This window comes from Mesoplodon densirostris, chromosome 6 (assembly GCF_025265405.1).
Source record: "Mesoplodon densirostris isolate mMesDen1 chromosome 6, mMesDen1 primary haplotype, whole genome shotgun sequence".
Lineage (NCBI taxonomy): Eukaryota > Metazoa > Chordata > Mammalia > Artiodactyla > Ziphiidae > Mesoplodon > Mesoplodon densirostris.
The window spans coordinates 117,142,191-117,262,489 of record NC_082666.1 but is presented as its reverse complement, the minus strand read 5'-3'; the positions used below and the strand labels follow the sequence as shown (position 1 = coordinate 117,262,489).

At 39.0% G+C, this 120,299-nt stretch overlaps 1 protein-coding gene across 1 annotated transcript; it reads left to right on the top strand.

Annotated features, from left to right (window-relative positions):
• Positions 1 to 12,320: 12,320 nt before the first annotated feature.
• Positions 12,321 to 90,657, top strand: LOC132492726 (zinc finger protein 420-like). The gene is given in 7 exon segments (XM_060102492.1): positions 12,321 to 12,453; positions 13,693 to 13,751; positions 15,734 to 15,885; positions 23,741 to 23,833; positions 29,014 to 30,577; positions 30,579 to 30,755; positions 88,484 to 90,657. Coding segments are annotated over 5 exon segments (2,757 nt in total). The 5' UTR covers positions 12,321 to 12,453; positions 13,693 to 13,751; positions 15,734 to 15,737; the 3' UTR covers positions 89,259 to 90,657.
• The last annotated feature ends 29,642 nt before the right edge of the window (positions 90,658 to 120,299 follow it).

Genomic DNA, 120,299 nt, shown 5'->3' with positions numbered 1-120,299 from the left:
CTGTTGCTCAATTTCTGGAGTATTGCCATCTTGACAATATTAACTTTTCTGATCCATGAATATGAGGTATGTGTCTTTCCATTTATTTAGGTCTTCTAAAATTTCTTTCCATATTTTTGTTTTAAATGGGAAAGTTTTATACTTTTGTTAAAGTTATTGTAAGTATTTTATTCTTTTTAACAGTATTGTAAATAGAATTGTTTTCTTTATTTCATTTTTGGCTTGTTCATTGCTAGTGTATAGAAATACAATTGAGTTTTGCATACTTTCTATTCTGCAAGTTTGATGACCCTGGTTATTAGCTTTCAGAGGTTTATTTATTCTTTGGGTTCCTCAGGATTTTCTATATACAGGATAATGTCTTATGCAGATAGAAATAGTATTACTCTTTTCTTTCCAATCTGGACATCTTTTATTTCTTTTTCCTTGCTTAATTGTTTTGGCTGGAATCTCCATTACAATGTTGAATAAAGTGGCAAAAGCAGACATCTCTTGTCTTTTTTTTTATCTTAGTTGGAGAGAGCCTTTAGTCTTTCATTGTTGGGAATGATGTTAGCTGAATGTGTTTTGTAGGTAACATAGACATTATTCAAGTCAGGGAAATTCTCCATTTCTAGTTTGTTTTTTTAGTCATTAATGGGTTTTGGTTTTGTCAAATGCTTTTTTTTGTATCCACTGAGAGGATCATGTGGCTTTTTTTTAAAACGATATATTACCTTGATTGATTTTTATATATTTAACTGTCTGAAAGTTTTAATTTTGAACTCAATTTCTTTAAGATAAGGTGCTATTAATATCATAATTTTAATTATCTTTGTTAAGTTGTGTCTTTCCAGGAATTTATCCATTTCTTCTAAGTTATTAGTGTAATAGCTTCCATCTCCTGGCTATTGTAAATAGAGCTGCAATGAACATTGTGGTACATGACTTTTTTTGAATTATGGTTTTCTCAGGGTATATGCCTAGTAGTGGGATTGCTGGGTCGTATGGTAGTTCTATTTGTAGTTTTTTAAGGAACCTCCATACTGTTCTCCATAGTGGCTGTGTCAATTTACATTCCCACCAGCAGTTCAAGAGTGTTCCCTTTTCTCCACACCCTCTCCAGCATTTATTGTTTACAGATTTTTTGATGATGGCCATTCTGACTGGGGTGAGATGATATCTCATTGTAGTTTTGATTTGCATTTCTCTAATGATTAATGATGTTGAGCATTCTTTCATGTGTTTGTTGCCCATCTGTATATCTTCTTTGGAGAAATGTCTATTTAGGTCTTCTGCCCATTTTTGGATTGGGTTGTTTGTTTTTTTGTTATTGAGCTGCATGAGCTGCTTTTAAATTTTGGAGATTAATCCTTTGTCAGTTGCTTCATTTGTAAATATTTTCTCCCATTCTGAGGGTTGTCTTTTGGTCTTGTTTATGGTTTCCTTTGCTGTGCAAAAGCTTTTAAGTTTCATTAGGTCCCATCTGTTTATTTTTGTTTTTATTTCCATTTGTCTAGGAGGTGGGTCAAAAAGGATCTTGCTGTGATTTATATCATTTTTACAATAGCCATTCTAACAGGTGTGAGGTGATATCTCTTTGAGGTTTTGATTTTCATTGAGCAACTTCTCATGTTTCTATCGGCCATTTGTGTGTTTTCTTTGTGGAAAAAAAAAAGTCTATTGAGGTCCTTTGTCCATTTTTTAACCAGATTATTTATTTATTTATTATCATCATTATTATTATTATTATTATTATTTTATATTGAGCTGTATGAGTTTCTTATGTATATTGGAATTAACCCCTTATCAAATGTGGCTTGCAAATATTTGCTCCCATTTTGTCAGTTGCCTTTCATTTTTTTGTTATTTCCTTTGCTGTATTCAGAAGCTGTGCAGAAGTTTGATGTAGTTCCACTTGTTTATTTTGGCTATTGTTGTTTGTGCTTTGGTGTTGTACACATAAAATCATGCCCAAGACCAAAATCAAGAGGCTTTTCCCTACATTTTCTTTAAGGAGTTTTGTGATTTCAGGTTTTATACTTAAGTGTTAATACATTTCAAGTTAGTTTTTGTGAGTGGTTTAAGAAAACGGTCCAGTGTCATTATTTTGCATGTGAATATCCACCTTTTCAAATACCATGTATTGAAGAGACTATCTTTTCACTATTGTATATTCATAGTTCCCTTCTCAGATATTAGTTGGCCATACACGCATGAGTTTTTTCCTGGGCTCTCAATTCTGTTTCATTACCTGTATGTCCATTTTTGTGCCAGTACCATTCTGTTTTGATTAGTATAGCGTTTTAGTATAGTTTGATATCAGAAAGTGTCATGTCTGCAACTTAAAAAAATTCTCTGGATTACTTTGTCTATTGGGGGTCTGTTATGGTTCCAGATTAATTTTAGCAATTTTATATTTCTGTGAAAAATGTCATTGACTCTTTGATAGTATTGCGTTGAATCTATAGATGGCTTTGTGTAGTATAGATATTATAACAATAACAATTCTTCCAATCCAGGAATATATCTTTATGTTTATTTATGACTTCTTCAGTTTCTTTTGTCAAAGTCTGATAATTTTCAGTGTACAGAATTTCACCTCCTCGGTTAAATTCATTCCTAAGTATTATTATTTTTGGTGCTATTTTAATGGGATTGTTTTTTTTTTTTTTTCCAGATAGTTTTTTCCTAGCATAATGAAACGATACTGCATTTCTTTGTATATCTGTATCTTGTTACTTCATTAAATTTGTTTATTAGTTCTAAACAGTTTTTGCACGGGAGTATTTAGGATTTTCTACATATAATATGTCATCTACAAAAGACAATTTTGCTTCTTCCCCTCCAATTTGGATGCCTGTTGCTTCTTTTTCTCTCCTAATTGCTCTGGCCAGAACTACCAATACATTGTTGAAAGGATGGGTGAAAGTGGGCCCTTTGTCTTGTTTCTGATTCCAGAGGAAAAGGTTTAAAACTTTCTCTGTGGAGTGTGAGGTTAGGTGTGGGTTTGTCATATATGACCTTTATTGTTTTGTGGGATATTCCTTTTATTCCCACTTGTTGAGAGTTTTTATCATGAAAGAATTTTGAATTTTGTACAGTTGTTTTTCTGCATCTACTGAGATGATAAGATTTTTAACTTTTGATTAATTAAAGTGGTATATCCCATTTATTAATTTGCATATTTTGTACCTTCCTTGCACCCCAGGGATAAATCCCACTTTATCAGGGTGTATGTTCCTTTTATTGTGTGACTGATTTTGGATTGCTAGTATTTTGTTGATTTATAGATTTTGTTGATTTATATTACTTTATAGATTTGCATCTATATTCATCAGGAGTATTGGTCTGTGGGTTTTGTTTCTAGTCATATCTTTATCAGGCTTTGGAAAGAGGATAATTCTGACCTCAAAAAAAAAAAAAAAGAGTTTCCCCTGCATGTAATGCTTTTTTTTTTCTCTTATGGCTTTTAAAACTCTCTCTTTGTCTTTGATTTTAGGCAGTTTTATCACAATGCTCATTGAAGAAGATATCTCTGGTTGAATCTGTTTGTGGACTTATGAGCTTCATCACCTTGGATGTCCAAATCTCTCTGCAGAGATGGAAAGTTCTCAGCCATTATTTCCTTAACTATACTTTCTATCCCTTTCTTTGTCTCATCCTTCTGGGACCACAGTTATGTGTAGATTATTTCTCTTAATGGTATCCTGTAGTTCACATAGACTTTCTTCCCTTTTTTCTGTTCTTTTTGTAAGGTAACATATGGTGTATTAAACAAAATGTTCAATGTACACTTGAAAAAAAGTGTGTGCTCTGCACTTTCAGGGTGGTGTGTTCTATATATGTCTTTTACTGTTCTATATATGTCTAATTGTTTTATAGTGTTGTTCAAGTTTTCTGTTTCCTTATTGATCCTCTGTCTGGTTGTTCTATTATTGAATGTGGGGTATTGATATCTCCTGCTGTAATTGTGGACATGTCTAATTCTCCCTTCAGTTTTATCAACATTTGCATCTCTTAGTTTGGAGCTCTGAGGTTTGGCATGTACGTATTTGTAATTGTTATATTTTCTTGGTGAAATATTCCTTTTTTTTTTTTTTTTTGCGGTATGCGAGCCTCTCACTGTTGTGGCCTCTCTTGTTGAGGAGCACAGGCTCCGGACGCACAGGCTTAGCGGCCATGGCTCATGGGCCCAGCCGCTCTGCAGCATGTGGGATCTTCCCAGGCCGGGGCACGAACCCGTGTCCCCTGCATCGGCAGGTGGACTCTCAACCACTGCACCACCAGGGAAGCCCTATTCCTTTTATCAATACATAATGTCATTATTTTTCTCTTTTACCAGTTTTAGATGTAATGTCAATTTTGTCTGATATTAATATGTAGCCATGCAGCTCTTTTGGTTACTATTTGCATAGGATGTCTTTTCTGTCCTTTCACTTTTAACTTACGTGTGTCCTTAGAACTAAAGTGAGTCTGCTGTATATAGTATATCCTTTTTGTAAACATCAGTTGTGCAAAACTATGCCTTGTGCTTCAGAATTTTGAACCACTTATATTTAATTACTGTTAAGAAATAATTCTTTTGTTATTTTTCCATAAATAAAATAATTATTTGTTTTCTGTAATTCTTATGGCTTTTTGTGGTAACTCATTTTGCCTATAACTACCTTCTTTGTGTTTAGTTAGTTTTTGTAGTCACATGTGTTGAATGCTTCTAAATCCTTTTACAGATATTTTCTTTGTGGTTACCATAAGGGTTACATATAATTTCCTAAAGTTATAGTACTGTATTTTGAGTTGAAACAGTATAAATGTAATTGCACGTAAAACTACTCCTTTACAATTCCATCTCCCTCCACTTTGTGTTGCTGATGTCACAAGTTACATCTTTATAAACTCTGTACTCATTAGCACAGTTTTTTGTTTGTTTGTTTGTTTGTTTTTTGTGGTACACGGGCCTCTCACTGTTGTGGCCTCTCCCGTTGTGGAGCACAGGCTCCAGACATGCAGGCTCAGTGGCCATGGCTCACGGCCCAGCCGCTCCGCAGCATGTGGGATCTTCCCGGACCGGGGCATGAACCCATGTCCCCTGCATCGGCAGGTGGACTCTCAACCACTGAGCCACCAGGGAAGCCCAGCACAGTTTTATAATGACATTTACGCATTTTTCTCTTAAATCCTGTAGAAAATAAAGAGTAAACTTACAACCAAAATCATAATTTTTAAATATTTCCCCACGTTTGTACCTTTACTGGAGATCGTTATACTTTCATATGACTTCAAACCAGTGTCCTTTCATTATAATCTGGAGGAGTCCCTTCAGCATTTTTTAGGATGGTCTAGTGATCATGAATTCCCTCAGGGTTTGTTTAATGGGGAATATGTTAATATCTTCTTATCTTCATTTATAAAGATATTTTTTCTGGGTATAAAATTCTCAGTTGGATATAAAATTCTCAGTTGATAAGGTTTTATTTTTCCTTCCTTTCAACACTTTCTATATAGCATCCACTGCCTTCTGGCCTCCAAGATTTCTGCTGAGAAACTGGTTGATAATCTTAATGAGGATGGATGCCTTGTACATTAGAAGTCACTTTTTCCTACTACTTTCAAGTTTCTCTCTTTGTCTTTGTCTTTCAGCAATCTAATTTTAACGTATCTCAGTGTGGGCCTCTTTGGTTTTACCTTCTTTGTAGATGACCGAGTTTCTTGAATTTGTACATACTTATGTTTTCGCAGATTTGGGAAATTTTTGGCCCTCATCCTTCAAATAATCTCTCTGCTCTTTTCTCTCTTCTTCATCTGGGACTCACATAATGCATACATAAGGACACTTGATGGTACTCCATTGTTCCCTTAATCCCTCTACTTTTTTTTTTCTTTTTTCTTTTTAGTTTCTACCACTCAGGCAGGATAATATCAAATAACCTGTCTTCAAGTTCTCTGATTCTTCTGCTGGCTCAATTCTGCTATCATTCTTTTCTGGTGGATTTTCAACTCAGCTATTGAATTCTTCAGTTCCAGAATTTGTTTGGTTCTTTGTGTTTTGTAATTTTCATCTCTCTCCTAATATTTTCATTTTGTTTATAGTTTTCTTGATTTTCTTTAGTTCTCTCTTGGGTTTCCCTTTAGCTCTTAGAGCATAGTAGAAACAGTTGTTTAAAGACTGCATACTAATTTTAATGCCTGTGTTTCTTCAGGGATCCTTTCTCCTGCCTTATTTGCTTCCTTTGAATGGCCTGTATTTCCTGTTTCTTTGTATTCCTTTTTATTTTAGTCTTTTTCCTTCTTTTTTCTTATGTTGATTCTGACAAGAAATTTGTCATCTTTATCTTGCCTTCCTTGTAAAAATTGTTTTTCACCAGCTGCTTTTAATATTTTATATGTATCACTGATTTTGAGCAATTTGATTATGATATACCTTGGTGAAGCTTTATGTTTCTTATGCTTGAGATTCATTAAGCTTCATGGATGTATAGATTTACAGTTTGAAGTTTTTTCATGCATTATTTCTCTCTCATGTCCCTCACACTCCTACAGGGACTCCAGTTACATATTTATCTGGTCACTTGAAGTTTTTCTACCATTTGCTGTTCATTGTTAATTTTTTCCTCTCTGTTTTATTCACTTATGTCCTTTCTCTAGAAATTCATAATGTGCTGTTAATCCCATTCATTATATATTTTACATCAAGCACTGTAGTTTTCATCTACATCTAGAAGTTCAATTTGAATCTTTTATGTCCCATGCCTCTACTTAACTTTGTGAATGTACAGAATACAGTGACAATAACTGTTTTAAAACCCTTCTCCTAATTCTAACACTTGTGTATGATTAGCAACAATTTTAATTGATTTATCTTGCTCCTCATGGGTCCCATTTTCTTGAGTCTTTACTAATCTGGTGTTTTTTTCCAATATAAGTTTTATTTATTTATTTATTCATTTATTTTTGGCTGCATTGGGTCTTCGTTGCTGTGCGTGGGCTTTCTGTAGTTGCAGCGAGCAGGGGCTACTTTTTGATGTGGTACCCGGGCTTCTCATTGTGGTGGCTTCTCTTGTGAAGCATGGGCTCTAGGCGCATGGGCTTCAGCAGTTGTGGCACACGGACTCAGTAGTTCTGGCTCACGGGTTCTAGAGCACAGGCTCAGTAGTGGTGCACAGGCTTAGTTGCTCTGCGGCATGTGGGATCTTCCTGAACCAGGGCTCGAACCCGTGTCCCCTGCATTGGCAGGCAGATTCTTAACCACTGCACCACCAGGGAAGCCCCAATCTGTTCATTTTTAATTAGATTTTGAACTTGTTCGGTTGTGGATATTTTGCAGTCATATAACTATTCTTCAGCTTGGTTCTGAGATGTATTTATGTTGTTGGTAAATGGTTTGATCTCTTTGTGTTTTGCCATTAAGATTTGTTAAGTGAGATGAGAGCAAGACTCATCTTTGGACTATCTCGTCCTGAATGAAGGGCCGGCTGTGACCAAGCACTTCAGCTTAAGGGAGCAGCACCAATTTGGTAGCCACTTCTGTCAGGTTGTGGTCATACTCCCTTGCTCTCTTGCTGTGACTCCAACTAATAGGTTCCCCACACCAATCCTGAACACAAACCCAAGAGCAGAGTAGAGGGATTTTTATTTCTTTTTCCCTACTGCCAATCCAGCATCTAGAATAATAGGTGTCACACGGCGGGTTATCAATAGACATAAAAGATATTTTACATATAATATGTATAATTTAGGAAATGTATATGTATGTGTATATATATATATATGTGTATATATACACATACACTTTATTGGTAATCTTTACATTATGGTCTATTTGTGGCTTATTTAATATAGCTCCACCAGCATTTTTGTGCTAATTATTTATAATTCATTAGAGAAATTGTATTAGTTTGCTATGTCTGCCATAAAAAAATAGTGCAGACTGGATGTTTAAGCAGCAGAAATTTATTTTCTTACAGTCTGAGGGGCTAGAAGTTCATAATCATCGTGTCAGTAATTTTAGTTTCTTCTGTGGCTTCTCTCCTTGGCTTGCAAATGTTCGCCTCCTAATTTTAATTGAAATATATTTGACATATAACAATGTAAATTTAAGATGTAAAAGATGTTGATTTGATAGTTGTATGTATTGTAGTATGATTGCCATTGTAGTGACAATTAGCACCTTGATCATGTCACATAATTATTATTTCTTTTTGGTGGTAGGTATAATCAAGATCTAGTCTTTCAGCAAGTTTGATGACTGTAATACAGTACTGTTGTTTATATTCACTATACTGTGCTTTAGATCTCCGGGACTTTTTTAGTGTTGGCTTCTTATTGTATCTTCATATGGTCTTTCGTCTGTATGTATGCATTCTTTGTGTCTCCTTGTGTATCCAAAGCTTCTTACAGGAACACCAGGCAGGTTGGATTAGAGCTTACCTTAACAGCCTGGCTTTAACTTAATTACTTCTCTGAAGGCCCTAACTGAATATATTTGGTTGGCCAAAAAGTCTATTCGGGTTTTTCCATAAGATCCTATGGAAAAACCCCAACAAACTTTTTGGCCAACCCAGTACTTATAATCTAAGGTACTCAGGGTTAGGGCTTCAATATATTAATTTGAAGGATGGGGCACAACTCAGCCCATAATAGAAGGACAAATAATGATAAATATTGAAAATGAGTAACTTGTCATTATGTCCATGAAAGTCCAAGATCATTAATATTAAAATTAGTTTAAAAATAAATTAGAGAATGAAGGAAAAACATTGTTAATATATCAAAACCAGCAGCTCTTCTATGTTCAAATAAATACTTGTTATACCATATGTGAGAGTGTTTTATTTACTGTTATAAGATTCAAATTGAAAGAACTTAATAAATGTTTACCTATATATACCTCCATGTATAGAAAACTATTAAGCTGCATAAGGGATTTAAAGAAGAGAGAGTATATATAGTGGCCAGAATTATATTATTGCAAACCGGATAATGTTATTATTTTACTATTGTAAAGATATCATTTCTCACTTAAATTCATAAGTATTAATATAATCCTAATCAGAACCTCAGCGTTATTATTTTAGGGATTTGGCCCTAGAAACTTATATTAATGTTTCTCTTGATGATAGCTTCTGAGAGTGGCTACAGAAATTCTGAAAATTGAGCCAAAGATATGATTAGTACTACATGGTAGTTAAATCTATAAGAAAGCTAAAATAATTAACATATTGCATAAATGGTGCATTAATATACAGACCAAGAGAACAACAGCAACAACAAAAAGTCTATCAATAGATCGACGTACCTAATGGAATTTTATATGTAATAGAAGTTGGTTTTCAGAATAAGAAAGAGGACAGTTGTTTCAGAACATATTTGTAAAAAAATCGGTACTTGTAACTCACACATACAGTAAGAAAATGTCCAGTGGAAATATGTAGATGTGAATGGTCAATTTGATTAGCCTCTGTAATAACTATTTATCAGTGAATGACAAAATCCAACATTGGAATAAGGATGGTGGAACTGGAACTCTCATGTAATGTGACCTAAACTCTCTTCTTGACCAAATGTTAGTCAGGCTCCTCTAAGGTCTCTTTTTCACTAGGCCTTGACCTTGGCATTCTATATCCATCCCATCCTTAACAGGCGTACATAATCCAGTTTTAGCAAGAATCCTGCTAAGTCAATTTAGAGAGACTCCTCATCCTTGATCTTCATCCCTCACCTTTGACATCTAAGCCCTTGGACTCTCTTTAGCAAGAATCCTGTTAGGGTTTAGTAAGAATCCCTCTACCTTTAAAATCTCCCTCTAGTCATTTTCTACCCATGTATTCCCTCACTTTGCACATCAGCTATAAATCCTCACCATTCTTTGCTCTATTTGGAGTCTGATCTCTCTCCCCTACTGCAATCTTCTTGAATAAAGTCTTTCTTACTGTTTTACTAAGTGTCAGAACAGCTTTTTCTTTCACAAATCCTAGTGCGAGCATAAACTAGCATAGCCTCTTTTTTTTTTTTTTTTTTTTTTTTTTTTTTTTTTTTTGGCGGTACGCGGGCCTCTCATTGTTGTGGCCTCTCCCATTGCGGAGCACAGGCTCCGGACACGCAGGCTCAGCGGCCATGGCTCAGGGGCCCAGCCGCTCCGCAGCATGTGGGATCTTCCCGGACCGGGACATGAGCCCGTGTCCCCTGCATCGGCAGGCGGACTCTCAACCACTGTGCCACCAGGGAAGCCCAGCATAGCCTCTTTGATGGCTTGTTGTTAACATCTGCCAACTTTTACACATCTATTTTAATTTAGCAATTCTATATTTTAGAATTTGTATTGCAGAAATAATGCAAACATGAAAAGAAGTATAGACACAAATATATAGTGCACATTCACAGTAATGAAAATTGGAACAAACTAAACATCCATGAAAAAGATTTTTATTAAAAAAAAAGATATACTCGTCCAATACAATATCATGCAGCCAAGGAATAGCATGATGTAATTCTAAATAATTTGACCTGCTAACATGATTATACCCTAATTGAGGATCAAAACAAGTTGCAAATAATTCAGAGAAAAGAATAATTCCTTTTTGAAAAATGTATTCCTCTAGTGGGCTGCACTGAATAAAGTCAGAGCTAAGCACCAGTTAACACTGGTTACATTTGGGAAGGAGATGGAGAGTGGGAAGTTGGTCCAGTTATCCCATCAAGCACTACTCTTGATTAAATGGATCCTGTGTTTTTGTATAATTTAATACAAAATGTTGAAATACATTTATATATGATAAAGAAAATAGAAAATGTTCCATAAAGTGTGAAGGAATAATGTTTTTTCAACAGCTTTGCTCAGCCCACAATTTCAGGTGTATGAAAAGTTGCAAAGTATATTAAGTATTTTGCTAGTCCTATGTCACAAGGAGGGCCATCTAGTCTACATAAAACATACTTGGGGGCTTCTCTGGTGGCGCAGTGGTTGAGAGTCCGCCTGCTGATGCAGAGAATGCGGGTTCATGCCCCGGTCCGGGAAGATCCCACGTGCCGCGGAGCGGCTGGGCCTGTGAGCCATGGCCGCTGAGCCTGCGCGTCCCGAGCCTGTGCTCCGCAACGGGAGAGGGCACAACAGTGAGAGGCCCACGTACCACACACACACACACACACACACACACACACACACACACACACACACACACTTGGTTGGGTTATCAGTTTATTATATAGTCATATTTAGCTTTAACACTTGGAGTTCAAGGATTTTTTTGTAGAAAATCACTGCCAAATGCAAGTTTGTGTGCCTGATGCATAGTGAAGCCAAACAAACCAAAAGGAAGTTTGGAGCAGATAAAGTTTTATTGAAAAGGCTAAGGAAGGAGAAATGGTGGCTCATGCTTGAAAGACCCAAACTCCTGGATGATTCTGAGGTAAGAGTTTTTATAGGCAAAATTTCAGGCAAGAGCTACAGGGTGTGTTACTGTGGTTGGTGGTGAGCTAACACGGTGGTGTACAGGAATCTTGTGCTCCATCTGAAGCTACCATCCTCCAGCGGGGTTGCAGCCCTGGTTTGCGGCCTTAGTTCCTTCAGTAGAGCTGAAATATATGTTGTTATGTATATCCCTTGAGAAGGAACGAGGTCCCTGCTTTATAGTTGCACTATTGGTTTTTGGACTGCTCCACCTTTCTTCTACATTCCATTCTTTCCCCTATTAGTAACTATCTGAATCTGCCCTTTGGAACTCAGGGATGGCCTGGGAGGCTGCAGCCTTTTGCCTGCAAAAAAGCAGGGGACAGGGAAAGCCTTTTGTTCCTAGCAGGGCCCTGCAGGGTCCTCCTTGGTTTCAAAATTGCAAAAAATGAAAAAAGATACCTCTTCTATTATGAATAAACTGGTGAACTCACTTTTGAAAAAATACGCTATTTGTCCTTTACAAAGGAAGCCCACATGATGGCAAGTAGGTTAACTAATGCACAGACAGAAAATTCTATTCCATTAGGAGGACATTTTCTCAAGACTGTAAGGATTTAGCAATTTGGACAATCTGATTTCAGCCATGAGCTTTCCCAGTTTTGCCCTTGAACCTCCACATACGCGAGGTATGAAGATGGCCTAAGACCCACAGTGTGACACACCCGATCCAGGGTCTCTGGGCACCGTGGACCCGTGGACCCTTGGACAAGCATTTCTCCCATATTTCTACCCTGCAGCAGGAAACCGGTTGCTCTGTTCAAAGTCAGCTCAGGGAGCGCGCAGAGAGCGAAGGGAAATGTAGTCTCTCCCCTCCACCTTCCTCCTGGTCTCTAGGGGCTGCCTCTGCGCATGTGCAACTTGGGCCCCGCCTCTTCCCTTTTGAGTTCACAGGTCCGGAGAAGGGAAGATCGTGGAGCGTTTCTGTCGGGGTCGCAGGTTCGGGAACTGCGCAGCCGGGACGGGGACTTCGGGTGGCCTGGAGCTTTGCTGAGAGCCGCGTTCTCGTGGCGGGGGCGGAAGTGGTACGTCTCGAGCCGCCCTCCGGCACAGGCGGGGCCGCAGTGCCCGGGTCTGGCCTGGATCTCGGCCTTGGGAAGGTGGGTGGGGCGATCCCGGTTCTGCCTTCGTGGTCTCGGGGGCAGGTGGAGCTGAGACGCGTTAGGAGCGGGAACGGTGCGTGTGGGGACGGAATGCCCGGCCCCGTCTGCATCTGACGGGGGGACGCCGGGGTGGACAGTGGGAGGGAAAGCGCAGTGGTCACGCTGTCCGTGAGCGGGCCAGAAAGCGCGGGCGGAGGGTGTGCTAGGCAGCCCTGCTCTGGAGCGGGAGAGACCCGGTCAGTTACAGCCGTGTCACCTGTACTGTGGGCGGGAGAAGTAACCTGGGGACGAGTCAGGTCTGCAGAGGAGTCTATGAATAATGCCTGCTTCATGGCGTTGTTCTGAGAATTCGATGTGCTGTCGTTTGGAAAAAGCAAAGTGCCAGGTACTGACCGCCGAAAAAGTGATAGTAGATGTTGTTATTTAGAAGACACTTTGTTCTTTTCCTTGGGTGGTTTACACAAGCCTCCCAATTATCTTGTGATATCTTGTGACCAATTATCTTGTGATTAAACACATTAAGCAAAAAGCAAATCTTGAGTCTCAGGGTGGTGAGGTGGCCCTGAGTTTGAGAGCGCCGGTGACTTCTCCAGGCTCACCCGGATTGTGACAGAGCCAGGAGTGGAACAGTCGTTCATACAGTTCAGTCATCAGAAGAAACTTACCAGGAGTCCCTGTTGAGAAACTGCAGCCCACTAGAAAGTAGTAATTTTTAAAACTTTGCTATAAAGCACCGCATCCTTTTTATTGGCTATTCTGTGGATTTTCTAACTCAAGGGGTAAACAGTTTTGCTAGGAAAATAAAGGATGCAGCCTGTGCCTTTTTTTATACTGTTAATTTTATTGAAGTAATGTCATCCTTTGCTGTACTTAAATCATTTGTTGTTCACTTTTTGTTTGTATTTAATTAAATCAATTTAAATCAATAGACGAAATTATTTTTACCAAATGAGAGTGGTAGGTTTAAGCCCCGTGATCGTTTCAGACTGGTAGATGGACAGATGGTGTTTCCACAGGGTCTTTCCCTTGCCTTTTCAAGGGCTAAAGGGATGCTGTAGGGAGGCTGCTTCTCAGCTGGGCTGCTGATGTGATTGGGAGGTGAATGTAGGAACTGTGAGGCAGGCCAGGTGTCCTGACCCTTTCCTCTTTTTGTCCCTCCAGCTGAATCTTCACCGTCCTCTACACTCTCCCAAAACCTACCGAAAATGAACATATCTAAGGTGAGCTCTTTATTCATCAGCTACTTTGTGCTGTGATAGATTTAACTTGATTTCAGATGGCTCTCAGCTTGTGTTACACATCCTTTATCAGTGTAAGTTATTTCTCTTTTATAATCGGTTTAAGATTTTACTTGAATCATGAATGTACACTGAATTATATTGAACACCTTTTTGTATCTTTTGGAGTAAAGGTATAGCTTGTTTTCTTTAATCTACAAATATTAGATGTAGCTTAAATGGATTTTAGAATGTTAACTTACTCTTGAATTCCTGTGTAGACCCTATTTGCTCGTGGGTGTGTTTTTTTGTTTTTGTTTTTAAATTTGTAACTGACATCTTTTTGCTAATATCATATTTGAATTTTTATTCCTGTATTGACAAACTAGATTAGCCTACAATTTTGTTTTCTTGTATACCTGACCAACTGTGGTATCTCGGTTAACTAGTCTTTTCAGGGCACTTTCCTGCTCTTTTCTCTTCTCCCCTCCCCTCCCTTCACCTTTCCTTTCTCTCCCTCTCTCTCTCCCTCTCTCTCTCTCTCTCTCTCTCTCTCTCTCTCTCTCTCTCTCTATTTCATATGAGAAAATCACCTGCTATATATTTCCTTAAACTTACCTCTAAAATTGGGCTTTGTGAGTACATCTGCTTTTTTGTGTAGATGTAAATTATTGAATCACTTTATTTAAACAATTATAGATCTAGTCTGGTTTTCTATTTTTTTAATTACTACATTTTCAGAGAAAATTGTACATTTTTATCTGTTTTTAAATGTATTTCATAACCTTGTTGATTGTATTCTCTTATATCTGTTTTGTTATATCTATAATTTCTGTTTTCATATATTTAAATTTTTTACTTAATACAGGGAATGCTGATCAGAAAGCAACCAAATGTGTTGCTGGTTGACCCTGTCATATATCTAGAATTTCAGAGTCTGAGGATGGGTTGGAAATTTGTACAGGTAGTGTATTCTAAATACTGAGTTGAGGAAGCATACACTCAACCATTTTGCTGGTTCCCACTTCAGTACACCAGCTGTCAGTTTCTTTTTTTAGCTAGGTGATACATTCCTCTGACTCTAAAATCTAAGCAGAAAGCAGACTCATTGAGGTCTGTGATCATTTTGAATTTTTTTTGTGGTTCAAAGAATGAATCAAGGTTATTGTTATTATTTTTTTCTAATGGAGTTTTTTAGTCTTTCATGATTTTTTGTCAGAATATACTTTTTCCATTGAATTGCCCGGACACCTAAATTAAAGAAATGTATGTGTGCACATATGTTTGTATATATCATTTTTAGACTTCCTCTTCTTTTGATCTGTGTGTTTCAGTTTTGTTAATATCACACGCTATCTAGAGGTGGCTGTATGGTATGTCTTGAAATCAAGTAATATCAGCTCTCCAACTTTATTGTTTTTCAAAATGGTTTGCATATTCTAGGATATTTGCCTTTTTACATAAATATTAGAATTAGGCTGTGAATCTAAAAAAACCTGGTAAGCTTTTAATTGTGATTTTATTGAATCTATAGATCCCTTTGTGGAGAACTGATACCTCCACCATGTTGAACCTCCTAATCTATGAATTCAATATTTATCTCTGTTTACTAGGTTTTTTAGAGAATTTTGAGGTGAGAAAGGGCATCACTTGACTTATAATTTAAAATATAACTCTGAGAATGGACTCTAGTGGGACAGTGGTGGAAACAGAAGAGTTAGCAGGCTCTTTCAGTAATCCTTCCAAGAAATGGTGATGTTAGCCGCTGTACTTTGAAGTGATCAAATTTTGAATGGATTTTGAGGGCAGAGCCAAATGTATGAAAATGCCTGCTTCCCTAGGACATTGCATATAAAGAGTATGCTGTCAGATATTTTTGATAATATGAAAAGATTTTCAGTTTTTATCTTACATTTTTAACCATGAATGTGATAGGAATTATCTCCAAAGGTATTTTCCATGTCACCTAATTTTGAAATCTTCAGATTGATGAGAAATGTGCTTTCACAGCCATCAGTGTCATTCAGGGACGTGACTGTGGAGTTTACCCTGGAGGAGTGGCAGTGTATGAGCTCTGCTCAGAGGACCCTATACAGAGATGTGATGCTGGAGAACTACAGCCACCTTGTCTCATCGGGTGAGCCTACTTTATCAGGCGACTCTGCCTAGAGTGCATGTGATTTTCTGCTGCTTCTTTTTTTTAAAAAAAGCACCTATATTGAGGTGTAATTAACAGACAAGAAAATTCAGCAAGTTTCTGTTTATAATTGAGTGAATTTTGAAAAATGTATACAGCTGTACCAGCAAAATCATGATACAGATTATTTCTATCACGTGAGAATTTTCCTTTCTCAGTCAGTCCTCTCCTCCCACCCATTTTCTCATAATTATTGACCCACTTTCTATTTCAATACATTTGCCTTTTTTGAAATTTCACATACGAGGTTGTGTACTATTTTTTTGTATGGCGTCTTTCATTTAGCTTAATTCTTTTGAGATTCATGGATGTTTGTATCTATATTTATTCTTTATATTGACAAGTAGTGTTTTGTTCTATGCCGTGTATTTTCAGTTGTTCATAAGACATTGAGGTCCTTATCAGTTTGGTGCTATCATAGGTAAAGGTGTTATAAATATTTAAGTCCATGTTTTCATTCCCTTGTGTAAAGACTCTAGTTGTGGTTTTCTGGGTCTCACGGCAAGTATTTGTACCTATAAGAATACCTGGTTTTATTGTGCTTCACTTTATTAGGCTTCCCAGATGTTAACGTTTTTTACAAATGGAAAGTCTGTGGCAACCCCTTGGGTCTAACCACATGTATTGCTCCCAGTTTTCAAAGAGCATTTGCTCACCTTTATCTCTGTGTCATGTTTTGGTAATTCTCACAACGTTTCAAACTCTTTCATTATTTTATTTGTTATGGTGATCTGTGATTTTTGATGTTATATTGTAATTGTTTTGGGGCATCATGAATTGCACCCATATGAGATGGCAAACTTAATTGATAAATATTGGTGTGTGTTCACACTGCTCCACTAACTGGCCATTCCCCCATCTCTCTCCCTCTCTTCAGGCCTCCCTATTCCCTGAGACACAATAATATTGAAATTAGGCCAATTAATAACCCTACAGTGGCCTATAAGTGTTCAAGTGAAAGGAAGAGTTGCATGTCTCTTACTTAAAATTAAAAGCTAGAAATTATTGGTGAAGAAGGCACCTTGAAAGCCGAGATCAGCTGAAAGCTAGGCCCCTTGCACCAAACAGTCAGCTAAGTTGTGAATGCAATGGAAAAGTTCTTGAAGGAAAATAAAAGTGCTAACTCCAGTGAACACATGAATGATAAGAAAGAGAAACAGCTCAATTGCTGATATGGAGAACATTTTAGTGTCCTGGATAAAAGGTCAAACCACCCACAACATTCCCTTCAGCCAAATACTAATCCAGGGCACAGCCCTAACTCTCTTCAATTCTGTGAAGGCTGAGGGAGGCAAGGAAGCTGCAGAAGAAGAGGTTGAATCTAGTATAGTTTGGTTCATGAGGGTTAAGGAAAGAAGCCATCTCTCTTAAGATGAATGTTCAAGGGGGATCAGCAAGTGCTGATGGAAAAGATGCAGCAAGTTATCCAGAAGATCTAGTTAAGATGATTAATGAAAGTGGCTACACTACACAACAGGGTTTCAATGTAAATGAAATACTCTTCCATTGGAAGAAGATGCCATCTAGGACTTTCAAAGGTTGAGAGAAGAAGTCAATGCCTAGCTTCAAAGCCCAGACTGACTCTTGTTAGGGACTAATGCAGCTGGTGACTTTAAGTTGAAGCCAATGCTCATTTACCATTCTGCAAATTCTAGGGCCTTTAGGAATTATGCTGAATCTCTTTTGCCTGTGCTCTGTAAGTGGAACAGCAAAGCCTGGATGACAGCACATATGTTGACAATATGATTGACTGAGTATTTTAAGCCTATTGTTAGACCTACTGCTCAGAAAAAAGATTCCTTTCAAAACATGCACATTGGTTATGCACCTGGTCACTCAAGAGCTCTGATGGAGATGTACAATGTGATTAGTATATTTATGCTTGCTAACACAACATCCACTCTGCAGCCCATGTGTTGAGTTGTTTTGACTTTCAAGTCTTATTATTTATTTATTTTCAAGTCTTATTATTTAAAAAATATATTTTGAAAACATAGCTGCCATAGATAGTGATTCCTCTATAGATCTGGGCAAAGTCAATTGAGAACATTCTGGAAAGGACTGACCATTCTAGATACCATTAAGAACATTTGTGATTCGTAGGAAAAGGTCACAATATCAACCGGAACAGGAGTTTGGAAGAAGTCGATTCCAACCCTTATGGATGACTTTGACAGTTTCAAATTTTCAGTGAAGGAAGTAACTGCAGATGTGGTGGCAGAAACAATTAGAATTAGAAGTAAAATCTGAAGATATGTTTGAATTGCTTCAATCGCATGATAAAAATTTAATGGTTGAGGAGTTGCTTCTTGAAGAAGCACAGAAAATGGTTTCTTGAGATGAAATCTACTCCTGGTGAAACCACTGTCCATAAATTTAAGGGTTTATTTCTGGCCTCTCAATTCTCCATTGTCCTCTGTTTTTATTCTTAATATGTCTATTCTTACACCAGTACTACCTTAATAGTATAGTATGATATTGTGATTTATAATAAGGAAGACATATTTGGTCTTCATCCCTGTTCCTGGCACAGAGTTCTAAAACCCTGGCAATTTCATAAGTGATATGAGAGATCGAGCTGTCTTACTCATAACAAGACCCTTTCAACCATGCCTGAGTTCATGTTACTGAGGTGACTTTTGGAAACCCCCTGAGGATATAGGCTTGTTGCCAAGAATGCCAATCAAGTGACTATAGGGGGTTGGGACTTTCAGGCCCACCCCCTGACCTGCAGGGAGGGAGGGGGCAGGGCTGGAGGTTGACTTAATTACTACTAATAATTATTCCTATATAATCAAGTCTCCATAAAAATTTCTGAACGGTGGGGTTTAGAGAGCTTTGTTGTTGGTAAACACTTATAGGTGGTGGGAGGTTGATGCTCCTGGACAGGGCATGGAAGCTTTGCCTTATGCAGCTTTTTTGTCTGGCTGTTTCTGAGTTGTATGCTTTGTAACAAACCTGGCAGTCTATTAATAGTAAGCAAACTGTTTACCTGAGTTCTGTGAGCCATTCTAGCAAATTAAACCTGAGGTGGAGGATGTGGGAACCTCCCATTTATAGCTAGTTGGTCAGTAGCACAGGTAGTAACCTGGGCTTGTAATTGACATCTGAAGTGTGAGGAGAGGCAGTCTTGCAGGACTCAACCCCTAGCCTGTGAGATCTGATGCAAACTCCAAGTGGATATGTCAGAACTGAATTGAATGTAGGACACCTTGCTGGTGTTGCAGAGTTGCTTGGTAATGGGAAAAACCTCTACACACTCAGTAACCAGCAGTGAAGTAGTAGTATTGAGAATACAGAAGTATTCTGTGAGTAGAGACAATAATATAAATGAGAAACAGTGTTTTCTGTAAACAGAGTAATTGAAAAGTGTGAGCCCTCCAGTTTTTTTCTTTGTCAATTTCTGTAAAAGAATGAAGCTGTGATTTTGTTAGTGGTTCCATTGAATCTGTAGCTCAATTTCTGGAGTATTGCCATCTTGACAACATTAACTCTTCTGATCCATGAACATTGAGATTATCTGTCTTTCTATTTATTTAGGACTTTTAAATTTTATTGTAATGATATTCTGTAGATTTAAGTGGTCAAATTTTATACTTTTGTTAAAGTTATTTTAAGTATTGTATTCTTTTTTTTTTTTTTTTTTTTTTTTTGCGGTATGCGGGCCTCTCACTGCTGTGGCCTCCCCCGTTGCGGAGCACAGGCTCCTGACGCGCAGGCTCAGCGGCCATGGCCCACGGGCCCAGCCGCCCCGCGGCATATGGGATCCTCCCAGACCGGGGCACGAACCCGTGTCCCCTGCATCGGCAGGCGGACTCTCAACCACTTGCGCCACCAGGGAGGCCCTTAAGTATTGTATTCTTTTTGATGCTCTTTTAAATGAAATTGTTTTTATTTTTCATTTTAGGCTTGTTCATTGCTAGTGCATGGAAATAAAACTGAGTTTTGCATATTTACCTTGTATTCTGCAACCTTGTTGAACCTGGTTATTAGCTTTCAGAGGTTTATTTATTTTTTGGAATCCTCAGGGTTTTCTATACTGATTTGGTTTACCTTGCCCTCCCTTTCTTTGCTTTTTTATGATAAAATTTAAGCTCATGAATTGAAACTTGGTTTTACTTTTTTTTTTTTTTCTTTTGCGGTACACGGGCCTCTCACTATTGTGGCCTCTCCCATTGCGGAGCACAGGCTCCGGACGCGCAGGCTCAGCGGCCATGGCTCACGGGCCCAGCCGCTCCGCAGCATGTGGGATCTTCCCGGACCGAGGCACAAACCCGTGTCCCCTGCATCGGCAGGTGGACTCTCAACCACTGCGCCACCAAGGAAGCCCCTTGGTTTTACTTTCTTAATGTAAGCATAAGGCGCTATATTTTCCTTTGAAAACTGCTTTAGCTGCATCACACAAGTTTTGATGTTATGTTTTTATTTTCATTTAATCCAAGATATTTTTTTAAATGCCTGGTAATTTCCTGTTTGATCCATTGGTTTTGTAGAATTTGTTTACTTTCTAAATATTTGTTTCATAATTTCTTACTGTTACAATTTTTATATCCTTTTTTGTGTGTTACTCTGGATAATATTTCATGCATGATTCAGTCTTATTAAATGTATTGAAACTTGTCTTAGGTCCTAACATATGATCCTGGGGAATGTTCCATACGTGACTGAAAAGGGTATTTTTTCTAGATAGGGATTAGTTCCAGTGGGCTGATTGTATTGCTTAAAGCTTCTATATCCTTTTAATATCTTATCTATTTGTTCTATTAAATATTGAGAAAGGAATGTGAGTATCCAAGTCTAATTTATTTGTATCTTCTTTCCTTTTTAATAAGATTTGCTTCATGCATTTTGAAACTCTGTTTTTAAGTAGTAAACCACTTAGGGTTGTTACATCCTCTTGGTGAAATTTCCCTTTTAGCGTTTTGAAGTTTTTATTGATATCCCTGGTAATATTTCTTTTTCTGAATTTTGTTTGGTACTGTATAGTCAGTCAGACTTTCATTTGCTTCATGTGCTTCGTATGATATATACTTTTCTCTGTCCTTTTATTTCTAACCTATCTTTGTCTTTATATTCACAGTTGGTTTCTAAGAGACAGCAAGGTTGTCTTGATTTTTCTTCACTCTGACAATTTTTGTGTGGTAGGGAAATGTTCACATCACTTATATTTAATGTTATCTTTGTGGTTAATACCTTCTATTTTTTTCTGTCTTTATTTTTCTTTCCTTTTCCCTGGCTTCTTTGTGCTTTTTGTTTTTTAATTTTTGGCCACACCATGTGGCATGCGGGATCTTAGTTCCCCTACCAGGGACCAAACCCACGTCCCCTGCAGTGGAAGCACAGAGTCTTAACCACTGGACTTCCAGGGAATTTCTTGTGCTTATTTTTAATGAATCTCTTTTACCCACTTTTGGCTTCTAGGAAATGTACTTTTTGTTTTCTAGTGGTTTCTAAATACACATCTCTGAAGTTTCGGTCTACCTTCAAGTAATACTTGTTACCTCAACTATGTCATAAGAATATTACAACAGAATATTTTCACTTTCTTTCATCCTTTGTGTTATTGTTGTTATTGCTTTTATTTCTACATATCTTGTAATCCCCATAATGCATTGTTATCTTCTTATAGTGTTATTTTCACTTCAATATGTTTTTAAAATGAGAAAAATATTTTATTTACATATCGTCCATTTACAGTTCTCTTTATTTCTCTGTGTAGATTCAAATTTACACTTTGTATCATTTTTTTAAATCTAACTGACTTATTTTCACTTTTAGATCAGGTCAGCTGGCAGTGGGTTTATTTATTTATTTGTCTTAAAAAGTCATTATATTTTTTGATATATATTAGTGCTCTGAGTTCTGTTTGAGTTCGCTCAGAATTCCAGATAACTGGTTTGGGGAGAGAAGAGGAGCCTCATTTGATTTGGGGGCTGTTAACTTAATATTTAATTTTGGGTCCTTTTTTTAGCTGAGAAAGTTGGTAAGGTGAATGATACACTGAATGTGTAAGATAAGTATGAACAGTTTGAAAATCTTATGTTTGGGCATATTGACTTTATTTTTTAAGCTGCCATTTAGAATAAATCAAAGGGGAACGGAAATGTCTGCTATTCTAATACTAAAGACTTTTGAATCATCTTGAAATTGGTTAGAAGTGCGATCTCTCATATGTCATCCCAGAACAACAACTTAATAGAGTGCTCAGTTGGCCGGGTGCCCATTGAAATTTATGAGGAATTCTTGGAGGCACTGAATGTGGCAGGTTTATTAAGACCATATAATCCTTTGACCTAGGAGGCCGGTGACGTTTCAGAGTGCCTTTGAGGTCAGAAATTGTGATGATGACACTAAGATATTAGCCTTTTTCACCATTCACAAGTAAACAGTGGAGTTTTCAAGTAACTGTTTGGCCGGACATGATAGAACGAATAGAGCAGGAGCATGGGAGAACCTAGATGTCTTATTGAAGAGATCTTTGTCAGTTTTTATTTCTAATGTAAATATTGGTAATCCATATCACAAAATCTTTTGGAGCCTTTCAGTGTTTTTTCCCCCAGGTGATATATTTTCCTGCCTTTACTTCCAATTTGTGACTTTTTTTTATAACTTCGTTTTCTCTCCATGTTCCTGTTTTCTCTATCTTCATTAACATGTGGAGTGTATTAATAAGAGCAGTTTTAATGTCCTTGGAGGCTAATTTAATCTCAGGTTACATTTCTTCTTCTGTTCCATTGATTGACTTGTCTCCTTGTTGTGAATCATGTTTTCCTTCTTTTCATACTTGGTCTCTTTTGATAGTGTGCTGCATACTGTGAATTTTACACTGTTGGCTGCTAGATTGTCTTGTGTTTGTTTAAATACTTTGGGGCATTCCTGGGGGGACAGTAGTAAATGACTTGGGAGTAACTTTAATCCATTAAGTGCTGGCTTGTAATTAAGCAAATTAACTAAATTAATTCAATGTTTGCTTGTTATTTCAGGTCTAGAGCATTCTTTAGTTTAGGACTAATTTGGTCACAGTAGTGGGACAATAATACTGTTTTGTGAACAGAGTGTCTAATACCTCATGTATTCCTCATGTATTAGAAGATCTTTCCACTCTTTCTAAACATCCTGTCTGTGTTTACGCTTTGGGAATTTTTCCACCTATTGCATTTGGGTTCTTTTCCTCCACTGTTGGAAGTTTTCTTATATGAATATACAAATTTTACTCAAGGTGACCTTCTGTTAGAGCTTCCTGCTTCTCTCTCAGTGTACCTCTTTTCTCTGAAATTTTTTACTCCAGAAATCTAATTGTTTTGGCTTTCCTGAACTCCCAACGTTGCCTTCTGTAGTTACTGAGGTCAGCAGGCTGTGATTCGGTGTCTTCTTCCTGTACGATAACCTAGAAATTCTATTTCTTTCCCTTCTCTCAGAGATCCTTGTCTTCCAGTGCCATTGTCCAGTGTGTAATGCCTAAAGGTCATTATTTCATTGATTTTGTATGGTTCCCAGTTGTTTGGCATGTACCATTATTCCTCTTACGCAGTCATGGCCATGGCTGGAAGTTTCTGTGCAGAGCCTTACCTTACGTACATGTAGACTCAATGTTATGTATCCTTATGATTCAGGGGTTTAAGGAGATCAATTTCTTTTTAGATTCAGAAGAAACAACATTGTAGTTTCCTCTCCAAAGGAAAGGTCAGATGAGCACCATAACTATGCTACTCCCTAGAACTATTCCTTCCTTCACATTCATATGCATTAAAGCCAATGCAGCTGATCCAAATCCTAAATTATTTCCCATTTGCAGGGTATTGTTTAACAAAACCAGATGTAATCGTCAAGTTGGAGCAAGATGATCCATTGTTGTTAGAGGAAGAGATTCTAAGCAAGAGCCATGCAGGTGAGTTATTGAGTACAGTAGACAGGTCTCCAGGGGAAATAGGATCCAAAGTGGTCACTTAGAGGTGGACACCAGGAAATTGTTTAAATGCTTCCCCTTTTGAGGACTTATATCTTGAAGTTTAGAAAGAGTAGACCTAATATGATGTAGTAAGGGAGTGTGTAAGATAAGGGATAAAATATAAGCACATTGAAGTTCTCACTTTGCAGACAGTAAAATGGAAGATAGAAATCCACCTACATAGATGGTAACTTTAAATATGAATGATATAAGCATTTCCATTCAAACATAAAATTTACTGATCTTTCATGTGGGTAATTTTCTTCAGTTTTATGCACTGCTACCTTAGATAGAAGTCAAGAGTCTGTAAATTATGTGTTTGCTCCTGGTTTCTCTATTGTTTCTCTAACCTGTTTAATTATCTCTACCCTAGTACCATTTCATATTGATTATAGCACCTTTATGACATGTTTTAATAATAAGCTGATCAAATTTCAAAATAATACTCATGAGATTTTGTTTGGCATTATGCTAAACCTTGAATTTAACTTTGAAAAATTGAATTTAACCTTAACAAAGATCAGTGAGTCCTGAATTATTTTTAAATGTTTACTTAATTTACAATTTTTTATTTCTAATTTTCCAAATTAATTTTAGGTATGTCTCTGATACAGTCTAATAGCATTTTCTTTTAATAGTTGACCGTAGCCCATTCATATTGATTGACTGTCCATTATTTCTATAATGCAAACTTATGTATAATGTTACAGAAACTCTTTTCAGTAATAGGCCTGTTTCCTTTGCTTTTTAAAATAAGTATTTTTCTCCCGGTAATTTAGTTAAGTTGTACTTTGGCTTAAGTAGTGACCTTAAAAATTGTAATCTCAGGACTTCCCTAGCAGTATAGCAGTATAGCAGGACTTCCCTAGCAGTATAGACTCCATGCTTCCACTGTAGGGGACATGGGTTCGGTCCCTCATCAGGGAACAAAGGTCCCACGTGCCATGTGGTGTGGCCACAAAAAAAAATTATAATCTCATGTAATGGCTTAATCATCTATTTATTTAGACAGTATTTAATAATCACCTGATATGAAACCAGTTATGAAACTAAAATGCTTATTTTCTCTTTTGTCCCATATTTTAACACCCAACTTTAGTTTCTGTTATAACCTCTTAATTTTTAGCTTTTGAATATCAAATATGACTATTACTTGATTTTAAAAGTATATATTTTGGTTCCTAGTTTTTCACGATGAGAAAAACATCAGGATTATATCTCATCACTTCTGTTACATCTTTCTCCTCCACATATTGGATATATTTTTTCTAAACGTCCAAATTCTTAAGGCTTCTAAAAGCGAGTTGTAAAGCAGTACAGAAATGAGAGCAAATAATTACTCTAAGTTTTATGAGTGATATGACCTGTAATGATGTAGAAACTTGTGCTTAAGAAAGTCCTGAAGTTTCTCTGATCCAGTCATATTCTATTTCTTGATGAGGATGATAGTTCCGTGGGTGGTCACTCTGTGGTATTGTTATAATGGACAGAATAGTTGTATTTATATTTATGCTAAATTTCATTTTTTTTTTTTTTTTTTTTTTTTTTTTTTTTGCTGTACGCGGGCCTCTCACTGCTGTGGCCTCTCCCGTTGCGGAGCACAGGCTCCGGACACACAGGCTCCGCGGCCATGGCTCGCGGGCCCAGCCGCTCCGCGGCATGTGGGATCTTCCGGGATCGGGGCACGAACCCGTGTCCCCTGCATCGGCAGGCGGACTCTCAACCACTGCGCCACCAGGGAAGCCCTAAATTTCATATTTTTATAAATGTGAGGAGACAAATCAGACAGTGAGAGATGATAGTTGTTACAAATATACTTCAGAAAGGATTTATTTCTATAATAGATAAAGAATTCAGATCTCAAAACAAGTATCTTCTTAGTATGGCCTTCTGTGACTATTATATTTAAAATGTCACCCCTGTCCTTTCTTCTGTTTTATTTTTCTCCCAACCACTCATCACCTAATATACAATTGTCAGGTATTTTGTTTTCTGTCTGTCTCTTTCCACTGGAATATAAGCTCTCTGAGAGCAGATATTTAAAATATTTTATTCACTGATTCAGCACCTGAGACAAAAACTTGGGACTCAAATGTATGTTAAGTATTAAACTACTGACATTGTGAGTAAAAAGTCAAGCAACCCATTTAAAAAAAAGTCAAAGTCCATAAACAGGTATTTCTCAAAGAAGGGAATAAATGGAATTTATGAGAAAAAGTGCTCAATTTTGGTAATGTGGGAAGTACAAATTCAGATTGGATCTCATATAGTATGCTTTTATACCCACTCAATTCTCAAACATGAAGCGGTCTTATGATTCCAAGAGTATGAGGATATCATGCAGGGAAGCATCTACAAGGCAGGCAGCAGAATTAATTGATGTAAGTATTTGGGAAAACAGATTAGCATTTTCTTTAAAGTTTAACATGCCTGGGACTTCCCTGGTGGTCTAGTGGCTAAGACTCCGTGTTCCCAATGCAGGGGACCTGGGTTCAATCCCTGATCAGGGAACTAGGTCCCACATGCCACAACTAAGAGTTCACATGCCACAACTAAAAATCCCGCATGCCACAACTGAAGATCCCACACGCCGCAACAAAGATCTCGCATGCCGCAACTAAGACCTGGCACAGCCAAATAAATAAATATTAAAAAAAAAAAAATGTTTAACATACCTTTTCCCCGTGACTCAGCAGTTTCACTCCCAGGTTTATCTTCTAGAGTTTCCTACACTTTTTCACTGGGAGACAAAAATAAGACTTTCTTCATACAACATTTATGAAAAGCCCAAATCTGCAAAGGACCTCAATACTTACTCACAAGTGAACTTAAAACTAAATCATGATGTAGTAATAAAATGGAACATTGTACATTGTAGGGCTATCATGGTCTATGAATCTAAAATGAAAATTGTGCATATGAAATCAAGCAGAAAATGTTTATAGGTAGAAAAATGCCATACAAATAATGGACAGAAACATAATAAACTGAATAGTGCCTCATTATTTGGAATAAGAATGTTAAAACATACACACATACACAAATTAAGATATACGTAAAACTAATGTGTGTGTATAAATAATTTGGTGTATTGTAATGCACCAAAAAAGAATATTCCCTATTCCTCCCTCATCTAGGATGTAATATATAATTAATATTGTACAGTTACATTAGGGTTGACAATAGAGCCAGGTAGGTGAGAGGTATTTCATGTTTATTGATGCACCAGTCAAATTTCTTTGACTTCTGAATCATCCTGTATATTGGCATTGAACCTGAGCCAGTGTAACCAAGAGTGGTCTGGGTAACTCTGAAGCATACTGCATTTTTAAAGACTACTGATTTATTTTATATCACAGAGGGGTGCAAAAATAATCACAGAATGAGAGTTCTGTTCCAGATTTAGGAGCACAGAGCTGCATGAAATATATTTTATAGGATCTAAAATGGTATCAGTTGAGAGACAAACCATTATTTTAGGGAGAGCTAAAAAACTGTGGACATGCCATAAATTTTAAGATGCATCCTGATTGAGTGATGGTAATTTGCTTAAAAATGTGTGCCTCAATGTGCATGTGTGCTCCCCAGGTATTCATTGTTAAGATAAATGGTATAGGCAGCACGTATTGTGAGAGTGTAAATTACTGGTGGGAACCTCTTAGAAGGTATTTTCTTGGTCAAGTTTAGAGAATAGCATTGCCTCAAAAAATATCTAGATTAATCGTTAGTCCTTAAGTTGGGATGTAGGGTTATGTAGAGAAAGGATGTGGATAGAAGGTACTTGTTGAAAATGAAAAATATTATTGTTGTTAAGGAACCACTGATGGGAGACAAATAGCCTGGCCAGGTTAGATTGGAAAATATCGTGGAGTTGTGGAATGATAGCTAGAATATCTCATGTGCCTGAAGTTGGTAAAAAAAAAGGTTGTTTTCCAAAATGATGCCACTTAACTCTTTTTATCTGTGGTATTTAGAGCAGTGTGTTCAGTGCCATCTTAGGTTTTAGCATAGGGCTGGCATTTTATGTAGAAAGTGAAAATAACCTAGGTAAGAGCAGTCAAATATATGAAAGAAACTTTTATGAGAAATGAATAAACTGTACATTTGTAAATAGGCTTTTGGAAACAGGTTGAAACGTGATATTAAAGGATCTCAGTTAATAGAAACTCTATGTTCAGAAGTAGGTGGAATGCTTACAGAGAGATTAGTCCTGGTTAAGACTAGTTTTAGGGGGAATTCTCTGGTGGTCCAGTGGTTAAGATTGCAGGGGGCACAGATTTGATCCCTGGTCAGGGAAGTAAGATCCTGCATGTAGTGCATTGTGGCAAAAAACAAAAACAAAACAAAATAACTAGTTTCAGGAGAGTGATGATCATAATGAAAGGGGAAACTTGTGATTTGATATTCAAGAGAAGTTTGTTGTTGACCAACACTGATATAATAAACTAAGGCATCAGAGCCAGCATATAGAAGTGAACTCATTCCAGGTCAATATATGGTTTTACCTCTCATCAGTTTTACACTTCTTGTACATTTGTAATTCTGTGAATAACTCCAGGAGGATTTGAGCTTGAGCTATAGAATTGTTTCTTTAATCAGAAGAAAATCAGTGCAATTATGAATTTATTTCAGTGTTGATGTGTAGAATAGAAAAGTAATAAGTAAAAGTAATAAGTTCCTACCGTCGTAATCTTTAGTTGGAAGTATAAAGACCTAGACATTGATATTCTTCCTCAATCCAATCCCTTCTCTGATATATTGTTTGAAAACCCTTACTGACTGATTTTTCTTGTAGTTCTACTTACTGCTAATAATCAGTCATCCCAGTATCTCATTTTCCAGTTGCCTGAATCACTCTTGAGAGTCCTCTATTAGCTATTTACTGTTCATTTCCTTATTTTTAAAATGCCAGCTATATAGAGATAATCATCATAATTTTGGTGTCCTTTTTTCTCAAGGAGTATAGGAAACATACATTTGGAATTTATTTATTTTGGGAAGATGTGGTGGCTAGAAACCAAAGAGTCCAATACAATATAGGGCATATATATAAAAGCTGCATCCTATAAGAAATGTGTTTTAAGGCTTATAAGGCATTTTTATTTTCTTTATTTTATAAGACGGCAAACTCGATAACCTCTTAGAGAAAAGCCTGGCAAATCAAGGAAAACATTTGCAGCAAGACTTTTTTACTCAACTTCAGAATACAGACACAGGTGAGAAAACTTTCAGCCAGAAGTCACACTGCAGAGAACATCAGAGCACTCACTCAGAAATAAAGCCCTTTGAAATTGGAAGTAACTTAAGCCCTAATGCAGCCCTTACCATATCCCAGAAACTTGACACAAAGAGGAGCTTCTGTGATGATACCATATTTTGGCAAACCTTACGCCCTCAGACTACCTTTACTATACATCAGAGAACTCAAATGAGTGTGAAACCCTATGAAGAATATGGAAAATCCTTCTCTAGGAAGTCATACCTCATTGGGCATCAGAGAACTCATAGTGGGGAGAGACCTTATGCATGCAATGAATGTGAGAAAACTTTTACCCACATGTCGTACCTCAGAGAACATCAGAGAAGTTGCAAAGGGGAGAAACCCTATGAATGTATTGAATGTGGGAAAGCTTATGGCCATAAATCAACCCTAAAAAGACATCAGAGAACTCACACAGGGGAGAAACCCTATGAGTGTAGTAAATGTGGAAAAGCCTTCTATAGAAATTCTCACCTCACTGAGCATCAGAAAAGTCACACAGGGGAGAAACGCCATGAATGTACTGAATGTGGGAAAGCTTTTACCCACATATCATACCTCAGAAAACATCAGAGACGTCACACAGGGGCGAAACGCTATGAATGTGGTGAGTGTGGAAAATCTGTCTGTAGGAAGTCATACCTCATTGTGCATCAGAGAATTCACACAGGGGAGAAAGCCTATGACTGTAATAAATGTGGGAAGACTTTCAGACATAAGTCATCCCTAAAAATACATCAGCGTACTCACACGGGAGAGAAACCCTACGAGTGTAATAAATGTGGAAAATCCTTCAATAGAAAAAGTTACCTCAGTGATCATCAGAGAAGTCACACAGGGGAGAAGCCCTATGATTGTAATAAATGTGGGAAATCCTTCCATAGAAAGAGTTACCTCACTGAGCATCACAGAATTCACACTGGGGAGAAACCCTATGAGTGTAACAGATGTGGGAAATCCTTCTATAGAAAGTCTTACCTCATTCTGCATCAGAAAAGTCACACAGGGGAGAAGCCCTATGAGTGTACCAAATGTGGAAAATCCTTCTATACAAAGTCTTACCTCACTGAGCATCAGAGAAGTCACACAGGGGAGAAACCCTATGAGTGTAACAAATGTGGAAAGTCCTTCTATAGAAAGACTAGCCTCACTGAGCATCAGAGAAGTCACACAGGGGAGAAACCCTATGAGTGTAACAAATGTGGAAGGTCCTTCTATAGAAAGTCTAACCTCATTGAGCATCAGAGAAATCATACAGGGGAGAAACCCTATGAATGTATTCAATGTGGGAAGGCTTTTAACTGGAAGTCATTACTAAATAGACATCAGAGAATTCACACTGGGGAGAAACCCTATGGATGTAATGAATGTCAGAAAGTTTTCACCTATAAAGTCAACCTCAGGTTACATCAGAGGGTCCACACGTGAGAAACCCTATGAATGTAATACGTGTGAAATATCTCTCTCTAGGAAGTTTCACTTCACTCGGCATCAGAGAATTCACACAGGACAGAAACCTTAGGAGTGTCACAAGGGTGGAAAATCCTTCAAGAGAAATTCTCATCTACCTCTGCATCATAGAATTCACACGGGAGAAACCCTGTGAATGGGTTGAATGTGAGAAAGCTTTTAGCCAAATGCCAGTCCTGAACACTTCAGAGAACTCACACTGGGGAGAATCCTATTATTAATGAATGTGGGAACGTTTTCATCTACAAACAACCTCAGAGTACGTCAGACAGTCCCACGTGGGAGAAACCCTATGAATGTAATGGATATGGGGAAACTTTGACTGGAAGTGCAGCATCAGAGAACTCAGGGGAAGATCAATGAATATAATAAACCTGGAAATTTTCCCTTTGAGAAATCAACCATCAATCAACAAAACACAGAGAAATTCCTCATGTATTGTGTATGGATAGTGTTTCAACCAGATTTCAGCCCTCATTGGACATTAGAGGACTCACACAAGTGGTAAATCCTTGAAATTAATCTCTTATGAACAGTCTTTCCACCAGACTACTCAATGGATGTTAGAAATTTACACAGGAAAAAAATTCCTGTGAAGGTAACGGATGAGGAAAACTTTTCTCCCCAAAGACCACCTTCAATTTAATTGTACTGGAATCCAACATGAGGGTTGCGGGAATTATGCACTTTTTATGCAAAAACCATCATCATGTAAATATGTTAGAGGATACATTTGGTTAATTAAAATACATATGTTCCTATTTTTTCTTACTGTCTTCTGGTCAGTGTATATAAGGAAGACCATTGTTACTGAATTGCCTCTTCAAGAAAGAAGCCAAACAGTGTTTTCTGCAAGACTTTTATTGTCTCAAGGTCAGCAGTACATTTAGTGTGAACATTAGATTCATTATGCAAAAGTCATAAGCACAGTTGTTTGGAGAACAAATCTGATGCAGTCGAGGAGTTGCTGTGAACAGTGGTACTCAATATTTACACTGTAAACAGAAAAAAAAGTTGTATTTTCCTTCTCCTTTAGTTCAAAATATTTTTAAATTATCTGGGGGTTTTTTGACCCACACGTTATTTAGAAATGTGTTGTTCAATCTGCAAATATTTTGATATTTATAGCCATGATTTATTAATGACTAGCTTCATTGTCTTGTCATATGAAAAAATGTTTTGTATGATTTCTGCTCTTAAATTTGTTGAATTGTGCTTTCTGACCCAAACTGTTTCCTATCTCAATCAAAGTGCCATCTGAGCTTAAAAATGTGTATTCTGCTGTTGTGGAATAAAGTATTCTATAAATGTTGATTAGATCCCATTGACTGATGGTGCTGCTCAGTTCTGTTATGTCCTTGTTTGGACTGATGAATCCATAAAGTAGAAATGGAAGTTTGTTGAAATCTCAGACTATAATTGTTATCAGTTCTTGCCTCACCAACTTGGATGATATGTTTTTAGGCACACACTCTTAAGGACTGTTATATCTCTTTCTTGTCTGTACCCCTTTATCATTATGTAATGCTCCTCGTTATTCCTGATAACTTTCCTTTCTTAAAGTCGGCTTTGTCTGAAAGTAATAAAGCTACTCTAGTTTTCTTTTGGTTTGTGTTAGTATGACATTTTTTTCTTCATCCCTTTACTTTTAATATATTTCTTTTTATGTTCACAGGGGTTTTGTACAGGTAGCATATTTGGGTCTTTTTTTAATCCACTCTGAGATTGTTTTTTCATTGGTACATTTAGATAATTCACATATATCTGCCATGTTTTAAAATATTATCTATTCATTGTACTTTTTCATTCTTCTCTTTTTCTTCCTTGCATAATTTTAACTGTGTATTTTATTTTATTTTTTATTTTTTATTTTTTATTTTTTTGCTACATGGGCCATTCACTGTTGTGGCCTCTCCCGTTGCGGAGCTCAGGCTCCAGGCGCACAGGCTCTGCGGCCATGGCTCATGGGCCCAGCCACTCCACGGCACGTGGGATCTTCCCGGACTGGGGCACGAGCCCGTGTCCCCTGCATCGGCAGGCGGACTCTCAACCACTGTGCCACCAGGGAAGCCCTAACTGTGTATTTTATATGATTGCATTTTCTTTCTTCTTGGCATATCAGTTATAATTTTTAAAGCTTTAGTGGTTGCCCCAGAGTACAGTATACACTTAAAAGTAATTCAAGTAGCCTTCAAATAATACTCTGTATGCTGGAGGCTTGAACAGGATATATCTAGATATTTTTATTTATATGTGGCCTGGTATTCTCTGGCTTCCTGGATCTGTGGTGGGAGTGTGTCACTAATTTTGAAAAACTCAACCATTATTTTTTGTTGTTTATTTTTTGTTAAGATCCATGTGGCTTGCAGGATCTTAGTTCCCTGACCAGGGGTTGAACCCAGGCCATGGCAAAAAGTGCTGAGTCCTAATACTGGACCACCAGGGAACTCCCCTAATTTGTTTCTTTTTTCTTCCTCTGGAATCCTAATTATATGTACGTTCCTTCCTTTGTAATTGTTCTCACATTGCCTAGGTGTTTAGTCCTTTTTTTTTCTTCCATTTTTTCCTCTTACATTTCAATTTCTGATGTTTCCATCTTGAAGTTCATTTATTGTTCCTCTACTGTGTCCAGGCTACTTGGGAGCCCATCAAAGGTATTTTCATTTCTGCTGCACTGTTTTTAATTACTAGTTTCTCCCTTAGGTTCTTTCCTAGAATTTTAATCTCTGTTCTTCTAATGACCATTTGTTCTTGCATGTTGTCCATTTTTGCAATAGAGGTTTTAGCATATTAATCATATTTTTAAATTCCAGTCTGATAATTCCAAAATCTGTCATATCTAAGTCTCATTCTCTTGCTTGCTTTGCCTCTTCATACTGTGTTTTTTTCTTCTCTTGTAATACATTGTAATTTTTTGTTGAAAGGCAGACATGATTTATTGGGTACAGAAACTAAGATAAATAGGACTTCAGTGGGAGGGTTAATGTTTATCTTGATAGGATTTATGCTAGCATGTTCACTGTTTGCTATACCTGTAGGTGTCTAAATCAATTTCCTCTAATATGCTTGTTTTTCTGTTCTTGATTGTCTTTGAGTTTCCCTAGAATTTCCTCCTCAGAGTCTAAATCTTGCAATTCTTTCAGCTGTAATCTTTTATGCAAGAATCCTCTTGATGAGTTGATAGGTGTGACTGTAGGGGAAGCATTCTATAATTCTGTGATTATTTATCAGTCTTTTACTTGACCTGTGCCCCTGGGATGTATCCTTCTCAAGTGCTTCTCAGCTTTTTGTTTCCCGTAGGTGTGAGAAACAGGGAGGCTTGGAGTTGAGTGTTTTCCTTCCCCTACATGAGTTAGATTAACTCAAAGTTGTTTTCCTTAAGAACAGGCACAGGACAGTATGCTCTGGATATATTAAAAATGGCTCCCTTTCCCCCTGCCCTGCTGGAAACACGAGGGGATTTTTCTCTGACCGTCATCAGGAGAACTTGGTGGGGCTCCTTGAGGTAAAACTCATGAATGTGTGGCATTTCCCCTAAGAATAGGCTCAAGGGAGTTTCTAAATCTCAAGCTAGTCCATAGTCAAGCTCCAGCAGTTTGATTATATTTACCTACCAGTTTCTGGCTCTAGCAGTTTCTTCCCTTGGCAAGCTGTGTTTCTCTGTATTCACCTTTCTTGGGGCATTTGTTTTCCCAGTGACCTCTGTTGTCTTAGAAGTGTTGTTCACTTTGTTAGATTTTCTTCATTGTTGTATAGATGGGACTGACAGTTTCCGACTTTTTTACATGTTGGAGTAGAAACCAGAGCAGCCTTCACAGTTTTTGATAATACTGCTAGGCTTGGACTCGAATAATCTTGACATAATGTACCAGGAGTACAGTTTTCATCCTACGTGTACCGTCTGGGTGGGGATATTCACTGCCATGTCTGTAAGAAGTAGCTTCTGCATCCCCGGGCAGGCAGAAATGAGAAATTTCAGTGTCCTGCCCCTCCTGAGGTAAAAACGCAAAATTCTGAAATGGGGGAATGGAGCCCATTTGCTGGTTCGAATTTGCTCAGATTACCATGCCCACAGCAAAGATCTGTGTGGTGAGGGAAGGGGAAAGTAGTGCATTCATATTTCAGATTCTGGCTGTTCTTAGTTTAGATTTTCTTGAATGTATGTTTATCACTTTGTGATATGCCCTTCAGGCAATATCCAGAAACTTAATAATATTTTAAAGACAACTTTTTCCAGTTAAATCAGTTATCTTGCTGCTGTTTTGTTTTCTCTTTTTTAATATGAGTAGATGATCCACCACACCTCGGTGGTTAGCCTCAGAAAACCCTCTGGCTGCTTTAAGTTTTTTCTCTTTATGTTTAGGTTTTGAAGTTTTTCTGTTGTGTACCTACATATTTTCTTCACATTTATGTTGCTTTGATTTTCAGATTCTTGGATACAAAATGTGATTTCTTCAAATTTTGGAAAATTTCAATAATTATTTCTTCAAATATTTTATCATTTCTCTGTGTCTTAACCACACACATTTGATCACTAGTATTTTCTCACAGATCCCTGATTCAGTGTTCACTTGTTTCTCAGCCTATTTCTCTCTCTGATCTTTAGTTTAGGTAATTTCTGTGGATCAAGAATGTGCCCCCTTGGGGCTTCCCTGGTGGCGCAGTGGGAGTCCGCCTGCCGATGTGGGGGACGCGGGTTTGTGCCCCGGTCCGGGAGGATCCCACGTGCCGCGGAGTGGCTGGGCCCGTGAGCCATGGCCGCTGAGCCTGCGCGTCCGGAGCCTGTGCTCCGCAGCAGGAGGGGCTGCAGTGGTGAGAGGCCCGCATACCGCAAAAAAAAAAAAGAATGTGCCCCCATAACAAAAAGCAATTGCCTAGTTGTGCATGACTGGAAATACTTGTGTGACATATTTTGTTCATTTATACAGTTATTTTTGGCTGAATTAGTACCAGTTGGGTACTAAGTGCTCTGTCACTAGCAGCCCAGAAGTCTGAAGACACTGCGTTTTTTAAAAGGTCATTGTGACTGTTTTGCAGAAAATGGATTAAAGATGCTAAGGTTAAAGGTGAGTAGACCATCTGGAGGTGGCTGGAGTAAACCCAGGAGAGAAACTATGATGCCCACAGGCTTGATGTGTATTCCCAGGTTAATCCAGCTAATAGGCCTTAACTCTGTATCTTCTGGGGCAGATGTTTGTCTGCCCCCCCCCCACCAGGAATAAGCAGGGATTGGATCCTGTGCAGCCAATGAACTGAATCTGTTAAAACTTCCTATCTTTATCTTCCATGTAAATTTGATGATAGTAACACCACCATCACCACCTAACACTTAAACAATGGTGTATTTCCACTCCCTTTATATATTGGGTTGGCCAAAAAGTGCCTTCGGTTTTAAGTAAAAGACACATTTTTCATTTTCTCCAAGAACTTTATTGAACAACATATTCACCCTTTTGTTCCACAACCTTTTGCCATTTTTCAGGCAACTTCATAATTTGATCTTCTCAAAGCTTTTTAACCTTTTGAGCAAAGAACTGTTACAGGTGCCTTTTACAGTCTTCCAGGGAATTGAAATTTTTCCATTAAGAGAATTTTGTAAAGACTAAAATAAATGGAAATCCAAAGGTGCAATGTCTGGTGAATACGGAAGATGAATCTGAACTTCCCAGCCAAGCTGTAACAGTTTTTGCCTGGTCATCAAAGAAACATGTGGTCTTGCATTATCCTGATGGAAGATTATGTGTTTTCTGTTGGCTAATTCTGGATGCTTTTTGTTGAGTGCTGCTTTCACTTGGTCTAATTGGGAGCAGTACTTGTTGGAATTAATCATTTGGTTTTCCAGATGGAGCTCTTAATAGAGGACTCCCTTCCAATCCCACCATATACAAATCAACTTCTTTGGATGAAGACTGGCCTTTGATGTGGTTGTTGGTGGTTCATTTCTCTTGCCCCACGATCTCTTACGTTCCACATTATTGTACAGTATCCACTTTTCATCGCCCGTCACAATTTGTTTTAAAAACAGAACGTTTTCATTACGTTTAAGTAGAGAATCGCATGCAGAAATATGGTCAAGAAGGTTTTTCTCGCTTAAATTATGTGGAACCCAAACATCAAAGCAATGAACATACTAAGCTGGTACAAATGATTCTCAATGCTTGATTTGGATATTTTGAGTATGTCAGCTATCTCCCGTGTGGTATAATGTTGATTGTTCTCAGTTAATGTCTCGATTTGATCGCTGTCAACTTCAATTGGTCTACCCAACCATGGAGCATCCTCCTGCGAGAAATCTCCAGCACAAAACTTCGCAAACCACTTTTGATATGGTCGATCAGTCACAGCACCTTCTCCATACAGTGCACAAATCATTTTTGCATTTCAGTTGCATTTTTACCTTTCTCAAAATAATAAAGCACAACATGCTGAAAATGTTGCTTTTTAAAAATCCATCTTCAGTATTAAAATGGGTGTACAAAAATTCACCAACTTTGATAAGTCTTCTTTAAAATACAAGATGATATGACAGCTGTCACATACAGTCTAACAAAATTGTTTCAAATGAAGTTAAAGACAGCTAAGTTCTACTAGAGCCATCTTACAGGAAAAGCTGAAAGAACCTGTTGGCCAATCCAATTGATTAACATCTTCATACTTCATAATAGCCCTATGAGGTTGATAATATGTTATACACATTTTTCAGATAAACATACAGTGGTACAGAGTTTGTGTCCTACCCACTGTCCCACAGGAGACCTGAGACACCTGCACATGCAGTCTGGTAACAAGCCCATGTTTTCAAACGTTGTGTCATTTACCAAACCTGGAAAAGTCAAGAGTACACTATGTGGGACTCCATCATACTAATTACAAAGTCAGACAATATATGGATTACAGAGTTAGGATTTGCACAGTCAGTTCTAGGTAGGCATTTCATTGAAAACACATCAGGAGTATGAAAAATAGGTATGTGTTTTCACCTTATGAAACTAGACCTAGAACAACAATTCAGACCTAAATCAAGCTGGATAAAAGAAATAAAAAATAGAGCAGATATCAATTCAATTGAGTAGAGAACGACTGTAGAGAAAAATCAACAAAACCAAAAGCTGGTGGTTTGAAGAGATCAAGACAATCGATAAACCTTGAGCCAGGCTAAGCAAGGAAAGAGAGAAAACACAAATTACTAGTACCAGAAGTCAAAGAGGGACCATCACTACTAAATCCATAGATATTAAAAGGAAAATGAAGGAATATTACGAACAACTATATGCCCCCAATTTGTATACCTTAGGTGAAATGAACCAGTTTCATGAAATATAACTTCATAAAAGTCTACCAAAACTCACACAAGGATGTGATTATGCCCATATATTATAAAGAAATCGGATCAAAATTAATAAACTTGTAGAACAGAGTGGAAAGACCTTTTGATTGGTGAGGAATCCATTCAGAGACATCCATTTCAAATAAACATATTGCCAGCTGTGTAACACAAATATTAGCAAATTAAGTAGATGAGGGACCAGGCAACCTCAACCCATGAAGTTCCCCTTTTAGAAAGCCTTGTGTAACCTAGGTAACTATCCTTTTGAATGACCCTGCTTCTCCCTTTCTGCACCCTAATTCCTGGTCTTATACTTTAAATTTGCCAAGAAAAAGTGAACCCACGAAAGCATAGACATGCAGCCAACCCCAGACCCTAATAAGGCAGATAAATAAAGCATGTCCATGCTCCCTGCCTGTATATCTGACTCACTCTGTGGCCCTCAGTTGTGCCCTGTACCCTCCAGGACCTCTTGTTCTTCTGAACTTCCTGAGGATTTCTTGCTCAGGTGCATCCTGTGATCATAATAACCACAAGCATTGGTCTAGCCATAGCATTGGCTCTGGTAGGAGAAATGTCTGTGGTACCAATAGTACATCCTAGGTGAGTGCCTCAGGGATTCCTACTCAGTAACCTCACTATCAGTAGAATGAGACCAGTACATCTTGCTGTTGTAGCCAGCAGGATTGCATGATTGCACTTGCAGTTAACCGAGGGGAATGCCCTTTAGCTGTGGCTGGCTTAGTGATTGGCTAACCTAGCTGGGTAACACCCTTTGGAAAGGAAGCAGCCACTTGCTGGAGGTCCATGACACTGCTCTCTGTTTTTGTGTATTATCTGTACCATGTGTTGCCAGCAGTACCCATCCCCAAGTATCACAACTGCCATAATAATTCAACAATTTTCCCAGAGCTGTATGATCTAATAAAACAATTAGACCAGTAATTATAAAGGCCTAGTTAACTGTTCATATACTCAAGAGCCCTCCACACCTCACGCCAAGGAGAGCTGAGGAAGGTGGATTGAATCATAAGGCTGTTATCACTGCACAAGGTGGAGCTTCTGGTCAGAGGCACAAGGAAAGGATATTCCCATAGATAAGGTGGAGGGAAACTTGTCCCTGCATCCACTGAGGCAGTAGGTGGTGCCAGGACTATTGTGTCCTAACCTAGATGAATGAAATATTCTTGCAACAGAAACTAACAGCACCAAGAAAAGGGAAATTCGACCAAGACTCACTTTCTCTCAGTGGCTGCCTCACCCCCTGCCATCACTCTTTGTCCCCCAACCTGGTGGGATATCATGTGTTATGATTTGATTTCTTTTGTATCAGGATCCATCTTGTGTGAAATTATAGGACTTAAGCTACGTGAAATAATTTTAAATGGAGTCACAGTGGCTAACGTGAACTTATATATTAGTTGTTTTGAAATGTTTGGTATGTGACTGTAGATGTCTTGGCATGATAAATTGAGTGTTACTTTAGGCACAGAAACAGACATGGATCAATGGAACAGAAAAGAGAGCCTAGAAATAAACCCACACACATATGGTCAATTAATCTTCAACAACAGAGGCAAGAATATACAGTGGAGGAAGGACAGTCTCTTTAGCAAGTCGTGCTGGGAAAGCTGGCCAGCTGCATGTAAATCAGTGAAGTTAGAACACATCCTTACACCATACACAAAAATAAACTCCAAATGGCTTAAAGACTTAACTGTAAGATTTGACACTATAAAACTCCCGGAAGAGAACATAAGCAGAAGGTTCTCTGATGTAAATCATGACAATGTTTTCCTAGGTCAGTCTACCAAGGCAAGAAATAAAAGGAAAAATAAACAAATGGGACCTAATCAAACTTATAAGCTTTTGCACAACAAAGGAAACGATAAACAAAACAAAAAGACAACCTATGGACTGGGAGGAAATATTTGCAAATGATGCAACTGACGGGTTTAATTTCCAAAATATACAAACAGCTGATACAACTCAATAACAACAACAAAAAACCCAATTGAAAAGTGGACAGAAGACCTAAACAGACATTTCTCCAAAGAAGACATACAGATGCCCAAAAGGCACGTGAAAAGATGCTCATCATCCCTAATTATCAGAGAAATGCAAATCAAAAGTAAAATGAGATACCACCTCACACCACTCAGAATGGTCATCATTTAAAAAGTCTGCAAGTAACAAATGCTGGAGGGAGTGTGGAGAAAGTGCAACCCTCCTACACAGTGGGTGAAAATTGGTGCAGCCACTGTGGAAAACAGTACAGAGGTTCCTCAGAAAACTAAATATAGATTTGCCGTATGAGCCAGCAATCCCACTACTGGGCATATATCAGGATGAAACTAATTTGAAAAGATACATGCACCCCTGTATTCATAGCAGCACTATTTATAATAGCTAGGACATGGAAACAACCTAAATATCCATCAACAGATGAATAGATAAAGAAGATGTAGTATATATATACTACACAATGAATACTACTCAGCCATAAAGAAGAATGAAATAATGCCATTTGCAACAACATAGATGGACCTGGAGATTATCATACTAAGTGAAGTCAGAAAGAGGAAGACAAATACCATATGATATCACTTCTATATGGAATGTAAAATACACACAAAAGAACATATCTACGAAAAAGACACTGACTCACAGATACAGAGAACAGACGTGGTTGCTGTGGGGGAGGGATGGATTGGGAGTTTGGGATTAGCAGATACAAACTATTATCTATCGAATGGATAAACAACAAGGTCCTACTGTATAGCACAGGGAACTATATTCATTACCCTGTAATAAACCATAATGGAAAAGAATATGTGTATATATATGTATAACTGAATCACTTCGCTATACACCAGAAACTAATACAACATTGTAAATCAACTATACTTGAATTAAAAAAAAAAAGTTTAGATAGGGAATTTGACGACATCCAAGGAAAGACTTCACTGAAACAGAAGGAGCAACTCATAAGATTCGCGACCCCCTGGGTGTAACTACTATACCCTACTGACAGGCTCCTTCAAATGAGACCACTGAACTCAGCAACTTGAAGGCACTTTGCTGGAGGACCGACTCCACCCAGCTGAGAGCTGTTCCCGACTGAGGCTGCCGGAGCCTCTGTGGGAGCAGAAGGCAGCTTCGCACTCATGCTTGTCTCAAGACCTGTTGCTGGACCAGAGAGATTGCTGCCGGTGCTGACACATTTCTTTCTTAGACTTCTTGGTGTGCTACGTTAACTATTTTGACTAATCTGTGATGTGTGCTAATTTTGTGCAATAAACCAAGTGACTTTTTGAATATTGGCTAGTTTCATGTATCTTCAACCCTGTGATTCTTACCTGGCCTTACTGCTGGGCCCTGTAACAAAACAGTGGGTCCAATCCGTAACACAGTGTTGCAAAAAAAAAAAAAAATTAATGGACAACTGTAAGTGTTCTGAACATCTTGTGCCCGTGCCTTCTGAAACTCCGGAGGAGATTCAGTAACTTCTCCATAAATGTAAAATCTCTATAGGAACTTCCTGGGCGTGGCTTGGTAGCACAGCAGGCCAGGGCTTTATTATTACTCTCCAGAGGCCTGGGGCCTTTTTCCGAAGACCCTGTGGGTAAGAGACTAGTGGAGGCAGACCCTAATTCTTGGGTGCTTCACTGGGACACCCAGGAAAAGGAGGCAGCCACTTACTAAGAGGGCTTACAAGAAGTCCTCCACAAAATTTCCAATACCAACACATAAGGTTCAGGTAACAGGAGAAAACTCAAAGTCAAACTGAGATCTGAAATTATCTCTTAAATTGAAAACTTAAAAATCTGGTGCAGCAGAGGGGAGAGAAGGGAGCTGATTGGCTATTGCGGGGTTTTGGAATGGGCTCTGGATTGTTGTTCTCAGCTGCTGAAAGGTACCAACTAGCCAGTATCTCTTAAAGACCTTAAAGATCCATCTGGGCTGTGGGCTCATTTCCTCTGGGATACCACAGCCTAAGCCCTCTTGGCTTTCCCCCGAATGAGGGCAGAACCAAAAAACACGCCTCAGGAGATACCCCTGCCACCAAGGGAAAAGCAGGTAAGGTTATTAAGGCCTCTGGTGACGAGGAGGGGAGGATGAGAGAAAGCAAGAACCTCTGATATTCCCACCAGAGCCGTCGCTCTCCTCACCTGGGTATTTATTGCCTGGCACCATGCCCACCTTTCATCATGGTGATTACTGCTAAGCTCAGTGAATGGAAAACATTAGATGAAGCCTGTCTCCTGCTACACAAAATTGGCATGACCGAATGGGTTTACCATTTCTATGACTACAGTGACTCAAATGAACGCCTCTCTGTTTCTAACCCTGAAGAGGGCCCATTTGACCCTGAGTCCAGAGGAATTTTACAAGGCACTCCCCCTAATTACAGAGTGGCACTATTCCATTTTATTAGGACTGATAAAACCTTTCAAAAGGCACTGGAGGACATGAACCCGGTCGTTAGACATGGAGGGGAGATTTGCACCCAGACACCCAAATACTCCCTCAAGCAAACTTCCCTCAATGAGAAAGGCTCCCCATTTCCTCCCCAATAAATTCCCATCCTAATTTAACCCTCAAGGGAATACACAGCAAACCTTTACTGTGTGTTATGAGACCTCAGAAATCATGACCACTTGATCTCTGAACAACCTGTCTCTAAATTTCAGTTTATAAAACTAGCATTCTCCCACTGCAGCCCCTTTCTACCACCCATCCTCTTGCCACAAAGCCCCCTCAGTCCTTAATGCTCCCTCTGTGTTCTTCTCTAACCTCCAGGACTTCCAGCCACCTAAGCCCCTATCCTGGAAAATTGGTGGCTCCTGAGGGCTTTTTCCACCTCCTGGGGACAGTCACTCTTACACCATTCTGGTGGACAATTGGGCCAATAAAAATATATAGGGGTTTCTTTTGGCCCTGTTAGAACGCATATCACTGTCATTCCAGCAGTCCCTCTAAATTCCCAGTGTGGGAGCCCTACTACTTACAGGGAATTGCTGGTAAAACCGTCAAATCCATTCAGATGTAACCGTTGGGACCACACACCTCAAATGGCTTCCTCTTATGGTGGCCCCCTTCTTTATTTATTGGCATGGATGCACTTACATGAATCTATGCCACATGGAGGAAGCCCAGTTTCCTGGCTTTCCTGCTGGGAGTGGCCAGCTGGCTGCCAATGACTCTTCTTCCTCAGGTCAAGATGGTGAGCACCCCCAGTACTGACTTAAACAGGGCACCGAAGTCCTGTGCCCTGTTATTACAGAAATGGGAGTCATTAAGCCCCCAACCTCCCCTTTCAATAGCAGTGTTTATCTGGTACTTAAGCCAGCCACTAAGGAGTGGTGCCTCACCATGGACTAGCTAAGCCTCAGTTCTCAGGTTTTCCCAATTAAGACCCCAATTTCTAGTATTATAGAAAGATTGGGGAGATACAAGGGACCCAAGGAGTGTCCTTTGCCATCACTGACCTAGCTAATATATCTGTTCCCATCTCAAAGGAATCCCAGATCCAATTTGCTTTCACTTTTGAGGGATTAGTTAAACATTCATTGATGTGCCTCCCAATGGCATATTTAAACAGCCCTGCAGTCCCACAGACCTCTGCTCCTGGGATTTAGATAAATTACAATCGGACAATTGTATTTTTGAGGCATTATTTTGATGGTATTATGCTGAGGTGTCCCTCTGAGGGAATGATATGGGCAGAGTTGCACACACTTACACACCACCTACACCAGTGTGACTGGGCAAATGCCCCTCAGGAGATCTAATGCCCAGTGTTATCTTTACATTTCTGAGCATCACCTGGGACTTTAAGGGCTGAGAAATTCCCCCAAATGCCAAATATCCATTGCTTACTTGGATATTTGAATATCCAAGTATTCAAATACTTGGATATCCAAGTATCCAAATACTTGGAGTGTAGTTGAATCACCCACTACGCTCAGACAGGCACAACAAATAATAGACCTTTTCAGGTTCTGGTGGCAACACATCCCTCATCTCTCCACTAGTTATTTGCCCTACCTATGCAACCACGTGTAAATTTGCCACCTTCCATTAGGATGAGGCCCAATACTGTGTTTTGGAAACTGCCCAACAGAAATTCCAACAAGCCTTACCTTTAGTGCCACCTACTCCACGTTCTGAGTATAGTCCGTGGCTATGCCTGACTATTCCTCCTGGAGCCTCTGCACCAAACCTAAGTCTACCTGGTTTCTTCTGGGTTTGGGGCATAAAAGTTAAAACCTAGTATATCAGTGGCATCCTGATACATTGCCCTTGAGTGCCAACTCTTGGCATTCTACTGGACTCTTTTAGAAACCGAGGCCCTAAACGGCCCACACCCAGGATTACTCCATACCCAAGTTTCTATAATGCCATGGGTTAGAGATGCCTGCCAGCAGAAGCTCAGCACAGCCACTGAGGCGTCCTTGGCAAAATGGAAATGGTATCTTCAAGAAGGTCTAAGCTTGACATCAAAAGCCTTTCCCAATTACAGAAGAATGTGACTTTCCCACGCTACAAGAGGTAACCCAAGGCTTTCTTGTCAACTGTTAATCAATATTCAAGTAGCTCAGCCAGAAGGAACCCTATCGAAGCTCATCAAATGTTGGTACTCTGTATGGCTATAGCTATTCTTACTGCTTTGTGCAGTCCTGAGAATTGAGTTACTGGTAGATCCCCTTGGGCCTACCCATCACACAAGGGCAATGTTGGAATAATACTGCTCCAGCCCACAACTGCACCACAAGGTGGAAAAATGGGGAATGTTGGAGAGCTGTGTTGGAAGGGCCTAGGCTAGCATGACACCAAACCTAGGAGCAAAGGGATTGAATCCCTTCACAGGAAATGGGCCCTCTGGAGGTGATGTCTAAGTGATGCTCACCCATGAATTCTATATATCAAGTATTGTCACAAACTAATGTGAGTGACCATACACAAAACTCATCTGGTTACAGGGACTGTGCTCCCATGACTTGTCCATCACCCTCATGGGTCATTCCCAAGAATGCCTAAATAACATCTGGATCTTCCTTAGCTTGGGATGTGAATGTGCCCAGAATCTTTATGTGCCTTGGATGAGCTCTGCTGGGGTTGAAAGGGCAGCCACCTGTTGTCTCCTAAATGTGTCCCTGATGACGCCAGGGAGGTGTTAATAATTTGTTCCACTAGCAGGAGGCACCAAATATGAAGGTCAGACATCAGGAAAGCCTCCTGTAACAGGCTAGTCTATCCCCAGCCCATGACCAAGCCCAACCGGATAGCCACATGGGAGGGTCAAAGATTTGGAGAGGACATCACCTCAGATGACTTTGCCCCAGCCCAAGAGTTCATTGCTGGAGATGACTATGCCCCATACAGTAGAGAGGACACACCAGAGGCATATCACCATGTCAGAGACCTTGACACTTGCCCAGATTGCTGCACTCCCGAGCTCACTCTAAAGTCTCTGAAACACTGCAATTGAATCTAAGTGTGTGTATTGCCTTAATAGAATCAGGGGACCCACCGGAATATTATTTTCCTGAATTTGCCTGGTGTTTGCCTGCTGACCCTTCCTAATACCAAGATGCCTGTCAGACTGTGAGTACATCCTCTGTCAACTGCAGGGCAGCCTTGCCTCCTATCTTCCCTATTGTGGTGGCTGAAACTGTGCATTCAGAAGCAGACAGTTTTCCTGCCAAGAAAAACTACCCATTTAGACTCCGTGCCTTCACCTGCTCCCCTTGACCTACCAGTTTTCTGTGCTTACATGGGAATTCCCAACCATGATGTCTGTGGGCCACCACCATCCCCTACCACTAGCACTCTCATAACCTTGTCCACTACACTTCCTCCTATACTTTCCACAACACTGGCAAGATGCTTAGCGAACACCACCAACATTTATATCCAATAGGCTGAGAGGGCTGCCCATACTTTGAAGTCAGAAATTGCTAGGCCTGTCGTTTGTCCTCCAATCACTTGTACTCTACCTTAAATGCTTACTCTGCTGACATATTCAATTTCAGTCAACTCCACTTAAAAAATGATGTCCTTTCCCTGGCCATGCTTCAGTTACATGCCTCACCCATTTTCTACTCCAGTAGCTCCTCAAAGGATAATTTTGAGGTAGGCTTTAAGCCTCTTTGGTGATTCTGTGCCCAGACACAAACAAATCTTGGTCAACATACCCCTTTAACCACACCACTGGGACTCATATAGCACAGATAGACATGAATGGGCACAAGTTCCTAGTTTTCTCACTGAAGGCCCCAATGAATATTTTACAGTAAGAATGGCCACCTTTTGATTCCACTGTAGGCCCACAGTGTAAGAATCTCACCTAGTATATTACTCTCTTTCCCAGCCCTCTGATCAACTTCCCCTGGGCTACATACTAAGTGCACCATTGTCTCCCTTGTCCTGCCTCTGGAGTATAAACCTTGGGATGCAAAATCCCTCAGTTTCCTAATCTGTTTGCCTACCACCGACAAAAAGCCATTTTCATTTCTTTAGTCCTGGGCATGTCCGTTCTGCTGGAACTGACTGAACTAGGCACCAGTGCAGTGGCCCTGGCCACCCAAAATTGGGTAATTGGGGCCAAAATACAACTATTGGCCATCTTTACAAATACAGAGCCTCCATTAAACCATATACCTTGTGCAACGGTCCCATGAGTCTCTTGCTCCAGTGGTTTCAGATAACCTCCTGGCCCTAGATTATCTTCTGGCCAAGGAAAGAGCAGTTTGTGCCCTCCCAGGGACCACATGCTGCATGTTCATCACTAGCTCAGGACAAGTTCAAACTTATTTACGTCAGATGGCCCAAGATGTTAAAATGTTTTGTAATATTACCAAAATCTTTGAACAGATTCCCTAGACCTCCAAGATCACTGATGTATTTTCATGACTGGACATTTCAAGTTTGGGACAATGGCTACTGACTGATTTCAGACCATTTTTTTGTGTAATTATAGGATTTGTTATCATAACCAAAATCAAATACATACTTTCTTGGTACCTACCCCTGAGTTTTAATACATCTGCTACCCAGGCTGTTAGTGTCCTCACCATTAAATCTGATGCCTAGGTATATTAGGGTGGATTGTAGTGTAAGTGCCTGACATTAAGCTTTTGATTGCCCTGGCATCAATTTCAAAGGCATACGTCTCAAATAAAGGTATTGCAACTGTGTGACACAGCTATTAGCAAAAGTACTAAAGAAGGAACCAGACTGCCCCACTCATAAAATTTCCCTTCTAGAAAGTTCTGAGTAACCTTAGAACTGACCCCTTGGGTCACTTCTTCTTTTCCATACCCTAATTCTCGCACCTATGCTTTAAATTCACCCAAAAATTGTGAACCCATGAAACCATAGACACCCCACCCATCTAATCCTGATAAACAGAGAGCCCCAGCCCAGGTGTGCACTCTCTCCCTCTGTCCCTCCCTCCCTGTCTCCCCACAACTTCACTGAGTGGCCCCATGTGTGCCATGTACTCTCAAGGACCTGTGAGTAATAACTCTTGTTCTTCAAAATTCCCTGATGGTTTCTTGTTGAGTTGTGGCCTATAATCATAATAAGGACCACAAGGGCTGGCCCAGTCATAACATTTTCCCTAGTGGTGATGGTGGGAAATGTCTGTGGGGTTCACTTTGAGTCAATACAGTAAATGCACTTGCCCAGGCATTCCTGGCAGAGAACAAAGGTATCAGTAGGCTGAGTCAACACAACATATTACAACAGAGATTATTTTTTAATGTAAGGAAGTTTTTTAATGTAATAAAGACATATTACACATTGGAAATAGCCATGTGGATGACATCCTTCTCATCACAAAAAGATAACCCAGAATTCTATATCAAGGGAATTATATTGCAAAAATGAGTTTGAAATAAAATAACATTTTTAGAAAAATGACAACTGAGATATTTTGTTACAGCAGGTATGCCAGATAAAAAATGAGAAAGATACTTGTTCAGGCTGTAGTAATGCCATAACAGATGCATACCTGTATCCACAAGAAGAAATTGAAGAGCAGCAGAGAGGGTAAATTTATCATCATATGTACAAGGCTGATCTTTCTTTTTCTTCTCCATGTGTGTGTGTTTTATGTTTTGTTTTTGATAGGTAACTGCACTAAATGTGTCATGTAACATGGGTTCAATTGCTAAAGAAGTTACACAGGACACACAATGACTATACTTACAAATCTACAGTTTATTGAAGGAAAAGTATACAATGTAGTGACACATCTAAGTAATGATATGAATCACATTGAAACCTGTGTCATAGCAAGGGGTTTGTAGAGGTCAAATTTTGGCTCTAATTATCCTACCTCCGTAGATGCTGTGGCGGAATATACTTTGTCTTAGATCAGAAACCACCAACATTTGCAAAGACCCCTTGAAATCAGGGAGCCCCAAATGGAATGTTGGCTGAGCTATATTATTTTAATATTTTGCTAATCATTCAGGCATATTACTGCTACATATTGAGCCTCAACAGCAGAGACCATCAGGGGTCTCACCAAAACCAAGTGCAATTATCTGTCCTACTGTTTTTTTTGTTTTGTTTTTTTGCGGTACGTGGGCCTCACTGTTGTGGCCTCTCCCGTTGCGGAGCACAGGCTCCGGACGTGCAGGCTCAGCAGCCATGGCTCACGGGCCCAGCCGCTCCGCGGCATGTGGGATCTTCCCGGACCGGGGCACGAACCCGTGTCCCCTGCATCGGCAGGTGGACTCTCAACCACTGCGCCACCAGGGAAGCCCCATTAACACAGTTTTATAATGACATTCATGCATTTTTCTTTTAAATCCTGTAGAAAATAAAAAGTAAAGTTATAAACAAAATTATAATTTTTAAAAATTTTCTCATGGGTATACCTTTACTGGAGATTGTTATATGTTCATATGGTTTCAAATTACTCCCTAGTGTCCTTTCATTATAATCTGGAGGAGTGCTGTCAGCATTTTTTAGGGTAGTCTAGTGATCATGAATTCCCTCAGCTTTTGTTTAACAGGGAATATGTTAATATCTTACACATTTATAAAGACATTTTTTTCTAGATATAAAACTCTCAATTAGATATAAAATTCTCAGTTGATAAGATTTTTTCCCCTTTCAATACTTTCTATATATTTTTTGACCACAAAATATCCACCACCCATTGGAGTCTCTAATCCAATTAAAAATGATCAGATTTGTAAAGATTCAAGAAAATGGGATCCATGCAGAGCAAAATAAACCAATTAAAATTGTTCCTAATCATATACTGGTGTTAGAATTAGGAGAAGGGTTTTAAAACAGTTATTGTCACTGTATTCTGTACATTCAAAAAGTTAAGCAGAGGCATGGGAGATAAAAGATTCAAACTGAACTTATAGATGTAGATGAAAACTACAATGCTTGATATAAAAAATACAACTGATGGGATCAACAGCACATTATGAATTTCTAGGGAAAAGACATAAGAAAAAAAAACAGAGAAAAAAATTAACAATGAACAGCAAATGGTAGAAAAACTTCAAGTGACCAGGTAAGTATGCAATTGGAGTTCCTGTAGGAGTGTGAGGGATATGGGAGAGAAAATTTAGAGAAATAATGCTTGAAAACTTTTCAAACTGTAAATCCATACATCCATGAAGTTTATGTCAAGCTTAAGAAACATAAAGCTACACCAAAGTATATCATAATCAAATTGCTCAAAACCAGTGATAAATATAAAATATTAAAAGCAGCTGGAGGCTTCCCTGGTGGCTCAGTGGTTAAGAATCCGCCTGCCAATGCAGAGGACATGGGCTTGATCCCCAGTCCGGGAAGATCCCACATGCCGCAGAGCAACTAAGCCTGTGTGCCACAACTACTGAGCCTGTGCTCTAGAGCCCGTGAGCCACAACTACTGAGCCCACAGTGCTGCAGCTACTGAAGCCCACGCACCTAGAGCCTGTGATCTGCAGCAAAAGAAGCCACCATAACAAGAAGCCTGTGCACCACAATGAAGAGTAGCCCCTCCTCGCCACAACTAGAGAAAGCCCATGCACAGCACCAAAGACCCAATGCAGCCAAAAATAAATAAAATAAAATAAATTATTTTTTTAAAAAGCTTTAAAAAATAAAAGCAGCTGGAGAAAAAAATAATTTGTACAAGGAAGCTAAGATAAAGATGACAAATTTCTTGTCAGAAACAAAGCAAGAAAAAAAAGGAAAGAGACTAAAAAAAAAAAACTGTCAACTTGGCAGTTGGGGAGAACAGCAAAATCTTTCAAAATGATGAAAAAATAAAGTTTTTAAAAAATACCTCTTGGGGCTTCCCTGGTGGCACAGTGGTTGAGAATCTGCCTGCCAATGCAGGAGACACGGGCTCGAGCCCTGGTCTGGGAGGATCCCACATGCCGCAGAGCAACTAGGCCCGTGAGCCACAACTACTGAGCCTGCGCGTCTGGAGCCTGTGTTCCGCAACAAGAGAGGCCACGATAGTGAGAGGCCCATGCACCACAATGAAGAGTGGCCCCCGCTTGCCACAACTATAGAAAGCCCTCACACAGAAACGAAGACCCAACACAGCCATAAATAAATAAATAAATAGATAGAATTAAAAAAAAAAAAAAAAACCTCTTGATTTTATTTTTTATTTTTATTTTTTTTGCGGTATGCGGGCCTCTCACTGTTGTGGCCACTCCCGTTGCAGAGCACAGGCTCCGTATGCGCAGGCTCAGCGGCCATGGCTCACGGGCCCAGCCGCTCCGCGGCATGTGGGATCTTCCCAGGCCGGGGCACGAACCCGAATCCCCTGCATCGGCAGGCGGACTCTCAACCACTGCGCCACCAGGGAAGCCCCCTGATTTTATTTTTAAAAGAATTTATGGGGCTTCCCTGGTGGCGCAGTGGTTGAGAGTCCACCTGCCGATACAGCGGACACGGGTTCGTGCCCCGGCCTGGGAAGATTCCACATGCCGCGGAACGGCTGGGCCCGTGAGCCATGGCTGCGGAGCCTACGCCTCTGGAGCCTGTGCTCCACAGCGGGAGAGGCACAACAGTGAGAGGCCCGTGTACCACCGCCCCCCCACACACAAATAATTTATGGTTCATTTGTATTTGCTTTTTGAATTTAATCACAGCTACTCTCAGGGGCCCTTTTTCCTGAGAATTATTAGTTAGAAAGTAGGGTGAAACCAAATCACATATTAGACATCCCTCTGTAAAAAATAACAATTAAAATAATCATTTTATCTGAGTATTCTGACTAACTTCAGGGAAAGAACCTGACATAGGATTTAGTCACCTCCATATATCTGTACAATGACTCAAGACTATAACAGTGTTGCACCCTCAGGGAGCTTTCAAGGAAAAGAAAGGTGTAACCTAAACTAGAATTATCAGGGCAGAACCTAAATCTCAAAATAGGTCCATATAACCCCATATTCTTTTTATCCTGATCATTATGCAGGAGGTGCGTGGAGGAAATTAATCCTTCCTGAAGAGAGCTGAATTCAGTGACCAAACTGCTTTACCAAGGTTAATTTTTTAAGACCTGCAGATCTTAGATTTGCATTCTCTGGAGAACTAGATTATTGGTGGACCCATATAATAAATTACATAGCTTCAAGGAGAAGCTAGAGTGAGACTCGTTAAAAAATTAGTTATTTAAAACATCAAGTTATTTAAAACATCGAGTGTACTTATGTATGCATTATGTGAGTCCCAGATGAAGAAGAGAGAAAAGAGCAGAGAGATTACTTGAAGGATGAGGGCCAAAAATCTCCCAAATTAGAGAAAAGGAGGTATGTACAAATTCAAGAAACTCAATCATCTACCAAGAGAATAAACCCAAAGAGGCCCACACTGAGATACATTAAAATTAAACTGTTGAAAGACAAAGACAAAGAGAGAATCTTGAAAGTAGTAGGAAAAAAGTGACTTGTCACAAACAAGGTATCCATCCTCATTAAGATTATCAACCAATTTCTCAGCAGAAATCTTAGAGGCCAGAAGGCATTGGATGCTATATAGAAATATAGATATATATTCTTGAGCTTGGTTCTGAGATGTATTTATGTTATTTGTAAACGGTTTGATCTTTTTCTGTTTTGCCATTAAGATTTGTTAAGTGAGATGAGAGCAAGGCTCTTCTTTGGACTATCTTGTCCTGAACAAAGGGCCAGCCATGACCAAGCACCTCAGCCTAAGGGAGCAGCACCAATTTGGTCAGGACTTTCTCCCAGGTTAGTGCCATACTCTCTTGCTCTCTTGCTGTGACTCCAACTTATAGACTAATTCTGAACAGAAAACCAAGAGCAGAGTAAAGGGGTTTTTATTTCTTTTTCCCTACTGTCAACACAGCATCTAGAATAATAGGTGTCACACAGCAGGTTTTATGAATACACAGAAAAGATATTTCATATATAATATGTATAATATATGAGATGAGATGTATATATACTTTATCTCCATTAATAATCTTTACTTAAATTCAATTATGACTTATTTAATAAAGCTCCACCAGCCTTTTTGTGCTTATTACTTTTAATTCATTAAAGAGGTGTATTAGTTTGCTAGGTCTGCCATAACAAAATTGTACAGACTGAGGGCTCAAGCAACAGAAATATATTTTCTTACAGTTCGAGAGTCTAGAAGTTCATAATCAAGGTGTCCTTAATTTTGGTGTCTTCTGTGGAATCTCTCCTTGGCTTGCAGGTGGTTGTCTCCTTTTTTAAATTGAAATATATTTGACATATAACATTATGTAAATTTAAGTTATAAAACATGTTGATTTGATAGGTTTATGTATTGTAGTATGATTGCTGTTGTAGGGACAATTAGCACCTTGATCATGTCACATGATTATCTTTTTTTTTTTTTTTTTTGGTGATTCGAATAATTAAGATCTAGTCTCTTAGCAAGTTTGACGATTATAATGCAACAATATTGTTGTTTGTATTCACTATATTGTGCTTTAGATCTCTGGGACTTTTTTAGTGTTGGCTTCTTATTGTGTCTTCATATGGTCTTTCTTCTGTAGGTATGCATTCCTTGTGTCTCCTTGTGTATCCAAAGCTTCTTATAAGAACACCAGTTGGATTGGATTAGAGCTTACTTTAACAGCCTCATTTTAACTTAATTACTTCTCTGAAGGCCCTAACTCTGAATATAGTTACATAGTAGAGTACTCAGGCTTAGGGCTTCAACATATTAATTTGGAAGATGGGCACAATTCAGCCCATAATAGAGGACAAATTATGATAAAATTGAAAATGAGTAACTTGTCATTATGTGCATGAAAATCCAAGACCATTAATATTAAAATTAGTTAAAAAATAAATTAGAGAATGAAGGAGAAAATATTGTTAATATATCAAAACAAGCATCTCTCCTATATGCAAATAAATACTTGTTATACCATATGTGAGAGTGTTTTATTTACTGTAATAGGATTCAAATTGAAAGAACTTAATAAATGTTTACCTATATGTAAGTCTCTATGAAGAAAAGTATTAACCTGCATAAGAGATTTAAAGAAGAGAGAGGATATATAGTGGCCAGGATTATATTAGAGGCAGACAGGATAATGTCACTATTTCACTTTTGTAAAGATATCTTTTCTTGCAGGCGTGCAGGGTGCAGCCCAGCAATGTAGTTCTAAATAGTTTGACCTGATGATATGATTACATTTTAGTTAAGGGTCAAAATAAGCTGTAAACAAGTAGAAAAAAGGAAAGCTTGTATTTGAAAAATGTATTTGTGTGGTGTGCTGCACTGAATAAAGTTGAGGCTAATTAACATTGGTTATGTTTGTGAAGGAGATGGAGAGTGGGAACTTCCTCCAATTATCCCATCAAGCACTACTCTTTTGATGAAACTGATCTTGTGTTTTTGCATAATTTAAAACAAAATGTTGAAATATATTTATATACATTAAAAAACACAGGAAATACTCCATAAAATGTTGAAAGAATAATGATTTTTCAACAGCCTTGCACCGGTCAGAATTGGTGGTGTATAAAAAAATACTTGCAAAGTATATTGAGTATTTTCCTAGGCCTATGTCATGAGGAGGGCCATCTAGTTTGCATAAAACAAACATGGTTGGGCTATCAGTGCATAATAATGTCATATTTAGATTTAGCGTTAGAAGGTCAGGCATTGTTACCTAGAAAATCATTGCCGAATGCAAGTTCATGTACCTGATGCACAGTAAGGCCAAACAGACCAAAACACTGATGTTTGGAGCAGGTAAAGATTTACTGCAGTGGTCAAGCAAGGAGAATGAATGGGTGGCTCATGCTCAAAAGACCTGAACTCCTAGATGATTTTGAGGGAAGAGTTTTATAGGCATATTTGGGGGCGGAGCCTGCAAGGTATCTACTTTGGTTGGTGATGAGGTGACTGGGTGCTCTTCAGGAATATTGTGCTCAACCTGAAGTTACCATCCTCCTGCAGAGAGGGGGCTTTAGATCCTGCAACAAAACTCAAAGATATTTTATGTATAATCCCTTGAGGAGAAACCAGGTCCCTGTTTTATAGCTGCACTATTGTTTCTCGACTGCTCCTCTTTGCTTCTGCATTCCCTCCCTTCCCTGGTTAGTAACTGTTTGAATCTGTCCTTTGGAACTCAGCGATGGTCTAGGAGCTGAAACCTTTTTCCTACAAAGATGCAAGCGACAGGGAAAGGCTTTTGTATCCAGAAGAGCCCTGTAGCGTCCTGCTTGGTTTCAAAATTGCACTAAATGAAAAAAAAGTCTGTCCCATTATGACTAAACCAGTGAACTCACTTTTGAGAAAATACGCTATTTGTTTTTCACAAAGGACGCCCCCTTGATGCCAAGTAGGTTAATTAATACAGAGACGGAAAATTCTATTCCATTAGGAAGATATTTTCTCGGGACTATCAGGATCTAGCAATCTGGAGAATCTGATATCAGTCATGACCTTTACATGCTTGCCTTGGTACACCCACATAGGCCAGGAACCACAGGGCGGAGAAACACCCAATCCGGGGTCCCGGAGAACCCAGGACCACGGAACAAGCATTTCCCCCGTATTTCTACTCTGCTGCAATAAATTGATTGCTCTGTTCAAGACACCCCAGGGCGCGGGGAGCGACGGGAAATGTAGTCTTTCTCCCTCCACAGCCCTCCTGGTTTCTGGGGCTTCCTCTGCGCCTGTGCAACATAGGCCCCGCCTCATCCCTTCCGCCCTCACAGGCCTCGTGGTGTGAAGTACCTGGAGCTTCGGCCCTCGCAGGTGCGGGATCTGCACTGGGGGGACGGGGACTTCGTGTGGCCTGGAGCTTTGCTGAGAGCGGAGTTCTTGTGGCGGGGGCGGAAGTGGTGCGTCTCGGGCCGCCTTCTGGTCCAGGCGGGACCGCAGTGCCCGGGTCTGGCTTGGATCTCGGCCCTGGGAAGGTGGGTGGGGCGATCCCGGTTCGGGCCTTGTGGTCTCGGGAGCAGGTGGAGCTGAGACCCGTTAGGAGCGGGGACGGTGCGTGTGGGGCTGGAATGCCCGGCCCGGCCTGCATCTGACGGGGGGACGCCGGGGCGGACAGTGGGAGGAAAAGCGCGATGGTCACGTTGTCCGTGAGCGGGCCAGAAAGCGCGGGCGGAGGGTGTGCTAGGCAGCCCTGCTCTGGAGCGGGAGAGACCCGGTCAGTTACAGCCGTGTCACCTGTACTGTGGGCGGGAGAAGTAACCTGGGGACGAGTCAGGTCTGCAAAGGAGGCTATGCATAATGCCTGCTTCATGGCGTTGTTCTGAGAATTCGATGTGCTGTCTTTTGGAAAAAGAGCAAAGTGCCAGGTACTAACCGCCGAAAAAGTGATAATAGATGTTATTTAGAAGACACTTTGTTCTTTTCTTTGGGTGGTTTACATAAGCCTCCCAATTATCTCGTAATAGCGGTATGAGCATCTGCATTAAACACACGTTGAGCAGAAAGCAGATCTGAGTCTCAGGGTGGTGAGGTGGTCCTGAGTTTGAGAGCGCCGGTGACTTCTCCAGGCTCACCCGGATTGTGACAGAGCCAGGAGTGGAACAGTCGTTCATACCGTTCAGTCATCAGAAGAAACTTATCAAGAGTCCCTTTTGAGAAACTGCAGCCCACTTCAATAACGTTTTTAAAAATTGTCTTAAAGCTTGCCATCCTTTTTACTGGGCTTCCTGTGGATTTTCTAACTCCAGGGGTAAACAATATTGCTAGGTAAACAAAGTAAGGATGCAGGCTGTGTCTTTTCTTCTACTGTTAATTTTAATGAAACATGTCGTCCTTTGGTGTATTTTAGTCTGTTAGTTTTTTGTTTGTATTGTTTAAATTAGTAAAAAAATTATTTTTACCAACTGAGAAGTGGTAGGTTTAAGCCCCATGATCATTTCAAACTGGAAAATGGACAAGTGGTGCTTCCACAGGGTACTTTCCTTGCCTTTTCAAGGGCCAAAGTGAGTCCTTAGGGAGGCTGCCCCTCAGCTGGGCTGCTGATGTGATTGGGAGGTGAATGTAGAAACTATAGGGCAGGCCAGGTGTCCTAACCTTTTTCTCTTTCTGTCCCCGCCCCAGCTGAATCTTCACCATCCTCTACACTCTCCCAAGACCTACTGAAAATGAACATATCTGAGGTGAGCTCTTTATTCATCCCCCTGTTACTGGTATGATGGATTCAGCTCTTGATTTCAGATTGCTCTCAGATTGTGTTACACATCTTTTATCAGTGTAAGTTATTTCCCTTTTATAATCAGTTTTACTTGGGTCATGAATGTACCCTGAATTACATCGAATACCTTTTTGTATCTATTGGAGTAAAGCTATAACTTATTTTTTTTAATCTCCAAATATTAGAGGTAGCAGGTAGCTTAAATGGATTTTAGAATGTTAACTTACTCTTGAATTCTTGTATAGACCCTACTTGATAATGGGTGTGAGCCTTTATTTTTTTGGTTTTAAATTTGTAACCGACATCTTTTTGCTATTATCCTATTTGAACTTTTATTCTGTATTCACACACTACATTAGCCTATAATTTTGTTTTCTTATGTCCCTGACTAACTGTGGTATCTTGGTTGTATTAGTCTTTGGGGCTCTTCGTGCTCTTTTCTCCTTTCCTCTCCTTTCCCTTCCCCCTTCCTTCTTTTATCCTTTCTCTCTCTCTCTGTCTATTTCATATGAGAAAATCATCTGTTATAGACTTCCTGAAACTCACCTCTAAAACTGGACTTTGTGAGTACATCTGCTTTTTGTGTGTTGATGTAGATTACTGAGTCACTTTATTTAAACAGTCATGGATCTAGTCTGGTTTTCTATTTTTTTATTATTTTCAGAAAATTGTACATTTTTGTCTGTTTTTAAAATGTATTTTCATGACCTTGTTGATAGTTTTCTCTTATATTTGTTGTTACATCAATAATTTCTGTTTTCATATATTTAAACTTTCTACTTAACACAGGGAATGCTGATCAGAAAACAGCCAAATGTGTTAATGGGATGGCCCTGTCATAAATCTAGAATTTCAGAGTCTGCTGTTGGGCTTGGAAATTTGTACTGGTAGTATATTTTAAATACTGAGTTGAGGGAGCATGCACTCAACCATTTTGCTGGTTCCAACTTCAGTACACCAGCTGTCAATTTCTTTTTTAGATAGGTGATATATTCATGTGACTCTAAAATCTAAACAGAAAGCATATTCATTGAGGTCTTGATCAGTTTGAATTAATTGTTTTTTGTGGTGCAAAGTATGAATCAAGGTTATTGTTATTATTTTTTGTCTAATGGAGTTTTTTAGTCTAACATGATTTGTGTCAGAATATACTTTCTCCATTGAATTGCCGAGACACCTAAATTAAAGAAATGTGTGTGTGCATTATGTTTGTATATATCATTTTTAGACTTTTTCGTTTGATCTCTGTGTTTCATTTTCATTAATATCACACACTTTCTTTGTCTTAAGCTCTATGGTATGTCTTGAAATAAAGTAATATCAGTCCTCCGACTTTGTTCTTTTTCAAAACTGTTTTCATATTCTAGGTTGTTTGCTTTCTATGTAAATACTAGAATTAACTTGTGATTCTAAAAATCCTGGTAAGCTTTTGATTATGATTTCATTGAATCTATAGATTTCTTTGTGGAGAACTGATAATCTCCATCATACTGAATCTCCTAATCTATGAATTCAATATTTATCTCTGTTTACTAGGTTGTTTAGAGAATTTTGAGCTGAGAAAAGACATGACCTGACTTATAATTTAATAATAACTCTGAGAGTGGGCTCTAGTGAGACAGTGGTGGAAATAAATGATGTAGCAGGACTTTCAGTCCTTTCCTTTCAAGAAATGGTGATGTTAGCAGTTGTACTTTGAAGTGATCAAATTTCGGATGGAATTTAAAGGCAGAGCCAAAACTATGAAAATGCCTGCTTCCCGACGACATCACAGATAATGTGTGTACTATCAGATATTTTTGATTTTTCATAATGTGAAAACATTTCAGTTTTCATCTTACATTCCAAAGGTATTATCCATGTCACCTAATTTTGAATTCTTCAGATTGATGAGAAATGTGCTTTCACAGACATCAGTGTCATTCAAGGACGTGACTGTGGAGTTTTCCCTGGAGGAGTGGCAGTGTATGAGCTCTGCTCAGAGGACCCTGTACAGAGATGTGATGCTGGAGAACTACAGCCACCTTGTCTCATTGGGTGAGCCTACTTTATCATGTGACTGCCTACAGTGTATTTGATTTTCTGTTTCTTCTCCTGTTTTTTAAAAAATCATCTATATTGAGGTATAATTAACAGAAAATAAAATTCAACAAGTTTCTATGTATAATTCAGTGACTTTTGAAAAATGTGTACGGCTATACCACCAAAATCATACAGATATTTCCATCATGTGAAAATTTTCCTTATGGCCTTTCTCAGTCAGTCCTCTCTTCCCACCCATTTTATAATAATCACTGATCCTCTTTCTATTTCAGTACTTTTGACTTTTTTGAAAATTCATATAAATGGAATCACACTTTATATACTGTCTGTATGGCTTCTTTCCCTTAGCATAATTCTTTGGAGATTCATGGATATTGTTGTGTGTGTCTGTATTTATTCCTTATAGTGATGAGTAATGTTTTGTTCGATGGCGTGTATTTTCAGTTGTTGATAAGACATGAGGTCCTCTTTGCTTTGATGCTATCATAAGTAAAGGTGCTATGAATATTTAAGTCCAAGTCTGTGTGTGGCTATGTTTTCATACCTTTGTGTAAAGACCCTAGTTGTTGTTTCCTGGGTCTTATGGCAAGTACTTATACCTACAGGAATACTTGGTTTTATTGTGCTTTACTTTATTAGGCTTCTCAGCTGTTACTTTGTTTTACAAATGGAAAGTTTGTGGCAGCCCCTTGGGTCCAACCATGTCTATTGCTGCCAGTTTTCAAACAGCATTTGCTCACTTTGTGTCTCTGTGTCATGTTTTCGTAATTCTCACAACGTTTCAAACTCTTTCATTATTATACTTGTTATGGTGATCTGTTGTAATTGTTTTGGGGCACCATGAATTGCACCCGTATGAGATGGCAAACTTGATTGATAAATATGTGTGTGTTTTGACTGCTCCGCTGACTGGCCATTCCCCCATCTCTCTCTTTCTCTTCAGGCCTCCTATTTCCTGAGACATAATAATATTGAAATTAGGCCAATTAATAACCCTACAATGGCTTGTAAGTGTTCAAATGAAAGGAAGAGTTACATGCCACTTAACTTTAAATTAAAAAATAGACATTATTAGTAAGGAAGGCATGTTGAAAACCGAGATATACTGAAAGCTAGGCTGATCGCACCAGTTAGCCAAGTTGTGAATGCAAAAGAAAAGTTCTTGAAGGAAAATTAAAGTGATAACTCGAGTGAACACATGAATGATAAGAAAGTGAAACAGCCTGATTACTGATATGGAGAATATTTTGGTGTCCTGGATAAAAGGTCAAACAACATTCCCTTAAGCCAAAGTGTAATCCAGGGCAAGGTCCTAACTCTCTTCAATTCTGTAAAGGCTGAGAGAGGCAAGCAACCTGCAGAAGAGTTTGAATCTATTATAGGTTGGTTCATGAGGGTTAAGGAAAGAAGCCATCTCTATAAGATGAACATGCAAGGGGGAGCAGCAAGTGCTGATGGAAAAGCTGCAGCAAGTTATCCAGAAGATCTAGTTAAGATGATTAATGAAGGTGGCTACATGACGCAACAGAGTTTTAATGTAGATGAAATACTCTTCTATTGGAAAAGGTGCCATCTAGGACTTTCATACGTAGAGAGGAGAAGTCAATGCCAGGCTTCAAAGCTTCAAGGACTCTCTTGTTACGAGCTAATGCAGCTGGTGACTTTAATTTGAATCCAGGGCTCATTTACCATTCCAGAAATTCTAGGGGCCTTAGGAATTATGCTGAATTTACTTTGCCTGTGCTCTGGAAATGGAACAACAAAGCCTGGATGACAGCACATATGTTGACAATATGATTTACTGAGTATTTTAAGCCTATTGTTAGACCTACTGCTCAGAAAAAAGATTTCTTTCAAAACATGCTCATTGATTATGCACCTGGTCACTCAAGAGCTCTCTGTTGGAGATGTACGATGTGATTAGTATATTTATGCTTGCTAACACAACATCCATTCTGCAGCCCATGTGTTGAGTTGTTTTGACTTTCAAGTCTTATTATTTAAAAAATATATTTTGTAAAGCTATGGCTGCCATAGATATTGATTCCTCTGTGGCTCTGGGCAAAGTCAATTGAGAACCTTCTGGAAAGGACTGACCATTCTAGATGCCATTAAGAACGTTTGTGATTCATGGGAGGAGTTTATAATATCAGCCTGAACAGGAGTTTGGAAGAAGTTGATTCCAGTCCTTATGGATGACTTTGAGGGGTTCCAAACTTGAGTGTAGGAAGTAACTGCAGATGTGGTGGAAGAAGCAGAAGAATTAGAATTAGAAGGAGATCCTGAAGATGTGACTGAACTACTGCAATCCCATGATAAAAATTTAATGGATGAGGAGTTGCTTCTTGAAGGAGCAAAGAAAGTGGTTTCTTGAGATGGAATCTACTGGTGAAGACACTCTGAAGATCCTTCAAATGACAACAGAGGATTTAGAACATTACACATTTAGTTAATAAAGTAGTGGCAGGGTTTGAGAGGATTGACTAGTTTTGAAAGAAGTTTTACTGTCTGTAAAATGCTGTCAATTCGCTTTACATATTACGGAGAAATAATTCATGAAAGGAAGAGTCTGTTGATGTGACAAACTTCATTGTTGTCTTGTTTTAAGAAACTGCCACAGCCACCCCAGCCTTCAGTAACCACCACCATTAATAGTCAGCAGCATCAACACTGAGGCAAGACCCTCCACCAGCAAGATTACCATGCACTGAAGGCTCAGTGATGGTTAGCATTTTTTAGCAATAAAGTGTTATTTTAAATTAAGATATGTACATTGTTTTTTAAGACATAATGCTGTTGCAAACTTATTAGTCTACTCTGTGTGTAAACACAGCTTTTCTATGTACTAGGAAACCAAACAATTTGTACGACTCACTTTATTGTGGTATTCACTGTATTGTTGTGATCTGCAACCACACCTGCAGTGTCTCTGACGTATGCCTGTATATGAAGAAGAAAACAATAACTGCCAAATGTTTTTAAAGTGCATGTGTTATTTACGTGGGCATTAGTAACTTATAGTAATTCTAGTTGCTCCAAATATTCACCATCATTTTGTGTTGTAAACCCGATGAGTTTTTATCCTTCTAGTGGGGGTCTGTTATATCTACTTGGGTTTCATTTATCATTTCTCTTTGACTAATGATGATGAACAACTTTTGTATGCTATTTGTTCATTCACGTAGCTTTTAAAAAAGTAAGTTCAGATCCTTAGCCCATTTGTTTTGTTGAGTTTTTCAGCTTATAATTCAGTTGAAAGAGTTCTTTATACAATCTTAATAGAAGACTTTTATAAGATACACATGTTGAAAAATTTTTCTCCTGATCTGTGGTTGATCTTTTTAGTTGTGAAACAGTTGGGCAAAAGGTTTTCATGTTGATGAAGTCCAATCTATCATTTCCTTTACTTTCCTATTCTATTCCCCCCACCCCCTATTTAATAATTTGCCTAAGAAATGTTATTCAGATTTTCTCCTCTGTTTTTTTCTAGAAATATCCTTGGTTTAGGTTTTACATTTAAGTCTTTGACTTTTTCCAGTTAATCTGTGTAAATGGTGTGAAATATAGATTGTGATTCATTTTTGCAGCTAAAGGTCTGCTTGGCTCACTGGTTATCCTTTTCCTATTCAGTTGCTTTGGCACCTTTTGAAATAAATTGTACATATATGCATAGGCTTCTCTCTGAATATCATTCTGGTTTATTGATCTAAATACCTATCTTAATAGGTATGCACTATTTGACTAGTGCACTAGTCATGCACTATTTTGATTAATCTGTGCAGTAAGTTTTCACATCAGAAGGAGTAAGTCCTCTTAACTTTTTCTTTTGGCTATTACAGTTTCTTTTTCTTTCCCTATAAATTTTTTAAAAATTTATTTTTTCTAGTGGTGTTTTATAAGGATTGTGTTGAACGTTTAGAAGATTGGGGGGAAATTTACATCTAATAATATTGAATTTTCTGATGTGTGAACAATGTCCTTCCTTTTCCTTAGCTTTTAATGTTCCTTTGCAGTGTGTTACAGTTTTCACTTATGTGTCTTCAGCCTTTTTTGTGAGATGTATCCTTAAATCTTTTGATGCTATCTGTAATGATACTTTTAAAAACTTCAATTTCCAGTTGTTTTTTGGATTTAAGTAGAAATATAATTCATGTTCATTGATGTTGTTTATCTCTGTTTTGCTAACTTCACTTGTTACTTCTACTAGATGTCTTGAAGATTCCTTAGACTATTTTATATATTAAATAATATGATTTGTAAATAAAGATATTTTTATGTTTTTCTAATCTGTATGCGTTTTAATTTCTTTTTTGAACAGGCCAGGATTTAATGTGAACAATTTATTTATTATTTACAACTAAGTATGATGTTAGTCATAGGCCTTAAATAGTTGCTCATTGTCACCTATTTCTTTTCTTTCTATTCCTAGTGCTGTAAAATTAATATCATTTCTTCCTTAAAAGTTCATACTAGAATTCATTACAGAAGCAATCTGGACCTGGAATTTTCTTTGTTGGAATTTTTTTTTTAATAACAACTTGATTGAGGTAGAATTCATGTACCAAAAGTTCACCTAATTTAATTGACGCAATTCAGTATTTTTTAATATGTTCACAGAGATATGGAACTATCACCGCTATTTAATTTTAGTATATTTTCACCCTAAGAAGAAACCCTAATCTACTAATCTACTCTGTGTCCATAGAGATTTGCCTATTTTGGAGGTTTCATATAAATAGAATCACAAAATATATAGCTTTTTCTGAGCGGCTTCTTCTACTTAGCATGATCTTTTTAAGGTTCATCAGTGTTATAATATGTATCCGTAATCAAATTCAATTTCTGGTTAAGTAATATTTGATTTTATGAATATATCACATTTTGTTTTTCCATTGGTGGGCTTTGGGTTGTTTCCATTTTGACTATTAATGAATAATGCTGCTAGACCAGTTGTGTTTTTGTGTGCACACAGTTTTCCATTCTACCTTGTATATACTTAGCGTAGAATTACTGGGTGATATGGTAACTCTGTTTAACAATTTTAGGAACTGCCAAAATAATTTTTCAAAGCAGTGGCACTTCTTTTACCACCCCACGAGCAATGAATGAGGGTTCCTGTTTTTCCACATGTACCTGAATAATTGTTACTGTCTGTTTTTTTTTTTTTAGCCCTCCTAAAAAAGTGGAGTGTGAAGTGGGATTTCATTATAGTTATGAGTTGTATCTCTCTAATTTTGAGCATTTTTAATGTGTTAATTGCTTACTGGCTGTTTGTATATATTCCTTGGAGAAATGTCTGTTCACATCCCATTCTCCATTTATAACTTGGGTTATTTGTCTTCATTGTTTGACTTTTAAGATTTTTAAATGTAATCTGGATATAAGTCTCTTTATCAGTTATATGTTTTGTAAATATTTTCTTCCATTCTGTGAGTTGTCTTTTCACTTTCTACATAGAGCTCTTTGAATCGCAAAAGTTTTTTATTTTGACAATATCCAGCTGGCCTATTTTCTCTTTTCCTCTTTTTTGTCAAATCTCAGAAAACTTGGCCTAACTCAAAGTCAAAAACATTTACTCCTATTTTTTTCTGTATATTTTATAATTTTTTTCCCTACATTTAGGTCTGTTATTCATTTTGAGTTAATTTTTATAGATGGTATGTGTTACAACTTCATTCTTTTGCGTGTGAGTAGTGTTTTCCAACATCATTTGTTGAAAAGACTATATTTTTCTGATTGAACGGCAGCACCCTTGTTGCAATTCAGTTGTCCATAGATGTAAGGGTTTATTTCTGTCCTCTCACTTATATTCCATTGGTCTCTATTTTTATTTTTATGTTTATTCTCACACCAGTACTATCTTAATAGTATAGTATGTTATTGTGATTTATAATAAGAAAGAAGATTTGGTCTTCATCCCGGTTCCTGGCACAGAGTTCTAAATCCCTTGCGATTTCCTAAGTGTAAGAGAGATTGAGGTGTCTTTTGTTATTCATAACAAGCCCCTTTCAACCATGCCATAGTTCATGTTAATGAGGTAGCATTTGGAACCCCCCTGAGGATGTAGGCTTGTTGCCAGGAATACCAATCAAGTGATTTGAGGGTTGGGACATTCAGGCCCACCCCCTGACCTCCAGGGGTTGACTTAATTACTAATAACAGTTATTCCTACATAATGAAATCTCCATAAAAATTTCTGAACTCTAGGGTTCAGAGAGCTTTGTTGTTGCTGAACACTTGTAGGTGGTGGGAGGTTGATGCTCCTGGACAGGGCATGGAAGCTTTGCCCTATGCAGCTTTTTCATCTAGCTGTTTCTGAGTTGTATGCTTTGTAATAAACATGGCGATCTATTAATAGTAAGTAAACTGTTTTCCTGAGTTCTGTGAGCCATTCTAGCAAATTAAACCTGAGGAGGAGGATGTGGGAACCTCTCCTTTATAGCTAGTTGGTCAGTAGCACAGGTCGTAACTTGGGCTTGTAATTGACATCTGAAGTGTGAGGAGAGGCAGTCTTTCGGGACTGAACCCCTAGCCTGTGGGATCTGATGCAAACTCCAAGTAGATATGTCAGAACTGAATTGAATGTAGGACACCTTGCTTGTATTGCAGAGTTGCCTGGTAGTGGGAAAAACCTCTACACATTCAGTGACCAGCAGTGAAGTAGTATTGAGAATACAGAAGTATTCTGTGAGTGGAGACAGTGATATAGATGAGAAACAGGAGTGTTTTCCATAACAGAGTAATTGAAATTGAATAGTGTGAGCCCTCCAAGTTTTTTTCTTTATCAAGGTTGTTTTAGCTATTCTGGGTAACTTGCATTTCCATAATTTTAGGATTGGTTTGTCAATATCTGTCAAAGAGTAGAGCTGAGATTTTGAGAGGGTTCAACTGAACCTGTAGCACAACTACTGGAGTATTGCCATCTTGACAACTGTCATTCTTCTGATCCATGAACATGGAGATTATCTGTCTTTCCATTTATTTAGGCCTTTTAAAATTTATTGCAATGATATTTTGTTGCTTTAAATGGACAAGATTTATACTTTTGTTAAAGCTATTCTAAGTATTCTGTTTGATGCTATTGTAAATGGAATTATTTTCTTTATTTCATATTTGGATTGCTTATTGCTAGTGCATAGAAATACAGCTGAGTTTTGCATATTTATCTTGTATTCTGTTTTTTTTTTTTTTTTTTTTTTTTATTTTACAAATTTAATCAGTTATACATATACATATGTTCCCATATCCCCTCCCTTTTGCGTCTCCCTCCCACCCTCCCTATCCCACCCCTCCAGGCGGTCACAAAGAACCGAGCTGATCTCCCTGTGCTATGCGGCTGCTTCCCACTAGTTATCTACCTTACATTTGGTAGTGTATATATGTCCATGCCGCTCTTTCACTTTGTCACAGCTTACCCTTCCCCCTCCCCATATCCTCAAGTCCATGCTCTAGTAGGTCTGTGTCTTTATTCCTGTCTTACCCCTATGTTCTTGATGACATTTTTTTCTTAAATTCCATATATATGTGTCAGCATACAGTATTTGTCTTTCTCTTTCTGACTTATTTCACTCTGTATGACAGACTCTAGGTCCATCCACCTCATTACAAATAGCTCAATTTCATTTCTTTTTATGGCTGAGTAATATTCCATTGTATATATGTGCCACATCTTCTTTATCCATTCATCCGATGATGGACACTTAGGTTGTTTCCATCTCCGGGCTATTGTAAATAGGGCTGCTATGAACATTTTGGTACATGTCTCTTTTTGAATTATGGTTTTCTCAGGGTATATGCCCAGTAGTGGGACTGCTGGGTCATATGGTAGTTCTATTTGTAGTTTTTTAAGGAACCTCCATACTGTTCTCCATAGTGGCTGTACCAATTCACATTCCCACCAGCAGTGCAAGAGTGTTCCCTTTTTTCCACACCCTCTCCAGCATTTATTGTTTCTAGATTTTTTGATGATAGCCATTCTGACTGGTGTGAGATGATATCTCATTGTAGTTTTGATTTGCATTTCTCTAATGAGTAAAGATGTTGAGCATTCTTTCATGTGTTTGTTGGCTGTCTGTATATCTTCTGTGGAGAAATGTCTATTTAGGTCTTCTGCCCATTTTTGGATTGGGTTGTTTGTTTTTTTGCTATTGAGCTGCATGAGCTGCTTATAAATTTTGGAGATTAATCCTTTGTCAGTTGCTTCATTTGCAAATATTTTCTCCCATTCTGAGGGTTGTCTTTTCGTCTTGTTTATGGTTTCCTTTGCTGTGCAAAAGCTTTGAAGTTTCATTAGGTCCCATGTGTTTATTTTTGTCTTTATTTCCATTTCTCTAGGAGGTGGGTCAAAAAGGATCTTGCTGTGATTTATGTCATAGAGTGTTCTGCCTATGTTTTCCTCTAGGAGTTTGATAGTGTCTGGCCTTACATTTAGGTCTTTAATCCATTTTGAGCTAATTTTTGTGTATGGTGTTAGGGAGTGATCTAATCTCATACTTTTACATGTCCCTGTCCAGTTTTCCCAGCACCACTTATTGAAGAGACTGTCCTTTCTCCACTGTACATTCCTGCCTCCTTTATCAAAGATAAGGTGACCATATGTCCGTGGGTTTATCTCTGGGCTTTCTATCCTGTTCCATTGATCTATCTTTCTGTTTTTGTGCCAGTACCATACTGTCTTCATTACTGTAGCTTTGTAGTATAGTCTGAAGTCAGGGAGCCTGATTCCTCCAGCTCCATTTTTCGTTCTCAAGATTGCTTTGGCTATTCGGGGTCTTTTGTGTTTCCATACAAATTGTGAAATTTTTTGTTCTAGTTCTGTGAAAAATGCCATTGGTAGTTTGATAGGGATTGCATTGAATCTGTAGATTGCTTTGGGTAGTAGAGTCATTTTCACAATGTTGATTCTTCCAATCCAAGAACATGGTACATCTCTCCATCTATTTGTATCATCTTTAATTTCTTTCATCAGTGTCTTATAATTTTCTGCATACAGGTCTTTTGTCTCCTTAGGTAGGTTTATTCCTAGATATTTTATTCTTTTTGTTGCAATGGTAAATGGGAGTGTTTCCTTGATTTCACTTTCAGATTTTTCATCATTAGTATATAGGAATGCCAGAGATTTCTGTGCATTAATTTTGTATCCTGCTACTTTACCAAATTCATTGATTAGCTCTAGTAGTTTTCTGGTAGCATCTTTAGGATTCTCTATGTATAGTATCATGTCATCTGCAAACAGTGACAGCTTTACTTCTTCTTTTCCCATTTGGATTCCTTTTATTTCCTTTTCTTCTCTGATTGCTGTGGCTAAAACTTCCAAAACTATGTTGAATAAGAGTGGTGAGAGTGGGCAACCTTGTCTTGTTCCTGATCTTAGTGGAAATGGTTTCAGTTTTTCACCATTGAGGACGATGCTGGCTGTGGGTTTGTCATATATGGCCTTTATTATGTTGAGGAAAGTTCCCTCTATGCCTACTTTCTGCAGGGTTTTTATCATAAATGGGTGTTGAATTTTGTCAAAAGCTTTCTCTGCATCTATTGAGATGATCATATGGTTTTTCTCCTTCAACTTGTTAATATGGTGTATCACATTGATTGATTTGCGTATATTGAAGAATCCTTGCATTCCTGGAATAAACCCCACTTGATCATGGTGTATGATCCTTTTAATGTGCTGTTGGATTCTGTTTGCTAGTATTTTGTTGAGGATTTTTGCATCTATGTTCATCAGTGATATTGGCCTGTAGTTTTCTTTCTTTGTGACATCCTTGTCTGGTTTTGGTATCAAGGTGATGGTGGCCTCGTAGAATGAGTTTGGGAGTGTTCCTCCCTCTGCTATATTTTGGAAGAGTTTGAGAAGGATAGGTGTCAGCTCTTCTCTAAATGCTTGATAGAATTCGCCTGTGAAGCCATCTGGTCCTGGGCTTTTGTTTGTTGGAAGATTTTTAATCACAGTTTCAATTTCAGTGCTTGTGATTGGTCTGTTCATATTTTCTATTTCTTCCTGATTCAGTCTTGGCAGGTTGTGCATTTCTAAGAATTTGTTCATTTCTTCCAGGTTGTCCATTTTATTGGCATAGAGTTGCTTATAGTAATCTCTCATGATCTTTTGTATTTCTGCAGTGTCAGTTGTTACTTCTCCTTTTTCATTTCTAATTCTATTGATTTGAGTCTTCTCCCTTTTTTTCTTGATGAGTCTGGCTAATGGTTTATCAATTTTGTTTATCTTCTCAAAGAACCAGCTTTTAGTTTTATTGATCTTTGCTATCGTTTCCTTCATTTCTTTTTCATTTATTTCTGATCTGATTTTTATGATTTCTTTCCTTCTGCTAACTTTGGGATGTTTTTGTTCTTCTTTCTCTAATTGCTTTAGGTGCAAGGTTAGGTTGTTTATTCGAGATATTTCCTGTTTCTTAAGGTGGGATTGTATTGCCATAAACTTCCCTCTTAGAACTGCTTTTGCTGCATCCCATAGGTTTTGGGTCGTCGTGTCTCCATTGTCATTTGTTTCTAGGTATTTTTTAATTTCCTCTTTGATTTCTTCAGTGATCACTTCGTTATTAAGTAGTGTATTGTTTAGCCTCCATGTGTTTGTATGTTTTACAGCTCTTTTCCTGTAATTGATATCTAGTCTCATAGCATTGTGATCGGAAAAGATACTTGATACAATTTCAATTTTCTTAAATTTACCAAGGCTTGATTTGTGACCCAAGATATGATCTATCCTGGAGAATGTTCCATGAGCACTTGAGAAAAATGTGTATTCTGTTGTTTTTGGATGGAATGTCCTATAAATATCAATTAAGTCCATCTTGTTTAATGTCTCATTTAAAGCTTGTGTTTCCTTATTTATTTTCATTTTGGATGACCTGTCCATTGGTGAAAGTGGGGTGTTAAAGTCCCCTACTATGATTGTGTTACTGTCGATTTCTCCTTTTATGGCTGTTAATATTTCCCTTATGTATTGAGGTGCTCCTATGTTTGGTGCATAAATATTTACAATTGTTATATCTTCTTCTTGGATTGATCCCTTGATCATTATGTAGTGTCCTTCTTTGTCTCTTCTAGTAGTCTTTATTTTAAAGTCTATTTTGTCTGATATGAGAATTGCTACTCCAGCTTTCTTTTGGTTTCCATTTGCATGGAATATCTTTTTCCATCCCCTTACTTTCAGTCTGTATGTGTCTCTAGGTCTGAAGTGGGTCTCTTGTAGACAGCATATATATGGGTCTTGTTTTTGTATCCATTCAGCCAGTCTGTGTCTTTTGGTGGGAGCATTTAGTCCATTTACATTTAAGGTAATTATTGATATGTATGTTCCTATTCCCATTTTCTTAATTGTTTTGGGTTCGTTATTGTAGTTCTTTTCCTTCTGTTGTGTTTCTTGCCTAGAGAAGTTCCTTTAGCATTTGTTGTAAAGCTGGTTTGGTGGTGCTGAACTCTCTCAGCTTTTGCTTGTCTGTAAACGTTTTAATTTCTCCATCAAATCTGAATGAGATCCTTGCTGGGTAGAGTAATCTTGGTTGCAGGTTTTTCTCCTTCATCACTTTAAGTATGTCCTGCCACTCCCTTCTGGCTTGTAGAGTTTCTGCTGAGAGATCAGCTGTTATCCTGATGGGGATTCCCTTGTGTGTTATTTGTTGTTTTTGCCTTGCTGCTTTTAATATGATTTCTTTGTGTTTAATTTTTGACAGTTTGATTAATATGTGTCTTGGTGTATTTCTCCTTGGATTTATTCTGTATGGGACTCTCTGTGCCTCCTGGACTTGATTAACTATTTCCTTTCCCATATTAGGGAAGTTTTCAACTATAATCTCTTCAAATATTTTCTCAGTCCCTTTCTTTTTCTCTTCTTCTTCTGGAACCCCTATAATTCGAATGTTGGTGCGTTTAATGTTGTCCCAGAGGTCTCTGAGACTGTCCTCTGTTCTTTTCATTCTTTTTTCTTTATTTTGCTGTGCAGCAGTTATTTCCACTATTTTATCTTCCACCTCACTTATCCGTTCTTCTGCCTCAGTTATTCTGCTATTGATCCCATCTAGAGTATTTTTTATTTCATGTATTGTGTTTTTAATCGATGCTTGATTCGTCTTTAGTTCTTCTAGGTCCTTGTTAACTGTTTCTTGCATTTTGTCTATTCTATTTCCAAGATTTTGGATCATCTTTACCATCATTATTCTGAATTCTTTTTCAGATAGACTGCCTATTACCTCTTCATTTGTTAGGTCTGGTGGGTTTTTATCTTGCTCCTTCTCCTGCTGTGTGTTTTTCTGTCTTCTCATTTTGCTTATGTTACTGTGTTTGGGGTCTCCTCTTTGCAGGCTGCAGGTTCGTAGTTCCCGTTGATTTTGGTGTCTGTCCCCAGTGGCTAAGGTTGGTTTAGTGGGTTGTGTAGGCTTCTTGGTGGAGGGGACTACTGCCTGTGTTCTGGTGGATGAGGCTGGATCTTGTCTTTCTGGTGGGCAGGTCCACGTCTGGTGGTGTGTTTTGGGGTGTTTGCGGACTTTTATGATTTGAGGCAGCCTCTCTGCTAATGGGTGGTGTTGTGTTCCTGTCTTGCTAGTTGTTTGGCATAGGGTGTCCAGCACTGTAGCTTGCTGGTCGTTGAGTGAAGCTGGGTGCTGGTGTTGAGATGGAGATCTCTGGAAGATTTTCGCCGTTTGATATTATGTGGAGCTGGGAGGTCTCTTGTGGACCAGTGTCCTGAAGTTCGCTCTCCCACCTCAGAGGCACAGCACTGACTCCTGGCTCCTCAATTTGGGATGATTTGTTGTCTATTCATGTATTCCACAGATGCAGGGTACATGAAGTTGATTGTGGAGCTTTAATCCGCTGCTTCTGAGGCTGCTGGGAGAGGTTTCCCTTTCTCTTCTTTGTTCTCACAGCTCCTGGGTCTCAGCTTTGGATTTGGCCCCGCCTCTGCGTGTAGGTCGCCGGAGGGCGTCTGTTCTTCGCTCAGACAGGACAGGGTTAAAGGAGCAGCCTCTTCGGGGACTCTGGTTCACTCAGGCCGGGCGGGAGGGAGGGGCACGGAGTGCGGGGCGAGCCTGCAGCGGCAGAGGTCGGCGTGACGTTGCACCAGCCCGAGGCGCGCCGTGCGTTCTCCCAGGGAAGCCGCCCCTTGATCCCGGGACCCCGGCAGTGGCAGGCTGCACAGGCTCCCGGAAGGGCGGTGTGGACAGTGACCTGCGCTCGCACACAGGCTTGTTGGCGGCGGCAGCAGCAGCCCCAGCGTCCCACGCCCGTCTCTGGGTTCCGCGCTGTCAGCCGCGACTCGCGCCCGTCTCTGGAGCTCCTTTACGCGGCGCTCTTAATCCCCTCTCCTCGCGCACCAGGAAACCAAGAGGGAAGAAAAAGTCTCCTGCCTCTTCGGCAGCTCCAGAGTTTTCCCGGACTCCCTCCCGGCTAGCTGTGGCACATTAGCCCCCTTCAGGCTGAGTTCTCGCCGCCAGTCCCAGTCCTCTCCCTGCGCTCTGACCGAAGCCCGAGCCTCAGCTCCAGCGCCGCCCGCCCTGGCGGGGGAGCAGACAAGCCTCTCGGGCTGGTGAGTGCCGCTCGGCACCGCTCCTCTGTGCGGGAATCTCTCTGCTTTGCCCTACCCAGGTATGTGGGGAGTTTCTTGCCTTTTGGGAGGTCTGGGGTCTTCTGCCAGCGTTCAGTAGGTGTTCTGTCGGAGTTGTTGCACGTGTAGCTGTATTTCTGGTGTATCTATGGGGAGGAAGGTGATCTCCGCGTCTTACTCTTCCGCCATCTTACCCGGAAGAGCTATCTTGTATTCTGCAACCTTGATGAACCTGGTTATTAGCTTTCAGAAGTTTATTTATTTATTTCTAGATACCTTAGGATTTTCTATACTGATTTGGTTTACCTTGCCCTTCCTTTCTTTGCTGTTTTATGATAAAATTTAAGCTCATGAATTGAGACTTGGTTTTGCTTTATTGTTTTTATTTATTTATTTTTAATGAATTTATTTTTGGCTGCGTTGGGTCTTCGTTGCTGCACGCAGCCTTTCTCTAGTTGCAGTAAGTGGGGCCTACTCTTTGTTGTGTTGTGTGGGCTTCTTGTTGCGGTGCGCGGGCTTCTCATTGCGGTGGCTTCTCGTTGCGGAGCACGGGCTCTAGGTGCGCAGGCTTCAGTAGTTGTGGCGTGTGGGCCCAGTAGTTGTGGCTCACAGGCTCTAGAGCGCAGGCTCAGTAGTTGTGGCACATGGGCTTAGTTGCTCTGCAGTGTGGGATCTGCCTGGACCAGGGCTTGAACCCGTGTCCCCTGCATTGACAGGTGAATTCTTAACCACTACGCCACCAGGGAAATCCCGGTTTTGCTTTTTTAATGTAAGCATAAGGCTCTCTATTTTCCTTTGAAAACTGCTTTAGCTGCATCACACAAGTTTTGTTGTTGTGTTTTTATTTTCATTTAAACCAAGATATTTTTTAAAATGTCCTGTGATTTCTTGTTTGATCTATTGGTTTTGTAGAATTTGTTTACTTTCCAACTATTTGTTTCATAATTTCATATTGTTATAATTTTTATATCCTTTGTTTGTGTGTCACTCTGGATAATATTTCATGTATGGTTCAATCTTATTGAATGTATTGAAATTTGTCTTACGGCCTAGCATATGATCCTGGGAAATGTTCCATATGTGACTGAAAAGAGTACTTTTTCTTGATGGGTATTAGTTCCAGTGGGCTGATCATATTGCTGAAGTCTTCTGTATCCTTTTAATATCTTACCTACTTGTTTTATTAAATATTGAGAAAGGAATTTGAGTATCTGAGTATAATTTGTGTGTTATCTTCTTTTTTAACAAGATTTGCTTCAGGCATTTTGAAGCTCTGTTTTTAAGTGGCAAAGCACTTAGGATTGTTACATCCTCCTGATGCATTTTCCCTTTTAACATTTTGCATTGTTTATTTTTATTCCTGGTAGTATTTCTTTTCCTGAATTTTGTTTGGTACTGTATAGTCAGTCAGACTATCATTTGCTTATTGTGTGCTTTGTGTGATATATAGTTTTTCTGTCCTTTTATTTCTAACCTGTGTCTTTACATTCACAGTCAGTTTCTAAGAGACAGTATGTTTGTTTTACTTTTTATTAGCACTGATAATTTTTGTGTTTTAGCAAAATGTTCATATCACTTATATTTAATGTTATCTTTGTGGTTGAATTTGAAACCTTGCTGTTTACCTTCTAGTTTTTTGTCTTTTTTCCCCCCTTTTTCCTGCCTTCTCTGTGAATAATTCGTTCCCCCCCACCCCCAACCTTTTTTTTTTTTCTTTGGCTGCACTGTGCGTCATGCAGGACCTCAGTTCCCTGACCAGGGATTGAACCCGGGCCCTCAGCAGTGAAAGCACAAGTCCTAAGCACTGGACCACCAGGGAATTCCCTTAACTACTTATTTTTAATGAATTTCCTTTAACCACTTTTGGCTTCTGAGATATACTTGTTTGTATTTTTAGTGGTTTCTAAATATACATCTCTAAAGTGTAAGTCTGCCTTCAAAAAATATCTTGTTACTTCAACTGTGTTATTACAGAATATTTTCCTTTTCTGTCTTTCATCCTTTGTGTTCTTGTTGTCATTTATTTTACTTCTGCGTATCTTGTAATCCACATAATACATTGTTTTCTTCTTATAAAATGTTATTTGCACTTTAATATATTTTTAAAATGAGAACAATGTGTTTTTAAAATGAGAACAATAACTTGTACAAAATGTTATTTGCACTTTAATATATTTTTTAAATGAGAACAATGTATTTATATATTGTCCATTTACATTTCTCTTTATGTCTTTTGTGTAGATTCATATTTACACTTGGTATAATTTTTTAAAATCCAGATGACTTAACTTTTCTTTTAGATCTGGTCAGCTGGCAATGGGTTTTAATTATTCATTTGTCTAAAAGAGTCATTATATTTTTGGATAATTACTAGCACTTTGAGTTTGCTCAGGATTCCACACACTGGTCTGGGGAGACAACAGGAACCTAACTTGATTGGGACAGGTGAAAGTTAATACTTAATTTTGGGTCCTTTATTTAGCAGAGAAAGTTAGTAAGAATAATGTACTGAATTTGTAAGGTAAGCACGAACAGTTTGAAAATCTCATGTTTGGGCATACTGACTTTTTTTTTAAAGCTGCCATTTAAATAAATCACAGGGGAACAGAAATGTTTGCTATTCTAATATTAAGGACTTTTGAATCATCTGGGAAAATTTGTTAGAAATGCAGATTCTCATATGTCACCCCAGAGCCACAACTTAAGAACCACTAGAGTAATAGAGTGCTCAGTTGGCCAGGTGCCCTTTGAAATTAATGAGGAATTCCTAGAGGCACTGAATATGGCAGTCTCTTAGGACCATATGGCCCTTTGACTTGGGAGTCCCAGTGACCTTTTCAGAGTGCCTTTGAGGTCAAAAGTTGCCATAACGACATTAAGGTACTAGCCTTTTGCACCGTTCACAAGCAAACAATGCAGTTTCCAAATAACTATATAATTGGAACATAACAAAATGAATGCAAAAGCACATGAGAACCTACATGTTTTATTAAAGAGATCTATGTCAGTTTTTATATCTGATGTAAATATTGGTAATCCTTATAACAAAACCCTTTGGAGTCTTTTAGTGTTTTTCTCCTCTCCAGGGAGTATATTGTGCTGCCTTGAAGTTCAGTTTTGGACTTTTGTTTTAACTCTGTTTTCTCAACATGTTCATGTTTTTCTCTATCTTCTTTAACCTATGGAGTGTATTAGAATAGCAGCTTTGAGGTCCTTGGAAGCAAATTTAATCTCAGATGACATTTTTTCTTCTGTCCCATTGATTGACTTGTTTCCTGGTCATGAATCATGTTTTCCTTCTTTTCATACTTGGCCATTTTTTAAAAATTTAATTTTAATTTTATACTGGGGTATAGTTGATTTATAATGTTGTAGTAGTTTCAGGGTACAGCAGAATGATTTAGTTTTACATGTTCATATAAGCATTCTTTTTCAGATTCTTTTTCCATATAGATTAGTATAGAATATTGAGTAGAGTTCCCTGTACTATAAAGTATATCCTTGTTTATTTTATATATAGTAGTGTGTATATGTTAATCCCAAACTCCTAACTAGTCCCTCCCCCACCTTTCCCCTTTGGTAACCATAAATTTGTTTTCAAATTTATGAGTCTGTTTCTGTTTTGTAAATAAGTTCACTTACATCATTTTTTTAGATTCCACATGTAAGGATATCATGTTATATTTATCTTTCACTGTCTGACTTCACTTAGTGTGATAATCTCTAGGTCCATCTGCAAATGGCATTATTTTATTCTTTTTGCTGCAAATGTTGCAAATGGCGTTATTTTATTCTTTTTTATGGCTGAGTAATATTCCATTGTAGATATGCACCACATCTTTATCCATTCCTCTGTCAATGGACACTTAGGTTGCTTCCTTGTCTTGGCTACTGTAAATAGTGCGGCAGTGAACATTGGGATGCATGTATCTTTTTAAATTATGGCTTTCTCTGGTTATATGCCCAGGAGTGGGATTGCTGGGTCATATGGTAGTTGTATTTTTAGGTTTTCAAGAAACCTCCATACTGTTCTCCATAGTGCTTGTACCAAATTACATTACCACCGACAATGGAGGAGGGTTCCCTTTTCTCCATACCCTCTCCAGCATTTATTGTTCATAGACTTTTTGATGATGGCCAGTCTGACTGGTGTGAGGTGATACATCATTGCAGTTTTGATTTGCATTTCTCTAATTATTAGAGATGTTGAGCATCTTTTCCTGTGATTTTTGGCCACCTGTATGTCTTCTTTGGAGAAATGTCTATTTACATCTTTTGCCCATTTATTGATTGTTTTGTTTTGTGGGGGTTTTTTGATACTGAGCTTCATGAACTGTTTGTATATTTTGAAGATTAATCCTTTGTCAGTTGCTTTCTTTGCAAATATTTTATCTCATTCTGTAGATTGTCTTTTTGTTTTGTTTATAGTTTCCTGTGCTGTGCAAAAGGTTTTAAGTTTAATTAGGTCTGTTTATTTGTTTTTATTTTTATTACTCTAGGAGGTGGATCTAAATAGATGTTGCTGCGATTTATGCCAGAGTGTCTGCCTGTGTTTTCCTCTAAGAGTTTTATAGTATCTAGCCTTACATTTAGGTCTTTAATCCATTTTGAGTTTATTTTTGTCTATGGTGTTAGAGAATGTTCTGGTGTCATTCTTTTTACATGTTGCTGTCCAGTTTTCCCAGCACCATTTATTGAAGAGGTTGTCTTTTGTCCATTGTATGTTCTGGCCTCCATTGTTGTAGATTAATTGACCATAGTTGTGTGGGTTTATTTCTGGGCTTTCTATCCTGGTCCATTGATCTGTATTTCTGCTTTTGTGCCAGTACCATACTGTTTTGATGACTGTAGCTTTGTAGGATAGTCTGAAGTCAGGGAGTCTGATTCCTCCAGCTCCATTTTGCTTTCTCAAGATTGCTTTGGCTATTCAGGGTCTTTTTTGTCTCCATACAAATTTTCAATTTTTTTGTTCTAGTTCTGTGAAAAATGCCATTGATAATTTGATACGGATTACATTGGATCTGTAGATTGCCTTGGGTAGAATAGTCATTTTGATAATATTGTTTCTTCCAATCCAAGAGCATGGTATATATTCCCATCTGTTTGTGTCATCTTCAGTTTCTTTCATCAGCGTCTTATAGTTTTCAGAGTACAGGTCTTTTGCTTCCTTTGGTAGGTTTATTCCTAGGTATTTTATTCTTTTTGATGTGATGGTAAATGGGATTGTTTCCTTAACTCCTCTTTCTGATCTTTCATTGTTAGTGTATAGGAATGCAAGAGATTTCTGTGCATCAGTTTTGTATCCTGCAAACTTACCAAATTCATTAATTAGCTCTAGTAGTTTTCTTGTAGCATCTTTAGGATTTTCTATGTATAATATTGTGTCATTTGTGAACAGTGACAGTTTTACTTCTTCTTTTCCAATTTGGATTCCTTTTGTTTCTTTTTCTTCTCTGATTGCGATGGCTAGGACTTCCAAAACTATAAAAGTGAATAAAAGTGGCAAGACTGGGGATCCTTGTCTTGTTCATGATCTTAGAGGAAATGCTTTCAACTTTTCATGGTTGAGAATGATGTTAGCTGTGGGCTTGTCATATATGGCCTTTATTATGTTGAGGTAGGTTTCCTCTATGCCCACATTTGGAGAATTTTTATAATAAATGGGTGCTGAATTTTGTTGAAAGCTTTTTCTGCTTCTGTTGAGATGATGATACAGTTTTTATTCTTCTGTTTGTAAATGTGGTGTATCATACTGATTGATTTGTGCATATTGAAGAATTCTTGCATCTCTGGGATAAATCCCACTTGGTCATTGTGTATGATCCTTTTAATGTATTGTTGAATTTGGTTTTTTAGTATTCTGTTGAGTATTTTTGCATCTATGTTCATCAGTGATATTGGCCTGTCATTTTCTTTTTTGTGGTGTCTTTGTCTCGTTTTGGTATCAGGGTGATGGTGGCCTCATAGAACAAGTTTGGGAGTGTTCCTTCCACTGCAATTTTTTGGAAGAGTTCCAGAAGGATAGGTGTTACCGCTTCTCTAAATGTTGATGGAATTCGCCTGTGAAGCCATCTGGTCCTGGACTTTTGTTTCTTGGAAATTTTTTAATCACAGTTTCAATTTCAGTACTTGTGATTGGTCTGTTTATATTTTCTATTTCTTCCTGGTTCAGTCTTGGGAGATTGTACCTTGCTAAGAATTTGTCCATTACTTCTAGGTTGTCGATTTTATTGGCATATAGTTGCTTGTAGTAGTTTCTTATAGATCCTTTGTGTTTCTATGGTGTGAGTTATAACTTCTCCTTTTTCTTTTCTAATTTTATTGATTTGAGCCCTCTCCCTTTTTTTCTTGATGAGTCTGGCTAAAGGTTTACCAATTTTTTATCTTTTCAAAGAACCAGCTTTTAGTTTCATTGACCTTTTCTATTGTTTTCTCCATCTCTATTTTATTTATTTCTGCTCTACTCTTTATTATTTCTTTTCTTATGCTACCTTTGGAATTTGTTTGTTCTTCTTTCTCTAGTTGCTTTTGGTGTAAGGTTAGGTTGTTAATATTTGAGATTTTTCTTCTTTCTTGTGGTAAAAGGTTGTATTTCTATGAACTTCGCCCTTAGAACTGCTTTTGCTGCCTCCCACGTTTCAGATCATCGTGTTTTCATTTGTGTCTAAATATTTTTTTATTTCCTCTTTGATTTCTTCAGTGATCCATTGGTTGTTTAGTAATATATTGTTTATCCTCCATGTGTTTGTGTTTTTTACAGTTTTTTTCCTTGTAGTGGATTTCTAATCTCAGAGCAGTGTGGTTGGAGGAGATGCTTGCTATGATGTAAATCTTCTTAAATTTACAGAGGCTTGATTTGTGACCCAAGATGTGATCTATCCTGGAGGTTGTTCTGTGTGCACTTGAGAAGAATGTGTATTCTGCTGCTGTCTGATGGAATGTTGTATAAATATCAACTAAGTCGTTTAAGACTTGTGTTTCCTTAGTGATTTTCTCTGTGGATGATCTGTCCTTTGTTGAAGGTGGGCTTTAATGATAGTGGCATTAAAATCTCCCACTATTATGTGTTATTGTTGATTTCTCCTTTTATGGCTGTTAGTACTTGCCTTATATATCAAGTTGCTCCTATGTTGGGGGCATATATATTTACAATTTTTATATCTTCTTCTTGGATTAATCCCTTGATCATTATTCAGTGTCCTTATTTTTTTTTTTTTTTTGTAACAGTCTTTATTTTAAAGTCTATTTTGTCTGATAAAAGATTGGTACTCCAGCTTTCTTTTGATTTCCATTTGCTTGGAATATCTTTTTCCATTCCTTCACTTTCAGTCTGTATGTGTCCCTAGGTCTGAAGTGGGTTTTTTGTAGACAACATATATATGGGTCTTGTTTTTGTATCCATTCAGCCAGCCTATAAGTCTTTTGGGTGGAGCATATCTGTATGTATGTTCTTATTGCCATTTTGTTAATTGTCTTGTATTTGTATTTGCGGGGCTTTTTTCTTCCCTTCCTCTTTTCTCTTCTCTGGTGATTTGATGACTATCTTTAGAGTTGTGTTTGCCTTGCTTTTTCTTTTTTTGTGTGTGTGTATCTTTTGTAGATTTTCGGTTTATGGTTACCATAAGGTTTTGATATAGAAGTCTGTATATAAACAAGATTGTTTTAAGCTGCTGGTCTTTTAATTTCAAATGCATTTTCAATATCCTACATTTGTACCATCCTCTCCTCAAAGTTGCTGGCTTTGATATCATTTCTGTGTGGATGATTTCCTACCTTTACTCTGTTTGCCTTTACCAGTGAACTTTTCCATTAATAATTTTCTTGTTTCTAGTTGTGACTTTCTTTTCATCTGGAGAAGTTCCTTTAGCATTTGTTGTAAAGGTGGTTTGTTGGTGCTGAATTCTCTCAGGTTTTACTTGTCTGTAAAACTTTTGATTTCTCCATTGAATCTGAACGAGAGCCTTGCTGGGTAGAGGATTCTTGGTTGTAGATTCTTCCCTTTCACCACTTTCAGTATATCATACCACTCCCTTCTGGCCTGCAGAGTTTCTGCTGAAAAATCAGCTCATAAGTTTATGGGAATTTTGTTCTATGTTATTTGTTGCTTATCCTTGTTGCTGTTAATATTTTCTCATTGTATTTAATTTTTGTCAGTTTGATTAATGTGTGTCTCAGTGTGTTCCTCCTTGGGTTTATCCTGACTGGGCCTCTGCAGTTCCTGGACTTGGGTGACTGTTTCCTTTCCCATGTTTGGGAAATCTTCAGTTATTATCTCTTCAAATATTTTCTCAGGCCCTTTCTCTCTTCTTCTGCAACCCCTATAATGTGAATATTGGTGCATATAATGTTGTCCCAGAGGTCTCTTAGACTGTTCTCATTTCTTTGCATTCTTTTTTCTTTATCTGTTCTGCAGCAGTGATTCCAACAATCTGTCTTCCAGCTCACTTATTTGTTAGTCTGCCTCATTTTTCCTGCTATTGCTTCCTTCTCATGTATTTATATTTCAGCTATTGTATTGTTCAACTCTCTTCTCAAAGCTTCTAGTGCGTTATTAAACATTTCTTCTATCTTCTTCATCTGTGCCTCATTCTTTTTCCAAGATCTTGGATCATCTTTACTATCATTACTCTGTATTCTTTTTCAGTTACATTGGCTATCTCTATTTCACTTAGCTGTTATTCTGTGGTTTTATCTTGTTCCTTTGTCTGGGCCATAATTCTCTGCCGTCTTATTTTATCTAACTTTCTATGTTTGTGGTCTCTGTTCCTCAGTTTGCAGAACTGTAGTTCCTTTTGCTTCTGGTGTCTGCTCCCTAGTTGGTGAGGTTGGTCCAGAGACTTGTGTAGGCTTCCTGGTTGGAGAGACTGGTGCCTGCCCTCTGGTGGGTGGAGCTGGGTCTTGTCCCTCTGGTGGGCAGGACCTTGTCAGGGGGTTTGTTTAGAGGCAGCTGTGGGGTTAGGAAGACTTTAGGCAGCCTGTCTGCTGGTGGGTGAGGCTGTGTTCCCACCTTGTAGGTTGTTTGGCCCGAGGCATCCTTGCACTGGAGCCTGTAGGCTGTTGGTTGGGTCCAGCTGTCGGTGCCAAGATGACAATCTCCCGAAGAGCTCATGGTGATGATTATTTCTTGAGGCCTCCACCAGCAATGTACTTGCCCCCACAAACAGTCACAGCCAACCCCCACTTCTCCAAGAAACCCTCCAAGACCCACAGCTATGTCTGGCGCAGGCTCCTATGGAGTCACTGCTTTGCCCTGGTTCCTAGTGCACAAGAAATCTTGTGTTTGCCCTCCAAGAATGGAATCTCTGTTTCCCCCAGTCCTTTGGAGCTCCTGCACTCAAGCCCCGCTAGTGTTCACAGCCAAATGCTCTGGCAGCGCCTTCTCCTGTTGCCAGACGCACAGACTTGGGAGCCTGACGTGGGGCTCAGAATTCTCACTCCTGTGGGAGAATCTCTGCGATATAATTATTTTCCAGTTTGTAGGCCACCTACCCAGTGAGCATGGGATTTGATTATATCACAGAAGCTCCCCTCCCACCATCTCGTTTTGGCTTCTCCTTTGTCTTTGGGTGTAGAATATCTTGTTTGGTAGGTTCAAATCTTTTCTGTCAATGGTTGATTACAGTTGTGATTTTGATGTTTTCATGAGAGGAGGTGAGCTTAAGTTCTTCTACTCTGCCATCTTGTCTCCTGCTCCCCGCCCCATACTTGGTCATTTTTTTTTTTTTTTTTTTTTTTTTTTTTTTGCTGTACGCGGGCCTCTCACTGCTGTGGCCTCTCCCGTTGCGGAGCACAGGCTCCGGACACACAGGCTCCGCGGCCATGGCTCGCGGGCCCAGCCGCTCCGCGGCATGTGGGATCTTCCGGGATCGGGGCACGAACCCGTGTCCCCTGCATCGGCAGGCGGACTCTCAACCACTGCGCCACCATGGAAGCCCATACTTGGTCATTTTTGATAGTGTGCTACATATTGTGACTTTTGCATTGTTGGCTGCTAGATTTTGTGATATTTGTTTAAATTCTTTGGTGCATTTTTTGGGGGAGTAGTAAATTACTTGAGAATAATTTTAATCCTTTCAGTGTTTGCTTCTAATGTAATTTAATTCAAGTAAATCATTTAAATTAACTCAGTATTTGCTTGTTATTTCAGGTCTAGAGCATTCTTTAAGACTAACTTGGTCACACTAGTAGCACAATAATACTCTTGGATGCAGAGCACCTAATACCTCACATAGTAGAAGATCTTTCCACTCTTTCCAAACATCCTGTCTGTGTGTATGCTTAGAAAGTTTTCCACCTATTGTGTTTGGGTTCTTTTTCCTCCATTGTTGGAAACTTTCTTATATGAATGTACAAATTTTACTCAAGGTGACCTTTCTGTTAGAGCTTCCTGCCTCTCTCTCAGCGTACCTCTTTCCTCTGAAATATTTTACTCCAGAAATTCTAATTGTTTTGGCTTTCCTGAACTCTGAACTTTGCGTTCTGTAGTTCAGCAGGCTGTGATTTGGTGTCTTCTTCCTGTACCATAACCTAGAAATTCTGTTTCTTTCCCTTCTCTCAGAGGTCATGTGTAATACCTAAAGGTCATTATTTCATTGATTTTGTATGGTTCCCAGTTGTTTGGCATGTACCATTATTCCTCTTACACCATCATGGTCATGATTGGAAGTTCCTGTGCAGAGCCTTATTTAAACCTCTGTACATGTAGACTCAGTGTTATGTATCCTTATGATTCAGGGCTTTAATAGGATCAATTCCTTTTTAGATTCAGAAAAAAATTATATTGTAGTTTCCTCTCCAAAGGAAAGGTCAAATGAGCACCATCACTTTGCTACTCCTATAACTATTCCTTCCTTCACATTCATGTGCATTAAAGCAAGTTCAGCTGACCTAAATGCCATATTATTTCCCATTTACAGGGTATTATTTTACAAAACCGGATGTAATCATCAAGTTGGAGCAAGATGATCCATTGTTATTAGAGGAAGAATTTCTAAACAAGAGCCATACAGGTGAGTTGAGTACTTTAGACACAACTCCAGGGGAAGTTAGATCCAAAACGGTCAGTTAGAGGTAGACATTGTGAAATAGTTTAAACACTTTTCTTTGTGAGGACTTATATCTTGAAGTGTGTAAAGAGTATACCAAATATGATATAAATGAGTGTAAGAAAAGGGATGGAATATTAGCACATTGATTTTCTCATCTTACAAATAGTAAGCTTCAAGATACAGTACAAACCCAAATACATAGATGATTATTCTAAATATAAATGATATAAACATTTCCATTCAAACATGCAATTTAGCAGTCATTCACATGGGGAATTTTCTCTAGTTTTATGCATTGTTACCTTAGAAGTCAAGAGTCAGTAAATCATGTATTTGGTCCTGGTTTCTCTGTTGTTTCTGTGGCCTCTTTAATATCTCTACACTAGACCATTTCATATTGATTACAGCACCTTTATGACATGTTTTAATAATGAGCTGATCAAATTTCAAAAAATACTCATGAGATTTTTTTTGACTTTATGCTAAACCTTGAATTTAACTTTGAAAAATTGAATTCAGCCTTGACTGAGATTAATGAATCCTGAATTTTTTTTTATGTTTTCTTAATTTACCACTTTGTATTTCTGATTTTCCAAATTAATTTTAGGTATGTCTCAAATACAGTCTAATAGCATTTTCTTTTAATAGTTTACATTAGCCCATTCATATTGATTGGCAGTTACTTCTAAATGCTGTTTCTGTGTATAATGTTACAGAAGCTCTTCAGTAATAGCCCTGCTTTCTTTTCTTTTTAGAATAAGTGTGTTTTTCTCCTAATAACATAGTTAGGTTGTACTTTGGCTTAAGGTGTGACCATAAAAATTTATAATCTCATGCAATTGCCTAATGATCCATTTATTTAGACAATGTCTAGTAATCACCTGATGTGTAACCAGTTATGAAATTAAAATGCTTACTTTCTCTTCCTTCCCATATTTTAACACCCAATTTTAGTTTCTTTTATAATCTCTCTTAGTTTTTACCTCTTCAATATCATTGTGACTGTTACTTGATTTTTCAGCTGTAAGTTATGTATTTGGCTTCCTAGCTTTTCAAGATGTGAAAAACATCAGGATTACATCTCATTACTTTTGTTACATCTTACTTTTCTGATATTGAATATATTTTTTCTAAACGTCCAAATTCTTAAGGCCTCTAAAAGAGAGTTGTAAAACAGCACAGAAATGAGAGTAATTAATTCCTATAAATTATATGAGTGATATGACATGTAATGATGCAGAAGCTTGAGAAAGACCTGATGTTTTTCTGATCCAGTCATATTCTGTTTCTTTATGAGAATTATAATTCCATGGGTGGTCACTCTGTACTATTTCTTATCATGGACAGAATAGTTGTATATATATTTATGCTGAGTTTCATACTTTCATAACCATGAGGAGACAAACAGTGGGAAATGATATTTGTTATAAATATACCTCAGAAAGAATTTATTTCTGTAATACATAAGGAATTCAGATCTTAAGACAGATATCTCCTTAGTATGGCCTTCTATGACTGTCGTATTTTAAATGTCACTCCTGTGTCAAATAGTCTTATTTCCTCCTTTTTTCTGGTTCATTTTTCTCCCAACCACTCAACACCTAATATACTATTGTGAAGTATGAATTTTTCCCTCTGTCTCTTTCCCCTGGAATATAAGCTCTCTGAGAGCAGATATTTAAAATATTTTATTTTCTGATTCAGTACCTGAGACAAAAACTTGGGACTCAAATGTATGTTAAATATTAAACTACTAAAATTGTTAGTAAAAAGGCAAGCATCCTATTTAGAAGAGTCAAAGTCCATAAAGAGGCATTTCTCAAAGAAGGGGATGAATGGCATAGATGAAAAAAAATGCTTACTCTGGGAAGCACAAATTCAAATCAGATCACACTGTAGTATGATGTTCTTCCCACTCAATTTTCAAACATGGAGAAGTTTTATGATTCCAAGAGTAGGATGATATGCAGGGAATCATCAACAAGGCAGGAGCAGTATTAACTGGTATTTGGGAAAACAGATTAGCATTTTCTTTAAATTTTAACATACCTGTTCCCCATGACTCAGTAGTTTTACTCCCAGGTTTATCTTCTAGAGTTTCTTATACATTTTCACTGGGAGACAAAATAAGACACTCTTCATACAACATTTGTAAAAAGCCCAATTTTGGAAGGAACCTCAATACTAATTTACATGTGAACTTAAATCATGATATAATAATACAATGGAATATTACACACTGCAGGACAACCATGGTCTATGAAGCTAAAATGAAAATTATGCATATGAAATCAAGCAGCAAAAGTCTATTGGTAGAAAAATGCCATATAAATAATGGTCAGAAACAAAAAACTGAATAGTATCTTGTTATTTGGAACAGAATGTTAAAACATACACACATACAAAAATTAAGATGTACTTAAAATGAATGTGTGTGGGTAAATTATTTGGTGTATTATAATGCACCAGAAGAGAATATTCCCTACTTTATTCCTGCCTCTTCTGGGACATTATATATAATTAATATTGTATAGTTAGTTACATTGGATTGACCATAAGGTTGGAGAGAGGTATTTCATACTTATTGATGCAGCAGTCAAAATTTCTTTGGAGTCTGCCTACTGATGCAGGGGACATGGGTTCGTGCCCCCGTCCAGGAAGATGCCACATGCTGTGGAGCAGCTGGGCCCGTGAGCCATGGCCACTGAGCCTGCGCGTCCGGAGCCTGTGCTCCGCAGCGGGAAAGGCCACAACAGTGAGAGGCCCGCGTACCACAAAAAAAAAAAAAAAAAAAAAAAAAAAATTCTTTGACTAAGCCAGTGTAACTGAGAGTGGTCTGGGTAGCTCTGAAACATACTGCATTTAAAATATATATATATATATATATATATATATATATATATATATATATATATATATACACATTTTAATTTATTTATTTACTTTGGCTGCATTGGTCTTTGTTGCTGTGCGCAGGCTTTCTCTAGTTGCAGTGTGTGGGGGCTACACTTCATTGTGGTGCACAGGCTTCTCTTGTTTCGGAGCACAGGCTCTAGGCACATGGGCTTCAGTAGTTGTGGCTCATGGTCTCTAGAGTGCAGGCTCAGTAGTTGTGGCACACAGGCTTAGTTGCTCTACAGCATGTGGGATCTTCCCAGACCAGGGCTCAAACCCCTGTCCCCTGCATTGGCAGGCAGATTCTTAACCACTGCAGCACCAGCGAAGTTTCATACTGCATTTTTAAGGACTACTAATTTATTTCATATCACAGAGGAGTGCAAAAATAATCAGAGAATGAGAGTTCTGTTTCAGATTTAGGAGCACAAAGCTGCATGAAATATATTTTATAGGCTCTAAGAAGGTATCAGTTGAAAGAGGAACAATTATTTTAGGGGTAGCTAAAAAACTGTCAACATGCCATTAATTTTAAGATGAATCCTGATTTAAGTGATAATAATTTGCTTAAAAATGTGTGTGCCTCAATATGCATGTGTGCTCTCCATCTATTCATTGTTAAGATGAATGGTATAGGCGGTACTTATTGTGAGAGTGTTAATTAGTGTTGGGGAGCTCTAAGAAGGTATTTTCTTAGTCAAGTTTAAAGAATAGTATTGCCTCAAAAGATATCTAGATTAATCTTTAATCCTTAAGTTGGGATATAGAGTTACTTAGAGAAAGGATTGTGAGTAGAAGATAAATGTTGAAACTGAAAAATATTATTGTAGTTAAGGAACAACTGCTAGGAGACAAATAGCCTGGCCAGACTAGATTGGAAAATATGGAGTTGTGAAATGGTAGCTAGAATATTAATGTGCCTGGAGTTGTTAAAAAAAAAAAGTTGTTTTCCAGAATGATGCCACTTAACTCCTGTTTTCTGTTGTATTTAGAGTAGTGTGTTCAGTGCCACCTTAGGTTTTAGCATAGGGCTGGCATTTTACATCAAAGGTTAAAATAGCCTAGGTAAGATCAGTCACACATATGAAAGAAACTTTTATGTGAAATGAATAAAAAGGGTATTTCTAAATGGGCTTTTGGAAACAGGTTGAAACATGCTATTTATGGATATCAGTTAATAGAAACTAAGTATGTTGAGAAGTAGGTGGAATGCTTATATAGAGATTAGTCATGGTTAAGACTAGTTTCAGGAGAGTGAGTAATTATAGTGAAAGTGGAAACTTATGATTTGATGTTCAAGAGAGGTTTGTTGTTGAACAACCCTGGTATAGTAAACTAAGGCATTAGCACCAGCATACAGAAGTGAATTCATTCTAGGTCAAATTATGGTTTTACCTCTCATCACTTTTCCACTTCTTGTACATTTGTATTTCTGTGAGTAACTCCAGGAGGATTTGAGCTTGAGCTATAGAATTGTTTCTATAATCAGGAGAAAATTAGTGCAGTTATAAATTTATTTTAGTGTTGATGTGTTTAGAATAGAAAAGGGTGGACTCCAGCCAGAAGCTGGTAGACTTCCCACTGTAATCTCTAGTTGGAAGTATAAGGACCTGGACATTGTTATTCTTCCTCAGTCCAATCCCTTCTTTGATCTATCATTTGAAAACCCTTATTAACTGATTTTTCTTAAATTCTACCTACTGCTCATAATCAGTCATCCCAGTCTCTCATTTTCAGCTTTCCTGAGTGAACCACTTTTGAGAGTCCTATTATCTATTTACCATTCATTTCCTTATTTTTAAAATGCCAACTATATAGTAATAATCATCATAATTTTGTTGTCCTTTTTTCTCAGGGAGTATAGGAATAGTATAAACATTTGGAATGTTTATTTCAGGGAGGCTTGGTGCCTAGAAAGCAAATAGTTAAATACAATATAGCACATATATATAAAAAGGCTGCATCCTATAAGAAATGTGTTTAATGTTCATAAGACATTTTTATTTTCTTTATTTTATAAGACAGCAAACTTGATAACCTCTTAGAGCAAAGCCTGGCAAATCAAGGAAAATACTTGCAGGAAGACTTTTTTGCTCAACTTCAGAATAAAGACACAGTTGAGGAAACTTTCTGCCCGAAGTTACACTTCAGAGAACATCAGAGCACTCACTCAGAAATAAAGACCTTTGAAATTGGAGGTGACTTAAGCCCTGATGCAGCCCTTACCATTCCCCAGACATATGACGACACAAAAGGGAGCTTCTGTCATGATACCATATTTTGGCAAACCTCGCCCGCTCAGACTACCTTTAGTGTACATCAAAGAACTCAAATAAGGGTGAAACCCTATGGATGTAAAGAATGTGGAAAATTCTTCTCTAGGAAGTATTACCTTATTGGACATCAGAGAACTCACAGTGGGGAGAGACCTTATGCATGTAACGAATGTGAGAAAACTTTTACCCACACGTCACACCTCAGAGATCATCAGAGAACTCATACAGGGGAGAAACCATATGTATGTAGTGAGTGTGGGAAAGCTTTTAGCCATAAGTCAACCATAAAAAGACATCAGAGAAGTCACACAGGTGAGAAACCCTATGAGTGTAATAAATGTGGAAAAGTCTTCTATACAAAGTTTCACCTCACTGAGCATCAGAATAGTCACACAGGGGCAAAACGCTATGAATGTAGTGAGTGTGGAAAATCTATCTGTAGGAAATCATACCTCGTTGTGCATCAGAGAATTCACACAGGGGAGAAACCCTATGAATGTAATCAGTGTGGAGTATTTTTCTATAGGAAGTCATACCTCACTGGACATCAGAGAACTCATAGTGGGGAGAGACCTTATGCATGTAATGAATGTGAGAAAACTTTTACCCACATGTCAAACCTCAGAGAACATCAGAGAACTCATACAGGGGAGAAACCATATGTATGTAGTGACTGTGGGAAAGCTTTTAGCCATAAGTCAACCCTAAAAAGACATCAGAGAAATCACACAGGGGAGAAACCCTATGAGTGTAATAAATGTGGAAAATGTCTCTCGAGGAAGTCTCACCTCACTCGGCATCAGAATTCACACAGAACAGAAACCTTAGCAGTGTAGTAAGTGTGGAAAATCCTTCTGTGAAAATTCTCATCTACCTCTGCATCAGTGAATTCATGGAGGAGAAACCCAATGAATGGGTTGCATGTGAGAAAGTTTTTAGCTAGATGCCAGTCCTAAAGAGTTCAGAGAACTCATACTGGGGAGAAATCCTATTAGTAATGAACATGAGAAAGTTTTCCCCTATAAACTAAACCTCAGAGTACATCAGACAGTCCCCACGTGGGAGAAACCCGATCAACGTAGTAAACTTTAGGAAACTTAAAGCAGCAACCCAGGCCTAAGAACACATCAGAGAAGTCACACGGGGAAATCCCATTAACATGATGAATATGGGAAAGCTTTTAGCCAGAAGTCAGGTCTTAGGAAACATCAGGCTGAGAAACTCTGTGAATGTAATGGATGTGGGGAAACTTTGACTGGAAGTGCAGCATCAGAGAACTCAGGGGAAGATCAATGAATATAATAAACCTGGAAATTTTCTCTTCGAGAAGTCAACCATCAATCAACAAAACTCACAGAGAAATCCCTCATGTGTATTGCATATGGATAGTGTTTCAACCAGATTTCAGCCCTCATTGGACATTAGAGGACTCACACAAGAGGTAAATCCTTGAAATTAATCATTTATAAACAGTCTTTCCACCAGACTACTCAGCGGGTGTTCGAAATTTACACAGGAAAAAAATCCTGTGAAGGTAAGCAATGAGGAAAACTTTTCTACCCAAAGACCACCTTCAATTTAATTGTACTGGAATCCAACATGAGGGTAGTGGGAATTATGCACTTTTTATGTAAAAACTATCATTATGTAAATATGTTAGAGGATACATTTGGATAGTTAAAATACCTCATGTTCCTATTTTCTCTTACTGTTTTCTGGCCAGTGTATAAAAGATATACAATTGTTACTGAATTGCCTCTTCAGGAAAGAAGCCAAACAGTGTTTTCTGCAAGACTTTTATTGTCTCAGGGTCACCAGTGCATTTAGTGTGAACATTATATTCATTATGCAAAAGTCATATGCACAGTCATTTGAAGAACAAATCTGATTCAATTGAGTTGCTGTGAACAGTGATACTCACAATTTACCCTGTAAACAGAAAAAGAAGTTGTATTTCCATTCTCCTTTAGTTCAAAATATTTTAAAATTATCTGGGACTCTTTTGATTTACATGTTATTTAGAAATGTGTTGTTCAGTCTGCAAATGTTTTGATATTTCTGGCTGTTTTTTAAATAATTCATTAATTTTTAATTCTTTAATTAATTCTTCAAAAGCTTCATTGTCTTTTGAATTGTGCATTGTGACCCACAATGTTGTCTATCTCAATCAAAGTGCCATCTGAGCTTAAAAATGTGTATTCTGCTGTTGTAGAATAAAGTATTCTATAAATGTTGATTAGATCCCATTGATTGATGGTGCTGCTCAGTTCAACTGTGTCCTTGTTTCGACTGATGAATCCATTAAGTACAAATGGAAGTTTGTTGAAATCTCAAACTATAATTGTTTTCAGTTCTTTTTTTTTTAAATTTATTTATTGACTTTTGGTTGTGTTGGGTCTTTATTTCTGCACGTGAACTTTCTCTTGTTGCAGCAAGCAGGGGCTACTCAGCATTGCGGTGCTCGGGCTTCTTATTTCTGTGGCTTCTCTTGTTGCGAAGCAGGCTTAGTAGTTGTGGCGCATGGGCTTAGTCACTCTGCGGCATGTGGGATCTTCCTGGACCAGGGCTCAAACCCGTGTCCTCTGCATTGGCAGGCAGATTCTTAACCACTGTGCCACCAGGGAAGTCCCAGTTCTTGCCTCCTATTTTGATGTGTTTTTAGACACATAGTCTTGAGGCTTGTTCTATCTTATGCTGAATCTACCCCTTTATCATTATGTAATGCTCCTCTTTATTCCTGATAATTTTCCTTTTGTTAATTCAGCTTTGTCTGAAAGTAATAAAGCTACTGTAGTTTACTTTTGTTTTTGTTGTTTTTTAATGGCTTATTAAATTTTATTTATTTATTTATTTGGATTAGTTGCAGCACACCAGACCCTTTGTTGTGGTGCATGTTCTCTTCATTGCGGCTCACAGTCTTCTCTTTAGTTGTGTCACAGAGGCTCCAGAGCATGCGGGCTCAGTAGTTGCGGTGTGCAGGCTTAGTTGCCCTGTGGCATGTGAGATCTTAGTTCCCCAACCAGGGATCGAACCCATGTTCCCTGCATTGGAAGGCGGAATTTTAACCACTGGACCACCAGAAAGTCCCTTCATCCCTTTACTTTTAATATATCTTTTTACATTCAAAGGGGTTTTGTATAGATAGCATATATTTGGGTCTTTTTTAAATCCACTCTGAGATTGTTTTTTCATTGGTATATTTAGATAATTCACATATATCTGCCCTGTTTTAAAATATTTATTCATTGTACTTTCTCATTCTTCTCTTTTTCTGCCTTGTGTAATTTTAACTGTGCATTTTATGTGATTGCATTTTCTTTTCTCTTGATATATCAGTTATCATTTTTAAAGCTTTAGTGGTTGCCCCAGAGTACACTATACACTTGAAGGTAATTCAGGTAGCTTTCAAATAATACTCTATATGCTGGAGGTTTGAACAGCATATTCCTAGATAGTTTTATTTATATATGGCTTTGTATCCTCTGGCTTCCTGGATCTGTGGTGGGACTCTGTCACTAATTTTGAAAAACTCAGCCATTATTATTTAAAATATTTCATTTGTTTTTGCCTTCTTCTTCTGGTATCCTCATTATCCGTATATTGCTTCCTTTGTCATTGTCCACACATCCCTTGGATGTTCTGTCCGGGTTTTTTTTTTTCCTTTTTTTCCTCTTGCATTTCAATTTGCTGTTTCCATCTTGAAGTTCATTGATTGTTCCTCTACTGTGTCCAGGCTGCTTGGGAGCCCATCAAAGGTATTTTCATTTCTGCTGTAGTGTTCTTTTTTTTTTTAATAAATTTACTTTTTATTTATTTATTTTTGGCTGCATTGGGTCTTTGTTGCTGCGCACAGGCTTTCTCTAGTTGCAGTGAGCAGGGGCTACTCCTTGTTGCAGTGTGTGGGCTTCTCATCGTGGTGGCTTCTCTTGTTGCAGAGCACGGGCTCTAGGCATGTGGGCTTCAGTAGTTGTGGCTCGTGGACTCTAGAGTGCAAGCTTAGTAGTTGTGGCACACGGGCTTAGTTGCTCCACAGCCTGTGGGATCTTCCCGGACCAGGGATTGAGCCTCTGTCCCTTGCTTTGGCAGGCAGATTCCCAACCACTGCGCCACCAATGAAATCCCTGCTGTAGTGTTTCTAATTACTAACTTTTCCTTTAAGATCTATCCTAGAGGTTTTTAAATATATTTATATATATTTATATATAATTTATTTATTTATTTTTGGCTGCATCGGGTCTCAGTTGCGACACGTGGGATCTTTCATTTCAGCGCATGGGCTCTTTGTTGTGGTGTGCGGGCTTCTCTCTAGTTGTGGCATGTGGGTTTTCTCTTCTCTAGTTGTGGAGCATAGGCTCCAGGGCGCATGGGCTCTGTAGTTGTGGCTCGGGGGTTCCAGAACGCGTGGGCTCTGTAGTTTTCGGCATACGGGCTCTAGTTGAGGTGCATGAGCTCAGTAGTTGTGGCACACAGGCTTAGCTACCCTTAGGCATGTGGGATCTTAGTTCCCTGACCAAGGATCAAACCCTCATCCCCTGATTGGAAGGAGGATTCTATGCCACTGGACCACCAGGGAAGTCCGTTTCCTACAGTTTTAATCTCTGTTCTCTTAATGTCCATTTGTATTTGTGTGTTGTTCTTTTTTTTACAATAGAGCCATTAGCCTATTAATCATATTTTTAAATTACAGTCTGATAATTCCAAAATCTGTCATATTTAAGTCTGGTTCTCTTGCTTGCTTTGTCTCTACATACTGTATTTTTTCTTGTCTTGTAACACATTGTAATTTTTTGCTGAAAGACAGACATAATTTATTGGGACTTCAGTGGGAGGGTTATGTTTATCTTGCTAGGACTTATGCTAGCGTGTCCACTGCACATTCACTATGCTAATGCTAGCGTGTTCACTGCACACTGTTTGCTATACCTGTAGGTGTCTAAATCAATTTCCTCTAATATGCTTGTTTTTCTGTTCTTGATTGTCTTTGAGTTTCCCCTAGAATTTCCTCCTCAGAGTCTAAATCTTGCAGTTCTTTCAGCTGTAATCCTCTTTTATGCAAGAATCCCGTTGATGAGTTGATGGGTGTGGGGGGAGGGGAAGCATTCTATGATTCTATGATTACATATCAGTCTTTTCCTTGACCTTTGCTCCTGGGATGTATCCTTCTCAAGTGCTTCTCAGCTTTTTGTTTCCTGTAGGTGTGAGAAACAGAGGTTTGGAGTTGAGTGTTTTCCTTCCCCTACATGAGTTAGATTAACTCAAAGTAATTCTCTTCAGAACAGGCACAGAACAGAATGCTCTGGATATATTAAAAATGGCTCCTTTTCCCCCTCCCTGCTGGAAACACGAGGGGATTTTTCTCTGACCGTCATCAGGAGAACTTGGTGGGGCTCCTTGAGGTAAAACTCATGAATGTGTGGCATTTCCCCTAAGAATAGGCTCGTGGGAGTTTCTAAATCTCAAGCTAGTCCATACTCAAGCTCCAGCAGTTTGATTATATTTTACCTACCAGTTTCTGGCTCTAGCAACTTCTTCCCTTGGCAAGCTGTGTTTCTCTGTATTGGCCTTTTTTGGGGCGATTGTTTTCCCAGTGACCTTGTTGCAGGAAGGGGGACCCCTTCCAGGGCCCGAGACTGGGCTCTTGTCTGACACTCGGAAATGAATCGTCCGAGGAGACACACGTGCTGACAAAGCAAGAGACTTTATTGGGAAGGGGCGCCTGGGCAGAGAGTAGCAGGGTGAGGGAACCCAGGAGGACTGCTCTGCCATGTGGCTCAGGTTTTATGGTGATAGGATTATTTTCCACGTTGTCTCTGGCCAAACATTCTGACTCAGGGCTCTTCCTGGTGATGTGTGCCTCGCTCAGCCCAGATGGATTCCAGTGAGAGGCGGATTCTGGGAGGTTGGTAGGACATAATGGACTGGAGTCTCCTCTCTCCTTTTGACCTTTCCCTAATTCTTCCCGTTGATGGTAGCTTGTCAGCTTCATGTTCCTTACCAGGATTTCCTGTCATAAAATAACTTATGCAAATGGTTACTGAGGTGCCTGGCCAGGGTGGGCAGTTTTCATCACCGTTTCCCCTAACAACCTCAGTTGTCTGATAGATCCAAGAAGTGTAGTTGTTCACTTTATTTGTTAGATTTTCTTCATTGTTGTGAAGATGGGACTGACAGTTTCAAGGCTCTTCGCATGTTGGAGTGGGAACATGAACATGCAGTCTCCATGTTTTTGATAATGCTGCTAGGCTTGAATTATCCCTGCTCTGATGCACTTCCTCAAGGCAAACCTGAGGAGCTGTTCCAACTGCCTCTCCTTCCCAGGTAAAGTCTCTGCATCACTGCTCTGGAACTGGGTTCAGGCAGTATCTTGCTTCTCCTGGAATGACATGCATGCTCTGCAAACATGCTGGATAGGGGCTGTAATGGCTAGTCTTCTTGGATTGCCCTTCCCTGTGTGGATACTCCACCCTGTGAGCTACTGTGAGGTTTATCAGGACTCAGATAATTCTGACTTACTGTATCTGGAGTAGAGCTTCCGTCCCATATGTACCGTCTGGTTGGGGATATTCACTGCCGTGTCGGCAAGAAAGAGCTTCTGCAACCCTGGGCAGGCAGAAAGGAGAAATTTCATGTCCTGCCCCTCCTGAGGTAAAAATGCAAACTTCTGAAATGGAGTGGAGCCCATTTGCTGGTTTGAATCTGCTCAGATTAGCATGCCCACAGCAAAGATCTGTGGGGTGGGAGAAGGGGAAAGTAGTGCATTCATATTTCAGACTCTGGATGTTCTTAGTAAAATTTAGATTTTCTCAAATCTATGTTTTTCCCTTTACGATATGCACTACAGACAATATCCAGAAACTTTTTTTTTTTTTTTTTTTTTTTTGCTGTACGCGGGCCTCTCACTGCTGTGGCCTCTCCCGTTGCGGAGCACAGGCTCCGGACACACAGGCTCCGCGGCCATGGCTCACGGGCCCAGCCGCTCCGCGGCATGTGGGATCTTCCGGGATCGGGGCACGAACCCGTGTCCCCTGCATCGGCAGGCGGACTCTCAACCACTGCGCCACCAGGGAAGCCCCAGAAACTTTTAATAATACTTTTTTTTTGCGTTACGTGGGCCTCTCACTTTTGTGGCCTCTCCCGTTGCGGAGCACAGGTTCCGGACGCGCAGGCTCAGCGGCCATGGCTCACGGGCCCAGCCGCTCCGCGGCATGTGGGATCTTCCCGGACCGGGGCACGAACCCGTGTCCCCTGCATCGGCAGGCGGACTCCCAACCACTGCGCCACCAGGGAAGCCCTAATAATACTTTAAAGACAGTTTTCTCCAGTTAAATCGGCTTTTTTGCTGTTGTTGTTGTTTGTCTGTTTGTTTTTTATATGAGTAGATGATCCACCACACCTCAGTGGTTAGCCTCAGAAAACCCTTTGGCCGCTTTAAAATTTTTCTTCTTATGTTTAGGTTTTGAAGTTTTTCTGTTGTGTACCTACATATTTTCTTCACATTTATGTTGCTTTGATTTTCAGATTCTTGGATACAAAAAGTAATTTTGCCACCAAATTTTGGAAATTTTCAATAATTATTTCTTCAAATAGTTTACCATTTTTCTCCATGTCTTAACCACACACATTTGATCACTAGTATTTTCTCACAGGTCATTGATACAGTGTTCACTTGTTTCTCAGCCTATTTCTCTCTCTGATTTTAGTTTAGATAATTTATATGGATCAAGAATGTGCCCCCATAACAAAAAGCAATTGCCTAGTTGTGCATGACTGAAAATACTGGCGTGACATATTTTGTTCATTATTATACTTGTCTTTGGCTGAATTAGTACCAGTTGCGTACTAAGTACTCTGTCACTAGCAGCCCAGAAGTCTAAAGACATTGCATATTTTAAAAGATCATTGTGGCTGTTTTGCAGAAAATGGATTAAAGATGCTAACATTAGAGGCAAGTGGACCATTTGGAGGTGGCTGGAGTAAACCCAGGAGAGAAACTATGATGCCCACAGGCTTGATGTGTATTCCCAGGTTAATCCAGCTAATAGGCCTTAACTCTGTATCTTCTGGGGCAGATGTTTGTCTGCCCCCAAAAAATAAGCAGGGATTGGGTCCTGGACAGCCAATGAACTGAATCTGTTAAAACTTCCTATTCTATCTTCCATGTAAATTTGATGATAGTAACACCACCACCACCTAACACATGAAAAACACTTGCAATGGCACATTGCCACTCCTTTTATATAGATTAACGTCTTCACACTTCATAATAGCCCCATGAGGCTGTCAATATATTATACACATTTTTCAGATGAACATACAATGATTTAAGTGAGGTTAAGTGTCCTACCCAATATCCCATAGGAGACCTGAGACTTGAGCACATGGAGTCTGGAAACAAGTCCATGCCCTCAAATGTGTGGCATGTACCAACGCTGGATAAGTCCGAGCATACTATTTGGGACTCCATCATACAAATTACAAAGGCAGACAATATATGGATTATAGAATTAAGATTTGCACAGTCAGTTCTAGATAGGTATTTCACTGAAACACATTAGAAATACAAAAAAACCCCATGAAGTTTCCCTTTAGAAAGCTTTGGGTAACCTAGATGACTCTCCATTTGAATGACCCTGCTTCTCCCCTTCTACACCCTAATTCCTGCTGTTATACTTTGAATTTGCCAAGAAAGGGCTTCCCTGGTGGCGCAGTGGTTGAGAGTCCGCCTGCCGATGCAGGGGACACGGGTTTGTGCCCCGGTCCGGGAAGATCCCACATGCCGCAGAGCGGCTGGGCCTGTGAGCCATGGCCGCTGAGCCTGTGCATCCGGAGCCTGTGCTCCACAACGGGAGAGGCCACAACAGTGAGAGGCCCGCGTACCACACACACACACACACACAAAAAAAAATTGCCAAGAAAGAGTGAACTCACAGAACCATAGACACACCCCCACCCCCGGACCCTAATAAAGACAGAACCCGAGGTCCATGCTCCATGCCTATATATCTAACTCACTGTGTGGCCCTCAGGTATGCCCTGTACCCTCCAGGACCTGTTGTTCTTCAGAGCTCGCGAATGATATCTTGCTCAGGTGCATCCTACAATTATGATAACCACAGGCTGGTCCAGCCACAACCGTGGCTCTGGTAGGAGAAGTGTCTGTGGTTTCTCACCACCAGTAATACATCCTAGGTGAGTGCCTCAGGGATTCCTACTCAATAACCTCACTATCAATAGAAGGAGACCAGTACCTCCTGCTGCATGATTGTACTTGCAGTTAACCAAGGGGAATTCCCTTTATCGGTGACTGGCTTAGTGACTGGCTAACCCGTCTGGGTAACGCCCTGTGAGAAGGCAGCAACCACTGTGTCTTTGCATAGTCTTCTGCCATGTGTTGTCAGCAGTACCCGTCCCCAAGTGTCACAACTGCCATAATAATCCAACAGTTTGCCCAGAGCTGCATGGTCAAGGCCATATGATCTAATAAAACGATTAGACCACTGATTATAAAGGTCTTAATTAACTGTTAACATAATCAACTCTCTTCCACACCTCACGCCAAGGAGAGCTAAGGAGGGTGGATCGAATCATAAGGCTGTTATCACTGCCCAAGGTGGAGCTCTGGTCAAAGGCACAAGGAAAGGATATTCCCATAGGTAAGGTGGAGGGAAACTTACCCCTGCAACCAGTGAGGCAGTAGGTGGTGCCAGGACTATTGTGTCCTAACCTAGATGAGTGAAATATCCTTGCAACAGAAACTCATGGCACCAAGAAAGGGGAAATTCAACCAAGACTTGCTTTCTCTCAGTGGCTGCCTCACTGCCTGCTGTAACTCTTTGTCCCCCAACCTAATGGGATACTGTGGGTGTCGGGCTGTGAGTTCTTTTGTGTCATGATTCATCTTGTGTGAAATTACAGGACTTAAGTATATTAAGTAATGTTAAATGGAGTCATAGTGGCAAATGTGAACCTACATATGGGTTGTTTTGAAATAATCGGTATATGACTGTGGATGTCTTAGCGTGATGAACTAAGAGTGTTACTTTAAGCACAAAGACAGACATATGGATCAGTGGAACAGAAAAAAGAGCTTAGAAATAAACCCACACACATATGGTCAATTAATCTTCAGCAAAGGAGGCAAGAATATACAGTGGAGGAAAGAGTCTAGCAAATCGTGCTGCGGAAGCTGGCCAGCTGCATGTAAATCAGTGAAGTTAGAACACACTCTTACACCGTACACAAAAATAAACTCAAGATGGCTTAAAGACTTAACTATAAGACATGACACCATAAAACTCCTGGAACAGAGCGTAGACAAAACATTCTCTGACCTAAATTGTGACACTGTTTTCCTAGGTTACTCTACCAAGGCAATAGAAATAAAAGTAAAAATAAACAAATGGGACCTAATCAAACTTACAAGCTTTTGCACAGCAAAGGAAACCATAAACAGAACAAAAAGACAACCTATGGACTGGGCGGAAATATTTTCAAATGATGCAAGTGACAGGGGCTTAATTTCCAAAATATACAAACAGCTCATACAACTCAATAACAAAAACACAAACAACCCAATCCAAAAATGGGCAGAAGACCTAAATAGAAATTTCTCCAAAGAAGACATACAGATGGCCAATAGCACACGAAAAGATGCTCATCATCCCTAATTATCAGAGAAATGCAAATCAAAAGTAAAATGAGGTACCACCTCACACTGGTCAGAATGGCCATCATTAAAAGTTTACAAATAACGGAGTATGGAGAAAACGCAACCCTCCTACACTGTTGGTGGACATGTAAGTTAGTGTAGCCACTATGGAAGACAGTATGGAGTTTCCTCAAAAAGCTAAATATAGAGTTGCTGTATCATCTAGCAATCCTACTCCTGGGCATATACCCAGGCAAAACACTAATTCTACAAGATACATGCACCCCTGTGTTCATAGCAGCACTATTTAAAATAGCCAAGACGTGGAAACAACCTATATAAATGTCCAACTATAGATGAATAGATAAAGAAGATGTTGTATATATATACAACAAATACTACCCAGCCATAAAAAAGAATGAAATAATGCCATTTGCAGCTACATGGATGGACCTGGAGATTATCATACTAAGTGAAGTAAGTCAAAAAGAGAAAGACAAATACCATATGATTATCACTTACATATGGAATGTAAAATATGACACAAATATGACATATACGAAAAAGAAGCAGACTCACAGATAAAGAGAGCAGACATGGTTGCCAAGGGTAGGGATGGATTGGGAGTTTGGGATTAGCAGATGCAAACTATTGTCTATAGAATGGATAAACAACAAGGTCCTACTGTATAGCACAGGGAACTATATTCATTATCCTATAACGAACCATAATGGAAAAGAATATGTGTATATATGTACAACTGAATCACTCTGATGTACACCAGAAACTAACACAACACTGTAAATCAACTATATTTGAATTTTAAAAAAAAGTGTAGGTAAGGTATTCGATGACATCCAAGGAAATACTTCACCAGAACAGAAGGAGCAACTAATGAGAGAGGAGTCCACCTGGGGTGTAACCGTGATACCCTACCAGCAGACTCCTTCAAATGAGACCACTGAACTCAGCAGCTTGAAGGCACTTTGCTGGAGGACCGACTCCACCCAGCTGAGAGCTGTTCCGGACTGAGGCTGCTGGAGCTTCTGTGGGAGCAGAAGGCAACTTCCCACTCATGCTTGTCTCAAGACCTGTTGCTGGACCAGAGAGATTGCTGCCGGTGCTGACACATTTCTTTCTTAGACTTCTTGGTGTGCTACGTTAACTATTTTGACTAATCTGTGATGTGTGCTAATTTTGTGCAATAAACCAAGTGACTTGTTTCATGTATCCCCAATCACATGATTCTTACCTGGCCTTACTGCTGGGCCCTGTGACAAAACAGTGGGTCCAGTCCCTAACTCAAGTGTTGCAAAAAAAACTTAATGGACAACTGTAAGTGTTCTGAACATCTTGTGCCCGTGCCTTCTGAAACTCCGGAAGAGATTGAGTAACTCCTCCATAAATGTAAAATCTCTGTAGGAACTTCTGGGTGTGGCTTGGTAGCACAGCACACCAGCAGGCCAGGGCTTTGTTATTACTCTCCAGAGGCCTCGGGGCTTTTTCCGAAGACCCTGTGTGTAAGACACTAGTGGAGGCAGACCCTAATTCTTGGGTGCTTCACTGGGACACCGAGGAAAAGGAGGCAGCCACTTACTAAGAGGGCTTACAAGAAGTCCTCCACAAAATTTCCAATACCAACACATAAGGTTCAGGTAACAGGAGAAAACTCAAAGTCAAACTGAGATCTGAAATTATCTCTTAAATTGAAAACTTAAAAATCTGGTGCAGCAGAGGGGAGAGACGGGAGCTGATTGGCTATTGCGGGGTTTTGGAATGGGCTCTGGATTGTTACTCTCAGCTGCTGAAAGGTACCAACTAGCCAGTATGTCTTAAACACCTTGAAGATCCATCTGGGCTGTGTGCTCATTCCTCTGAGATACCACAACCTAAGCCCTCTTGGCTTTCCCCGAATGAGGGCAGAACCAAAAAACACGCCTCATGAGATACCCCTGCCACCAGGGAAAAAGCAGATAAGGTTATTAAGGCCTCTGGTGACGAGGAGGGGAGGACGAGAGAAGGCAAGAACCTCTGATATTCCCACCAGAGCCGTCGCTCTCCTCACCTGGGTATTTATTGCCTGGCACCATGCCCACCTTTCATCATGGTGATTACTGCTAAGCTCAGTGAATGGAAAACATTAGATGAAGCCTGTCTCCTGCTACACAAAATTGGCATGACCCAATGGGTTTACCATTCCTATGACTAGTGACTCAAATGAACGCCTCTCTGTTTCTAATCCTGAAGAGGGCCCATTTGACCCTGAGTCCAGAGGAATTTTACAAGGCACTCCCCCTAATTACAGAGTGGCACTATTCCATTTTATTAGGACTGATAAAACCATTCAAAAGGCACTGAAGGACATGAACCCGGTCGTTAGACATGGAGGAGAGATTTGCAACCAGACACCCAAATACTTGAGGCTTATGCCCCTCTGCCCCACTGCCCTAGAGAGACGGCCCTAAAGCAAATTTCCCTCAATTGAAAAGACCCCCCATTTCCTCCCCAATGAATTCCCATCCTAATTTTGCTCCTCAAGGGAATACACAGCAAACCTCTGCTGGGAGTCATGGCCACTTGATCTCTGAACAGCCAGTCTCAAAATTTCAGTCTATAGAACTAGCATTCTCCCACTGCAGCCCCTTTCTACCACCCATCCTCTTGCCACAAAGCCCCCTCTAACCTTTTTGGCCCCAGCTCAGTCCTTAGTGCTCCCTCTGTGTTCTTCCCTAACCTCCAGGCCTTCCAGCCACCTAAGCCCCTATCCTGGGAGTTTGGTGGCTCCTGAGGGCTTTTCCCATCTGCTGGGGACAGTCACTCCTGTACCATTCTGATGGACAATTTGGACAATAAGGACAATAAAAATATGCAGGGTTTTTTTGACCCTATTGGAAACAATGTCACTATTCCAGGCAGTCGCTCTAAATTCCCAGTGTGGGAGCCCACCTACTTATATGGAATTGCTGGTAAAACCATCAAATCCATTCGGATGTAACTATTGGGACCACTCACATCAAATGGCTTCCTCTTATGGTGGCCTCCTTGGTTCTTTATTTATTGGCATGGATGCACTTACATGAATCTATGCCACATGGAGGAAGCCCAGTTTCCTGGCCTTCCTGCTGGGAGTGGCCAGCTGGCTGCCAATGACTCTTCTTCCTCAGGTCAAGATGGTGAGCACCACTAATACCGACTTAAACAGGGCACTGAAATCCTGTGCCCTGTTATTACAGAAATGGGAGTCATTAAGCCCCCAACCTCCCCTTTCAATAGCAGTGTTTTATCTGGTACTTAAGCCAGCCACTAAGGAGTGGTGCCTCACCATGGACTAGCTAAGCCTCAGTTCTCAGGTTTTCCCAATTAAGACCCCAATTTCTAGTATTATAGAAAAATTGGGGAGATACAAGGGACCCAAGGAGTGTCCTTTGCCGTCACTGACCTAGTTAATATATCTGTTCCCATATCAGAGGAATCCCAGATCCAATTTGCTTTCACTTTTGAAGGGGTTAAACACATGGATATTGCTCCCAATGGCATATTTAGACAATACTGGAATTGCATGGACCTCTGCTCCTGGGATTTAGATAAATTGTAATTGGAAAAATGCATTTTTTTTTTTTTTTTTTTTGCGGTACGCGGGCCTCTCACTGCTGTGGCCTCTCCCGTTGCGGAGCACAGGCTCCAGACACGCAGGCTCAGCGGCCATGGCTCATGGGCCCAGCCGCTCCGCGGCATGTGGGATCTTCCCAGACCGGGGCACGAACCCGTGTCCCCTGCATCGGCAGGCGGACTCTCAACCACTGCGCCACCAGGGAAGCCCGGAAAATTGCATTTTTGAAGCATTATTTTGATGGCAGTATGCTGAGGTGTCCCTCTGAGGAAATGATACGGGCAGAGTTGCACACCCTTACACACCCCCTACACCAATGTGGCTGGGAAAATGCCCCTCAGAACATCTACTGCCCAGTGTTATCTTTACGTTTCTGAGCATCACCTGGGACTTCAAGGGCTGAGAAATTCCCCCAACTGCCAGATATCCATTGCTCACTGTTGAATCACCCACTACGCTCAGACAGGCACAACACATTCAGGCTTCAGGCCTTTTCAGGTTCTGGAGGCAACACATCCCTCATATCTCACTGGTTATTTGCCCTATCTGTGCAACCACATGCAAATTTGCCACCTTCCATTAGGGTGAGGCCCCACAGTGTGCTTTGGAAGCTGCCCAACAGAAGGTCCAGCAAGCCTTACCTTCAGTGCCACCTACTCCACATTCTGACTATAGTCTGTGGCCACGCCTGACTATGCTTCCTGGAGTCTCTGCACCAAACCTGAGTCTACTGAGTTTCTTTTGGGTTTTTGGCATACAGGAAGGGCTAAACTTGACATCAGAAGCCTTTCCATATTACAGGAGAATGTAACTTTCCCGCACTGCAAGAGGTATCCCATGGCTTTCTTGTCAAAAGCAACTGCAGTCAGCTGTTAATCGATACTCAAGTAGCTCATCCAGAAGGAACCCCATCAAAGCCCATCAAATGTTGGTGCTCTGTGTGGCTATAGCAATTCTTACTGCATTATGCAGTCTGGATAATTGAGTCACTGGTAGAACCCCTGGGGCCTAACCATCACTCAGGGACAATATTAGAATAATAGTGCTCCTGTCCACAACTGCACCACAGGGTGGATAAACGGGGAATGTTGGAGAGCTGTGTTGGAAGGGTTTAGGCTAGCATGACACCAAATCTGAGCAGCAAAGGGATTGAATCCCTTCACAGGAAATGGGTTCTCTGGAGGTGATGTCTAAATGATACTCACCCACCAATTCTTTATATCAAATACTGTTACAAACTAATTGGCCCTGTGAGGGACCATACACAAAACCCATCTGGTTACAGGGACTGTGCTCCGATGATTTGTCCATCACCCTCATGGGTCAGTCCCAAGAACGCCTAAATAGTATCCAGAAGATCTTCTTTAGCCTGGGTTGTAAATGTGCTCAGAATCTTTATGTGCCTTGGATGCACTGCACATGGAATGAAAGGGCAGCCACCTGTTCCTTTGAGGAATGTGTCCCTGATGACGCCAGGGAGGTGTTAATAATTTGTTCCAGTAGCTGGAGGCACCAAATATGAAAGTCAGTCTTCAGGAAAGCTTCCAAGCTGTATCAGGCTAGTCTATGCCAGCCCATGACCAATATCCCACCTGGATAGCTCTATTGGAGGATCACTTGCCCCCTGGGGGGCACCATTCTAGAGGACCTTACCCCTGAGTGAGGTGAACTCAGAATTGGAGAGGACATCATCTCAGATGATTTGCCCCAGCCTAAGAGGTCACTGCTGGAGATGACTATGCCCCATACAGTAGAGAGGACATACCAGGGGCATATCACTGTGTCAGAGACCTTGACACTTGCCCAGATTGCTCTGTTCCCCAGTTGACTGTGATGTCTCTGAAATACTGCCACAGGGTCTAAGTGTTTGTGAGAAGAGTGGTTTAAATATATTGCCTTGGGCTTCCCTGGTGGCGCAGTGGTTGAGAGTCTGCCTGCCGATGCAGGGGACACGGGTTCATGTCCCGGTCTGGGAAGATCCCACATGCTGCGGAGCGGCTGGGCCCGTGAGCCATGGCTGCTGAGCTGGCGCGTCTGGAGCCTGTGCTCCACAACGGGAGAGGCCACAACAGTGAGAGGCCCACGTACCACAAAAAAAAAAAAAAAAAAAAAAAAAAAAAAATATATATATATATATATATTAGATGGAATTTAATGCTAAAACATTGGTAGAGATAAAAGAAAGCAAAATGAAGTGGAATTACGGTAAACATCTGATATATACCTCTGTGCTGAAAGGTAAACATAAACTAAAGATCCTATATTAAAAATTAAAGAATTTAAAACCACAGGATACATATTCACTGCCAGCTTTTAAGTACTGGCACATCTGTTGGATGATAGATACAGTAAACATAGTATATCAAGAGAATTCTGAAATTACACAGAGGGTAGTTTCATGACCCTAAAAGAGTAAATTTTTATGAAGGAAAATCTTTATGGACTTTTTTGAGCACCAGAAAAGAAAATCAGGTTATAAAACTTTTCTCTAATAATAGACAGTTGATAATGCTCTGAATCCCATTCAATAATGTGAAATTTACTGTTTTACTTGTTTATGAAGCCAAAGATCCAGTGCTTCTGGGAAGTGCAAATATGACATACAATTTTAGACATGTAGGTTGGTTGCTGTGAGTGTTATCTAAAAGTCATTTACAAAATAGGTGTCCTCTTAATTATGTTTATTATTGAGAAAACTAAAAAAATAAAGGCTAGCTAATAAATGTATGAACAAATGAATAAATAAGATCTCTCATACTTTTGTACTACATAGCAATGAATATATATTATCTTTTTGTAAATATATATAATATGTATTTTCTTTCCATTTTCTATTTTATTAAATACTTTGGACAAGATCATTTTAAATGCTTCATATTGTCAAGAATGTGAATAAACATGCACTTTACTGCCTTTGGGAGAAAATTCAGTATGAGGCAGCTTTTCCAGTGGCATAGCACTTTTACTTTTAGGAACATATTCTAAGGAAACAACCATAGATATGTGCAAATATTAGATATTATTTATAATAGTGAAATCTGGTAACTGATCTCAATGTCCAGCAATTGCAGACTGATTTACGGAGTGTTGGACAGGTAATCAAGGTCAATAGTCTGATCCCTCAGGATCATAACAGGGAACAGAGTAGCTGAATCAGTTGGTGAAAGACAGGAGTGCAGGAAAACATTTCAGAGTTTTGTCAAAGGAAGTCAGAACAAATTAAATCGAGAAAGGAAAGTGTAAATTAAGCCAATGGACTTCAAAGGAGATGCCTTTGGGAGTTAGTGACAGAATCAGGGTCATGAGAGGGAGGAGGAGCCTCCACTGGACAGAGCTGCATGGGTGAGGAAAGAAAAATGCATAAAAATGATATTGAAGAATAAGTTGGCTCCACATGGAAAATGATAAGGGCAATGGGCAAGGATCTACTAAGCTATTTTTCTCTGTAAAGGGTATTATGTGGGACCCAATTAATGAGCACTAGCCCTGTTTGCTGAGAAAATGGGCTTAAAATAGCTCGTTTACTCCCCAGGGTGGTGGTCCAGGTTGCTGATGCTGCTACCATCATCAACCACCAGAGATGTCGTGCCAGCTGGGCAAGAAAGATCACTTTGCTGAGTGCTGGCAGGACTGATTCAATAGGTATAGGGGCTGTGGGCTCCTGTGGCTGCCTTTAGCATCTGGATGATGTAACCTGGAAGTTTGGGCGAGTCCACACCAATGGGAGAAAGAAAATAGTAAGGAGTCAGCAGATAAGCTCTTCTTTTCCATACTGTCCTGAGAAGTTCTCGTATTGTTGGCATCTCTAAAATTATCCTGTGTGATTGAGCAATTGGCTGAACTTGCTGCCAAATGTTGGTCTGTTGAGTAATACTTCCCTTCCTATTTGCTCTCCCTTCTTCCCTGCTTTGTTTTTCTCCCATCTCCTGCTTCTCTAAGATTGCACTCCCCACCCTGTGCAATGTTGGCATATAGGTTGATTTTCAGGGAACCAGAAATATCACAGTATATAAAGATAGGTCTTTAGCACACAGAACAGCCTAAAAATAAAAAGTAAAAGCACATAAATTATATGACGAGATTATGAGACACATTCTTAACTGAACAAAAACTAGGGAGAATAATAAGACAATGGGGAATAAAGCTCCAAATACTAGATTATTGTGAAGAAAACTACTAAAGGTAATTAAAGGGAAAACAATTGAGTGTTGAAGTAGAAACAATTTTGAGTTAGATAAGATGAAATTTCTCTTACAGCGGGTGATTTTAAAGACTCAGTGAGCTAGTCACCAGGTAATTATTGAGCTCCTGCAGGCTTTGCAGGAATGTTAGGGAGTATGGACACTTCTTTGGATATTTTCAATCTTTATTTTTTGTCCGTGGCACGTGACTGGAAGTATCTTAGTTTCCCGACTAGAGATTGAACCCTTGCCCCTGCAGTGGAAGTGTGCAGTCTTAACCACTGGCCTGCCAGGGAAGTCTGGATATTTTCAAGTTGGAAAAAATAAAACCTCACAAAAACACCAGAAAGAATAATCCTTAAAAGAACAAAACAGGTACAGAGTTTCATAGACTCCTAGTCTCTCTCATTCCGTGACTGCGTTTTGATAAAATACAAGAGTTTGCCCACTTTCACACAGAACAAAAGAGAAAATGCCAGAAGTTTCTGGTGAGTACCAAAGCTCATGGCCAAGGCCGGAGAGACACTGATGAGGGAAATGAGACTTGAAAATGAGAAAAAGAAGAATCACAGGTGACAGATGTACCAAGAGAAGAATAGAATGGCTTAAACTTAGGACAAATGATCAGGAAAAATGGAGAGAAATAAGACATCTGCAAAGACCAAAAATGAAACCAAGTTCGTAATGAGCAAATCAAGGGAGGAGGAAACGTCATAACACACAAAGACAGGCATTCACTGTCCTCACAGTACCATTTCTGAACCATTAGAGAAGAAATGAAAGTATTCATGTGGCTATAGAGCATGGAGCTGTACTTCTGATGGTTTGCTGTTAGTTGTTCCTGGAGAACTGAGACTACCCTTATGGGCCTCTCTTGCTCTCCAGGTAGGAAACCTCTCACTACCTGCATACCCTCAGGTCCTTGAAGTGTTGGCGGAAAAAACTTTATGCTTGACGTTTGAACATCCAACAAAGAAAATTAATCTTCCCATAAAACTATCAGGAGAGTCAAATTGATTTTAGGATTTTTTCTTTTTGCCTTTTTAAAATTGAAGTCTAGTTGATTTACAATGCTATGTTAATTACTGCTGTACAGCAAAGTGATTCAGATATATATATATATACACACACACATTGTTTTTTAAAAATAGTCCTTTCCCTTATGGTTTATCATAGGATATTGAACATAGTTCTCTGTGCCTTACAGTAGGACTTTGCTGCTTATCCATTCCATATATAAAAGCCTACATCTGCTAACACCAACCTCCCGCTCCATCCCTCCCCCAACCTTCTCCCCCTGGGCACCCACCAGTCTGGATTTTTCTTAAAAAGTAATCATCCATTGTGTATTTCTAAATAGTATGATGTGTTTATGAATATGAGTAAATCAAGCTGAGGAGAAAAGTGAAGGACCTAGAGGATAGTCATGGAGACCAGGATTAGTCTTAGGCATGCTGAGAAAATAAGGAACGCTTAACTGTCTCTTCCTACTGTGTCCCTCTCTTCTCCTTGGTGAGTGCTATAGGCTGAATGTTTGTGTTCCTCCCTCCCCAAATTCATATGTTGAAACCTAATCCCCAATGTGATGATATTTGGACGTAAGTGCTTTCAGAGATGATTCAATCTTGAGGATGGAGCCCTCATGAATAGGATTACCAGCACACCTTGGCGATATTGTGGGTTTGGTTCCAGACCACTGCAATAAAGAGAATATCACAACAAAGCAAGTCACACATTTTTTTTGCTTTCCCAGTGCATGTAAAAGTTATGTTTACACTATACTGTAGTCTGTTAAGTGTGCATTATGTCTAAAAAATGTACATACCTTAATTTAAAATACTTATTGCTAAAAAACGCTAACCAGCATCTGAACTTTCAGCCAGTCACAATCTTTCTGCTGGTGGAGGGGTTTGCATGCATGGATGGCTGCTGACTGATCAGGGTGGTGGTTGCTGAAGGTTGTGTGGCTGTGACAATTTCCTGAAATTAAGGCAACAGTGAAGTTTGCTACATCGATTAACTCTTCCTTTCATCAACATTTTCTCTGTAGCATGTAATGCTGTTTGATTGTATTTCACCCACAGTAGGACTTCTTTCAAAATTGGAGTCAGTCCTCTGAAACCTTGCCACTGTTTTATCAACTAAGTTTATGTAATATCCTAAATCCTTTCTTGCCATTTCAACAATCTTTGCAGTGTCTTTACAGGAGTAGATTCCATCTCAATAAACCATTTTCTTTGCTCATTTAAGAAACAACTCCTCATCTATTAAATTTTTTTCAAGGGATTGCAGCAATCCAGTCACATTTTCAGGCTCCAGTTCTAATTCTGGTTCTCTTTCTATGTCCACCACATCTGCAGTTACTTCTTTCAGTGAAGTCTTGAACCCCTCAAATCATCCATGAGGGTTGGAATCAACTTATTCCAAAATCCAGTGTATGTTGATACTTTGGCCTCTTCTTATGAATCATGGATGCTTTTAATGGCATCTGGAATGGTGAATCCTTTCCAGAAGGTTTTCAATTGATTTTACTCAGATCCATCAGAGGAATCACTATCTATGGAAGCCATAGCCTTACAAAATGCCTTTCTTAAATAATAAGACTTGAAAGTCAAAATTACTCCTTGACCCATGGCTGCAGAATGGATGTTGTGTTAGCAAGCATGAAAACATCATTAATTAATCTGATGGAGTACATCTCCATCAGAATTTTTGGGTGATCAGGTGCATTGTCAATAAGCATTTATATTTTGAAAGGATTTTTTTTTCTGAGAAGTAGGTCTCCACAGTGGACTTATATTCAGTAAGCCATATTTTTCTACAGATGTGTTGTCATCCAGGCTTTGTTGGTCCATTTAAAGAGCTCAGGCAGAGTCAATTTTGTGTAATTCTTAAGGGCCCTAGGATTTTTGGAATGGTAAATGAGCATTGGCTTCAACTTAAAGTCACCAGCTGTATTAACCCCTAACAAGAGAGTCAGTCTGTGCTTTGAAACCAGGAATTGACTTCTCCTCTATATCTATGAAAGTCCTAGATGGCATCTTCTTGCTTGCAATAGAAGAGCATTTCATCTACATTAAAACTCTGTTGTGTAGTGGAGCCACCTTCATTAATCATCTTAGCTAGATCTTCTGGATAACTTGCTCTAGCTTCCACATCAGCACTTGCTGCTGCTTCTTGCACTTTTATGTTATAAAGAAGGCTTCTTTCCTTAAACTTTATTTACCAACTTCTGCTAGGCTTAATTTTTTTCTGCAGTTTCCTTACCTTTTTCACCCTTCCTAGAAGTGAAGAGAGTTAGGGCCATCGTCTGGATTAGGCTTTGGCTTAAGGGAATGTTGTGGCTGGCCTGATCTTGTATCCAGACCACTAAAACTTTCTCCATATCAGTAATAAAGCTGTTTTGCTTTTTTATCATTCGTGTGTTCACTGGAGTAGCACTTTTAATTTCCTTCAAGAACTTTTCCTTTGCATTCTCAACTTGACTATTTGGCTCAAGAGGCCTAGATTTTGGCCTATCTCAGCTTTTGACACATCTTCCTCACTAGGCTTAATCATTTCTAGATTTTCATTTAAAGTGAGAGATGTGTGAATCTTCCTTTCACTTGAACACTTAACAGCCATTGTAAGATTATTAACTGACCTAAATTTAATATTATTGTGTCTCAGGGAATAGGGAGGCCCGAGGAGAGGAAGAGAGATGGGGGAAGGACCAGTAAGTGGAGCAGTCAGAACACACACAATATTCATCAGTTATGTTTGCTGTCTTATATTGGCATGGTTTGTGGCGCCCCCTCCCGTCACAATAGTAGCATCAAAGATCACTGATCACAGATCACCATAACACATATAAAAATAATAAAGTTTGAAATATTGTGAGAGTTACCAAAATGTGACACACACAGACACAAAGTGAGCAAATGCTGTTTGCAAAAGGGCATTGATAGACTTGTTGGATGCAGGGTGCCACAAACCTTCAATTTGTAAAAAATGCAACATTTGTGAAGCACAACAAAAGAAGGTATACCTGTAATGCTCTTATAAGGGACTAAAGAGAGCTCCCTGACTCCTGCTATGTGAGGACAACCAGAGGAAGGCCTTCTGTGAACCCGCAAGTGGGATCTCGCTAGGCTCCAAATCTGTCTGCACCTTCATCTTACACTTCCTACCTTTCACAACTATGAAAAATAAATTTCTGTTGTTTATAAGCCATCACAGTCATGGTATTTTGTTATAGAAGCCCAAATGGACTCAGAAAGTGAGATCTGTCTTCCAATCCTTTTATTGCCCCATGTGCTGAGTGCCTTCCCTTTTCTACCATCTACTCTCTCGGCATCAGTCTGCCTTCAGGTGCTTACTTCATAAGAGGTTGCTTTGAAGTCACCCTATGATGTTTGGTACCTTCTTTCCTCCTTTGTGGAGACTAGCCCTGACCAATGCCATTTGATTAAGGTTTTCCTTAATCAAAAAGAAATTTCTGAAAAAAATTAGCTCCACATTTACATTTATACACTACTGATTGACCCTATTAAAATCAATTTCTTTTTTTTTTTTTTTTTTTTTTTGCGGTACGCGGGCCTCTCACTGTTGTGGCCTCTCCCGTTGCGGAGCACAGGCTCCAGATGCGCAGCCTCAGCGGCTATGGCTCACGGGACCAGCCGCTCCGAGGCATGTAGGATCTTCCTGGACCGGGGCACGAACCCGCGTCCCCTGCATCGGCAGGTGGACTCTCAACCACTGCACCACCAGGGAAGCCCAAAATCAATTTCTTGAACTAAGAAATCCTTTGAATGTAGAATATCTATTGAATCATTTTGGTGGATTAACTTATATCTACTTGACCTGCTCCTCTTGAATCTCTGAGAGATTCTTAACACTTTTTACACTGCCATTTTGTATATATTCAGGAACTGCAAAGCAATTTAATTTGAGCCCAAGAGAAGAAATAACCAAGAATTGTGGCCATTTTAGAGTTGTAATTCTTGACCTTTTATTATGTTATGAATCTTTCTGAGAATCAGATGAAAATTATGGAATATATCACATACAAATGAAACTTACTCATCCACACACACTCACCTACAACTGCATGCAAATTCCTCAGGTTTTCCAACCCCTTGAACCTGATTCACAAGCTTGTGTTGGAATCCCTAAGAGGGATCACATGTCTTGGGAGGCAGAACCCAGAACAAAATGAAGTAGTGATGTCTATGTGACTACTCGATTTTTCTTTTATGCTCTTGAGATTATATTCGTTTTTTTCCAATGGAAAAACGGGAGCATATACACCCATACCAGAGTATATTTATGTTACTTCTGAATGCAGGATAGCCTGATGTAATAACATCTGAAATGATTTATTTCCTGAGGTAACCATCTGAGTAATTAAAGAAAAGTACAACAACACAAATTGAGAATTACAGACCTAAATTCAAAAATTAGTGTGGGTGGAAATTGGGGCACTTTAAACTGATAGCTTCAATGGGGAGGGTGAGTAAAGCTATGGCACTGATGTGATAATTGTTGGATAAGCTCAAGGAGGACTATGGAAAGAGATCAGAGATGGGTTAGTAGGAACTTGTGGACACAGGCATAAGAAGGAAAAAGAGCTTCATAAGGACTATACCCTTTTTAACTTTCTAAACATTGTCTGGTTTATGTTTCCTTCCATCCAGCATCATCATCCTTACTGATTTTGTTTTGACCAGGTGACTTTTATTTTTAGCATGGTGTAATTCAAGTATATGATATAGTTCTTACTCCAACGTCTAGGAAAGTTAGTAGCAATTAGACTAGTGTCAAGTCAGGTGGAGAGAACATAGCACACTACCACGTGGCCTTAGCATGACTTACCAGACGGAAAAAGACAGCAAAGCAGTCTTCTTAGCAACTCCATTCTCTAGTTCATTCACCCACCATCTTTCCATCACTCATTCAGAATACTGAGGCTGTTCATCTGTTTTACTTTAATAATGTATTTTAATGACTTTTTTATTCAAAAGTAATATGTGCTAAATTAAAAAAATTAGAAAATAAAACCATTAAAAATAACCTAAACAACATCCATCTCTCTTCCTCTTATGGATAATCACATTAAACATGTATCTTATATTGTGTTTATCTTGCTGCTTTCAAGATTTTCTCTTTATCTTTGACTTTCAGCATTTTAAATATTTATTTTTATTTTTAAAAATTTTATTGGGGTATAGTTTTACAATGTTGGGTTAGTTTCTATTGTACAGCAAAATGGAGTTCCCTGTGCTATACAGCAGGTTTTCATTAGTTATCTATTTTATACATATTAGTGTATATATGTCAATCCAATCTCCCAATTCATTCTCCCCCCTCACTTTTGCCCCTTGATATCCATACATTTGTTCTCTACATCTGTGTCTCTATTTCTGCCTTGTAAGTTGTTTGTCTGTACCATTTTTCTAGATTCCACATATATGCGTTAATGTATGATATTTGTTTTTCTCTTTCTGACTTACTTCACTCTGTATGACAGTCTTTAGGTCCATCCACGTCTCTACAAATGACCAAGTTTCATTCCTTCTTATGCCTGAGTAATATCACATTGTGTATATGTACCACATTTTCTTTATCCATTCATCTGTTGATGGACATATAGGTTGCTTCCATGACCTGGCTATTGTAAATAGTGCTGCAATGAACATTGGGGTGCATGTGTTTTTTTGAATTTTGGATTTCTCTGGGTATATGCCCAATAGTAGGATCGCTGGGTCATATGGTAATTCTATTATTAGTTTTTAAAGGAAACTCCATACTATTCTCCATAGTGGCTCTATCAGTTTACATTCCCACTAACAGTGCAAGAAGTTTCCCTTTTTGCCACACCCTCTCCAGCATTTATTGTTCCTAGATTTTTTGATGATGGCCAGTCTGACCAGTGTGAGATGATACCTCATTGTAGTTTTGATCTGCATTTCTCTAATGATTAATGATGTTGGGCAGCTTTCCATGTGCCTCTTGGCCATCTGTATGTCTTCTTTGGAGAAATGTCTATTTAGGTCTTCTGCCCATTTTTGGATTGGGTTGTTTGTTTTTTTGATATTGAGCTGCATAAGCTGTTTATATATTTTGGAGATTAATCCTTTGTCCATTGGTTCATTTGCAGATATTTTCACCCATTCCGAGGGTTGTCTTTTCATCTTGTTTATAGTTTCCTTTGCTGTGCAAAAGCTTTTAAGTTTCATTAGGTCCCATTTGTTTATTTTTGTTTTTATTTTCATTATTCTAAGAGGTGGGTCAAAAAAGACATTGCTGTGGTTTATGTCAAAGAGTGTTCTTCCTGTGTTTTCCTCTAAGAGTTTTACAATGTCTGGTCTTACATTTAGGTCTTTAATCCATTTTGAGTTTATTTTTGTGTATGGTGTTAGGAAGTGTTCTAATTTCATTCTTTTATATGTAGCTGTCCAGTTTTCCCAGCACCACTTATTGAAGAGACTGTCTTTTCTCCATTCTATATTCTTGCCTCCTTTGTCATAGATTAGGTGACCATATGTGCATGGGTTTACCTCTGGGCTTTCTATCCTGTTCCATTGATCTATATTTCTGTTTTTGTAACAGTACCATACTGTCTTGATTACTGTAGCTTTGTAGTATAGTCTGAAGTCAGGGAGTCTGATTCTTCCAACTCTGTTTTTTTGTTTTGTGTTTTTAATAAGGATTGCTTTGGCTATTCGGGTTCCTTTGTGTTTCCATACAAACTGTGAAATTTTTTGTCCTAGTTCTGTGAAAAATGCCATTGGTAATTTGATAGGGATTGGACTATATCTGTAGATTGCTTTGGGTAGTATAGTCATTTTCACGATATTGATTCTTCCAATCCAAGAACATGGTATATCTCTCTATCTGTTTGTGTCATCTCTGATTTCTTTCATCAGCATCTTATAGTTTGCTAAGTACAGGTCTTTTACGTACTTAGGTAGGTTTATTCCTAGATATTTTATTCTTATTGTTGCAATAGTGAATGGGAGTGTTTCCTTAATTTCTCTTTCTGATCTTTTGTTGTTAGCATATAGGAATGCAAGAGATTTCTGTGCATTAATTTTGTATCCTGCAACTTTACTAAATTCATTGATAAGCTCTAGTAATTTTCTGGTGTCTACTTTAGGATTATCTATGTATAGTATCATGTCATCTGCAAACAGTGACAGTTTTACTTCTTTTCCAATTTCTATTCCTTTTATTTCTTTTTCTTCTCTGATTGCTGTGGCTGGGACTTACAAAACTATATTAAATAATAGGGGCGAGAGTGCACATCCTTGTCTTGTTCTTAATCTTAGAGGAAATGCTTTCAGTTTTTCACCATTGAGAATGACATTTGCTGTGGGTTTATTGTATATGGCCTTTATTATGTTGAAGTAGGCTCCCTCTATGCCTACTTTCTGGAGAGTTTTTATCATAAATGGGTGTTAAATTTTGTCAAAAGCTTTTTCTGCATCTATTGAGATGATCATATGCTTTTATTCTTCAATTTGTTAATATGGTGTATCACATTGATCGATTTCTGTATATTGAAGAATCCTTGCATCCGTGGGATAAATCCCACTTGATCATGGTGTATGATCCTTTTAATGTGTTGTTGGATTCTGTCTGCTAGTATTTTGCTGAGGATTTTTGAGTCTATATTCATCACTAACATTGGTCTGTAATTTTCTTTTTTTGTAATATCTTTGTCTGGTTTTGATATCAGGGTGATAGTGGCCTCATAGAATGAACTTGGGAGTGTTCCTTCCTCTGCAATTTTTTGGAAGAGTTTGAGAAGGTTAGATGTTAGCTCTTCTCTGAATGTTTGATAGAATTCGCCTGTGAAGCCATCTGGTCCTAGACTTTTGTTTGTTGGAAGATTTTTAATCACAGTTTCAATTTCATTACATGTGATTGGTCTGTTTATATAATCTATTTCATCCTGGTTCAGTCTTGGAATGTTATACCTTTCTAAGACTTTGTCCGTTTCTTCCAGGTTGTCCATTTTATTGGCATACAGTTGCTTATAATAGTCTCTTATGGTGCTTCGTATTTCTGTGGTGTCTGTTGTAACTTCTCCTTTCTTGCTTCTAATTTTATTGATTTGAGTCCTCTCCCTCTTTTTCTTGGTGAGTTTGGCTAAAAGTTTATCAATTTTGTTTATGTTCTCAAAGAACCAGCTTTTAGTTTTATTGATCTTTGCTATTGTTTTCTTTGTTTCTATTTCATTTATCTCTGCTCTGATATTTATGATTTCTTTCCTTCTACTAACTTTGTGTTTTGTTTGTACTTCTTTCTCTAGTTCCTTTAAGTGTAAGATTAGATTGTTTAATTGAGATTTTTCTTGTTTCTTGAGGTAGGATTGTATTAATATAAACTTCCTTCTTGGAATTGCTTTTACTGCATCCCATCAGTTTTGGATTACCATGTTTTTGTTGTCATTTGTCTCTAGGTATTTTTTGATTTCCTTGTTGATTTCTTCAGTGATCTTTTGGTTATTTAGTAGTGCATTGTTTAACCTCCCTGTGTTTGTGTTTTTAAATTTTTTTCCTGTAATTTATTTTTAATTTCATAACTTTGTGTTTGGAAAAGATGCTTGATATGATTTCAGTTTCCTTAAATTTACCAAGGCTTGATTTGTGACCCAGGATGTAATCTGTCCTGGAGTATGTTCCATGTGTACTTGAGAAGAAAGTGTACTCTGTTGTTTTCAGGTAGAATGTCCTATAAATATCAATTAATGTATCTGGTCTCTTGTGTCATTTAAAGCTTGTATTTCCTTATTAATTTTTTGTCTGGATTATCTGTGCATTGGTATAAGTGAGGTGTTAAGTAAAGTTCCCCACTATTACTGTGTTACTGTCAGTTTTCTCTTTTATAGCTTGTAGCATTTTTCTTATGTATTGAGGTGCTCCTTTGTTTGGTGCATATATATTTCCAATTGTTATATCTTCTTCTTGGATTGATCCCTTGATCATTATGTAGTATCCTTGTCTCTTGTCACATTCTTTATTTTAAAGTCTATTTTATTGGGCCTTCCCTGGTGGTGCAGTGGTTAAGAATCCGCCTGCCAATGCAGGGGACATGGGTTTGAGCCCTGCTCCGGGAAGATCCCACATGCCACGGAGCAGCTAAGCCTGTGTGCCACAACTACTGAGCCTATGTGCTGCAACTACTGAAGACAGCACACCTAGAGCCCGTGGTCCGCAACAAGAGAAGCCAATGCAATGAGAAGCCCATGCACTGCAACAAAGAGTAAGCCCCACTCGCCACAACTAGAGAAATCCTGCATGCAACAACGAAGACCCAACACAGCCAAAAATAAATAAATAAATAAATAAATAAATAAAAATGAGGTCTATTTTATCTGATATGAGTATTGCTACTCCAGCTTTCTTCCGATTTCCATTTGCATGGAGTATCTTTTTCCATCTCTTCACTTTCAGTCTGTATGTGTCCCTAGGTCTGAAGTGGGTTTCTTGTAGACAGCATATATACAGGTCTTGTTTTTGTATTCATTCAGCCAGTCTGTGTCTTTTAAAAAATTATTTATTCTTATTTTATTTTTTTAAATTTATTTTTGGCTGCGTTGGGTCTTTGTGGCTGCATGTGGGCCCTCTCTAGTTGTGGCGAGTGGGGACTACTCTTCATTGCAGTGCATGGACTTCTCATTGTGGTGGCTTCTCTTGTTGCAGAGCACAGGCTCTAGGCACGTGAGCTTCAGCAATTGTGGCACATGGGCTCAGTAGTTGTGGCTCACGGGCTCTAGAGCACAGGCTCAGTAGTTGTGGTGCACAGGCTTAGTTGCTCTGCGGCATGTGGGATCTTCCTGTACCAGGGCTTGAACCCACGTCCCCTTCATTGGCAGGTGGATTCTTAACCACTGCGCTACCAGGGAAGACCCAGTCTGTGTCTTTGGGTTGGAGTGTTTAATCCATTCACATTTAAGGTAATTATTGATATATGTGTTCCTATTACCATTTTCTTAATGTTTTAGGTTTGTTTTCACAGGTTTTTTTCTTTTCTTGTGTTTCCCACTTAGAGAAGTTCCTTTAGCATTTGTTGTAGAGCCTCGTTTGGTGGTGCTGAATTCTCTTAGCCTTTGCTTGTTTGTAAAGCTTTTGATTTCTTCATTGAATCTGAATGAGATCCTTGCTGGATATAGGGTATTCTGGGTTGTAGGTTCTTCCTTTATCATCACTTTAAATATATTGTGCCACTCCCTTCTGACTTGTAGAATTTCTGTTGAGAAATCAGCTGTTAACCTTATGGGAGTTCCCTTGTATGTTATTTGTCATTTTTCCCTTGTTGCTTTTAATAATTTGTCTTTGTCTTTATTTTTTGTCAGTTTGATTACTGTGTGTCTCGGTGTATTTCTCCTTGGCTTTATCCTGCCTGGGACTCTGTGCTTCCTGCACTTGGGTGGCTATTTCCTCTCCCATGTTAGGGAATTTTTCGACTATAATCTCTTCAAATATTTTCTCAGGTTCTTCTCTCTCTCTTCTCCTTCTGGGACCCCTATCATGCGAATGTTGGTGTGTTTAATGTTGTCCCAGAGGTCTCTTAGGATGTCTTCATTTCTTTTCATTCTTTTTTCTTTATTCTCTTCTGCGGCAGTGATATCCACCATTCTGTCTTACAGGTCACTCCTCCGTTCTTCTGCCTCAGTTATTCTGCTATTGATTCCTTCTAGTGTATTTTTCATTTCAGTTATTGTATTGTTCATCTGTGTGTGTTTGTTCTTTAATTCTTCTAGATCTTTGTTAAACATTTCTTGCACCTTCTGAATCTTTGCCTGCATTCATTTTTTGAGGTCCTGGATCATCTTCACTATCAATATTCTGCATTCTTTTTCTGGAAGGTTGCCTATCTCCCCTTTATTTAGTTGTTTTTCTGGGGTTTTATCTTGTTCCTTCATCAGGGACATAGTCCTCTGTCTTTTCATTTTGTCTGTCTTTCTGTGATTGTGGTTTTCATTCCACAGGCTGCAGGATTGTAGTTCTTCTTGGTTCTTCTATCTGCCCTCTGGTGGATGAGGATCTCATTTTAACTGTGTTTTATCTTATTTGGAGCTGGTGATCTTCTTGGATGTGTAAGTTAATAATTTTCAGCAAATTTGGGATGTTTTCAGCCATTTAAAATATAGTTTTTCTGTTCCTTTCTCTCTTTCCTCTTTTCTGGTACTCCTATCACATATATTTTGGTATATTTGTTGGTGTCCACATTTCTCTGAGGCTTGTTTATTTTTCTTCATTCTATTTTTTTTCTGTTCTTCAGATTGTATAATCTCTATCTATTTATATGTCTTCAAGATTGTTGATTGTTCCTTCTCTCAGTTCAAATCTACTGGTGAGTCCTTCCAATGAATTTTTATTTTTATTAATATTTATACTACTTTTCAATACCAAAATGTCCATTTTAAAAAAAATAATTTCTGCCTCTTTATTGGTATCTCTGATAAAACTGTGTCTTCATATCAGGCTTTACTTCTTTAAGCATGATTTACTTTAGTTGTTGAATATATTTTTCAATGGTTGTTTTGAAGTCTTTGTCTGTTAAATCTGGTCCTTCTCAAAGTCAGTTTCTGTTGCTTGCTTTTTTGCCTGAGTATGTGTCAAACATTCCTCTTTCTTTGCACTTCTCATATGGTTGTTTTTGTTGTTGTTGAAAGCTGAACATTTTGGGTAATGTATTATAGCAACTCTGGGTACTGATTCCCCTCCCTGCTCTCCTGGCTTGTTGTTATTTGCTTGTTTATTTGTTTTGTGACTTGGCTAAGATTATTTTTGTGAAGTCTATTTCTTCCACAGTGTGAAGCAGTGTGAAACCTCAGAGCATCCATGAATGGGTTCATGAAGCTTCTCACATTGTCAACCTGGAAATGGACTTTATATGTTGTGTCTGGTACTAAGATTTTTCTTGTGTTTATCTTGAATAATTAAAAAAATTGGAAATAACAGCGTTTATTATTCTGATTTTCTCTTTTCATATTCTAAACATGTTCCTTTTTAAAAATAGCATTTTTTTTTAAGATCATGATTTTAATGGCTGCTCTGCCATTTTACCTGTTGGTACAACCAGTTCTCTAGGGAGACCCTTAACCATTCTTGCTGTTACAGTTTTCTGTCTTCTTTGCTCTGTGATCCTATGCTCTGTTAGCAGAGTTGTCGTTCTAAAGCAAAGATATGATCTTTACCAGGGTTCTGTTGTATATAAACAAGGCTACTGGCTATGGTGACATATGACTCAAGCTACTCACTTCCAAGGTGCTGGTCCTGAGTGCAGGATGCAGTTCCTCAGCCTTATCTTGGCACTTAAGACCTTCACATACTACCCCAGCAACTTCTTTAGCCTTTCTCACGAATGAATCCTTCATTTTCTACCTGTATGCGCTACCCCAAATATTCTTGCCTCTGTGTTGTGGTTTTGCATTCTGTCACCATAA